The sequence below is a fragment of the Dendropsophus ebraccatus genome, chromosome 3 (assembly GCF_027789765.1).
Source record: "Dendropsophus ebraccatus isolate aDenEbr1 chromosome 3, aDenEbr1.pat, whole genome shotgun sequence".
NCBI lineage: Eukaryota > Metazoa > Chordata > Amphibia > Anura > Hylidae > Dendropsophus > Dendropsophus ebraccatus.
In genome coordinates this window covers 153164455-153308633 of record NC_091456.1, presented here as the reverse complement: position 1 = coordinate 153308633, position 144179 = coordinate 153164455, and the positions used below count along the sequence as shown (strand labels likewise).

General features: G+C 42.8%; 2 protein-coding genes across 5 annotated transcripts; one reads left to right on the top strand and one right to left on the bottom strand.

Moving 5' to 3' along the window:
• Positions 1-27783: 27783 nt before the first annotated feature.
• Positions 27784-73912, top strand: CHD1 (chromodomain helicase DNA binding protein 1). 3 transcript variants are annotated; one of them, XM_069962964.1, is made up of 37 exons: positions 27784-28058; positions 31221-31380; positions 31984-32176; positions 32297-32428; positions 34318-34388; positions 35084-35248; positions 37689-37939; positions 39384-39609; positions 39774-39874; positions 40772-40950; positions 42061-42188; positions 42639-42855; positions 44249-44338; positions 46020-46210; positions 46464-46652; positions 47057-47219; positions 48573-48725; positions 48812-48883; positions 49035-49184; positions 50657-50805; positions 50909-51005; positions 51091-51186; positions 51330-51503; positions 51784-51947; positions 52146-52187; positions 58849-58979; positions 59164-59302; positions 62661-62811; positions 66853-66972; positions 67122-67274; positions 67753-67986; positions 68087-68224; positions 70003-70181; positions 70909-71005; positions 71114-71165; positions 71316-71529; positions 72390-73912. In XM_069962964.1, the coding sequence occupies exons 2-37, from the start codon at positions 31334-31336 to the stop codon at positions 72745-72747; spliced, it is 5406 nt and encodes a 1801-aa protein (XP_069819065.1). In that variant the 5' UTR covers positions 27784-28058; positions 31221-31333; the 3' UTR covers positions 72748-73912. The 3 variants fall into 3 exon arrangements, with proteins under 3 accessions (XP_069819065.1, XP_069819064.1, XP_069819066.1); XM_069962963.1 differs by having other exon boundaries at positions 27784-28159; XM_069962965.1 differs by lacking the exon at positions 35084-35248 and having other exon boundaries at positions 27784-28159.
• A 28541-nt stretch (positions 73913-102453) lies between these two features.
• On the bottom strand, positions 102454-143940 carry RGMB (repulsive guidance molecule BMP co-receptor b). Of its 2 annotated transcripts, none has more exons than XM_069962960.1 (3): positions 143478-143940; positions 124469-124977; positions 102454-105180 (listed from the first exon to the last, which is right to left on the bottom strand). In XM_069962960.1, exons 1-3 carry the CDS (start codon positions 143578-143580, stop codon positions 104515-104517), a joined length of 1278 nt encoding a protein of 425 aa, XP_069819061.1. In that variant the 5' UTR covers positions 143581-143940; the 3' UTR covers positions 102454-104514. The 2 variants fall into 2 exon arrangements, with proteins under 2 accessions (XP_069819061.1, XP_069819062.1); XM_069962961.1 differs by lacking the exon at positions 143478-143940 and adding an exon at positions 135646-135802.
• Between the last annotated feature and the right edge of the window lie 239 nt (positions 143941-144179).

Below are 144179 nucleotides of genomic sequence, written 5' to 3'. Positions count from 1 at the left end.
TCTGCATTCAGGAAACATCTGGAATCTGACCAGCTGCACTGGTGTTTATACCTGCAGCTCAGTGTATCTGGACACAAACTGCACTCTATGTAAATCTGACCAATGCAGTCGTCACTATTACTGAGCTTCAGTATGAAAGGCAAACAGTGCCCTCCTCTGCTGAAATAGTCAGTCTGACCTCCTATAAGAGCTGCACTCTTGTTCTATTAAACTCAATCATTATATGACACAAATATCCAAAATTCTGTGTGACATTGTGGTATACATTCTTTTACTGGATCCAGTTAAATGGCTCATGGGATAATCGTATGACCTTTGCTTGGTAACACTGCACTGGTGAAGTGGGTGAGAGCAGTGGTGAGTAAATGACATTATATCAATGAAACCTAATGAGGTCTACATAACACCACACCTGTCCTGAAGTTTTATCTGGTATTGCAGTTCAGCATCATTGAAAAGAATGACCTGCAATGCCTCACATAGCCTGCGGACAGTTGTGATGCTGCTATCATGTGTTTCAAATCAACTGGTTTCAGAAAGTTATATAGATTTATAATTTACGTCTATTTAAAAATTTCAAGTTTTCCCATACATATCAGCTGCTGTATACCCTGTAGGACGTGGTGTTTACTTTTCAGTCTGCCACAGTGAAAGGAACTGTTCAAAGCAGTACAGGTTTACTATGAGGATATGCTACTGCTCTGGACAATTCCTGTCATGGACAGAGGTGGCAGCAGAGAGCACTGTGTAAGACTAAAAAGAAAACATTAACCTGCAGGACATACAGCAGCTGATAAGTACTGGAAGACGTAAGATTTTTAAATAAAGGTAAATTTCAAATCTGAAACCATCCCCACAAACACAGTGGACAACATTGGTTTTGGTATCTTTGAAAGCACGTCACATCACACGACTCCACAACATCCCAACATGGCATTGTGACACCACAATGATGAACTTGCATAAAAGGATCACAAGTTGCAGGAGCTCAGTTGCAGCTGAGGAGGACATCAATAGTGCAGAACTAGGGAGGGGTAAGTACAGGTTTTTTTTTTTTGTTTGTGTGTGTTTTATTTCCCCCCTCAGGATCTTCTTTAAGTAGCTCCTATACCTCAGTGATGGCAAAACAACAGACGTGATCCAGGATCCATGGGGAATAGCAGATTGCCACTTGTGGTATCATAAAGGAATTCTTGAGGTTCACATCTCCAGGGTTTTTCTACGCCTTCCTCTGGATCACTTGGCTTTAGTTCCAGTTCGGTCCTTGTGGCTGTTAGCAGCATTCAGATATATGCAGGAGACATTCAATGACTATGGGAAAGTTTTCCTTATCCTCCATGGGATGCTACTGAGGAAATTGCTGAGAAGTGATCGGTACAGAACAAGAAGTATCAGCTTATTATTAGCCTTAGTGTCAAAGTCCCCCATGGTTTATTTCACCAGCTCCCCAGTGCACAAGTTACATCACTCATGTGCCAAGGGGCTGAGGGAATGAAGGAATGCCAGGGGACTGCGCCAGGCCAGGTGAGTATGGGGGGTAGGGGGTCCATACAGCATTTCGCTATGGGGCCCCCATGAATCCTAGCTACACCTCTGATTGTTTCCCCCCTTTTGTGATCACGTCTGTAATTTCTGTTTCTGAGTCAGAATTGCTCACTAACAGAGGGGGGGGGGGGGGGGGGGTTAAAGGGGCTATCCAGGCTTAGAAAAACATGGCTGCTTTCTTCCAGAAACAACACTTTCCCCATCCTCATTTTGGGTGTGGTTTTGCAACTCAGCTCCATTGAAGTGGAGCTGAATTGTAATACCACACACAACCCAGTGTGGTGCTGTTTTTGCAAGAAAGTAGCTGTGCTTTTTCTAGTCCTGGATAACCCCTTTAAATCTCACTTCAATGTGATGTTCCCCAGTATACACTTTTCCAGCTTCTATAATACCACAACTCCCATCATGCACTGAAAAAGCACTGCTCTAATGAATAATGTTCTGTCGTAGTTACAGGTTCTTTTTAATTATTGAAGATTGTGGAAAAATGATGCGTTTCCACTCCTTAGTAAGGACGTCGCCAGATTCTGCAGAGGCTTAAGAGAAAGCCATGCTTCAAGGCTGCTTCCCAACAGACGCTAACACCAAAGGTTCACAACAAGGCCTGCTGCTTTTTACCTAACTCCCGCTCCTCCCCGGGTGCTGGGAAAAGCTGGGTTCAGTCCTGGGAGAAGTTTCCTAAGTCTGGATCCAGCTTTTCCCAGCACCTGGGGAGGAGCGGCACAGAATGTCAGTCTGTTAAATGGCAGCAGATTGCAGAGATAATAAGTGCTTCACTCCGTTATTACTGTAAATTTGCTCATCTCTAGAGATCAATGCACATTTACTGATATGGATACTAAAAACATGAAACAATTGAATATCTCTTAAAAGTCAGAATATATCTGAGAAAACTATTAAAGTTAAGACCATAATGATCCTTGCTAGCTCGATGATCAGTATTCGGGACCTTTTCATCTTTGCTAAGCTTTATAATAATATTGTTTTATCACAATCACCTTATTACTACTGCTTGGTGCACTGATTGAAGGCATTATACTGCCATCTTGTGGAGGAGAGAGTTACACGTTCCTCGACTTACTGTTAGCCTAAACACATTTTTCTGAAGTTTTTCATTATTATTCTTTACTTAAGAAGATGATAGATACAAAATGGAGGCAAACACGTTTAAAGTTAAAATAATTCTGAGCTGTGAATCTGATCTGGATATAGTTATTCTAATGAAAGGGGATATAATTATAGAAACTGCTCTAGATTATTTTATATACAATAAATATATAGGATTTTTTTTCCAGTTGGAGTAGATGGAGATGAAGAGAATCTGATGACCTTGCATTTTCTGTTGATGATCATATACATTTATTTAATACCTGTTTCCTCTAAAAGGCCAAATGATGGAGAGTAGACACGACAGAACGTAGTGCCCTTACATGCACATCAAATGAAAGTTAAAGGCTATGGACACAAAGGGGGACATTTATGAAAGTTCCGGCTGTGGCATACACCAGGGAGAAGGTGCAGATTCACCCCTTTTCCCTGGAGTACCCCTGCCGCATCCTCCGCTCGCCCAATGGGCAGGCAGGGGGCATGGCAAGGCGGGGAGAAGGCGTGACCTCCTCCCGCATCTCATTTATCATGATTTTCGCCAGTTTGCAGGAATAAGCAGGAACAGATTTGTCGCACTGGGTGAAGGATTGGGTGCAAAAATTCCTAGTGAATCCTGTCTGGAAAAAGGGTGTGGGGCCTAATTTAAGACTGGCATATGAGAACCGGTCTTGATTAATCCAGTCTTGATAAATCCCTCCTGACAATTTTACATAGGTTTGTAGATTTAAAAAAGAAAGTTGCACTTAGTTTATTGTATCAGAAATTCTTTGGGGGAGATTTATCAAAGGATGTAAAATATAGACTGGTGTAAACTGCTCACAGCAACCAATCAAAGCTCAGGTTTCAGCTCTGGTAACATGAAATAGGAGCTGTGATTGGTTGCTGTGGGCAGTTTACACCAGTCTATATTTTACACCCTTTGATAAATTTGGGTCCAGTCTCGGACTGGCCCACAGGGGAGCAGGGAAATCCCTTGGTGGGCCCTACCCTTTAGTGGGCCCCTAAACAGGAGGTGGGCCTCCCTGTCTATCAGCTCAAGGATTACATATAATCCCCTAACACTTCTGTACATGCCTTTTATCTGTTGGCGCTCTACAAATAAATATTATTATTATAATAACTTACTGCCTCTATCTAGTAACCTGGGTTTTCATTATATAGAGGCAGGGAGTGACTGGGGTGATAAGCAGCAGCATGTAGGGTGCAGATTTAGTGTAACCCCTCTCCTCTCCCCTGGGACCCTCAGCCACCTTCTCCTCTCAGGTGACCTCTATCTGCTCTATGTGGCTGCTGCTGCTGCTGGCAGTCAGGACACAGGAGGAGGGAGAGGGGCTACAGCCTGCTCAGTGTGGCCCTGGGGCTGAAAATCTGGCAGCATTAGAGCTGTACCTGGTGCTTTCCTGTACCAGAGGTAAATATGTGTGTGGACATGAAGTATGTATATTGTGTGCGTATATGTAATGTGCATTTGTTTAGATGTGTAGATGAGTGTATTCTGCGTGTGTGTGTACTATAGATGCATATAGGTAATTTCTTTATATCTGTGTATGTATTGTGCATATTTGTATGTAAAATGTATGTACATGTTATGTGCACTCACTTGTAACTCCCCCTCTCATAACTTAACCTACCAGGTGTCATTTAAGCAGGGAGGGGGGAGAGAGACTTTCTAATAGTCCATTTACACAGAAAGATTATCTGATAGATCATCTGCCAAAGATTTTAAGCCAAAGCCAGCAACAGACTATAAACAGATCAGGTCATAAAGGAAAGCCTGAGATTTCTCTTCTTTTCAAATCCATTCCTGGCTTTGGCTTCAAATCTTTGGCAGATAATCTGTCAGATAATCTTTCTGTGTAAATGGACCCTAATGCTGGGTTTACACGAAACGATAATTGGCACGATCGTAAGATTAACGATGTCGGAGTAACGATTTTTTTTCATAACGATCAGCGTTTAGACGGTACGATATATCGTACGGAAAAATAACTTTGCTATAGTTTTGCGATCGCGCGCCCGCAGCCCGGCCCCCCGCTCATCCGCAGCCCAGCCCCCCGCTCATCCGCAGCCAGGCCCCATGTTCAACCGCAGCCCCCTGCGCCACCCCGATCGCCACCCCCGCCGCTCCGATCGCCGCCCCCGCCGACGCTCCGATCGCCCCCCCCCCCCCTGCTCCCATCACCCCGCCGATTCTCCGATCGCCACCCCACGCCGCCGCTCCGATTGCCCCCGGCGCCCCAGCCATGAGCATACGTTACCTGTTCCGCATGGCAGGTCTTCGAAATCCCTGGCTCCCCTCTTCAGTGCATTGATTGGCTGAAGAGGTGAACCGGGAATTTCAAACGGCTCCTCTTCAGCCAATCAGTGCTCCTCTTCAGCACTGATTGGCTGAAGAGGAGCCGTTTGAAATTCCCGGCTCCCCTCTTCAGCCAATCAATGCAAGGCAGCACTGATTGGCTGAAGAGGGGAGCCGGGAATTTCAAACGACTCCTCTTCAGCCAATCAGTGCTGACGTGCAATGATTGGCTGAAGTGGAGAGCCGGGAATTTCAAACGGCTCCTCTTCAGCCAATCAGTGCTGCCGTGAATTGATTGGCTGAAGAGGGGAGCCAGGAATTTCAAACGGCTCCTCTTCAGCCAATCAGTGCTGAAGAGGAGCACTGATTGGCTGAAGAGGAGCTGTTTGAAATTCCCGGCTCACCTCTTCAGCCAATCAATGCACTGAGGGGAGTCGGGGATTTCGAAGACCTGCTACGCGGAGCAGGTAACGCATGCTCGTGGCCAGGGCAGCGGGGGCGACTGGAGCGGCGGCGGCAGCGGGGCGATTGGAGCGGCGGCAGGGGTGGCGATCGGAGCGGCAGGGGGGCGATCGGAGCGGCGGCGGGGGGCGATCGGAGCGGCGGCAGAGGTGACGATCGGGGGGGCGGGGGTGACGATCGAAGCGGCGGCAGCGGGTGTGGCGATTGAGCCGGCGCAGAGGGCTGCGGATGAGCGGGGGGCCGGGCTGCGAGCGGGGGGCCGGGCTGCAGGCTGCAGGCCGGGCTGTGGGCGGCCGGACTTTGGCGCGACGTCTGTTTACACGGAACGATCGGCGAATTTTTAGCGAACGACGGACAACGATTTAAGAACAAGATAAAAGATCAAAATGAAGGATTTATCGCTCGTCCTTCGATCGTTCGCTGCGTTTACACGTACGATTATCGTTCGAATTCGATCGTTATCGTGCAAATTCGAACGATAATCGTTCCGTGTAAACCCAGCATAACTTGAAGCTATTCAGGAGCTTGGAAAAGCCTCTTTGACTCTTTGTAACGGAGAATAAAAACATTTTTCTATGCTATAGAAGCACAGACAAATATATTTAAGGTACCGAGTGTCTTCTTACCCTAACAGCATCTAACAGTATCAGCATTTTGGAACACAAATTACAGCTGACAGATTGCCTTTAAGGGTACGTTCACACATACCGGATCCGCTGCGGATCCCTGCCCAGTACACTCTATGGGCAGATAAACTCGCAGCAGGATGCACATGCCGCTGAGAGTTTGCCAGCAGCCCCCCCTGTTACCCCCCCCCCCCCGGCCGCCGGAGCCTATACTTCACCTGGTCCCCGCTCCGGCTTGCTTCGGGGATTCGCAGCACGTCCCGCTCGGCCAATCACTGCGCTGCCCCACCGCATCGCATTGATTGTCTAAGCGGGACGTGAACACCGGGAGCCCCGAAGCAAGCTGGAGCAGGGACCAGATGATGTTTAGGTTCCGGTGGCGGGGGGGAAGGGGGGGTTAACGGGGCGGGCTGCTGACAAACTCGCCTGCTGCAAGTTTGTCTGCCCGTAGAGTTTACTGGGTAGGGATCCACAGCGGGTCTCGCTGTGGATTTACAGCGAGAAATCTACTGCGGATCCGGTACGTGTGAACGTACCCTAAAGGAAAAGTCTTGTGAAACTAACAAATAACAGGCAGACAGGGGGGTGTGGGAAAATAATAAAGAAACTCTACTCATCAGTGCCCATGCACGGCTCTCTCTCCCAAAAGCACTGAAAGTAATTTTCAGTCACTTTCGAACGGTTTCCCTGTATGTCACAGCCCAAGCATCTTTAGCTGCAATGTCTGACTGCTCAGCCAGTCAATGACTACAGCAGTGTCCATCCCCAGTCAGTGATTGGCTGAGCGGGCAATCCATCAGCCGAGTACATGACGTTGCAGCTGGAGGAGCTGCAGAAGGCCAGTGGCTATTGGATATTACTAAGGAACAGCTACCCTATAGGCAGGAGTGGAGCTGTTTCTGGTATAAGGCTGTGTTCACACAATGCGTATATCTGTTGCATTTTTAACATGCATTTTGATTGGTGAACCTATTGAAAAACTTGGGAGTTCACCAACCAAATTGCATCATAAATTTCCAGGTAGGGATGCCCTCCTTGTCTATTCATTTCAACAGCTTTATTTATAATACTCCTTGGCTGCCCTTTCCATATACAATTACATCAGATTGTCAGCAGTCTCTTTCATGTTAACAAATCCGCTGTATATAACCGTATACCAGTGGATTCTAAACTGAGTGACAGGAAATGCTGGGAATTGTAGTGAATAGAAATGTCTGTGAATCACAATTGTCCCTCCAAAAAGTTAGGAGGTATGGAGGAAGGGCTGACTGCAAAGCATTATGGGGCAGCTTGATGTCATGTGTTTTTAGTCATCATCATCATCATCATCATCATCATCATAAACTTTACAGCAATGGATCAGCTTTATCACCCTGCCAGAGACACAGTCAACCAATCACAGCTCACCTTTCATATCTTCACAAGCTTTTATAAAATTAAAGCTGAGCTCTGATTGGTTGCTATGGGCAAGTTAGACTGTCTAAGTTGCGCATGGCAACCAATTACAGTTCAGCTTTTATTTTACCAGAGTAATTTGATGAGCTGTGATTAGTTGCTATGGGTCATATCAAGCCATAATATTTAGTGTTCTTAGTGTGGCCTAACCATAAGCTGTTTGTTTGGTCACAAGTGTGTTTAGTGACCTCTGCAGTTCCCAGTCATTAATGGGTTAATGCTTTAGACGTGTTTACTTGCAGTAACCATGGTAACCGTGCACTGTGATGACAAGCGCTTATGTCATAAAGAAGCTTCCATAAAGCAATGCACCGCACCCTGATCAGTGCCATCTTGGATGCGCCAGAGGACCTTGAGCTTGATTACTTTACTGCCCCCTACCCTTGATGTAATTTGGAGGTTCTAGCAGGGGAAAAGGGGTGGTCTGCTTTAGACTACCCCTTCATCCAGTCTCCATCTTCCTGAGAAGTGGACCTGGATCTGTGAGGGAGAAGATATACACCCACCTAGCCAACAATAAGGTGACAGATACTGCAGCCAGATCTCTCTCACATCCAGTTTATTATATTTATATTATGGTATTACCCTCTAAGCCCAGGGGAGGGGCAACTCTCCAGCCATGGCTCCCTCGAGGTTTCCCCCACAGGGGGTTTTTCCTCGCCTGAGTGCTGGAGGGTGACTCTTTGTGAGTCGGGGGTCTGCCATTTTCAGTGTCATGTATTTTTAAATAAAATTGGGACCCTTTGACACCTGATTACAATGTGTTGTGTCTTTATTTCGCGTTCTTTGGTTTAACTTTAATTATGCTAGGGAGTTAGGGGTCCATCACATATTGCAGAGTCATAAAGCTGGACATCTGCTTGCTACACAGATCTATTACTAGTACAATGCGCACAAATAGGATGGAGCAATGGCTAGCAGAACTCCTGCATGTATATGCATATCTTTTCTGTACTGAATGTTTTTTGGACCGACTTCAATAAAGCTCCTGAATTTTACCGTTGGCTTGCTGGATAAACCTTCTCAGTGAATCTACAGTATGTATGTGCATATCCTTGGATTAAAGGTGCACTCGAATCTTGAAGAAATAAAACATGCATTGCAAGGTTTATACATACATCTGCAAGGTTTGTCAAAAGGTTTTATCAAGTAACAGGGTCACACCAATTATAGCATATCGTAGCAACATGGACACCACCATAAATATACAAAGTAGTGTAGATAAAGTGGTCGGCACTACGGGGTACTTAGGGACGGGATTCCCTTAGGATTTGCAGATAGTTGGGGAAATGGAGTGTGGCTAAAGTTTCAGTGGTGCAAACTACTCAGAGAGGCACAGTCCAACAAAAACTTGTAGTAGAAGAAAAACAAGAGTGCACTCACCATAAAAACTTGCTTTTATTCAGTCCATTAAAATCGCATCCAAGCAATCCATAGCAGATGACGGCATGGCACGCCAGCACCCTCCACTGATTGTTACAGCTGTTTCGTGCTAATCACAGCACTTCCTCTGGACGTCAGAGGAGGTGCTGTGATTAGCATGAAACAGCTGTAACGATCAGTGGAGGGTGCTGGCGTGCCACGCCGTCGTCTGCTATGGATTGCTTGGATGCGATTTTAATGGACTGAATAAAAGCAAGTTTTAATGGTGAGTGCACTCTCGTTTTTCTTCTACTACCATAAATATACATCATATATATGTTGCAGGGAAATGATAAAATCAGGGATTTTATCAAATCCCTAAGGATTTGATGTACGTATCGTTCATGTGTTTGTGTGTACTATGTATGCATATAGGTAATGTGCATTTCTTTATATCTGTGTATGATGTGTGTATATATTGTGCATATTTGTATGTAATATGTATATACACATTATATTCACTAATTTGTAACCCACCCTCCCAGAACTAAACCTGCTGGGGAATCCGTGTCCAAGTGTCAATTAAGCAGGGAGAAGCCTCTTTGACTCTTTGTACCAGAGAATAAAAACATTTTCTATACTATAGAAGCACAGACAAATATATTTAAGGTACCATGTGTCTAACAATGTTAGCAGTTTAGAACATGAATTACAGCTGACAGATTCCCTAAAGGAGTATTCTTGTGAAACTAACAAATGAAAGTCAGGTAGGGGGTGCAAAAAGATAATAAAGAAATTATACTTACCAGTCCCTGTGCCCCATAGTGCTGCTCTCAGGTCTCTCTCACAGCTGCCAGAAGTCATTTTCGCCCGGGTTCATTGTACGTGTCAGCCCTGGCTCCTCCAGCTGCAATGTAACGGAGCCTGCCCAGTCAGTCAGTGACTGCAGCGTGGGCGATCCATCGGCCCAGTATGTGACATTGCAGCTGGAGGAGCTGTGACGTTGCAGCTGCAGGAGCTGCAAGAGGCCGGTGTCTGTTGGATATTGTTAAGGAAGCACTAGGAGGGCACGGGGACAGGTAAGTATACTTTTGTTATCATGTTCCCGCACCCCCCTGCCTGCCTGAGATTTGTAAGTTTCATGGGACTTCTATTTTCAAGAAAATATAAGTGGCACACTATGCCACTGACAAGTTACTAGCAGAGTGACTGACAAGTTACTAGCAGTAAGCTAGCATCGCTGGTCACATACACAGCTCTGTGCAAAGTCGCTATAGTAATGCAAAAGGTTTGGTGTTGGTATATCTGGTATATGTAGGGTGGGCCCCTAGAATTAAATTCCCTGGTGGGCCCAAGGTATCCCACTCCAACTGTGTCTGGGTCTTTGTGTCTGGTCCTGAAGCTCTCCTGTAAGTTAGTGATTTTTCCAGCCCCGCAGAGTTTGCTGTAAGTGCGCTGATTCTCCGCTGCAAATTCCCTTGTTTGTGTTTTCATGCCTATCTACATCCAGTGTGAGCTGCCCTCCTTCAATTGCTCTGCTAGATGCACTTTAGCTAAATTAGTTGCTATTACACAAATGCCTTAAAGGAGTTATCCAGCGTTAGAAAAACATGGTTGCTTACCTCCAGAGACAGCAATACCCTTATTTCCAGTCTGGGTGTAGGTTTTGCAACTTAGTTCCATTAAAGTGAATGGAGGTTAATTGCAAATCACACCTCAACTGGAGACAAAAGTGGTGCTGGTGGGAAGAAAGTGGCCATGTTTTTCTAATGCTGCATAACCCCTTTAAAGTACACCTGTCTTTACAATGCTTGCTTTTTAATTTAATTTTGTATAGCGCCAACTGAATTTGCAGCACTTTACATTGTTTATTAATTTTGGTCCGTATCCTCATCTTCATAAGATGGCTGACATGGAGAAGCATGTGACCCCCCCCCCCCCCAGTGTCCACCACTGAACCTGTATATGCCTATAGGGGGGCATTGGGCGGGGGCATGGTCACATGCTCCTCCATGTCTGCCATCTTATGGACAGACTCACCACAGAGCAGGACAGGCCAGCCTGGAGGAGAAGAGTCTGATTTTAGCTCCATGAGGTACACAGGGAGCTGCTGTCAGCATATACAGTGAGTACACCTACTTATACTTTGCACTGGGCAATTTTACTATAAAGGTGTCAACCCCTTTAAGCTAGATGCATCATGAAGGTGTGGGGCTTGGTAATAATTGTGGTGCACTCTGCATGGAAGAGAAATACTATGCAAGCACCAGGACAAATATTTCTCCCCCAACAAAAAAAAAATAGATGTTTATTACTTTAAAAACAAGAGTCTCCCGGCTGAGACAATCTTTTAGCTTTGAAGAATGAAAGGTTAATTTACTGAAGTGGTTAAAGGCGGCTCAGTCTGTACCGCTATTGAGTGACAATTGACTTTCCTGTTCTAGTAGCGCTGTATTTGTTAAAGCAATACCCAATTATCCCCACACCATATTTTAGTCCTATTAAATGAAAACTGCCATCTATAATCATCTGCTGGCGGGTGAGGAAATTGCTTCAGCACAGTAAAGATGCTTATGTAAAATGTATTCACCCTGGGAAGGCAGCGTCTCCTTTGAGTATAGAAAATGGGGATACATAAAGGATCATTTTTGAAGTTGTCAACGTTTTCACAGCTAGCATCCCGAAAATGAAATTTTCTGCGGCAAAACTTTTTACTTTTCTTCGCTTCTTTCCGTTCTGACTATAATCTTTAAAGACGTTAACAAATAGCCAAGTAGAAAAAAGCTGCCGTTTCAGCAAATTATGTAAATATTTCCATGGACCCTGAATAAATTTTGCAGTAAATGTATTCCACAAAGAGAAGTCTGTGTAAAGCCCTGATCACACTTCACATGTCAAAGTATTGTACACTATTCAGTGGCTGGTGACTGATGTGACTAATGGAGTTTGCGCATCAATTATGACATCCCGCTATGAGTATGTGCGTTAACCCCCCCGCTGCCAACAGCCCACCTCCGACAGCATACATTACCTGCTCGGCGACGCGGCTGCATGTTAGACTCCCGACTCTGGTCCCGCTCAGCCAATCAGTGCTGCCCTGCACTGATTGGCTGAGCGGTATATGCTCTATAGGGTTAAATGGGACTGAATCCGCCACGGATCTCGCTGCGAATCCGCAGCGTGAAATCTGCTGCAGATCCGGTAGGTGTGAAGGCAATGCTGGCAAAAATAATAAACCGCCTGGGTAGGATGGGTGGAGTGCACAACCAAGTAAAGGCAGCCACTCCCCCCATCTGGAACACAGGCAAAAAAAGACAAATTTGGTAGTTTACACTATCTGCAAATGGTAACTGAGAGCCTCATTACTGTTTTGGGTATTTCTTTAGCAGTTGGGGGTCTGCTTTTAGCAATTTTTATATCTGTATTGGGTCTGTATTGGTTGCAGTATTTCTGCCATGAGTTAAGCAAATAACACGGGGAAGAAATGTCATAGATGATACTGTGGTGATCAGCCAGTAGTTGAGCTAACCAATTCTGTGGTGTACGGCTAGGGATGGTGGTTGTTGTGACGCCAGTGCTTGTCCAGCACACAGGTGTGATGTTGGTACCTGTTTGTTGTAGATGGCCGGTAGTATTCCCCAAATGGTCGGTTGTTGCAGGTCCCTTGGGCTCTTGTCACATTAGTCCTGAGTGGCAACTGACATACCCGGACTATCAGTACCGTCACCGACAGAAAGTGGAAAAATAAGCCAAGGTGTGGGTTTTGTGTGTATAGGGGTTGGTGCGTACAGAATAGGACAGAGTCCCAGTGATGTAAAAATAGAACAGCTTTACTGTCAAGTTCTTCAGGTTAACAATACACTTTTGTAGAATAGATAAATCTTTGACACAGACTCTAAGTACTTAAACTCGTTGTGGTTAAGGAGGTGCTGAAGGAGTAGAGTAGAAGAGAGGTACTTGTAGCAGTGCTTGGAAAGTACAATAGAGGAGTTTGTTGGAGGAGCCCCAACCCAATGTAGCTGTGTACTCTGCCGGCACTTGAAGAGATATTGTCACAAAGTGCGCCGGACGTAGGTGGGGAACAGAACAAGACAGTGAGCCCTAACCACTAGAACCCACCTTCTGACCCTACCTACTTGCCTCAACGGCCCTAAACGGCCGTGGACAACCACGGTGTCAGTCCCTGTCCTACACCAGGTGATACACAAAACAAGACAGACAAAACAAACACAATAATGCAAAGTCTACGGTCCGAGTCAGCAACGGCGGTCAGCGAGGTACAAAAACGTAAGGCAGAAGAAGAGTCAGAGACAGACAAGGAGGTCAGGGCAGGCAGCAGACAAAGCAGGTTGGAAGATCAAGCAATAGGTCAGGCAACAGAAGTAACAGAACCAGGAGAGCTGAAGCGCTTAGCTGAGTAACACTCAATAGCCAGCAGGGAAATGAAGAGCCTGCTGCTTTTTTATCTGGAATCAGGGACTGGGTCCAGCACTTGATTGGATCAGCCCTGATCCCAGCACCCAGCTCAGCTGGACAGGTCTATAAGGAGTAACCCCTGCACTGCCAGAATGTAACAGGCAATGCGGGTGTGGCTGGGAAACTAAGACAGCATTCAGACAGGACTGCAAACAAAAAACAACCAGAGGCTCAGCGCTTCCTCGGTCGCCTAGCACGGACCGAGGAGCGCAAAATCACATTCCTGACAGATATACTTTATAGTGAGAAGTTTACTTGTAGTAGTGTTTAGACTGTGTCAGACCACCTTGTGCCCTGCAGTGTCGAGCTACCCGTCCTGTCAGGGTTCTACAAGCCCCAGTTATCTGGGTAGCTAAGTGTCCGGGGGTGTCCCAGTTACCTGCACTGCGAGATATGATAATAATCGTCAATATACCTTTTTACAGCACTACAGAAATAGTCAATGTTGGGTGTAGCAGTAATAGAGACTGCGGAATCTAAGTGGTTTCAGAGGTATGGGCTCCCTCCCTCATTGGCAGTACATATGAGTTTATATGGCAGCCAAAGGGCCTAATAGGTCCCTAAAGTGGGTCTCCAATTAGGCAAGACAGGGGTTATTTGCTCACTCATTGGCTGATTGCTAGCCGGGAATACTTAAACAACACAATATAACTCAATCACACATTTATGAAATGCCCATGTCCAGTTATGAAGCAACACCGATGGTGAATCAATTTCTCCTGCTTTTGTGCAAATGAAACAGACAACAGGTAGAAATGATAGGCAAATAGCAGAACACCCCTATAAAGGAGAGATTCTGTAGGTGGTGACCACTGACCATTTCTCTGTTCTCTTCCCTTTTCGCTGTTTGTTTCGTAACTTTTGCATTTTGTCATTGCTCTCACCCATAGAGGTAACATGAGGGGGTGTCTACAACCCACACAAGTGGCTTATGTAGCGCAGCTCACCCAGGATGGCACATCAATGCGAGCTGTGGCAAGAAGGTTTGCTGTGCCTGTCAGCTTAGTGTTCAGAGGCTGGAGGCACTACCAGGAGTCAGGCCAGTACACCAGGATATGTAGAGAAGCCAATAGGAAGGCAAAAACCCAGCAGCAGGTCCGCTACCTTCTCCTTTGTGCAAGGAGAAGTGCCAGAGCCCTATAAAATGACCTCCAGCAGGTCATTAATATCCATGTGTCTGCTCAAACTGTCGGAAACCGACTCCATGAGGGTAGAACGAGGGCTCGACGTCCACAGATGGGGGTTGTGCTCACAGCCCAACACTGTGCAGGATGCTTGGCATTTGCAAGAGAACACCAGGAGTGGAGTAACACTGGCACCCTGTGCTTTCACAGATGACAGCAGGTTCACACTGAGCACAGGTGACAGAGTCTGGAAACACCATGGAAAGCGATCTACTGCCTGCAACATCCCTCAGCATGACCGGTTTGGCAGTGGGTCAGTAATGGTGTGGGGTGGCATTTCTTTGGAGGGCCACACATTCCTCCATGTGCTCGCCAACAGTAGCCTGACTGCCATGAGGTACCAAGATGAGATCCTCAGACCCTTTGTAAGACCATATGCGGGTGGGGTTGTCCCTGGGCTCCTCCTAATGCAGGACAATGCTAGACCTCATGTGACTGGAGTGTGTCAGCAGTTCCTGCAAGATGAAGGCAATGAAGCTATGGACTGGCCCACCCGTTCCTCAGACCTGAATGCGATTGAGCACAGCTGGGACATCATGTCTCGCTCCATCCACCAACTTTACATTGCTCCACAGACTGTCCAGGAGTTGGCGGATGCTTTAGTCCAGGTCTGGGAGGTGATCCCTCAGGAGACCATTCGCCATCTCATCAGATGCATGCTCCGGCATTGTAGGGAGGTCATACAGGCAAGTGGAGGCCACACACAATACTCAGCCTCATTCTGACTTGTTTTAACCTCTTAAGGACATAGGACGTACCGGTACGTCCTATGTCCTCACTTGCACTTCAAAGCGGGGCCGCGCGGCGGCCCCGCTTTGAAGTGCCGCGATCCCGGGTGCCGCGTGTAGCCCGGGACCGCCGCTATTAGCGGGCACGGTCTGATCGCCGTGCCCGCTAATTAGCTAATCGGAGGCAGCTGTCAAAGTTGACAGCTGCCTCCGATTACCGGAGGCAACGTTTCCCTGGTGTCTAGTGGGGGAGATCGCTCCTCCGGGACCTTGTCCCGGAGGAGCAATCTCCGTTACTGATGCCGGCCGGGGACGCGTCCAAGATGGCGCCGTCCTCGGCTCGGCACTCGTTTACTTCCGGCTGCAGCAGCCGAAAGCAAACGAGTGCCGATCTCATGGATCTCTGCAGCATATCTATGCTGCAGAGATCTCAATGAGAGATCACAGTGTATATACTAGAAGTCCCCCAGGGGGGCTTCTAGTATATGTGTAAAAAAAAAAAAAAAAGTGTTGTTAATAGTAAAAAGCCCCCTCCCCTAATAAAAGTCTGAATCACCCCCCTTTTCCCAGGTTTTAAATAAAAGTAAACAAATAAATAAATAAATAAACATGTTTGCTATCGCCGCGTGCGTAATCGCCCGAACTATTAATTAATCACATTCCTGATCTCGTACGGTAAACGGCGTCAGCGCAAAAAAATCCCAAAGTGCAAAATTGCGCATTTTTGGTCGCATCAAATCCAGAAAAAATGTAATAAAAAGCGATCAAAAAGACGTATATGGGCAATCAAGGTACCGATAGAAAGATCAAATCATGGCGCAAAAAATGACACCTCGCACAGCCCCATAGACCAAAGGATAAAAGCGCTATAAGCCTGGGAATGGAGCGATTTTAAGGAACGTATATTGGTTAACAACGGTTTGAATTTTTTACAGGCCATCAGATACAATATAAGTTATACATGTTATATATCGTTTTAATCGTAACGACTTGAGGAACATGCATAACAAGTCAGTTTTACCCCAGGGTGAATGGCGTAAAAACACATTTCCCCCAAATAAAAGAAATGCGTTTTTTTTTTTCAATTTCACCACACTTCGAATTTTTTTCTGGTTTCGCAGTGTACTTTATGCAAAAATTCAGCCTGTAATTGCAAAGTACAATTAGTGACGCAAAAAATAAGGGGTCATGGGGGTTTCTAGGTGGAAAAATGCAAGTGCTATGACCTTTTAAACACAAGGAGGAAAAACCGAAAACGTAAAAACGAAAATGGGCCATGTCCTTAAAGGGTTAAAGACATCACATCAAAGTTGGATCCACTTGGAGTGTTGTTCCACTGTAATTTGTGACTCCAAATCCAGGCCTCCATGGGTTAATTAATGTGATTTCCATTGATGATATTTGTGTGATTGCGTTGTCAGCACATTCAACATTGTACAGAACAAAGTATTCAATGAGAATATTTCTTTCATTCAGATCTAGGATGTGTTATTTGCGTGTTCCCTATATTTTTTGGAGCAGTGTATGTACTGAAGCACTGATTTAGGAAATGCGGTCTTGGTTCGCTATGCTGAAGTACGGCACATGATGGAAAAAACAGAAAATGTGTCTGGCAGTAGTAGCCACCACCAATTTGAGAGGTTTGTCCCAACAAATTAGAAAAATTACTAAAAAGTAACGCCATAAAATGTTTTGATTGATGATTTATTTCCATTTAAAAATTTCATGTCTTCCAGGACTTATCAGCTGCTGTATGTCCCTCAGGAAGTGGTGTATATGCAACGACACTGACATAAAAATAACTGGTATAGAGGTCAGACCACAGCGAGGGAAAACAATTACTTTATTAACCTCTTAACGATGCATGAAGAGCATACCCATCATGCGCCATTAAGGGTAAGCAGAGAGGGCTCCCAGCGCGAGTCCTCTCTGAAACCCGCAATTCCCGGTTGCTATGTGCAGCCGGGGACAGTGGGTATTAGCCTCCACAGCCGATCGCCGCTCCTGGCTAATTTACTATTTAAATGCAGCTGTCAAAGCTGACAGCTGCATTTTAGTGCTTGCTCCCCTATCCCTGGTGTCTAGTAAAGAGATTTCTTCTACTGAGCTGGCCGGAGCTCAGCGTTGGAATGACGCTGATCCCGGCTCAGCAATCAGTTTATCTGGTCTGCGGCAGACCAGAATAATAGAGCACTGATCTGATGGATCAGTGCTCTATTATATACACAGCATTGATGTCAATGGGAGATTGGTGCTGTGTATATAGAAGTCCCCAAGCGGACTTCTAATTAACCCCTTAAGGACCGGGCCTGAAATGGCCTTAAGGACCGAGGCAAATTTTATGAATATGACCTGTGTCACTTTATTCATTGATAACTTGGGAATGCCTTTACGTATCCGGCTGATTCTGGGATTGTTTTCTCGTGACATATGGTACTTTACATTTCAGGTAAATTGGAGTCGATACTTATAACGAATCTTTATGAAAAAACCAAAATAACATGAAAAATTATGAAAAGTTTCCTTTTCTGCTTATACAGAAAATGGTTATGCCACATAAATTATATATTAAATAGCATTAGCAACATGTCTACTTTATGTTGGCCGCATTTATTAAACTATCTTTTTTTTAGACTATCTATATTTTTTTAGACAATAGGAAGCTTAAAACATTAGCAGCAATTTTCCAAATTTTCACTAAAGTTTCAAAAATCTGATTTTTTTAGGGACCTTTTCAGGTTGAGGCTATGTTTACACAGCGTAAAAGTACGGCCGTTGTTGCAATTGGCAACAATGGCCGTGCTTTGTACAAAAAGACACGCTGCATGTTCTTCTATGGGATGCTGGCCGGAGCGTATACACATAGCATACCCTCCGGCCGGGATCCCAAGCGGCGCCGCAAACAACTGACAAGTTTTCAATGAATAGCAGCCGTAGAAAACCATGTCAGTGCACACTATGAAGCGGGCAGCTCTGGCCGCTTGCTTTATAGTGTGCTATGGGGAGTTCTGATGTGGGCGAGCGCTGATGCGCCCACATTGGAACTCTATGGGCATAATGATCTTACGGCCGGTATAAAGATCATCCTGCAGTACCGGCCGGGATGATCTTTGCAGAGATCGGCTGCTCTGTGACCCGGCCGGGTCACAGAACGGCCGGTACAATATGCCGTGTGAACATGGCCTTAAAGTGTATTTGAGGGGACTATATGTTAGAAATCCCCACAAAGCACCCCATTTCAGAAACAGCACCCCCCAAACTCCGCAAAAGCACATCTAGAATTTTTTTTTTTAACCGTTTAGGTGAGTCACAGAAATAAAAAAGCTAAGTGTGTAAGAAAATTAAAAATTTTAATTTTCTGTGCAGAGATTTTATTGTAATCCAATATCTTTAATAATTATAAACCTATTACCAGAGAAATGCACCCCAATATTTATTGCCCTGTTTCTGTAGTTTATAGCCCTATTGTGTTATTGGACGCAACCACAAGCCTCAGATATAAAGGAGCGCCTAGTGAATTTTTAAGCCATATTTGATAATTTTTGACTGTACCACTTAAAGGACTGTAAACACCCCTAAAGGGACACCATCTAGAAAACTACACCCCTTGAAGAATGTAATAAGGGGTGCAGTGAGCATTTGAACCCCACAGGTGTTTCACAGATTTTCATAACAATGTGGCGTGAAAAAGGAAAAAATGTTCACACTAAAACGTTGTTCTAGCCTTCAAATTTTAAAAGAAAAAAAAAACACGAAATGTGTAGCGCAGTTTCTCCCAAGTACAGAAATACCCCACATGTGGACATAAAGTGCCAAGCGGGTGCAGGACGAGCCTCCAAAGGAATGGAGCGCAAATTGGCTTTTGGAAGCTGGATTTCACTGGAATGGATTTCAAGGGCCATGTCACATTTACAAAGCCACCAAACAGCCAAAACACTGGAAACCCCCCACAAGTGACCCCATTCTGGAAACGACACCCCCAAGGAATCTAACATAGGGTGCAGTGAACATATGGATGCCACTGGTGACGGGCACAAATGTGGAACAATGTGACGTGAAAGTGAAAAATTTAATTTTTTCACTTTCACGGCACAAATGTGCCCGTCATCAAAGGGTCCTTATCCTCATTGCACCCCTTTTTAGATTCCTTGAGGGGTGTAGTTTCCAGCAAGGGGGCTTAGTAAATGCGATATGGCATTCATCATCCATTCTAGCCAAATCCAGCCTCCAAAATCCAAATGGTGCTCCTTCCCTTCGGAGGCTTGCCCTGCGCCCACATGGTGCTTTATGTCCACATGTGGGGTATTATCGAACTCAGGGGAAATTGCTCTACACACTTTGTGTGTTTTTTTCTCTTTTATCTTGTGAAAATGAAAAATTCAAGGCTAGACCATCATTATAGTGTAAAAAATTTTATATTTCATTTTCACCCCACATTGTTCCACATTTGTGCCCGTCACCAGTGGGGTCCATATGCTCACTACACCCCTTGTTACATTTCTTGAGGGGCGTAGTTTTCATAATGGGGTCACTTGTGGGGAGTTTCCACTGTCTTGGCAAAATAGCGACATAGCCCTCAAAATCCATTCCAGCCAAATCCAGCCTTCAAAAGCTAAATGGCGCTCCTTCCTTTTGGAGGCTTGTCTTGTCCACATGTGGGGTATTTCCGTACTCAGGGGAAACTGCTTTACACATTTTGTGTTTTTTTAAATCTTTTAACCCCTTGTGAAAATGAAAAAATCAAGACAAGATCAATGATTTAGTGTAAAAATTAAAAACATTTTACACTAAATGTTGGTCTAGCCTTGATTTTTTCCATTTCTTCAAGGGGTTAAAATAGAAACTGAAAGCAAAATGTGTAGGGTAATTACCCTGAGTACGAAAATACCCCACATGTGGACATAATGTGCCATATGGGCACAGGGCAAACCACCAAAGGGACAGAGTGCCATTTAGAGGCTGGGATGGAGGATGGAAGCGATCCAGTATGCAGAGGCCGGGTGATCAGGACAGGTGTCACACTGGTAAATGGTGTCCTTCCTGATCCCCCTGTTACGCCACACTCTGCACTTCTTCTGGGGTCTCGTTTTCCAGTGTGGGGAACGTCACCTGGAAAATGTTGTCCTGGTGCGATACGGGGTCCTTCATATCCAGAAGCGCTGGGTCCGCTCCATGGCTGCTAAATATTAGGGCGCTATTACTGCTTCTGATATTTTCGGATAGTGCCACAAGCTACAGTAGCTCAGGCAGCGAGGGACCGGAAGAGGGGGTGCTGGTATAAAAGGTATCCCCGTACAGGTGGTAACCTTTATCCAGCAGTGGGAAGATCAGTTCCCAAACGATCTTCTCACTACTAGGATGGGGGTGGCATTCTGGGGGCTGGATTTTGGTTTCCCTTTCAGTCTAAATCTGCCTAAGTGTACCCTGAGGCCAATGTGCAGTAGGAGCCTTTTTATTTCCGCTGCATCAACAGGGATCAATGCATGGTGTTGACCCCTGTTGATGCAGCGGAAATGAATAAAGAAGAGCAGAGGTTGTGGGTTATAAATTGGTGCGCGTACAAGTTTGTTTGCGCCACCATCAAATTCATAAGGTCATCAGAGAAACAGAGTTTGAAAAGTCTATTTCTCTGACGCCTGTGGGGTCATTTAGATTCCTGCTCGTGCTACAAAGCCAGGAATCTGGGGCTTATTATTTTGGGGGGGCTGGGATCCAGATGGGGGTCACCTGTCTAGGGGGAGGGATGGGGTCACCTGTCTGGGGGGTGGGGGGCGAGATGGGATGACGTGTCTGGGTGGCAGCCAAAGGCAGCCTCCTGGGTTGCCTACGTGGATATTCATCATCACTGGATGATGATGATAATGATGAATGGGGGAAAGAAGGATCCCCCCCATTCATCCTCACTGGCTGTTTGGGTGTCGGTGGCAATAAAAGTGTATGCCTCCTCCGCCGAAAACACCCACATCTTTATACGGGGATTAGTATAAGGGGTATGTAAATGTGTAATGTAGTGTAAAACTTTTATTTCGTGTAGTGTAATGTAGTGTTTATGTTTTTTTTCACAATAAGAAAAAAAAAACACGCCAACAAAGGACTTGCTGATAAATGCCGCACTTAACAGCAGACGGTGGTGTTAGGATATTGGGGGGTGGAGCCCCTACGCCAAAAAGGAGGAGTTGCTGATGAAAAAAAATGGGGGGAAGGAAGTGAAAAAAAAAAAACTATTTTCCTACCCAAAAGCTACTGATCAGTGTATAATATTGACCAGAGTTGACCAGCCAATTACAGCGATCTTCGGTACGGGGGGGTGTAAATTACCCCCATGCCAACGAGCCCATATGGCCTGCTATCTATTATAGCAGCCGTCATTACCCGATCGCTGTGTGTGTACACACAGCGATCGGGTAAACTGAGGGCGTAAATGTACGCCCATTTGCGTTAAGGCACGGGCTGCAGAGGCCCGCGGTCGTTAAAGTTACACCCGCGGTCGTTAAAGTTAAATATTAAAGTTAAGTTAAATATCCTTGTAATCGTACTGACTTGAGGAACATAGATAACGTCAGTTTTACCAAAGGGCAAATGGTGTAAACACAAACCCCTTAAAAAAAAACATTTCACAGCACAAATAATTTTTTTCTGGTTTCGCAGCATATTTTATAGAAATATGAAGTCTGCCAATACAAAGTATAATTGGTGTCGCAAAAATTAAGGGTTCATGTGGGTCTGTAGATGAAAATATGTAAGGAGGAAAAACAAAAGCGCAAAAATTAAAACTGGCTCCGTCCTTAACCCCTTAACGACATCGGGCGTAAACTTACGCCCTGGCGCCCTGGTACTTAGCGCATCAGGGCGTAAATTTACGCCCGATGTTTCCCCGATCGCTGCGTGTTCACACACAGCGGTCGGGGAAGATGGCCTGCTATAAATCATAGCAGGCCATCATAGCTTCTCGGCACGGGGGGTGGTTAATACCCCCCGTGCTTACGATCGCTGCTATAGGCTGATCAATTCAGATCAGCCAATAGCGGCGATCGGAACCTTTCCGGGTCATCGGTGACCCGATGACCCGGAAAAAAATGGCGGTCGGTGCTGTCCGAGGACGGCACCGACCGCCATTACTGTAAAAAGTAATGTTGATCGCCGTGCCACCAGCCCGATCGCCGTGAACGCGGGCCGGTGGCACGGCGATCAGAGTCCCACAATATAGTAAATACCTGCCCTGGACCCCTCAGCTAGGTAGCCGAGGGGTCCAGAGCAGGTATTTGTACATTACTCACCTGTCCCGGGCTCCTGATCGGCGGCTTCCGGGTTCGCGGCGTCCTCCGTCATTCCGTTCGGTCTTCGGGTCTTTCCGGCGGTCCTCGTCGTCTTCTTTCGGCTATTTTCGGCTCCAGCCTCGTCATTTTCCGGATTTTGCGCTCTGCTGCCCCCTAGCGGCTGATATGTGTAATACACTTATCAGCAGCTACAGGGATATTCAGAATATAGAAAAAAAAAAAAAATTTTTCCCAAATTTTTTTTTTTCTATTTTCCGCACCCTATCGCCGCTGAGTGTTGATCAGCATCGCACGAAAGTGCGCTGCTAATCAGCAACTCCTCCTTTTTGGCGTAGGGTGTTTTTTTTCTATATTCTACTGCCACGGTCTGCTTATAAGTGCCGCACATAAGAACGGCATTTATCAGCAACTCCTTTGTTGGCGTAGGTTTTTTTTATACTTACTGTAAAAAAAACACGTAAAAAACACTACATTACACCACACTACATTGAATAAAGTTTGACACTACACCACTACATACCCCATATACTAGTCCCCATATAAAGATGGCCCCCAGGGTGTTTTCGGTGTCAGAGGGATACGTTATTATTGCCTCCGACACCGAAACAGCCAGTGAGGATGAATGGGGGGGATCGTTCTTTCCTCCATTCATCCTCATCATCCAGTGACGTGTCTGGGGGTAGCGTAGCGTACGCTGCCCCCCAGACACGTCTTTTCCGCCAGTACCGTCCCAATAAGAGATGACGGTATGGTGTGAAATTCTACAAACTGTGTGAGCGTACCTCAGGGTACACTTACAGATTTAGGGTACATGCACACTGCGGAATGGCGAAGGATAACCCTTTGTGCATTCCGCAGCTGGCACCCGCCGGCGGACTGATGGAGGCGCGCGTCTCCACCCGTGTCATAGACTCCATGTTATGCACGGCGGATTCCGTCGTCCATCCAAAGAATGAACACGTTGGACGGAGAGCGGAATCCGCCTGTGCATAGAATGGAGTCTATGACACGGACGGAGACGTGCGCCTGCATCAGTCCGCCGGCGGGTGCCAACTGCGGAATGCACGAAGGGTTATCTGTCGCGATTCCGCAGTGTGCATGTACCCTTAGAGTGTATGTAGGAAGGAACACCCGAATCCAGCCCCAGATGCCCCCTCCCCCCCCATCCTCGGAACAAGTGGGAAGATCGTCCGGGAACTGATCTTCCCACTGCTGGATAAAGGTTACCACCTGTACGGGGATAACCTTTATACCAGCACCCCCTCTTCCGGTCCCTCGCTGCCCTGTAGCTTGCGGCACGATCCGAACATATCAGAAGTAGTAATAGTGCCCTAATATTTAGCAGCCATGGAGCGGACCCAGCGCTTCTGGATATGAAGGACCCCGTATCGCACCAGGACAACATTTTCCAGGTGACGTCCCCAACACTGGAGAAAGGGAGACCCCAGAAGAAGTGCAGAGTGTGGAGTAACAGGGGGATCAGGAAGGACACCATTTCCAGTGTGACGCCTGTCCTGATCACCCTGGCCTCTGCATACTGGATCGCTCCAAGGCGCACCACACGTCACTGGGGTTCTACATTATCTAAATTCTGTCCCTTACTCCTATTTCAGGGGTCACGTTGATCCAGGGATTATTCTGATCGCCATTACGGAGTCGGGAAGGAATTTTTCCCCTGTGATGAGGCTACTGTCGTCTGCCTTACGAGGGTTTTTGCCTTCCTCTGGATCAACACAGGTTGAATTTGATGGACACCTGTCATTTCCAACCTTATAAACTAATAATTGGCCTAATACCCCCAAATAAATTAGAATTGTCCCTTTTTCCCAGCTAAATAGGTATGGCCGCCATTCCCATTAGAGGAGGCCATGATGCAATTACAAAGCCTCTGTGCGGCCAGGACAGTAGAAACCCCCCACAAGTGACCCCATTCTGGAAACTACACCCCATAAGGAATCTAACAAGGGGGGCAGCGGGGATATGGCCCCCTGGTGACGGCCACATTTGGGACGTGAAAATGAAAAAAAATGGTATTTTTTATTTTCTCGGCACATGTTCTACGTAAGTGCCTGTCACCAGTGGGGTCCATATGCTCACTGCACCCCTTGTTAGATTCCTTATGGGGTGTAGTTTCCAGAATGGGGTCACTTGTCGGGGGTATCTACTGACCTGGCAGCACAGGAGCTTTGTAATTGCGACATGGCCTCCATCCTCCATTCCAGCCTCTAAATGGCGCTCTGTCCCTTTGGTGGCTTGCCCTGTGCCCATATGGCACATTATGCCCACATATGGGGTATTTTCGTAATCAGGGGAAACTACCCTACACGTTTTGTGTTAATTTTCTTTTTAACCCCTTGTGGAAATGGAAAAAATCAAGGCTAGACCAACATTTAGTGTAATTTTTGTAAAATTTTTACTCTAAATCATTAATCTTGTCATGATTTTTTCATTTTCACAAGGGGCTAAAAGATAAAAAAAACCACTAAATGTGTAGAGCAATTTCCCCTGAGTACGGAAATACCCCACATGTGGACATAAAGCGCCATTCGGGTGCAGGGTAAGCCTCCGAAGGGAAGGAGCGCCATTTCGTTTTTGAAGGCTGGATTTGGATGGAATGGATTTTAAGGGGCCATGTTGCATTCAAAAGGCCTCTGTGTTGCCAAGACAGTTGAACCCCCCCACAAGTGACCCCATTATGGAAACTACACCCCTCAAGGAATGTAACAAGGGGTGTAGTGAGCATATGGACCCCACTGGTGACGGGCACAAATGTGGAACAATGTGGCGTGAAAATGAAATATTACATTTATTACACTATAATGTTGGTTTAGCCTTGAATTTATCATTTTCACAAGGGGTTAAAAGAGAAAAAAACACACAATATGTGTAGAGCAATTTCCCCCGAGTCCGTAAATACCCCACATGTGGACATAAAGCGCCATGTGGGCGCAGGGCAAGCCTCCAAAGGGAAGGAGCGCCATTTGGATTTTGGAGGTTGGATTTGGCTAGAATGGATGATGAACGCCATGTCGCATTTAGAGCCCTCGTGCTGCCAAAACACTGGAAACCCCCCACAAGTGACCCCATTCTGGAAACTGCACCCCTCAAGGAATCTAACAAGGGGTGCAGTGAGGATATGGACCCCTTGATGACGGGCACATTTGTGCCATGAAAGTGAAAAAATGAAATTTTTTACTTTTACGTCACATTGTTCCACATTTGTGCCAGTCACCAGTGGGGTCCATATGCTCACTGTGCCCCTTGTTAGATTCCTTGAGGGGTGTAGTTTCCAGAATGGGGTCACTTGTGGGGGGTTTCCAGTGTCTTGGCAGCACGAGGGCTCTGTAAATGCGACATGGCCCTTGAAATCCTTTCCAGTGAAATTCAGCTTCCAAAAGCCAATTGGCGCTCCTTCCCTTTGGAGGCTCGTCCTGCGCCCCCTTGGCACTTTATCGCCACATGTGGAGTATTTCCGTACTCGGGAGAAACTGCGCTACACATTTTGTGTCTTTTTTTTCCTCTTATCCCTTTAAGAAAATGAAAAATTGAAGGCTAGAACAACGTTTTAGTGTAAAAAATACATTTTTCTTTTTTCACGCCATATTGTTCGGAAAATCTGTGAAGCACCTGTGGGGTCCAGATGCTCACCGCACCCCTTGTTACATTCCTTGAGGGGTGTAGTTTTCTAAATGGTGTCCCTTTAGGGGTGTTTTTTAGGTTTTGGCACCCCAGAGCCTCTGCCAACCTGAAGTGGTACAGTCAGAAATGACCAAATATAACGGAGGCGTTGAAATTCACTAGGCTCTCCTTTATATCTGAGGCTTGTGGTTGCGTCAAATAGCGCAATAGGGCCACATATGGGGTATTTCTATAAACTGCAGAAACAGGGCAATAATTATTGGGGTGCATTTCTCTGGTAATAGGTTTATAATTATGAAAAATATTGGATTACAATAAAATCTCTGCACAGAAAATTAAAATTTTCAAATTTCTTACACACTTAGCTTTTATTTCTGTGACTCCCCTAAAGGGTTAAAACACTTTATGGATATGCTTTTGCAGAGTGTGGGAGGTGCAGTTTCTGAAATGGGGTGCTTTGTGGGGCTTTCTAACATACAGGCCCCTCAAATACACTTTAAACCTGAACAGGTCCCTAAAAATATCTGATTTTGAAATTTTACTGAAAATTTGGAAATTTGCTGCTAATGTTTTAAGCTTCCTATTGTCTAAAAAAAATTAAAGATCATTTAATAAATGCCGCCAACATAAAGTAGACATGTTGCTAATGCTATTTAATATATAATTTATGTGGTATAACCACTTTCTGTATACGCAAAAAAGTTTCAAAGTTGGAAAAATGCAGTTTTTCACATTTTTTCACATTATTTGGGTTTTTTTCATAAAGATTTGTTATGATTATCGACTCCAATTTACCAGAAATGTAAAGTACAATATGTCACGAGAAAACAATCTCAGAATCAGCCGGATAGGTAAAAGCATCCCGAAGTTATTAATGAATAAAGTGACACTGGTCATATTCATAAAATTTGTCTCTGTCATTAAGGCCATTTCAGGCTCTGTCCTTAAGGGGTTAAAGGGTTTAAGCAGTAAACACTATCCCAACCCAGAGAATAGCTTTCAGTGAACCCAGAACAGGTTGCTCCACAAAAACATACAATTATTTTTATTTATTTTTTCTCTGGCTTCTCATTGGACAGTAAGACAAGACGCCCACCACATACAACACCCCTGTGGGGGAAACAACAACACGGATGGAAGCAGAAACCATTATTAGAAATAACAGGTAAAAGTCCCCATTACTTCCGCCTGCAGTGTCCCAGCCGGGACTCTCTTGCTGTTTCTGAACTACAATTCCCATCATGCAATGTCATCCTTAGGCCGTCGGGGAATGATGGGAGTTGTAGTCCTGAGACTGGAGCCCTCCAGCAGGTATGGCCCCCGCTGTGCTGGGTGCTAGCAGCCGGCTGTTTCGCACTACTAAAATAGCCATTTCTCGACGGCTTTGCCCTGGCAGCAGATGCAAGGTAACGGACTTCCTGCCGGGTCTCGGCGGCTGAGCAGCAGTCATCCAGGCAGAACATTCTCACACAGCGGAAGTACGCCGCTTACGTCACGCCAGACCGCCACTATCTAGGATTCGACCAGAAGTACACGCCCCCTACACTAACCCCGCCCACCCGCTGCTCCCCTTTCCCAACGTAGAATCGCGGGCTAGACCACGCCCAGACGCTGACGTCGAGCACGCTGTTGCCGAGTGAGGGGCGGAGCCAGCGGTTTTCGTGTGGATTCTACGGCCCGAGCTACGCGCCCTGCAGCGCTCCCGTGACGTCACGCCTGGGGTTTCCATCCATCGTGAGTTTCGGAGGAGCTCGGCGGCGGCGTCATGGCGGCTGCCAGGAGATAAGGAGAAGGTGGGAGAGAGGAGGCCGACACCCGCGCTCTCCGGAACCGTCGCCGTTCTGTGTTGGTGCGAGCAGCGCAAGGCCGGCCCGCTCCGGCGTCCTGTAAACAAAGACACGGTAACTCTCCTTGAGCGGGGATTGGAGGGAGAGCCGGAGCCGGAAGGAGGCCCAGGCCGCGGGGCAGCGCGCACTTAGCGGCCTATGTCCTCCCGGGCGAGGTAAGAGCGGCGCTCCGGGCAGTGCGGACACTAGGCCCCGGGTCACCTCTCCTGGGCCCGGGCCTCCCAGCCCCGCTGCCCGCCTCATGCTTGAGCAATACGTGTCCTGGGCTGCTCCTGCGACATGTTATGTGTAAACAGGCGCAGACGCTGCCAGAAGCCGCACGTCTGTCCTGTAGTGTCACAGCACGCTGGGGGGGCACGGACATCTTATATAGAGGGGGGCACGGACATCTTATATAGAGGGGGGCACGGACATCTTATATAGAGGGGGCGCACGGACATCTCCTATAGAGGTGGGGGGGGAAGGGGCACAGACATCTTATATAGAGGGGGGGCTCCCTGTATCCTGTAGTGTCACAGCACGCTGGGTGTATGCCTGGGGGGGGACACGGACATCTCATAAAGAGGGGGGCCCCTGTATCCTGTAGTGTTACAGCACGCTCGGTGTATGCCTGGGGGGGCACGGACATCTTATATAGAGGGGGGCACGGACATCTCATAAAGAGGGGGGCCTCTGTATCCTGTAGTGTCACAGCACCCTGGGTGTATGCCTGGGGGGGGCACGGACATCTCATATAGAGGGGGCACAGACATCTCATATAGAAGGGGTGGCGCAGACATCTTATATGGGGGGGGGGGCTCCCTGGCATCTCATATAGAGAGGGGGGGGCTGGTCCTGGACATCCCAGCACTATGACTCCCATCATCTCTTCCTGTGATTACATGGAGCTGTTCACACCTGCGCTCCTGTCTATCAGGCTTGTATTAGTGTACTGCTCCGCTCTCCTGACCGGCCAGATGGGTGTAATATGGCGGCATAGGGGCTGCCCGGCTATGACAGCTGTCACCGGAGCCGCCGGCCGCTCACGACTAGAAGCCATTAGGCTCTTTCTAATGTGTTGGGGGTAAATGTATCCAGTGTCGCCTGGCAGAACATGAAATGGTTATTTTGGCCTTGGATGAAGTGGTTTTTGGTGGTTAGAATGGGGGTGCTCTATAGAGAAGCCGTATACTGTGCCCTATATACTGTCAGGGTCTGTGTGTGACGCCTCTGTCACCGCTGAGGTCTCCATCAGGGAATCCCCCAGTCTATTCCCCAGCCAGAAACATGGAGTGCCCCCATCCTAATCACAGGAGGAATTGGGACCCGGCTGCCATGGCTTACCAGTCCTGTGGTGTCGCTGGTGCACAGGAGCCTGGAGACATCACCACAGCCTATCCCTATCCTTTACTATGAGCATGCCCAGCCAGAGGTCAGGGCTACACTGTGGTGGTGCTGTGAGATGGCAGTGAATGTCTCTGAGATGTCCGGAAGGTTGTCTGCTGACTGACCTGTAATGACATTGTGTCTTATGCTGTGTAACCCCGACCTGTCCAGCCATGGGCAGATTATAGGAGACCCTGTGTCTATGGTAATGCAGGGATCCCCTTTATAGCGCTTACAGTACCGATTGCTCATTCTGTTACTTTGTATTATATAGGAGGATTATATTTAGTCTGTAAAACCCCGAAAGAGCCGTCCTTACTATAAGCGGAGACTTGTGTATCAGGAAATGGTGTATTTGCATGTCATGCTGGTAGCTCCAGTAACGTCTGTGCTACATGACAGGGACGGGCGCTCTGGATGTGACATGTCAGCTGCTGGTTCTCAGGGAGACTTTTCCCTTTATTTGCTATACTTCTCGCTCCTTATGAATAAGCCACTATCTCGGCGTCAGTCAGCTGTTGTACAAGAATGCAGAGATGATGATTTGTTACTATGTGATTTATTCCGACGTAAAATGGTTTCCATTGTAGTCAGTACTGTGCAGGGTTACAGCTAGGGAAAAGTATTGGATCATCCGCTAAGTCCAAAGGCAACTGCGGCTTATATAGGCTGATGGGGGTGGGGGGGGCTAGCAGCAGCCAATCAGGGCTCTGCTTTCACTTTACTTTGCAGTAACCTGGTCGGTATTGGTGTGTGTTATGGCATTTCTGCTATCTTTTACATTACATGGTGGTGGATGACGGAACAAGAAGGTGGTGTACTGTCTGTATATCTTAGTCCCTTTAGTTTTGTGGCGTTTGGCAGTGTTAGCTTTATGTGGTTGTTTTAGATGTAGTGTTATCCCCCTACAGTGTGCCATTGCTTGTTAACTATAGCACGTTCATTTTACCGCCTCGATCACGATACAGTCGCTTTACATACAGTCACAATTGTATAGGAATGCAACTACAGAATTCAATGGGATTATTTCTATGTAAGGGTTATTGGAAACAAATGTCTTGGGGGAAAAAAACAAACAAATGCAGCCTACCTATAGAACCTAATATATGTGTTTCATGGCAAGATATCTTTATATCTGTGTGCCATAGCTATGTATGTGCCAAGGGAGCCTTGTTGTGTATTCCCCATGGTCAGATGGGGCCTTACTGTACCTCAGCAGAATAAGGCAGGAGAATTGCTTGGCTAAGCACTTCTCTCTCCATCTCACTCCTTAGGCCGCATAGACTGACTATAGAATCCGTCCTATGCTGTGCCAGTCATGACAGTGAGGAAATAGCTTAGTCAAGAGCTTTTACTGCCTCAGTCTTGGGATCAGTTGGGGTCTGAACACCCGTACCCTGAGCAACTAAAACATTTCACATGTCTGTCATCCTTCAAAAGTTTAAGTGACAGGGAGATTTTAATGCTGGCTTCACATTATGATAGTTCCATTGTGCATGCACATCTATCTATCTATCTATCTATCTATCTATCTATCTATCGGAATGCCCTCAAAATAGGAATCCAACGTATGTGTGTGTGGTGGGCCACAGACCTCAATGACTAATGGCCCAAAACTCATTTAGTAACTACCTTTAGGACATGAATAAATATTTAATTTGCACAACACAAGTAAAAACAGGGCTACATGCTGGACATAATCAGAACCCAGTCACCAGGTAACGGTTTACCAATGTGTACATGCCATGGATGGCACAATTGTAATGTAACCCCAGCATATAGAGATGTGGCCATTACTGCGTATGCACTCACTACTTTACAGTTATACCTCTTTTTCTTCTTTTTTTGCAGGTTACCTTTTCTTAGTGTTTTTAAAGAACAAGAAGCTTAATGTTGAAGTATTAACAGCCAGCTCACCTTCTTGAATTTGTATATATTTGTTTTAAACCTGTGAACATTTGACAATGAACGGGCAGAGCGATGAGGAAAGCAATAGCAGTGGAAATTCAAGGTGAGAGTTACTTTAAACATTTATGTAGAACTACAGAGTTGTGGTTATGTGAACATTTTTTGCTGATATGTTTATAAATACAGGAGGACAGTGATGCTCAGAGGTTAAGGTGTTCACACACCTTCACTAACTGAGAGGAGGGTTAAGATGCAGTCAGAGCAGATTGACTGTGGCTTAACCCCCAGAAAACAAAGGGGTCAGGCAGTGATTTTCCATCTTGCCAAACCCCTTTCCCCACTGACGTCATCTGTCCCCTCATCACTCTTCTATTTTGACATATCACCTATAGTGCAGATGGTCACACAACTACAGCTGCCAAGTGAATAGGGATGGCTGTTTCTTATATTTTTATGATATGTGGGGGTCACAGAGGGCCCTCACTAGCCATAAAGTGAAGGCATATCCTGGTGATACGCTGTCACTTTGAGAGAGAAGAGCCCTTTATCAAACTTTCCTATACTTTGTGAGATTTAGGGTGTACAATATTCCATGTGTAAGAAGCTAATACATTTGTTGTGTCCACTTTGAAATTGCCTTGTATCTTTTTAAAGACAGCTTTGGTTGTGCTATATAATATATTCACCTTCCTTTTTTTTTTTATAGCCGATCAGATGATGAGTCTGGATCAGGGTCTGGTTCCAGCTCAGGGAGCAGCAGTGATGGAAGCAGTAGTCAGTCTGGAAGCAGTGACTCTGATAGTGGGTCAGACTCGGGGAGCCAGTCAGAATCGGAGTCTGACACCTCTAAAGAAAAGAAAGTTGTCCACTCGAAGCCCCTGAGAATGGATGGAGCGGAGGTAATATTGTAGTGTGGAATAGAAATATGATTGAAAGCCATTTTTATTTTTAAGACATTTAAACAATAATTGAATTTTAATTTTAAGTAAATATTATGTTTTTCTCTGTTGTTTTTACAGTTTTGGAAATCTAACCCCAGTATTTTAGCTGTACAGAGATCTGCTATGTTAAGAAAACAGCAACTACAACAACAACAACAGCAGCAGTTACAGCAGAGGCCACCAGCATCTTCAAACAGTGGCTCAGATGAGGCATGTATATTAAAGCATTTATTTTCAAATTTTTTTTGTACGGATTTTATCTTCACCCACGTATTTTACAAACCTCATCACGCTTTCATTTATCCTGGTATTGCTGCAGACATCCTGTTTCTAGTTTATTCTTTTAGTTTTACCCAGAGACACCACAAGGCCTCATGCACATGGCAGACCATTTTCAAGAGGCTGTATGAAAGCACACGGACTGTGTGTTGGATAGGTTCACCCTGAGGGACCATGCTCGTCATTCCTTCTTACATGGGATATGACTGATAAAAATAGATTCCGTAAAGATGAGAGATGTTCACCAAAACCCTATACATGTTTGTGGAAACTATATTACTGCTTTGTATGACTTAAGTGTTGAAATAAGTTGTAAAAAAGCTGTTCACATGAGGCCTTAATGGCAATCTGTAAGTTTGTGTCCTCAAAACTGCTTACAGCCTTGTATAGATAAATAGAAACATACCAAGCAAAAATATTTTAGTGTCCAGGCCACCACTGTCACAAGAACCATAAAGTGTTCAACTCTTGGTCAGTGCCCTGAGCTGTAAGTATTGTATTACCCCCAAAAAGTTATACAAATGCTTATAAAGTGCTTTTTTCCCTGCACTTACTACTGCATCAAGGCTTCACTTCCTGGATAACATGGTGATGTCACGACCCGACTCTCAGAGCTGTGTGGGCTGTGGCTGCTAGAGAGGATGATTGCAGAGGGATGCTCAGTGTCCCTCCAGTGCCCTGTGTCCTTCAGTGTCCCCCTGTCATCATCCTCTCCAGCAGCCACAGCCCGCACAGCTCTAGGAGTCGGGTTGTGACATCACCATTTTATCCAGGAAGTGAAGCCTTGATGCAGTAGTAAGTGCAGGGGAAAAAGCACCTTATAAGCATTTCCCGTAATAAGTGTATATTGGGGATTTGTATAACTTTTGGGGGGCAATACAATACTTTAATAAAAAAAAAAATCAGGACTTCTCCTTTAAATTTAGGAAGAGGCACAATACTTTGGTCTGTTGAATTGCCACCATGTTTATGGCCAAGTACACAACTAAGCAGGTAAAGTAACTAGTTAGGTTGTTTTTTATACAACGTATTCAAAGCTAAGAACAAATAACGCATCAACAGCTCTCAGTTCAATGCTTTTGGTGATCCAGAGTGTGTTTAAGCACACTTAGGAGGCATTCACGCATTCCGTGCATGGTCCTTTTAATATGGATCTTGTGTTATGAAACAGAATTCGGAATTCCCAGCATCATAATGAAAGCTTTCAAACGTCAAGTCACTACAGGAGCGCAAAGATTTAAACAGTTTCTGAGCTCCCAGCACCATCATTCATCTATAACTGTGAATTCCGTTCTGTAGAACATTGTCCTTATTCATGGACCTGTGCACGGAATGTGTGATTGCCTGCTTAGGCTGGGTTTTTACAGTGCAGATAGTATGCATTCCCAAAGCACATTGACAGGCAAGTCCATGTCGGCCATCAACAGTGTCTGAGAACTAAAAAAAATTAGAAAACCGCACAGACTTCCATGACACTGGTGGTATTGGCCACATATTTAATGCGCAGTGCATGAAGGCATTAGAGATGAGCGAACTGGGTTCGGGTTGGAGTCCATCCGAACCCTATTGTTCAGCATTTGATTAGCAGTGGCTGCTGAACTTGGATAAAGCTGTAAGGTTGTCTGGAAAACATTGATACAGCCAATGACTATATCCATGTTTTCCACATAGCCTTAAGGCTTTATCCAAGTTCAGCAGCCCCAGCTAATCAAATGCCGAAAGTTCGGGTTCTGATGGACTCGAACCCGAACCCGGTTTGCTCATCTCTAGACGGTATCATTAAATATCACTGCAAGCTCAACGTTTTCTGTATTTTTCAGGATTCATCCAGCAGTGATGATGACTCTGATGAGGATTCCTCTAGTGATAATAAAAAGAAAAAGGCCAAAGAGTAAGTTTTGTTCTGTGATGAGCTGATGCATATAAAGTAAATGTGTGCTGATGCTTTGTCTGTCATTTCAATGCTTCTTGGTGCTGGTGTTATTTTCATTGCTCTTTCCAAAGTGTTTGTTCACTTCCAAATTCAGTCCTTGTTTATCTTGTCCCACTCCCCTTCTAAAGTGTCTGCAGTCTGTCCCAGTTAGATAAATGCTGGCTTACTTCATGTCGGTAGGCTTAATCTCTCCACCAGTATGGGCAGGGAGGCAACTTTGATGTCTTATGGTTTGTATTTCTCCATGCTGTCCCTAGTCTAAAGATCCTGGTTTATGTATTCTCTGGTATCGCAGCTTCTCTGTCCCAGTCTTTGTTCTGCTGGTCCTAACCACCAATTGTGCTTGCATTACTATGGATAATTCGTAGCAGCTTCTTGCAGTGTATGTCTTGTTCTGCTTTTTGGTATATAGTATGTGATCCCCTCATGCGCTTCCTTGTGATAGAAAAGTCCAAAATATGTTGGTTTATAATCTTTGGAGATTTGTTAAATCTACAGCTATGTATGAGATGTATATGTGTTTAGTTTAGAGTTTGGTTTTACTTGACAGACATTTGAAGGGTGGGAATGGGATCCCATTTTTAGGTTTTTGTCTGTGAGGCAAGCATGCATGTTGTAACTTTTCATCATTTCCACCCTCTCAATATATCCAGTGAAGATTGGCAGATGTCCAGCTCAGGTTCTGATAGTGCCTCATCATCGGCCAGTTCCAGTTCAGATTCCGACACAGGGGGGGATAGACAGAAAAGCAGCAGTAGGGACAGCGAATCTGATTATGAGCCGAGCCATAAAGTAAAAAACAAGAAATCTCAAAACAGGTAAGGGCTAGACTCTAATGTTGGTGTGTTTTTATCGTTATGTAATGTCTGCATATGTAGTCATCTTCAGGGCTACCATGCAGACATTGGTTACATCTGAAATAAAAAAAATGTAAACCATCTTCTATTGCAAAATTCACTTTCAGCCTAATGAAAATACATCAGCACACGGATGGAGCAGACAGTTTCTTTTAGATAGATATTTTAAATGTCCTTGATTCATAATGATTATTAAATGCTTTGGTAGTATATCTGTTTATGGTAAAAATTGTGCTTCCTGATGAAGGCAATGAGAAAAACATCTCTGTGATTGTTTACATCTCCTATGTGGTGTGCCGCTTTCCATTATTTGTTTACTGTAAGCTTTATAGTGCGCTCTTTAGACATGACATAAGTTATTATCTTTTTGCCAGTTTTTTTTTAGAGAATTGCACATATGGCGGTTTCCAAATATATTTCCTTTATGTGGTAGAAAAATTATATATATATATATATATATATATATATATATATATATATATATATATATATATATATATATATATATAAATAAATGTATATGGCCTTATCTACACTTTTTTTTTTTTCTGTCCGTGAGTCAGGATACCGATTTGCTGACAGACGAGGACTCTTTTATTTAATTGGGTGGCATCTGTTTTGAAAACTGATCTGTTTTTGACCACTTATCCGTTCTTAAAAAAAGATAGAAGCTCCAATAGAAGTCAGTGGGTGTGTTTTTAACAGATGCACCATCAGTGTGTTGTTTGTTTTTCACGGAAGCAATGCCTAGCAATCCTTAGGCAGGCTTCACCCTGTGGCCTTTTATTAGATCCCTATTAAAGATGAGCGAACCTTGAGCATGCTCGAGTCGATCCGAACCCGATCGTTTGGCATTTGATTAGCGGTGGCTGCTGAAGTTGGATAAAGCCCTAAGGCTATGTGGAAAACATGGATATAGTCATTGGCTGTATCCATGTTTTGCAGATAACCTTAGAGCTTTATCCAACTTCAGCAGTCCCCGCTAATCAAATCCCGAACGCTCTGGTTCGGATGGCCTCGAGCATGCTCGAGGTTCGCTCATCTCTACTCCCTGTCTGTTTTTTGTTGATCTGCATAAACGAATGCATCACAAATGGTTTCTCCAAGACACAACTGATTTTTGAGGTCCAGGAAATAAAACCGAAGTTTGGATGAGGCCCCCAAATCTAAACCCCCAACCTTTGCATAGCTGCTTTTAATCCAAGATCTGTCCTGCGGTCTGTTCGGCAGGTGATGCAGTTATTGTCCTAAAAAACAACTTTTAAACTTGCAGCCTGTGGCAAACAGGAGTATCTGTGCCCTAACTTTGCACCACCCCTCTGTCCCTCCTCCCCACCCTCCTTATCATTAGGAATGCCACTGGAACATTTTTTCCATGCTGAACGTTGCACAGGTCCTTAACGATCCAGCCCATGTGCTGGGCTGAAACAGGTGGGGAATAGAAGACAATTTGCCTGAAGCATTCCTAATGATGAAGATGGTGGGAAGGAGGGACGGGAGGGGTGGTGCAAAGTTAGGGCACAGATAGTCCCGTTTGGCATGGGCTCCCAAGTTTAAAAGTTGTTTTTTAGGAAAATAACAGCATCACCTGCCGAACGGACCCCAGGACAGATCTTGGATTAAAAGCAGCTATCCAAAGGTACAAGTGATTTTGAGGGGTAAGATTGTGGGTACAGAGTCACTTTAACCCTGATAAACTATCAGCAGAATACGTAGAGCCATGTAAAGGGCTTGTCATAGCATAGGTCACCTATTTACAGGAGAACTGTATGATCCCCTGGGGTTCCATCTCTGGGGCCCACAATGACAATGAGAATGGAGGTCCTGTGCCCCCATCTCCAGTTTGGATAATCTGTGCGAGTCGCTGCATCGTATCCCTATCAGTCCCATAGAGACAGAAAGGATTAGCAATCTAGATGCTCTTCTGCTCCATAATGGAAATGTGGGGTGAATAAATACAATACAAAAAGGGGGGGTTCGAATGGGCCATCCCTAGCAGGTCACATGTCCTTCACTGTTACCTAAAGAACTGGATTACCTAAAGAACTGGATTTGTCACTTGCCAGTACGGTCAGGCTTTAGAAGATACAGGTTCATTTTATTGCCCACTTTACAGATGCAATGCCCAACTTCTTGCAGTCCTATCACCTGGAGTTCAATCTTTATAGGATCTTATGTTGATCCAAGTTCGTATCTGTAGAAACATAACCTAGGTCAGTTTAAAAGATGCAAAAACAGGTTTTAGTTAGATGAACAGCACCTTTGTCCAAAAAATGTAGATGTATTTTCAGGTAAGATGACAACTATTTCAGTGTAGTATTTCATGTTACTTGTGGTTGGATATGCATATTATGATCTTATATACTGCTACAGGTTTACCAAATAAGTGATTTTCTTTCAGGTCGAAAGCTAAAAATGGGAAGAAGAATATTGGTCAGAAGAAAATGGGCGCAGATTCCTCTGATGAGGACTTTGATAAGAGAGGATCCAGGCGGCAGGCCACTGTAAATGTAAGCTACAAAGAAGATGAGGAAATGAAAACTGATTCTGATGACCTGTTGGAAGTATGTGGGGAAGATGTGCCGCAGCCTGAAGAAGATGAATTTGAAACAATTGAAAGAGTAATGGATTCAAGGTTCGGTCGCAAAGGAGGTAAAGTTTGCTTGTACATTCATTCCGTTATTTGACAATGAAACCAGTGACCTAGAAGTTTGCTGCTGCCCCCAGTTTAACAAAAATATATATATAGATATTCTTTCCTAAAAAAAAAAAAAAAAAAAGACTCCAATGACTCCTCGTTCCCTTTTTATAACTTAATTAACCCGTTTCCGCAAATGGGCATAAAAGATATATATCAATCTTCTCAGTTATTCCTGCAGTATCACATGATGGTGTTATATTAGACAGCTAAGTCTTGGTGACATGTTCCCTTTAAGACACATAAAAGGCTTGCAAGGCCTTATATCAGACTACATATGCCCCCTTGTGAAGTACTTAAGCGTTGTTGTGGCTTGGTTGGATGTTCTTGCTCAGTAAGTTGTTGTTCAGCCGTGTTAACATTTGCATGGTTTATCATAATCAGGAAAGAGGTTTATATGTGTGTGCGCCTCATTTCTATCCTCTGGAATTGGTCAGTGTGAAGTTTCTTATACACCTCTTAGTATTGTAGTATCCTGATAAACGTATACAATGTACGCTTAAGGCAATGTTACACAGGCCAGTCATTTCAAATCAGGTAAATATCGACCCGTGTAATAGGGCCATCGATTAGCAGAAAAACAGGGAAACACTCATCGGCTGATCACTAAATTCTGTCATGCCAACTAATTATAATCCTTGTGTAATAGGACGTGAGCCGGTGACTTTATAAAGGAAAAAGATGCACATACAATCTAGCAATTATTTCTGCAGCCCTAGCCGCACGATCATGGGGTTGTGTAATAGCCTCTGTGTATGGCGCCAATGTAGTAGATTAACGTGCGTTTAGTGCAGAAATGGGGAACCGTTGGCCCTCCAGCTTTTGCAAAACTACAATTTCCATCATGCACGGACAGCCAAAGCTTTAGCTCGGCCTGTACAGCCTTAACCATATATATTTTGGTTGGCTGCTATACCACTATTGATGATATGGTCATCTCTGAACTACTGTAAGGCCTTTCACACGTTCAGTGAAGTTGTCCGTTATTTCCGGATCCGTAATTAAAGTTCAACTTAGAGCACATTGATGTATATTGGGCTATTCACACAATCCGTTTTAATTTTGATCCGTAATCCATTCCGTAAGAAAATAAAGGACATGTCCTAGTGTGGATTGTGAGTGCGGTACAGATTACCAATTGAGGTTTATGGAATCCATGTTTTTTACTGATGTGACGTCCGCAAAAAAAACACGGATCAATTCCATGCAAATTAGTACTATTCACATTTTACAGAAACAGATGCAATTACAGATGCAAATACAGATGAATTTATACGGACCACAGAGTAAAAATAGCAGAAGGTTTTGCAGTCCAAAAACATTACTGAAATTGTGAATGAGGACTTTGTCTCTGGCTTTTATGTTACAGTATGTAATTGAATATTTCTTCATTTGCAGTTACTGGCGGCACCACAACAATCTATGCCATTGAGGCTGATGGGGATCCCAATGCCAACTTTGATGAGACAAAGGAAGCTGGAGAGACACAGTATTTAATTAAATGGAAAGGCTGGTCTCATATCCATAATACTTGGGAAACAGAAGAGACTCTAAAGCAGCAAAATGTCAAAGGAATGAAGAAACTGGACAATTACAAGAAAAAGGAGCAGGAGAAAAAAAGATGGTAATGGCCATGCTTGTGCTTTCTCATGTCCTGGAATCTTACTGCCACGTGCAGGAAGAAAACTACATTTAGTGAGCTTCGAAATTATTACAGGTTTTTATTTATTTTTTTTGCGAGTTTCATAACAAAGTAATAATACTGATTTCTCCTTTTACATTTTACAGGTTGAAATCTGCATCTCCTGAAGATATCGAGTATTATAACTGCCAACAGGAGCTCACCGATGACCTCCATAAACAGTATCAGATTGTGGAAAGAATCATAGGTCAGTACCTACCTGGGTGCCTAAAAAAGTGGCCTTTTGGCATGCATTGGGCTGGCACAGATGTCTGTATATAAGGTGACATCAGCCTTGCTTTGCTGTATAGTATTAAACCCAGAGTCATAAAACATAGTGGAATTTATCACTGAGTTCATGTGAATGTAAGTGCACCAAATTATTATTTTTTTTTTTTTTTGTCCAGACTAATCCAGATTTAGCTGACAGATTTCTGAAGCCAAAGCAAGGAACAGACTATAAAAAGAGAACAGGTCTTAAAGTAAAGACTGAGATTTCCCCCGTTTTCAAATCCATTCCTTACTTTGGCTTCAAAATTCTGTCAGATAAATCTCTTTGTAAAGGCACTCTAAGACCTTGTTCACATTTGAATTGGAGGCTCTGTCGGCTGTTGCATGAGGTTTGATAACCAGAGTAAAGGTCCTCATATACCTTATACTTCGGTCAGATGTATCCACCGCCGGGATAAGGTGTATGAGAAATTTCCTGACCACCCGTCCACCGACAAACAAGCAAAAACATCAAACATAATGAATCATAATAGAAGTCTGACATATAAAAGGTCTAGCACTGCAGATGTGAACAGCGCCTAAGCTTTTATACTCTGATAAAAAAGGCTCTCCTGTCCTCCTCCCCCATTTTATTAAATGTAATTTTAAAATGACACCTTTTGCACTTTTTACTTTATGCTTGACTTTCCACCATTTGTAAAGCACAGTTGAAGTACTGTAATATAAATTAGTAATGCTATCTGTTAAACCACTACGTCCTTTGTGAACTTTAGTAATACCAGTGTTTTGATTGTTTTTTTTTTCCATAACAGAACAGCTGTGTTTGCATTTTAAGCTTGAAATACTTGCTTACATATTTTATTTCTTTTCTCAGCTCATTCCAATCAGAAATCTGCAGCAGGATACCCCGATTATTTTTGCAAGTGGCAGGGGCTTCCGTATTCAGAATGCAGTTGGGAAGATGGTGCACTTATTGCTAAAAAATTTCAGGCACACATCGATGAATACTTCAGTAGGAATCAGTCCAAAACCATTCCCTTTAAGGAATGTAAGGTAAGAGCAATGCAGTATGCTCGTCAAAAAATTCAGTACACTTATTTGCTCATGCGATTTGCCGTTGATTGGCTTATTCTTAACAGAGGGAACAACACTTGGCTTCCATATTATCCCTATGCAGAAAATCTGTGGGGATGGTTCATGCCTTCAAACAAGTTATCCTTCTGATCCAAGGACAGTGATGGGGGTGGTGCCTACAGATAATTACCTTCTGATATGATTATTTTTGCATAAGAGAATTGGAACATGTATTTTTTTAAAATAACTTTATCTACTTCGTGACAGCATTTTAAACCTCATAAAGGGTCCTCAGCAGGTATGAGCCATGCATGTATATTGTGCTCATATTTCTGTCTAGCATAGTTTTTAATAGGGGACAGGATTGTTTGACAGATTAATTCACCTCAGCGATTCACTGCCATTGCGACACTCATCAGGTATCCATGTATCTAGTTCCTGGTTCTGTGCTGACACATGGGAAAACCTCTTTAGTTTATACAGACATCTATATATTTTAACCACTTTAAAGTGTTCAGGAGTATAGTTAAAAAAAATGTATTTGTTAACCTGAAAAATATATCTCTAGCAATGTAAAGGACTATTAGTTTCATTCAACATATCTATAAGGCTGGAGGGTGAAGTATAACCCTTTAAAAAAAAAAAAAAAAAAAAAAAAAAAAGTCACGTGTTTAGTATAGTTTGTCACCAACATTTCTCATATATAATACTGCAGTCAGTCTTTGGCCTCGACGGTCTCTTGCGTATATTCCATGTTACTGATGAACCCAGTGTGTAATGTACGTGACATTGCAGTGCAGCAGTGATGGAATTGCAGGTAAAGTTGTTTTTTTAAGGAAATCCAGGGAAAAAACTTGTTTACCTTTTTAATTTTCACTTCTAAAAAAGTTTTAAATGTATATCATATATGTGATAGATAGATAGATATATATATATAGTATTATTGCCCAATAGTTCTCACATTTTTACGCCATATGTATGATTACGTTTGCACAGATCTAATTCCTATTATAATGGACTGAGTGATTTCTGTCACATTTTACTATGTGCACTATATGTTAGATCATGACAACTGTTGTGTTATTATAGGTCCTAAAACAGAGGCCGAGGTTCGTAGCTCTGAAGAAGCAGCCAACCTATATTGGAGGGAGCGATGCACTGGAGTTAAGAGACTATCAATTAAATGGGCTAAACTGGCTGGCACACTCCTGGTGCAAGTAAGAGCTGCCGCTTTATTTAATGATACTTTTATAAATGTAGGAAAAGTATCTGCTGAAATGGCTTTTTTGGATACAGATTGCACTAGCTGCCTTTTAGACCCAGTTCACACATTGAGTGCAGTTCTGGTGCTGGTTTTGTCACCTTTTCTCTAGACTTTTTGAATTGGTCTAACATTTTTAGCGCTCATGAGAATACTTGGTAAAGACACAAGGGGTGGATTTATCAAAATGTCTCTTTGCCTTTAATGACCAATCACAGCTCAACTTTTATATTACCAAGTAGTATGATAAATGAAATCTAAGATTTGATTGGTCACTGAAGGCAGCAAAGATAATAATACTATAAGATAGAAGATAGCTGTCCCCCAAAACCTTTATTGATACAATTCTGCAGTTGCAAGCATGCATACTTCTGATTGAAATTGTGTTGTTGTCTTTCTTCTCTAGAGGAAACAGTTGTATCCTGGCAGATGAAATGGGATTGGGAAAAACAATTCAGACTATTTCTTTTTTGAATTATTTGTTCCATGAACATCAACTTTATGGACCATTTCTGATTGTGGTTCCCCTATCTACGTTAACCTCTTGGCAAAGAGAAATTCAGAATTGGGCTCCCTTAATGAATGCTGTGATGTACCTGGGGGACATTAATAGTAGAAATGTGGTAAGCTACATGTGATAATACTATCAGTGATTTTGTTAATGAGGTGTTAAGTTGACAAGAGTTTGATCGCCTCATCTTCAGTACAAGTTACAGGTGATTTACAGGGGTTATCCAGCCTTATAAAATCTACAGGTCCAACACCTATAAACCCCCCTCATATCAGCTGTTTGAAGGGGTCTGGAGCCCATATAAGAATCACAGCCTCTTCAATGTTTACCAGCTCTCATTTGTGCATTGCCTTACTGCTGTGTACTTGCAATGTCTTGAAGCCTGGTTCTGCTCTAGCGCAGTGCTTCTCAATTCCAGTCCTCAGGCCTCACCAACATGTCATGTTTTGAGGATTTCCTTAGTATTTCACAGTTGATACAATTATACTTAGTGCATCAGGAATTATCACTGGTATTCTTTGTATGGGATATCCTCAAAACATGACCTGTAGGCCTGAGGACTGGAATTGAGAAGCACTGCTCTAGCAAACACTGCAGGACAGTTAATATAGATTGGCCGATACAAGTGCTGGTAAACCATGGAGAGGTTGCATCGCTCATGTAAGTGCCACTTCCCATCTAAAGGCATTGATCAAGATTAGAGAAAACAGCATCACCCCTGTCCTCAGGTTATATATGGAATTAAAACTTGCCTCCATTTACTTCACTGTAGCTAAGTTGTAATACTATACACAAGCTGTGAACTGGTGCTGTCTTTGTATTGTAGACACCTCCTTTAAAGCAGAGAGTTGGACCCCTGCCGATCTAATAATCTTAGCTTATGAGTTGGAGCGTACTATCATCAGTCTGTATATCCTTATGTACCATATCTTTTTTTTAAATAGAAAGGAATAAATTGGGTGCAGGATTTACATGGAATTATTGAATATAACTAGCCTTTAAAATCACTTGCTGCTAAATTTGCTGGCGTGTGTCTTTTTGATCTTTGCTTAAAGGGAACCTGTCACGCGGTGTGCAAGGGCAGAGCCCACCGACCTTCGTGGAGCCCTGGATACTTATTCTTTCCTTGAAGACCCGCTCCTGGACTCTGTACCGGGACGGAGATATCGCCGTCGGAAGATGTGCGCGCGGCTCACCAGGTGAGTCCAACGCCCATAGAAAATGACGGCTCCAGTCGGTTTCTATGGACGTCGGACTCATCTCTGGTAATTAGCATACAGCGCACGCTCAGATTCCGAAGGCGATATCTCTGTACCGGTGGAGCGGGTCTTCCTGGAAAGAGTAAGTATTCAGGGCTCCACGGGGGGTCGGGTGGGCTCTGCCCTGGCACACCATGTGACAGGTTCCCTTTAATCTTTCCTGTAATCGTTCCTAAATATAACAGTCAAGAGTTTTTGTTATACTGACGTGTGGCTTGCTGCCTTAACAAGATTTCTTTGTTTCAGATCAGGACACACGAGTGGATGCACCCACAGACAAAGCGATTAAAGTTCAATATTATATTAACAACATATGAAATCCTTCTGAAGGACAAAGTAAGTTAAACTTTCTACCAAAAGTTTTACACTTTTTCAAGATTTGGCATACCTAATAATCTTATAGTAAACCTGTTGCATTTAAAATGCTGTCCAAGATACACGCAGCATGAAGAGCTGATTTGTCAAAAGTTCCACAATAACATCATTCAATTTTGCTCAGTCTGGTTTAGGAGTCCAGTGGGCTGCCCTAATCAGTGACGGCTATTGTCTGTAGGGAAACCAGAATGAGCTGAAATGTAAAACATTTACATGTGTTACAGAATTTTTTCCCACACAATTCTATATTCTGGTCCTGCTGTGTTACCTTGCTGGCTCGCTGCACACTCAGCGAAGTAACACAAGGCGAGAGTATGGTTAGCAATGTCCAGTATCTAATAAACACATTTAACCACCATAACTCTAAAGCATTAGACTGAAAGCATTATAATTACACTTATTTAGGGAGCGCTGATATAGGGCATGCTGACTTCTGTACGGTTGATCACATTATCAAAATGTCAAACAACCAGCTGAGTGTTTTCTAGCCCATGTATGGTACTGTGACATTAACTAAACCATAATTGTTGCATTAAGCCATTTTGAAAAAGGAATTCTCTGTTGGTTACTTTAGTTCTAAATCATTGCCATCCATCCCAGTTTGTCACCAAAACAGATGTTTGCCCTCTGGGTTCTGTTATACTGTAGACTTAAAATATATATTAACCCCCCCCCCCCCCCCCAGATTAAAGGGAACTATCAGCAGGTTAGATGAATGTAACCTTCTTGTATCTCCACTTACCTTCATCCTCAGCGCAGTTTCTGTATATTTAGTAGTTATAGCTTTAGGATAATCACGCGGTTTAAAGCACTGGGGGTGCGACTACCTCAACGCCCTGTGCAAAAAAGTGACATCATATCAGCAGGTTAGATTTGTCTAAGTTTCCCTTTGAAATGAAAGCCATTCCCCTTTACTATTCTTAGGGTGTTTTCACATATTCAGGTTTTTATTTGTAATTATTGAATACAAAGCCAGTAATGTATTTGAAAATGTAAGAAGTCTAAAGGTCCCCTTACACTTTACACTATTATCTGTACTGTCTTCTGTCCCCTTTGTTCTCAGAGCGGTAAGCTGCAGGGAGAGCATTCTTAACCCTCCCCATAAAGAACACAGAATTGTTCGGCCACGCTGAACAATCCTGTGTATGGGCTGGACAAGAGAGATCTGTTGGCCAGACAGTCGTTCAGCTGTCAGTTATTGAAAGTGTATGGCAATCTTCAGTTTTTTCTTATCCGTCCTCCACTTATGATCGGTTCCTGACTTTGTATTCATTACTAGTTTAAAACATGAATGTGTGAAGAGGTTGTCGGGGGGAAACTAAAACTTTGCCTATAGCCTCCCCTCAGCATAACACAATAAACAAACCATACTTGGCCCATCTCTTCCCACTTTGGTGGCTTTCGCTGATGTCTCGTTCAGCCAATCACATAGCTGAATGGAAAGCAGGATGTCTGCAGGAGCAGTCATACACAACAGGGAGGGGTTAAGTATGGCGGGTTTTAATGCCATGGGAGGCAAAAAACTACTAAAAAAAAAAAATGACTTTAGGTGCATTGGCTTCTACACTGAATTGCTTAAAATTGGCTACTTAGCCACAGTCCTAGTTACAGGTATTAATATACATTAACATTGTTTCCTCAGTGTTTTCTAGGTGGTGTTAACTGGGCTTTTATAGGAGTTGATGAAGCTCATCGGCTGAAAAACGATGATTCCCTGCTGTACAAGACCCTGATAGACTTCAAGTCTAATCATCGTCTTCTCATCACTGGAACGCCCCTGCAGAATTCCCTCAAAGAGTTATGGTCTTTGCTTCACTTCATCATGCCAGAAAAGTAAGAATTTTAAATAATACGAAATAAAGGATGAGAGAAACTTAGTGGCGGTCATTTACTAAACCTGACATCAGGCCCAGTAATTATGGACCAGTGTTCTTTTTTCTTATGCACCATAAGGTGGCCATTTTCCCACTGGAAAACCTTTATTTGGCCTAAACACCTTATAACTTGAAGCTCCTGCATATTTGGCATACTATTTATCTGCTGTAGAACAATCTCAGATATGTTTGTGTATATATATTTATAATAGGTTCTCCTCCTGGGAAGACTTCGAAGAGGAACATGGTAAAGGCAAAGAGTATGGCTATGCCAGTCTTCACAAAGAACTTGAGCCATTCCTTCTAAGAAGAGTAAAGAAAGATGTGGAAAAATCTTTACCAGCTAAAGTGGAACAAATTTTGAGGGTTGAGATGAGCGCTTTGCAGAAACAGTACTATAAGTAAGTATTCATGCAGTGGGTGCTTTAAAGCAACTCTTTTGACTTTTATGAATACTACTCGTATGTTAACCCATAATAAGGCTGGGTTCATGCTGCATTTTTATATATGTTTAATTCTGTTGAAAGGGATTAAAACATATGTTAAGCAAATGCTAGTGTGTGTGTGCGCGCGCCAATAAATTGTGTCCATCTCCCGAGTCAGCACCTCATTGTTCAACCATTTTTCCCGGTTCTATGCCGCATCAGATGCTAAAACCATAATGCATTTCCGCAAGTTTACTTTAAGCTCCATGTGAAAATGACTATATGTAAACCCATAGATTTAGGCTGCGTTTCATAGTGTATTGAATATGAGTATGTGATCCCTGAAGTGTATAGTCATGTTTATTGCTGCACTTTCTCAGGTGGATCTTAACACGGAATTACAAGGCTTTGAGCAAAGGGTCGAAAGGAAGTACCTCAGGGTTTTTAAACATCATGATGGAGCTTAAAAAGTGTTGTAACCATTGCTACCTCATCAAGCCGCCTGAAGATAATGAATTCTATAACAGACAAGAAGCTTTACAGGTAAGCCGCACTGCCTACAATCGGAAGCCTGCAAAAAAAGTGTAAGATTGGCCCTGTTTTTGGCATATGTGATGTAGTTCTGTCCGCTTTTATATAATCCTAGGAAGCCTTAAAGTGACACTGTCACACCCTTTTTGCATTCTGACATCTCTACACAGGTGTAAAGGGTAAATTTAGCAGTTTTCATACCTTATTTTGTATCATACGTCATGGTGCTTGTCAAGAGGGCGGGGCCAACTGTGGTGTTGTGGGCAGGGCTAAGTGGCGCTAATGCCACATTCTTAACACAATCTGCAGTTGATAAAAGATCACTTTTTACTTGAACAAGCACCATGACATGATATAAAATAAGAGGACGCTGGTTGACCTTAGGGAGGGAGATCAACCAAAACACTGCAGAGACACCATCACGTGTCTCAACTACAGTGTATTCTAGAACATTGCCCCCTGGGATGGTGTCTCTGCGGTGTTTTGGTTGATCTCCCTGAGGTCAACCAGCGTCCTTTTGCATGCACTTACTAGTCATTGCTCCCACTAGCCAGAAACCTACTCCACAGTGATGAGGGGCAAAAACCGTGGATGGATACCTTGCTGAGGTGGTTTCCTTGACTGGAGAACGCCTTTGGCTTGGTTGTTCCTTCCCGGAGGGAAGGTCTGGCTAGTTCACTGACGTCGAGACATGATATCAAATAAGGTATGTAAAACGCTAAATTTACCCTTTACACCTGTGTAGAGATATCAGAATGCAGAAAGGGGGTGACAGTGTGACTTTAATACCAACCCTTGAGGGGGGTGCTATCTACTAAAGATAAAAAACATGGGTTATGGCCTGAATGGTAGCTTAGTTCCATTGCTGGGAATTGACGTGTATGGCTGTTTTTGGTAGAAAGAGGCCATGTTTTTCTAATACCGGATGTCTTCCTACAGTAAACACATTGATTTGTTGCATGTCCATAGACTTGTTTTAAATTATTCTTTCTAAAAAGAGAGGGGAAAAATGCAAAAACATTTTCACTAGAGAACAACACCCAACCCCACAATTACACCTAGTTGGACTCCACTATTTTGGAGACCCATAAGGGCCTTTATACCATTGGCTTACCAGTAGCTGTAGTTGATCTCCTGAAAAGCTGTTAAGAAAAGACACCGCACATTATTCTATGCCCCAGGCCTGCCTTCTGGCAGCCATTTTTCTCTCGCTCAGCTGCTAAGATTCAGAAGTGCAGGTCAGAAGTGCTGTTTTCTGTAAATCTGGTTCTACTGTGTATTTTAAAGATGAGTTTTTAATATAGGAATTAATCTGTTAGAATTAATAAGCTTTTGTGTAACCTTTTTTTTTTTCCTTCTCTTAAGCACTTAATACGGAGTAGCGGTAAACTCATTCTTCTGGACAAGTTGTTAGTGCGTCTGAGAGAACGGGGTAATAGAGTCTTGATATTTTCTCAAATGGTTCGGATGCTGGACATCCTGGCGGATTATTTAAAGGCTCGACAGTTTCCCTTTCAGGTGAGTGTTGGAGCTTAGGGTTCTTACAAGTATTATATGGCAATGTTGTTTTCCTTTCTAACACTTGTAATATGCTCCATTTTTAGAGATTAGACGGGTCCATCAAAGGAGAAATAAGAAAGCAAGCACTTGACCATTTTAATGCAGACGGGTCAGAGGTAACTATTGGTTTTCAGTAACCGTGAACTAGTAGAATGAATATGTTTGTGTCCTGCCCCCCCCCCCCCCCCCCCTCATTTCTCATAGTTTCTCTTCCATGTAGCTTGAGTAAAAAAAAGTCAAACATATGTTTTGTCGTCTTTCGAACAGGACTTTTGCTTTCTGCTCTCCACACGTGCTGGTGGTCTTGGAATAAACCTTGCCTCCGCTGATACGGTAGTCATCTTTGATTCTGACTGGAATCCACAAAATGACCTTCAGGCCCAAGCAAGAGCTCATCGAATAGGACAAAAGAAACAAGTAATGCTTCTTCTCTGTTTTTTTTTTTTTTTTTTTTTTCCTTCTCACTTCTCATTTTTAAAGTTATCTTGTTTGCAATACCTTCTTTACTGGCAGACTGAATAAACCTAGTCATCCAGATAGGGGTGCATGCATATGAACATCCACCAATATTTAACCTGGAGCTAGGGAGAACAGTCTGTCTACTTGAGGAGACATCCAAATTGGCATATGGAATCCTACAAACTGCAATGGGAAAAATTATGCAGATAAGTAGATAATTTCCAGAAAGGGGCAGAAAAAACTCTTACATCCATTCCAACTGAAGTTAGCTTCCTTTAAGTACAGTGTTTGACCCTTAAAGGAGAAGGCCGATGGGGTGGGGGAGGCAAAAAAATCATTTCGCTCTGGGGATTGGCTCCTGGACCCCACTGACAGCCTGCACGTTTTCTCCTGCTGCTTCATCATTACCCAGCTGTCAAATGCCCACTCAGCCAGTCAGTGAGTGGGGTGGGATACCATTGCAGTCACCAATCGTGACTGCATTGGGCTAAACCCCACGCTTTAGTGACAGGGCAGCTGGGTCATGACGTACCTCACAGCTGGGAGAAAATGGCATCTGACTGTGTATGGGAGCCTAGTGATGCGGCGCAGCACAGGCACAAGGTCCGGTAACCAAGTGTTCTTTAGGTCACACATGGTGGCACTCTATGGAACTGTATGGAAAGTTTTTTTTCTTCCATAAATAAGCTACTTAGAGCCTGCACACTGTCCCAACGAGAAGATTAAATGAGTAGCATTGACAAGAAGTGTTATCACGTGGACAAAGTGCTGGATTTAGTCCTGTACCTTTTTACATTCTCAACATACTACAGATAAGACTGTGCACCATTGAAGCCATTTTTGGTGCTTCTGTAATCGGTTATCATAAAACACATATTTTTTAATTACCAGTAATGAAGTGGTTTGTACGACTTTAGGATGAAAACCTTTCACAATAAGCCCCACTCTTGTCCATGAGTTGTGTAATATTGAACCTAAGGGTCCTATTACACGGAGCGATTTTTAACGATTAATGACTAACAATAAACGATCGCAAACAAGATTGTTTATCGTTAACCTGAAATCGTTCATATTACACAGAACGATGGTCGTTAGATACGATCGTTATTGCGATCGTTTTCTCCTTCTGATCTCAGGGAAACAATGGGCAATGTGCTATTACACTGAACGACTAGTGAAAAAATGCGGAACTTGAACGCGGAATTACAGCAAACAATTAACGATAATTTTAGGTTCAGATCTAAATCAACGACATATGAATGATTTTTCGATTGTTGCCTGCAATTACACAAGACGATTATCGTTTAAATTCGAACGATGTAACGATTTTTCGCACGATAATCGTCCAGTGTAATAGGGCCTTAAGCAAGGCTGAAGTTTTATTTACAGTGTTTATGTAATACTCACCAGCTTCTCACATCTGCTTTAAGGTGAACATATATCGCCTTGTCACCAAAAGTTCTGTAGAGGAAGATATTATTGAAAGGGCAAAGAAAAAGATGGTGCTGGATCACCTTGTAATTCAAAGAATGGACACCACTGGCAAGACTGTTTTACACACTGGATCAACACCATCTAGGTATGACAGTGTGATGTGAGGTCTATCAGTTATTTTAAGGTCCCTTTTCTTGTCTGCATGTGCTTAAATTGAGTAAAACATATTGTCCCTTCTTCCACTGAAGCTCTACGCCTTTTAATAAAGAAGAACTTGCTGCTATTTTGAAGTTTGGGGCTGAAGAGCTTTTCAAGGAACCAGAAGGAGAAGAGGAAGAACCTCAGGTGAGTGTAGATGTACACACGAGTAGTAGAATGGAACATCCTATTCAATTTAACATATTAACACTGTATCTTACGTTGTATCAAGGAAATGGATATTGATGAAATCCTAAAAAGAGCAGAGACCCGTGAAAATGAAGGTGGACCATTAACTGTGGGCGATGAATTACTTTCACAGTTTAAGGTATTTTATATTAAATTCTTACCAGCTGTAATTCTCCATTGTAAGTCAGTAGCCCTCAGGGACAATTAATACCTTGCTCGATAGAATGCTTCTCACTTACACACGAGACTTTTCTCTGAAACAGGATTAATTATTTGTTTAAGGTTGCCAACTTTTCAACGATGGAAGAGGATGATATTGTGGAGCCAGATCGAAATTCGAAATCGTGGGAAGATATTATACCCTCGGACCAGAGAAGAAGAATGGAGGAAGAGGAAAGACAGAAAGAGCTTCAAGAAATCTATTTGCTTCCCAGGATGCGGAACTGTGCAAAGCAGGTGAGTCTGGTTTTAGAGAGTGATTTAAGTCTCTTATTGACTCCTCTTCTGCCTGCTCCTGGTTTAACACAGGCAAAAGCCACTCTTCTGCCTGTCCAGCATTGGACTGTCCATCATTGGGTACTTCCGCAAGGCAGTCCACTGCTATGACTGTGCTGGAGTAGAGAGTAGCGAGTATGGCTCCCCCCCTTATTTCCCCTTTTTTGTAGAACTGCAACTATTTACTATTTGCTTTTATAGACTGTTGTACTGTTTTTCATGAATAATTTCTGAATTTTAGGCAAGCTTTAATGGGAGCGAAGGTAGAAGAAGTCGGAATAGAAGATATTCTGGTTCTGATGATAGTGATTCAGGCTCTGATAGAAAACGACCCAAGAAACGAGGTCGGCCAAGGACTATTCCCAGAGAGAATATTAAAGGTTTTAGTGATGCTGAGATACGGAGGTATGAATAATCTGTCTGCACAGCATATGTTTAAAGGTGTTGGCCATAATAAATCTGATCATGGACATAAGGTTTCAAATAGCTATAAAATATGGTTTACTATTTTTGCTGATAGTCAAAACTTTTTATATTGCTGCACTGCTCAGATATTACACAGATATTACATGCATTTTCTAATCTCCATCTCTTATTTCCTAGGTTTATTAAGAGTTACAAAAAATTTGGCGGACCTCTGGAAAGGTAATGGCTTACTCCCATTTATTTCTTTCAGCTACTAGGTAGTGACATAAAACTTGACCCCAGTTATATGGTGGTACTAAAGTTCAGACTAGAAGGAGAGACTGAGCCCTTGTTTCTAATCTGCTTTACCTAAATTGCTCAAACGAACGAAATCCTTGTTTATTTGTAAATGTCCATATATTTAAAATTTATATAAATGTATAACATAAATTGATTAATCATCTGTTTAATCCGCTGCCGCCCAAGTGGTTCCTACTGATCAAATATTTTTCCATAGCAGTGAAAAGAGGATTTTTTACTCACCGTAAAATCTCTTTCTCGTAGTCTTCATTGGGGGACACAGATACCATGGGTATAGGCTGCTGCCACTAGGAGGCGCTGACACTAAGAGAAACAAAGGAAGTGACTCCTCCTGAGCAGGATATACCCGCCCACAGGCACTGAGCTAAACCAGTTTGTACAAGAGCAGTAGGAGAAGTCAAGAACAGGTAAAGTAGGAATAACACCAAAAACGGAGAAAACTACCATACCGAGGAAAAACCCCAAAAGAAAATGGGTGGGTGCTGTGTCCCCCAATGAAGACTACGAGAAAGAGATTTTACGGTGAGTAAAAAATCCTCTTTTCTCGTGCGTCTTCTTGGGGGACACAGATACCATGGGACGTCCAAAAGCAGTCCATGGGGTGGGAAAGATAACCGCTAGACAAGAGCGCTTGGTGAGAAGGCACAGAATAGCACCAACACAACCATCAACTAGGAATAGAGCAAGGGATGATGCTGAATGCATCAGAGAAAACCCCTACAGGTCCGCAGCAAAGGAAAAAATGTCTAGTCCCTGGAGCAACGTGCTGCACGGCAGACAGAGTGGGTTGTGTCCGTCCTGGAAGCCAGCAACATGATGTAACATCGAGTCCAACAGAACTAGTAGGCTAGATGTGGGGGAAAAAAAAAAAGCAGACGCCCAGCCAAGTGGGTGACCACAGGCGGCAGGGACTTACTCTGAGGTAGAACAGAATAAAAAGCAAATACAACCATGACGGGAGAGACTGGAAAATGTTTCATGGCACATAGAGGTCTAAGGCGTCAAATAAAGGAGAGAGAGGACTGAGCGTCTCTCATAGAAGGTGCCACATGAGATGCAGGAGAAGCTGCGTCCTTGACTATGGAGCTGGGAAGAATGGCCAGGCTGGAAGCTCCATGGGCCCAGGAGTACAGTCTTCACTGAGAAGACAAAACTTGAGCACAAGAGAAGCCATGGCCTATGACATGAGTTATCCCATCTGAGAAACACATGTTAATAAGAAGAATAAAGCTGTCCAAGCATAATGCAGTCCAGGGAAGGAAGGAGCTGGAGGAAGGAAAAACAAGATCAGAATCTTGAGTAAGTTGTCCTGGAAGGAGTACAGTAGTACCTGGTACCCCGCAGTGCCCGGCAGAAAAGAGGAGCAGAGGAAAGCCGGTAAGCCGGGGAAAAAACAACTCCATGGGCTGTTAGAGCCTTAGAAAGGAGGTTGATCATATAAAACACTCCGCTCCAAGGAAGCCTAGAGGTACTCGAGAGCCTGGAGTCCCAGAAGAAAACTGTCAAGGGAGGTCAAGGTAAGGCTGATGGGCATGGGAGTTGTCACAGGACAATGGGCACAACAGGTAATACATAGACTAGAGTCCATATGTAAACTAGATCCAGAAACCAACGCCTCAAAGGGGTGAGCGGAGACGTTGCTTGGTAAGAGCAGAACAGCAAATGTAAGTCCTGCCAGAATGGGCCAGTGAACAACCCTGTTTCCAAGGAGAGGAAACCGTTAAGGGATTAAGTTCTCAAGGAATCCACATGGGAGACAACATAAGGGAGGGGGATGGCCAGTCAACAACAAGACCAAGGACAAGGAATTCAAGCAGGAGTGCTCATAGAGGCCAGTGAGGGTCAGAAACCCACACCTGCCTGTCGGAAGAAGCTATTACGGAATAGCAGTCCTCAGGAGGATACTTATACTAAATATTCCATCCTCCTGGAGGAGGGAAGGGCTGCTTGAAGATTTTCTGACTGAGTGGTAAAAAACCAAACCCAGGATGGGGGGGTCGTGCACAACAGTGCATTAAGCCAGGGAGAAGGAGTAATGGTGTAAGCGGGAGCACTGCAAAACCCTGAACTGAGAGCAATGCTTCATAGTCCATATGGCCAAGCAAGGACACCTGGAGAAGCTAGACCACGAAGAGACCATACACCTATGCTTAGGACGGTAGAGAAACAGTGCAGGCAGTAAACAGGAAATCCTCACCCTGTGAGACTGCAGCTGCCTAAGAGAGAAGACTAAATACTTGCCATGTTGGCCATAGGCAGATGCAGAAGGAGAAGTCCTAAAGTAGCACTGTGATAGACATGTAGGCAATTGATGTCCTACATACACCAGGGGTAGAAGAAACCCTTTACTGTTTTACCTGAGGAGCAGAGAGGCCTCACTTCATCCAGATCAAAGAGGGGACGGCCTAAGCAATTCAAGCCATACTACTGGGGAACAGCCAGCGAGACAAATGCCAGAACATGGTAGTTATGCCCAGACAAAGAACAGAAGAACTACCCTGACAGTACCAGGATGAAATAGTGACCGGATCTGTATGCTGCCGGCCACTCAGAGGACCAGAATATGAGAGTCCAACAGTCCAGGGGCAGGTAAAGCGAGGGGTTCTGTACCTCGTGTAGTGGGACATGTAGCAGGATGCTTGGGCTTTAGAAAGGATACAGCCCAAGAGGAATACAACAAGGTTACGCTGCCTGAGAGCAGGTAATGAGACTTGTTAGTGGAAACATATAGAAGACAACATGGTGTAGTAACAAGTTACCCCATGATGATCCCCTGAAGTGACAGGCACAGATCATGGAAGTCCTACGAGGATGAAAGGTAATATACAGGGTAACACGAGCAGAGTAGCTGCAAGCAGTAAGTAACAGAAGACCAGCATTCAAGAGATACAAATACCTGGACTGGAAACAGGTAACGTGCCTGGTCAGACCTGTAAACAGAAGCCTACAGTGTGTGCCCTGGGAGCAGGGAAGAGATCAGGACTGTGTCCCTATGTAAATGAGGACTGGATACGAGAACTGCCCAGCATCACCAGGATAGTGAGCAAACCTGAAGGTGGTGTATTACAGAATACCACAATCTGTGCACACCGAACTACAGGTAATGTAGTTGGAGCCATATCATGCAGCAGAGGGGAGAGGTCTGAATAACCTTGTACCACCACCTGGGAGGGGGTAACATGTCCAGTTCTATGTCTGTGACATCATGTAGTAAAGGAATCTATGTCATGAAGATGAGAGGCAGGTCTGAAGCACCGCCCGCTAATGGGTGATGTGAGTGACAGGACTGGAAGCTCTGAGTAACACCGGAACAACGACTGGCAATGGGTGATGAGTCTGGTCCCATAACCTGTCTAACAAACCATGTAGCAGACGGTTCTGTTGTGAGAGCACAGGAACACAGCATAGTAATAGGTAATGTGTCTGGTTCCATGTCCTGCTTGCGACATCATTTAGCAAAGGATTCTGCCTCAAGAACACAGTAGTCCCCTTAGGAACGGTAATGTGTCTGGTCTCATGTCCTGCTTGTGAAACCATGTAGCAGAGGGTTCTGCTCAGAGATAGTTTGTCAACGAGTAACGTGTCTGGTTCCATGTACATACCGTGACACTGTGTAGCAGAGGGTTCTGCTCAGGGCACAGATACACTGTCTGGAAACAGGTAACGTGTCTGGTTCCGTGTACTTACCATAATACTGTGTAGCAGAGGGTTCTGCTCAGGGCACAGATACACTGTCTGGAAACAGGTAACGTGTCTGGTTCCGTGTACTTACCATAATACTGTGTAGCAGAGGGTTCTGCTCAGAGCACAGATACACTGTCTGGAAACAGGTAACGTGTCTGGTTCTGTGTACTTACCATGACACTGTGTAGCAGAGGGTTCTGCTCAGAGCACAGATACACTGTCTGGAAACAGGTAACGTGTCTGGTTCTGTGTACTTACCATGACACTGTGTAGCAGAGGGTTCTGCTCAGAGCACAGATACACTGTCTGGAAACAGGTAACGTGTCTGGTTCCGTGTACTTACCGTGACACTGTGTAGCAGAGGGTTCTGCTCAGAACACAGATACACTGTTTGGAAACAGGTAACATGTCTGGTTCCGTGTCCTGCTCGTGACACCGTGTAGCAGAGGGTTCTGCTCAGAGCACAGATACACCACCTGGATAGCGGGTAACGTGTCTGATTCCATGTACTTCTCGTGACACCATGTAGCAGAGGGCTCTCAGAGCACAGATACGCCACCTGATAGCGGGTAATGTGTCTGGTTCCATGAACATCTCGTGACACCATGTAGCAGAGGGTTCTGCTCAGAGCACAGATACACCACCTGGATAGCGGGTAACGTGTCTGGTTCCATGAACTTCTCGTGACACCATGTAGCAGAGGATCTCACTGAGGGCACAGAAACACTGTATGGTGATGGGGAATATGTCTGTGCGTATGTGGTTGGAGGGGAACCAGAGTGTGTGTATATAAGTATTAATGTAATCTTATATATATAAAATCTGACACAGAGGTGTCAACCAGCACCAAAAATGCTGGATCTGCAGACCAAGGGTTGCTGGAACATTATATGGAACATTGGCCATAATAAAACATGATGCAAGCCATTCTCATATATGTAATGGTGTAATAACCACTTCCACCAGTAGGTGGCAGGAGAGATGCATCAAGTGTCCCAAGCTGCTGGAATAGAAGGGCAGTGTGTGTGGTAGCTCCATCAGGAGACCGCACACACACACATGGCAGGGGGAGGGGGAAGCAGCATCCCTCAGTGCAGGCTCTGGAGAGAGCCAAAAGGGGGAATGCCACGGTCCGCGCTGCACCCGAAAAGGGGCGGGGCCTACCGGGAGGGGGCGGAGCATCTTACTGTGAAGGCTCCACCGAGAGCCACAGGTAAGATTAAGGTGGGATGCTGAGGCCCACCCGACTCCCGAAGGGGGCGGGGCCTGCCGGGAGGGGGCGGAGCATTCCAGTGCAGGCTCCACAGATAAGAAAAAAGGCGCAATTCTCCGGGCCGCGCGGCACCCGGAAGGGGCGGGGCTTACCTGAGAAGGCGGGGCATCCCCAGAGCAGGCTCCAGTGAGAGCCAAACATAATGAGAAGTAATGAAGAGGGCCGCGCAGCGCCCGAAAAGGGGCGGGGCATATCAGGAGGGGGCGGAGGTAGCCCTGTGTGTACTCTGGAGAGCCACAATATAGGGAAAAAAAGGGACAGGATGCCGCGGCACCCGGTAAGGGGCGGGGCTTAGGGAAAAGGGGCGGAGCATCCTTTAGTATGGTCTCTAGAGCCACATGAAAAGGAAAAGTGCGGGAAGCTGCGGCCTGCGCAGCACCCAGTCAGGGGAGGAACATCCCTCACAGTGGCACCCAGAGAGAGAGACACACTAATAAAAATAAAATGGTGGAGAGGGCTGGCCTGCTACCGACTGAGGGGAGAGGAGCATCTGCCTGGGGAGGGCTGCAAGTGACTGGAGAGGGAGAGCTGCCTATGTGGAGTAAAATGGCGGCCTGGGAGGGAGGGCAGGGGGAATATACTCACCTATATAGGAGCACATACTCACCATTGTCGTCTTCAGCCGGTGGGTGCCTCACCTTACGCGCCAAGCTCTGGGGGGCGAGGCGGGAAGGGGCTGTGCGGATACAGAGTCCGCAGAAAGGCGACCAGATAGTCAGACTGATCTGGGGCCCTGGTGTCACGTTGCCGGCCGGTGGCAACCGAGGGTAGACAGTCCATCTATATTTATGGTCTGTTCCCTGGTCGCATAGTGGGGGGATCAGGGTGGGTCTAGATTACCCACCGTGCCCAAGAATCCATAAGACCTAGAAGGAAAAAGAAAATCTAACTAACTAAACATAAAGGAAGAAACTGGTCTGGAGAACCCAGACCTGTGTCTGCCTCCTACTGACACTAAGCTAAAACTGGTTTAGCTCAGTGCCTGTGGGCGGGTATATCCTGCTCAGGAGGAGTCACTTCCTTTGTTTCTCTTAGTGTCAGCGCCTCCTAGTGGCAGCAGCCTATACCCATGGTATCTGTGTCCCCCAATAAGACGCACGAGAAATGTTGTTCATCCAATCACTGACCTTAAAGGGGTTATCCAGGGCTAGAAAAAAAGCCCTTGTTTTTATGGGAAACAGCGCCACCTCTGCCCTCAGGTTGTGTGTGGTATAACTATTTAGCTCCATTCACTTCTTTGAAACTGAGCTGCAAAACACCACCCAACCCGAGTACAAGAGTGGTGCCATTTTTTTTTTAACAAAGCCATGTTTTTTCTAAGACTGCATAACCCTTTTAGCAGACTTGTGTTGTACACACTAGCATCACCAGCCAGTGTTTAGTAGGAAAATAAGAGAAGGCCAGGTGGGACCACTGAAGTGACAGTGGATTTAATGCTTCATTAATAATCACCCCCACATAACATTTACTGCTGTTCAGTTACTTGAAGTATTGGACAACACAAAATTGTCTTATTAGTCCCTTAATCCACACAATGATCACATTTTAACCAATTGATATAATTTACTGTTTAATATTTTTTTTATGACTATTAATGTTTGTATAAAATTTTATTTATACTAGGTTAGATGCGATAGCTCGCGATGCAGAGCTGGTGGATAAATCAGAAATTGACCTCCGTAGACTTGGGGAACTGGTGCACAATGGCTGTATCAAAGCTCTGAAAGATAGTTCTTCTGGCAGCGATAGGGCAGGTATGTGAAATTAATCTCATGTAAAAGACAAAGTATCATCTTAGTATGTACTTATTTTGTAAGAGGTTTTTAACACACTTATGTCTATTAGATGAATTTCGTCTGCTGGTAATAGTTTATACACTGGTTGTAGTCAATAATGGCTATGCCGTAGATTAAAATAGATTCTATTCTTTTGTCCTAGGTGGAAGAAGAGGAAAGATGAAAGGACCAACTTTCCGTATCTCATCGGTACAAGTTAATGCAAAGCTGGTCAGTTCTCACGAAGAAGAGCTGCTTCCATTACATAAATCTATTCCTTCTGATGCTGAGGATAGAAAAAGGTGTGTAACACTAAGTTAATTATCTACAGTATGTACTGATTCTGATAATCAACTAATTGCTGGGGTCTCCCCACTGAGACAGGGAGAGGATGTGCAGCACAAACCACTCCCCAACTGGCTTAACCCCTTGAGGACCGTGCCTGAAATGGCCTTAACCTCTTAAGGACATAGGACGGATGCGTACGTCATATGTCCTCACTTGCACTTCAAAGCGGGGCCGCGCGGCGGCCCCGCTTTGAAGTGCCGCGATCCCGGGTGCCGCGAGTAGCCCGGGACCGCTGCTATTAGCGGGCACGGTCTGATCGCCGTGCCCGCTAATTAGCTAATCGGAGGCAGCTGTCAAAGTTGACAGCTGCCTCCGATTACCGGAGGCAACGTTTCCCTGGGGTCTAGTGGGGGAGATCGCTCCTCCGGGACCTTGTCCCGGAGGAGCGATCTCCGTTACTGATGCCGGCCGGGGACGCGTCCAAGATGGCGCCGTCCTCGGCTCGGCACTCGTTCGTTTTCGGCTGCAGCAGCCGAAAGCAAACGAGTGCCGATCTCATGGATCTCTGCAGCATATCTATGCTGCAGAGATCTCAATGAGAGATCCAAGTGTATATACTAGAAGTCCCCCAGGGGGGCTTCTAGTATATGTGTAAAAAAAATAAATAAAGTGTTGTTAATAGTAAAAAGCCCCCTCCCCTAATAAAAGTCAGAATCACCCCCCTTTTCCCAGGTTTTAAATAAAAGTAAACAAATAAATAAATAAATAAACATGTTTGCTATCGCCGCGTGCGTAATCGCCCGAACTATTAATTAATCACATTCCTGATCTCGTACGGTAAACGGCGTCAGCGCAAAAAAATCCCAAAGTGCAAAATTGCGCATTTTTGGTCGTATCAAATCCAGAAAAAATGTAATATAAAGCGATCAAAAAGTCGTATATGCGCAATCAAGGTAGCGATAGAAAGATCACATCATGGCGCAAAAAATGACACCTCGCACAGCCCCATAGACCAAAGGATAAAAGCGCTATAAGCCTGGGAATGGAGCGATTTTAAGGAACGTATATTGGTTAACAACGGTTTGAATTTTTTACAGGCCATCAGATACAATATAAGTTATACATGTTATATATCGTTTTAATCGTAACGACTTGAGGAACATGCATAACAAGTCAGTTTTACCCCAGGGTGAATGGCGTAAAAACACATTTCCCCCAAATAAAAGAAATGCGTTTTTTTTTTTTCAATTTCACCACACTTTGAATTTTTTTCTGGTTTCGCAGTGTACTTTATGCAAAAATTCAGCCTGTAATTGCAAAGTACAATTAGTGACGCAAAAAATAAGGGGTTATGTAGGTTTCTAGGTGGAAAAATGCAAGTGCTATGACCTTTTAAACACAAGGAGGAAAAACCGAAAACGTAAAAACGAAAATGGGCCATGTCCTTAAAGGGTTAAGGACCGGGCCAATTGTCACTTTTGCGTTTTTGTTTTTTCCTCCTCGCCTTCTAAGACCCATAACTTTCATTTTTCCACCTACAAGTCCATGTGAGGGCTTGTTTTTTTTCAGGAGCAGGTGTACTTTGTAATGGCATCTTTCAATCAGCCATAAAATGAATGACTGAACCCCCAAAATATCATTTATGGGGTGAATTTGGGTCAAAGAATGCGATTCCGCAAATTTTGAGGGTCTCCATGTTTATGTAATGCACTTAACGGTAAAACTGATTTTTTCTTTATTCTATAGGTCAGTCTGAACACAGTGATATGCAGGTTTACTAGGTTTTCTATGATTTTACCATTTTTATTAGCAGTAAAACTTTTTTTTTTTTGCAAATAAGCATATTTACATTGGCCCTATTGTAACTCCTATAGCGCTTTTATTTTTTCACCTACGGGGTCGTATGGGGCTTCATTTTCTGCGCCATTATCTCTAGTTTTTATTAATAATTTTTTTTTCTAGATCAAATGTATTGATCGCTTTTTATTATTTTTTTTTATACATAAAATGTCATTTAAAAAAAGCAATCTTTTTGTTCACGCCGTTTACCTTGCGGGAATAGTATTGTTTTATTTTAATCGGGCGATTACGCACGCTACGGTATATAATATGTTAATTAACTTTATTACTTTCTATGTGTTTAATGTATGAAATGGGAAGGGGGGGTGATTTTCACTTTAATTGGGGGAAGGGGCTTTGGGGCATTTTGTAAAACATTTATTTATTTATTTCCCCCTTAGGGAACTATCACATACATACATTAGATCAGTAACACTGATCCCTGCGATGCCATAGCATTGCAGGGATCAGTGTTATCTGTGATCTTCTGATAGAGCCTGCCTGTGGCAGGCTGAATCAAATGACCGATCCGGGGACTGCAGGGAGGTAAGGAGAAGACCTCCGGCAGTCAGAAAATGCGATCGGGACCCCCGCAGACACGCTGCGGGGGTCCCGCTCGCTAAGTGACCGGAGATCCTCCGGTGACTTATATTTTAAGGGGTTAAGGTTATTGGCGCAGCGGCCCACCATTGAGGGTGAGGGCTTGGCTGCAGATAGCAGCCGGTCCTCACCTGCTATGGGGCAAGCTCAGCTTGTGAAACCCGTTCCGTAGCCCGGGACCCCGGCAGGTCGTACATTTACGTCCTTCTGCCTTAAAGCCCAGGCAGCGGGGGTGTAAATGTACGCCCGCGGTCCTTAAGGGGTTAAGGGTAAACAACATTCCAGGGCCAGATTATCGTTTAACAAGGGCTGCATGGACATTGTTACTGATGTCCTTGCAGCCCTTGCTGTAACTATATACATTACCTATCCAGGCTGCAGGGCTCCTCTTGCGGTCTGCTTCTCCCTGGGTCCCACGCATCTCCAGCTCCAGAGCGGCCTGTCTCAGCTGACAGGCCGCTAAGACAATCACTGGCCGCGATAGTCCCATCCTGTGAGCTCAGACAGGCCGCTCTGAAGCTGGAGCGCGCGGGACCCGGGGAGAAGACCTTACCATTACAGGTAATGTAAATCGTCAGTCGTTGGCCACGCACCGCTATTACACGTAGCGATGCGCGGTCGGCGCCCAGCGATTATAGGTTCAGACCTATATCAACGATTAGCTGATGATTGTTGTCATTGGCTGATCGTTGTATTTATTCCACGGAGCGATAATTGGCCATTGATGGAATTAGGGAGCGGCTGGAGAGTGGATCATGCTGCCATGTCCTCTCCCCGGCTATATCTCCTGATCAGAGCGGGTCTCAGCAATGACATGATTGATATGTCAAAAGTTATTTGCGGTGGCAAGTACGCTTTAGATTGATTAGAATGCAGAGTTCCTTAGCATTTTTATGTATATCTTGTCATATACTTTTCCTTTCTCATTTTTAGATACGTTATTCCATGCCACACAAAGGCAGCACACTTTGACATTGACTGGAGCAAAGAAGATGACTCAAATCTTTTAATTGGTATCTATGAGTATGGTTATGGCAGCTGGGAAATGATTAAAATGGATCCTGACCTCAACTTAACACAAAAGGTAAAAAAAAAAAAAAAATCCTCTTAGTGGTGTACATAAGTTGTTGTCTAAAATTGAAAATTGGATCCCATCCTAGTCCCCACTATCACCCACAGGAACCAAAGGCATTGGCAGCGTTGTTTGTTGTACAAGTAATGAACTGACAGCATTACATTTTCCCACAACCTCCTTACTGTAAAGCTGAAACTGTTTTGCTCTTAGCGATGGCCGTGGAAATATATTAGGGAATTTTAATTAGCGCAGTATTTTATTATGACTGCATCTTTATGCCAGGAGAGTTTTTATGTGTTTTGCACTTGTTACTGTTGACCTGTTTCCAATACTAAGAGCAGTTTACCATTGTGTGCCATGCAGCTATGGTTTCCTGTGTGCCTATTTTTTATGCCAGCTTTGTTTTGTTTTTTGCCAGGTAGGTTTCCTACATGTTTCCTTGCTATGTTTAAGTAGGTTGTTTTGCACCTGGTTAAAGCGAGACATTCCCCCACAAACATGTCTTGGAAACAAGTAAGCGAGTTCACATCATAGTAAGATAAAGGTTATTAAAATGTTGAGTGGGGATTTTCCATCAAGGTGTGTTATGACCCTTAGACAATTAATGTGAAACAACTTTGGATGGCTAGGTGCTGATTCCAAGAACAAGGGTTCTGTGCAGGTAGTGTGTTACAGAAGCACTCTGTTCTTACCTAGAAGTAACATTGTTTACATACTGTGTTTGTTCTCCGTGTCGATCCCACTGAACATCCACATGACCGTGCCTCTCCAGAATCTGCAGCTACTTGACATAAGATTCGCTGGTCCAGATTTATAAATCTGCCTAAAATCAAAACTGTATCAGTCATGAATTTGCCCCCATACAATAGGGCTAATCTTTTTCCTACAAACCAAAGCAGTATCTGCACGAAAACAGAAATGCCTCAGCAAGTGGCATGTTTTTTGTTGTTTTTTTTTACCCCGTATGTGGATTTTTATACACTCTTGGTAAAATATCCATGCCACCATTTTTAATGGGTAACTGTTTTGAAGTGGCGCATACTGTGAATGGGACAATCTGTATGTATGTTTGCATGTAATATATATACACTCACCGGCCACTTTATTAGGTACACCTGTCCAACTGCACGTTACCACTTAATTTCTAATCAGCCAATCACATGGCGGCAACTCAGTGCATTTAGGCATGTAGACATGGTCAAGACAATCTCCTGCAGTTCAAACCGAGCATCAGTATGGGGAAGAAAGGTGATTTGAGTGCCTTTGAACGTGGCATGGTTGTTGGTGCCAGAAGGGCTGGTCTGAGTATTTCCGAAACTGCTGATCCACTGGGATTTTCACGCACAACCATCTCTAGGGTTTACAGAGAATGGTCCGAAAAAGAAAAAACATCCAGTGAGCGGCAGTTCTGTGGGTGGAAATACCTTGTTGATGCCAGAGGTCAGAGGAGAATGGGCAGACTGGTGCGAGCTGATAGAAAGGCAACAGTGACTCAAATAGCCAACCGATACAACCAAGGTAGGCAGAAGAGCATCTCTGAACGCACAGTACCTCCAACTTTGAGGCAGATGGGCTACAGCAGCAGAAGACCACACCGGGTGCCACTACTTTCAGCTAAGAACAGGAAACTGAGGCTACAATTTGCACAAGCTCATCGAAATTGAACAGTAGAAGATTGGAAAAACGTTGCCTGGTCTGATGAGTCTCGATTTCTGCTGCAACATTCGGATGGTAGGGTCAGAATTTGGCGTCAACAACATGAAAGCATGGATCCATCCTGCCTTGTATCAACGGTTCAGGCTGGTGGTGGTGGTGTCATGGTGTGGGGAATATTTTCTTGGCACTCTTTGGGCCCCTTGGTACCAATTGAGCATCGTTGCAACGCCACAGCCTACCTGAGTATTGTTGCTGACTATGTCCATCCCTTTATGACCACAATGTACCCAACATCTGATGGCTACTTTCAGCAGGATAATGCGCCATGTCATAAAGCTAGAATCATCTCAGACTGGTTTCTTGAACATGACAATGAGTTCACTGTACTCATGGCCTCCAGAGTCACCAGATCTCAATCCAATAGAGCATCTTTAGGATGTGGTGGAATGGGAGATTCGCATCATGGATGTGCAGCCGACAAATCTGCGGCAACTGTGTGATGCCATCATGTCAATATGGACCAAAATCTCTGAGGAATGCTTCCAGCACCTTGTTGAATCTATGCCACGAAGAATTGAGGCAGTTCTGAAGGCAAAAGGGTGTCCAACCCGTTACTAGCATGGTGTACCTAATAAAGTGGACGGTGAGTGTGTGTGTGTGTGTGTGTGTGTGTGTGTGTATACACACACACACACACACACACACACACACACACACACACACACACACACACACACACACACACACACACACACACACACACTGGGGAAAAAAAGTATTTAGTCAGTCACCAATAGTGCAAGTTCCACCACTTAAAAAGATGAGAGAGGCGTCTGTAATTGACACCATATGTAGACCTCAACTATGGGAAACAAAATGAGAAAACAAATCCAGAAAATCACATTGTCTGATTTTGTAAGAATTTATTTGCAAATTATGGTGGAAAATAAGTATTTGGTCAGTAACAAAATTTCATCTCAATACTTTGTTATATATCCTTTGTTGGCAATGACAGAGGTCAAACGTTTTCTGTAAGTTTTCACAAGGTTGGCACACACTGTTGTTGGTATGTTGGCCCATTCCTCCATGCAGATCTCCTCTAGAGCAGTGATGTTTTGGGGCTGTCGCTTTCAACTCCCTCCAAAGGTTTTCTATTGGGTTGAGATCTAGAGATTGGCTAGGCCACTCCAGGACCTTGAAATGCTGCTTACGAAGCCACTCCTTCGTTGCCCTGGCGGTGTGCTTTGGATCATTTTCGTGTTGAAAGACTCAGCCACGTTGCATCTTCAATGCCCTTGCTGATGGAAGGAGGTTTGCACTCAAAATCTCACGATACATGGCCCCATTCATTCTTTCATGTACCTGGATCAGTCGTCCTGGCCCCTTTGCATAGAAACAGCTCCAAAGCATGATGTTTTCACCCCCATGCTTTACAGTAGGTATGGTGTTTGATGGATGCAACTCAGTATTCTTTTTCCTCCAAACAAGACAAGTTGTGTTTCTACCAAACAGTTCCACTTTGGTTTCATTAGACCATAGGACATTCTCCCAATACTCTTCTGGATCATCCAAATGCTCTCTAGCAAACTTCAGACGGGCCCGGACATGTACTGGCTTAAGCAGTGGGACACGTCTGGCACTGCAGGATCTGAGTCCCTGACGGCATAGTGTGTTACTGATGGTAGGCTTTGTTACATTGGTCCCAGCTCTCTGCAGTTCATTCACTAGGTCCCCTTGCATGGTTCTGGGATGTTTGCTCACCGTTCTTGTGATCATTTTGACCCCACGGGGTGAGATTTTGCGTGGAGCCCCAGATCGAGGGAGATTATCACTGGTTTTGTATGTCTTCCATTTTCTAATTATTGCTCCCACAGTTGATTTCTTCACTCCAAGCTGGTTGCCTATTGCAGATTCAGTCTTCCCAGCCTGGTGCAAGGCTACAATTTTGTTTCTGGTGTCCTTTGACAGCTCTTTGGTCTTAAACAGAGTTTAAACAGGTGCCATTACTACAGGTAATGGGTGGAGGAAAGAGGAGACTCTTAAAGAAGTTGTTACAGGTCTGTGAGAGCCAGAAATCTTGGTGACCAAATACTTATTTTCCACCATAATTTGCAAATTCTTACAAAATCAGACAATGTGATTTTTGTGATTTGTTTTCTCATTTTGTGTCTCATAGTTGAGGTCTACCTATGATGTAAATTACAGACTCCTCTCATCTTTTTCTAAGTGGGAGAACTTGCACTATTGGTGACTGACTAAATACTTTTTTTTTCCCCACTGTGTGTGTGTGTGTGTGTATAATATATATGTTATAAAACATGTATGTACATAGTAATTATGGGTAATTTAATATTTGTGAGTGCAGTATTAACTAGTGTGATTTTGCATTTTTAGATATTGCCTGATGATCCAGATAAGAAGCCCCAGGCTAAGCAGTTACAGACCAGAGCAGACTACCTCATAAAACTTCTCAGCAAGGACCTTGCTAAAAAAGAAGCACAACGACTTTCAGGAGTGAGTTTTTTACCATAGGAAATCTGTAGAACGTATTAGAACATATATGTTTTGGGTTTTAGTGCCTTTGTCCTGGTAAGGGAAATTATTTAGAAATTAGTTTGTGCATTGGTTGTTTAGCTTTTCCTGACCTGTTAATTGTTACTTAGGGAAATTCAAAACGGAGAAAAGCGAGAGCAAAGAAGAGTAAAACGGTAAAACCTGTGAAAATTGAAGTCAAAAGCGAATCCTCACCGCCAACTTCAGAAAAGTCAGAGGAAGAGGAGGAGGAGGAAGAAGAGGATGAGGATGATGAAGACAAGGCAAGTTTAACAAATGGATACCATGTGCTAGACTGGAAATCTTTTTATTTTATACCTAATGGAAATTTGCAGTAAGCATGAAAAGCTAACAAAATGTTTATAGTCATAAAGAATATGATACTAAATTAGGGTCTTAAAAGGGTTGTTTGGGCAAGTGTTCAAGGGTAGGGATATATAGCAGGAATATATTTTTCTTTTTTTTTAAATCTATTTTGCATCTTTAGAAGTGTAATTCAGCTTCCTGCATATCCATATTCATTATACTAAAATGCAGGTGCAATACTGATGCCATTTTAAATGTACTACATCTGTGGTCTTTGGTTTGTGGTTGTTAGTGTTTTGCTTTTTTTCTGTGTTCTTTTTGGTTTGTACCCAACCCTTGTAATAACACCTGACAAAATGTAAAAACAGTGCATTTGTTACATAGTGCAATTTCATATACATTGCCCTTGAAATTTACATTGTTCTCTTGTTGCAGGATAAAGATGCTTCTGTGAAAACAAACAGTAAAAAAATTAAAGCTGAAAAAGAGAATGAGGAAAGGACAGAGCCAGAAGCCCCTTCAAAAAAGGAGCCCGAAGAGAAGAAGGAAATAAAGGAGAACAAGAAAGAGGTAAAAAAAGAAAGGAAAGATCGTGATGAAAAGAAAGAAGAGAAGGATAAAAAGGAGTCAAAAACTAAAGAAGTAGTAAAAGAGATCAAAGAAGAAAAGGTAAATCACATTCTCTGTACTTGGTATACAGTATATTCTAATCCACTTATTTGCCAGGCCTCCACTAAATATTGTCTATTTGTGCCTTTTTTATGGATAGGTAAATGATGTGAAACCAGAAAAAGAGAAATCAAAGAAAAATATTTGCGCCGAAACTCCTGTTCACATTACTGCAAGTAGTGAACCTGTTCCGATTTCTGAAGAGGCAGAAGAACTTGATCAGAAGACCTTCAGTGTTGTGAGTTTTACATTTGATCAAACTACAGTGTTCATTAATGTGTTACTTTTAGTGTTTTAGTGGAACACACAGGTTTTGTTCAGGCTTAGAAACCAGTGTGAATCTGGGAAATCTGGTAATCTTATATATGGGTTTAACAGTAACTAGTTCACCATATAGAAATGTTTACTGATCAGCCAACATGTCTAGAATATGCCTCTTAATTTATATATGGGTTTCAGGTTCACTGTCGATCCTTATCCCACACACAAAGGAGTACTCCGGCTATTTAAAGATAATTACTCTGATCTTACCACACTCCCCTGGTGTCTTTCCATGGCATCTTCATGTCCCCTGCTAAAGGCTCCTACTGCAACTTTTGATATTCGTCTTGGCAGTAAACCCACTGAAGCGGGACAAAGCTGTGTACAGTGATTGGCTGAGTGGGTTGTCACTGCTGAGACAAAAATTTTAAATGGTCAGAGTATTCCTTTTAAACCAAAAACAAATTGGCCTAAGACACCCTTAGAGGTGCCTACACATCCATTGTTGATTGAGGTTGCTTGAGTCTCTTGAAATGAGCCATTTTCTATGCTATTCTATTGTCTATGAGTGAGTCTCACAGACTATCACAGCTTTACCTGCTGCATAGGGTGTATAGGACCCTTTCTTTTCTTCATAGGATTGCTTTTATTGTTAATGTTTTCACTGTTCTGTTACTAAGGTTTCCATGAATGATTTCTTATAGTACTCTTTTCTACTGATTATTATTTGATCCGTTTACGGAGCATTGTTATTATGGGGCAGGTGGTCTTACTATATTTTTGTCTTTGTTATAAGCGGAAAAAGTCAATTAAAGATCTGATTTTTAAAAAAAATCTAATTTTGCATACTGAAGCTGCGTACTCCCAAGCTCAGGTGCCTAGTGGCAAATGCAGCTCCGACTAGTACATGTGTACAGTAATTTGTCCATCTTAGAGCTTAAAGGGGTAGTCCACCCAAAAATTTTTTCTTTCAAATCAACTGGTGCCATAAAGTGCCAGAGATTTGTAATTCACTTCTATTAAAAAATCTTAAGTCTTCCAGTACTTATTAGCTGCTGTATGTCCAGCAGGAAGTGGTGTTTTCTTTCCTGTCTGACCCAGTGCTCTCTGTTGCCTCCTCTGTCCATGTCAGGAACTGTCCAAAGCAGGAGCGAATCCCCATAGAAAACCCCTCCTGCTCTCCAGACTGGAAATAATACAACTTCCTGTTGGGCATACAGCAGCTAATAAGTACTGGAAGGCTTGAGATTTTTTAATAGAAGTAAATTACAAATCTCTGTCACTTCATGGCAGCAGTTGATTTGAAAGAAAAAAAATTTGGGTGGACTACCCCTTTAAAGACTATGACTTCAGTCGTCTTCTGTATATATGTGAGACTGTACTACAGAAGCTGTATACACCTCTGAAGCAAGTTATACTGCCACTGACTTAGGCATTCATTATTTTGTATCTTAAAGGGGTTATCCAGCGCTACAAAAACATGGCCACTTTTCCCCCTCACTTGTCTCCAGATTAGGTGCGGTTTGGAACTCTGTTCCATTGAAGTAAATGGAGCTCTATTGCAAACCGCACCTGAATTTGGAGACAAGAGAGGGGGGAAAGTGGCCATGTTTTTGTAGCACTTGATAACCCCTTTAAGGAAACTTTGACAGATAAGCAGTTTTTAAAGAGCTAAATAATCATCATCTTGTTGAGTAGTTACTTAGCATTGTTTATTCAGTATATCTTTGAATAACAGAACATGTTGTCTTACAGTGTAAAGAGCGAATGAGACCTGTGAAGGCTGCATTAAAACAGTTGGATCGGCCAGAAAAAGGACTTTCTGAGCGGGAGCAACTTGAGCACACCCGGCAGTGCCTGATAAAAATTGGGGATCACATAACAGAATGCTTGAAAGAGTATGGAAACCCGGAACAAATAAAACAGTGGAGGAAGTAAGTGGAATGTTTGTTTTCCCCCTCTTCAATAGAACTCAATGGAAAATAGACGTCATAATATGGAGAAAAAAAAAAAATTTAGAACATCGACTTGATGAATAAATCTGTTAATTGACATTAAAGGGAACCAATCATCATGATACTGTTGATATGCCTCCCAGCTGCATCCTATTGCTTATTGCAGCTCCCCTAGGATACCAGCCACGTCTGCCGTGTTATCTTTACATTGGGTAAAAACCTGTTTTATTGTGGTGCTTGAGGGCAGCAACTAGTCATTTGGGCAGAGAGGCACCCGGGACTAGTCTCAGCTCTCTGCCTGTTAGTGCGCTCTGCGGGATGATTGACAGGCAGAGAGACCTTAGTGAGAAAGAGACTAGTGGCCTCTCTGTCAGTCACCCTCGCACAGTGCACTGACAAGTCACAGGCGGCTCTCTGCCCAGATGACCAGTTGCAGTCCCTTCTCCTGGCCTTGCATGCCACAATAAAACAGGTTTTTACCTGAGGTAAGAGATAACGCTGCAGACGTGGCTAGTATGCTAGGGGAGCTGCAATAAACATCTAATTGTGCTGATTGGTTCCCTTAAAAGCAGATTTCAGGTCTTAAAGGACTTATCTGGGGAGCAGAAAAGGTCTTGCCTATTGTGCCTTCCGGTGTAACGGACAAGACTTCTCCTGCCAAAGGGGGAAGGAGACTGATATTGACTGTAACTCTATTTTTCTTTAGGAACTTATGGATTTTTGTATCTAAGTTTACTGAATTTGATGCCCGTAAACTGCACAAACTGTACAAACACGCCATCAAGAAACGGCAGGAATCTCAGGTAATCCTGCACAATCCAGTCTCCATTCACAGCCCTGTTTTTTTGACAAGCAAATAATTGATTGGCTGTTGGTTTGTCACTTCATTGGTATTTTTTCTCTCCCGACAGCACAATGACCAGAATGTCAGCAGCAGCATGAACACAATCATTCGACATCCAGGTAAATAGAAAATAAAGTAATTGATGTAGTGGTCACCCTCACTTTTTGCTGCCATATTGTGTATAGTAGTATGTAGATGAGATTTTTACCACTTTGTTGCATATAACACTTGGTGACTGTATGAAAAATAGCTAAAATTTTTCTTTTCAGATGTTGAAAGGTTGAAAGAGAACACAAACCACGATGATAGCAGCAGAGATAGTTATTCCTCTGACCGTCATTTGTCACAATATCATGATCACCATCACAAGGACAGACACCACAGTGATGCTTATAAGAAGAGCGACTCCAGAAAAAGACCTTATTCTAATTTCAGCAACGGTAAAGACCATCGGGACTGGGATCATCATTACAAGCAGGACAGGTCAGTGTTCACATCAAATACTTCAGTCTTATTAACTAAGAGTTTTACCCCTAAATGATAACTTATCAACTATGACTATTATCTACCTCCCAAAACAGTGCCACAAACAATCTGGTATTGATTCTAAGCTGCAGTTAATATTGCAATACTAAGTACAAACTTTGGCCTGGTGTGGTATGGTTTTTGAAAGAAAGAAGCCATGTTTTCTAAAAGGGCAGATTAGATGGACCAGGTGGTCTTTTTCTGTTGATCTGCAGACAATCTGTTTTTATGATCCAAACTGTGCCCGAAAAGAAAGTAAACCAAGCTTTCATCTCACTACCCATAAAAGTTAGTGCAGCTGTCCCTTGTGTATACACCAGAGTATTTACTGCTATGTGACTAAAATGCTGCAGTGTAAACTTTTCCCCTTTAGCCCCTAAGAATCAGGTCAGTGCTTAGTATAACTGATTCCTCTTTTCTTAGTTACCCTGCTGCTACTGTTTGTCATTTCTGCTCTTATAGCACCTTGCAAGGCCAGTGCATCGGTAAACCCCCCCCCCCCCCACACACACACACACACACACACACACACAGGTCATATGTACTAACTCATGGCATAGCAGAGAAGCTTGTGTTCTGTGTTGTGATTGGCTAGAGAAGTAAGGGGTAAGGTAATCCTGTGTGTACTGTGCAAACAGCCCAGCATCGGTTTTGCCCCTTGAAATGTAGGGAATGAGAAATAGCTGTGCCGCATAGAGAGGACTCAGCAGCTCTCTTGGTACAGTGGTTTTGCTTTATGTTTTGTGCCTAAATCTTAGATTTTATTTTCAATGCTAAATTATAATATAGTAAGTTATGGTTTTTTTGGTGTGTTTTAGGTACCACAGTGAAAGCAAACACCGAAAAATGGATGACCACAGAAGCAGAGATCATAGGTCAAACGAAGGAAATTTAAAGGACAGGTCCCTTTCAGATCACAGATCCCATTCTGACCACCGTTTACATTCAGATCACCGATCCAGTTCTGATTACAGCCATCATAAATCTTCCAGGGATTACCGGTACCATTCAGACTGGCAGATGGACCATAGAGCTTCTAGTAGTGGGCCAAGATCTCCATTGGACCAGAGGTCTCCTTATGATTCTAGATCACCTTTAGGTCGTAGATCACCTTTCGAATGTTCTTCAGATCACAAAAGTACTCCTGAACATTTATGGAGTGGCCGCAAAACATAACACAGGGACATCAGTCCTGGACATTAGCCATATTCCGTAAATTTATCACAGTGATTGCCTTACATGACTTGAAAGAAATGGACTGGATCTGCCCAGGGCAGATATTACTACTTTCCTGAATGCAAGGTCTAGTATCACACAGATCAGAGAATATTTTTGTATTTAAGGTATATGCTGCACTGTGCTGCAAATGTGGCATTTTTTTTATGAACTATAAGATGTTTACTCTTTCAGAGACCTCAGCACTGCCCGTTTTGACTGAATTTTATTAAAGAAAAATATTAAAAAAAAAACATCTTTGAACTATGACTTACACCTTTGTTGACCTATGATCACGATGGCAAGTACTTGGAGAGGCTTTTATTGTCTGGGAAATGCTCTCAAGGACTCACTTTCCAAAGCTATTTGTTTACATTGTACACTGCAACCACCTTGCCGCTTCTCATCATATGCTTGAATATTTAAAACCTGTACCTAAAAGTGTAAAATAGCCAGTTTTTTTCCTTTTTTTTTTTTTTTTTTTTTTTTTTTTATGTGATCAATTGTAATATTTTTTTTATACAAAAACTGCTGTAAATTATTGTAAATTAATTAAATGGATGTTTCTTCCTTCCTCAGGCTTTCTTTGACTGTTCCTTTCCCCATCAACTCAGGCCTTCTCATAAAGTATGGATATATGTATATTCATTACATATTTTATTTTTATTTTTTTAGTCGTTTTGATGGAATAAATGTTCAGAATGTACAAAAAAAAAAAGGGGGAAAGGGAACACTAATTCCATTTGTATGTCATGTAGTGTTCCAGTTTTTAGTACACTTTATAGGTTTACTTTGTTTTTCATTTTAAGCAAATGTCAGTGTTGTGATGGAATCTATGGGTAAAACAAATTCCTGGAGAAATTTTATGCAGCCTGAAATAGTTAAAGGCAATGTTTTAAAACCAGGCAACTTGTCAGACAAGCAGCTCTATTGTCCAAACCAGCCAAAATTTTATTGTTAATCCATTTGTTTTCCCTTTTTTTAAGAAATGGGCAATAATGTCAAATGTGCTATGCAGCCAGTATGATTTCCAGTAAACTTATTGACTTTATATACTGTTTAAATGCACACTGATTGTATATAGATTTCTTCTATATATGGAAATTAAAGTGTAAGAACTTCTGAATTGTCGGCTTCCTCCAGCTTATTTTAGTTGTTGCTTCTTCATTCGCTCTCATTGCTTACACTTAGGCATCACTGATCTATGCTTCCTTAATAGAGATGAGCGAACCGTTTCGAGTTAATCCAAACCCGAACGTTCGGTATTTGATTAGCTGGGGCTGCTGAACTTGGATAAAGCTCTAAGGTTGTCTGGAAAACATGGATACAGCCAATGACTATATCCATGTTTTCCACATAGCCTTAGGGCTTTATACAACTTCAGCAGCCCCCGCTAATCAAATGCTGAACGTTCGGGTTCGGATCGACTCGAGCATGCTCCAGGTTTGCTCATCTCTATTCCTTAACCTCAGCAACCTCTCCTCTACAGCTCCATAAATCGTGTTCAGACTTAAATGTGAGAGACATAGATTGAAGAGGTTTTCCTATCTGGAGTAGTTGTGCCTTATCCACAGCATACGGCATAACTAAGATTGCAGAGGTCCGACCCCATAGCTGTCATCATCCAGAAAGAGCATCATTCTTGTCCTCGGTTTTTGTAATATTGCACTTTAATTCCAATAAAATTAATAGAAAAGAGTTGTAACACCACAAACGACTTGAGAACATGGGTGGTGCTGTATATGGAAGAAAGCAGCTATGTTTTTCTATTCCTTTAAATCTTTCCTAGATTTTTCCTGATATTAGGGACAGTCATGGCTTTAGTCCAAGATGGCTACATTCAAGCTTCTGCTGACTTGTTTTATGTAGGTTCTGTTAGACTAGTTGGCGGCAGCAGGCAAAGTGTGGTAGGGGGGTAAGAAAACCAATAATCCCAAGATTACAAGTCGGTGTATTCAGTAAAACTACAAAAAGTCCTGTGTAAAGTGTCCTTGTCATTTGGAAAAACTTCTTGACATGTTCAAGAGAATGTTTGGTCAGGGTCCAGGTGTTCAGACCCTACTGCTTGTTAGAGCAGGAAGAAGCATGCATTTGGGCTCTTCTTCCTTTGGCTCACTGCAATCTTAGTTGTGTTGCAGGATACAGGCTCCATAGAAAGTCTATATACAGTCTGTCTTTTCTGGCTCTGAACATCCAGATCCCAGCTTACCCAATATTTTGACAGGTCTGTAGGAGACTAAACAAATCGTACCTTTATCTTGGTGAATGTCCGTTTTGCTCCTTCATAAATTTTGGCTTTTTTAAATGTCAGATCTGTTTTCTTTCCCTATTAGCTACCTGTCTGTCTCCCGCTCCTCACCTAGTGAATTGTGAACAGATTCCCTTTCGCCTACAGATACACCAGGCACAGCACCTTTTTTCTTCAAGTGATATCTGCAGTCCGCAAGACTATATACAATTGGATATACTGATGTGAAATACTGGTCACAATGAGGGAGATTTATCAAATATGGAGTAAAGAGAAACTGGCTCAGTTGCCCCTAGCAACCAATCAGATTCCACCTTTCATTTCCCAAAGAGTCTGTGAGGAATAAAAGGTGGAATCTGATTGGTTGCTAGGGGCAACTGAGCCAGTTTCACTTTACACCATGGTTGATAAATCTCCCCCAATGTGTGTAAGTGGTAGCTGCTATATATTACTGTCTCAGCTGTAGGGTTATGGATGCAGGTCCCAGCCTGTACATGTTTCTGATGACCCAGGTGGAATCAGCCCAATTCTGTGTGGTGTGAAAAAGCATATCAGCCATTCCTTGTGTATGCTATTAGTGTGTTTTGGCTATACACACTGTAGTGTGACAGATACTGTTTGACAGCTACCACATGAGTCTGCTTTAAAGGAGAAGTACGGCGGAAATGTTTATTAAAGTACTGTATTGCCCCCCCCCCCCCCCCCCCATTCCAGATTCCACTTTTCATTCCTCACAGACTCTTTGGAAAATGAAAGGTGGAATCTGATTGGTTGCTAGGGGCAACTGAGCCAGTTTCCCTTTATACCATGTTTGACAAATTCTTCCCTTGTGCATTTCCTGTAATAAGTGTATATTGGTAATTTGTATAACTTTTGGGGGGCAATACAATACTTTAATAAAAATTTGCCGGACTTCTCCTTTAAGCACTACAATGTGGGTATGGTGTAGGTCTCCAGCTGTATACCACACAGTACTGTCTAGAGAATACAACCAAGGCTGGCTGAGGAGGTGATCTATGTGGCTCTATGCTACCATTAACAGCTAGTTGTTATGACTCCCAGAATGCAGTGAGTGGCCAGGTACCCGCTGTTGGCACTGACGTCCAGGTATTTGTGGGGGGCATATTGTTGGGACTAAAGTGCACATGGTAAAAGGTGGTCAGCTTTGTGGAATTACCATGTAGCCTTGTAACAAGAATTTAGTGTCCTTGCAGATGAATGGTGGGTAACCTCAGTTGGCTAACCATCATAATTTCAGTATAGTTTCTTTAGTTTGTCCATTCAAAAACAATATTTAAAATGTATTATTGAACTGTGGTAGGTCTGAAGCTGACCACCCTGCTTAATGTGACCCATAATGATAGATGACTTCATTATAATATCATTAACCACTTCCTGCCCTAGCCATGCCAATTAACAGGCTAATGGCCTGTCACCTGTGCCAGAAGGCTGATATTTTACATGTTGAGTTTGATGGCACTGCACTCTTCTGCATGCTGTACCATGGGCAGGGTCGGCTCTCACACTGACACTAATCCTGTCACTAATATCTGCTGATACTGCTGCTCCTATTGATCACGGTGTCCCTGAATGCAGAAATGCTGTGGAACACTGACATTAGCATTACTGGGATTCCCTATCCATAGAGGATCCAGGGATCAGCTAGAAGATTGATTTTTAGGGGCAGTAGCATTAACCAAACTACTCCAAGACAGAAGCAGACACAATGATTTAGTTTTCCATAATAAAATTACATTGAATTGAATATTAAGGGGTTTTCTAGGATTAGCAAAATGTAGCAAGTGCGTGATATTAGGGTTGACTCTTAAAGCGATACTCCTTGGGAGGGGGGGGGTATTTTGGGATCTGGCCAGGGAGGAGGTGAAACGGATCCCGCCTCTGTCACTGAATGGCTAAGCAGACTTGAGACGTCACGTTTTGAGCCCGCGTCAGACACCAGAAAGCGGCCGGGGACCAGAGCGCCACGATACAGGACCCGCCGCTGGATCTGGGGAGGTGAGTGGACGTCTTTTCTGTCAGCCACCTCCTCCCCGGCCCAATCCCAAAATAGGCCCCCCCCCCCCAGATGGAATACCTAAGGCTGCTTTCACACATGGCGGGTTTTTAAAAAAAAAAAAAAAACTGACACCGCAGTTTTTGAGCAAAGGCCAGATGTGAATTAACCCGTTCCTGTCAGCAATACGAAGTACTGCTGATTTTTTTTAATTATTTATCAGAAAAAAAATTAATAAAAAGCTTTCAAAAATATTCTGTTACACCAATATATTAATAAAAGCTAGGGATCATGGTGCAAAAAATGTCTCTCCAACCAGCCCTGTAGGTGGAAAAATAAAAGCGCTATGGTTCTTAGAGGGCGGGGAGAAACATTGCATTTATTTGACCCGGACTTTTGTGCATCAAAGGGCTCTGTCTTGAATGGGTTAAAAAGAATGGGAAATATAAAGGAAGAACCTATACTTCTTCCTACTGGATCCACTTCTGGCCTTGCCTAAAAAACTGCAGTGTGTGAAACCAGCCTCTAGGATACCCTTTCAAAACTTTGGCAGGTACGTAGTCCACTCCTAGAGTAAGCGGTGTGCGAAACTGCCAGAAGCCATGGACCACATTGTAATACACTTTAGGGGCAGATTACGTACCTGTTGTGTTGGCAGAATAATAGGTAGCCTTTAATTCAATGGAACGGAGTGCTGCGATACCACATACAAACTAGGTACAAGAGTGGTCCTGTTTCTGGGGAAAAAACATCTATTTATCTAATCCTATAGAACACCTTTAATTACTGTTACTTAAAGGGATTGTCCAAAGAGCAGAAGAGGGCTGTAGCTGCTGTGCAGAACAGGACCGATTACGTGGCTTGGTAACGTGTAGGTAGCACCACACAAATGATTGCTGGATCGCTCTCACAGCCCTTTGCTGCCATCACTTATGGGCTGCACATTTCCTATTACACAGGGAGATGATCAGAAGTGATCTTTTGATAGATCTAAATGACTAATTAAGAGATTGCTCATTCTTTTGCTCATCACTGATGGTCATGGGTCTCCAAACTGCGGCCCTCGTGCAGCCATGTGCTTTGCAGACTGATCAGACTTATTGCAGGAGACTGCTCCATAGACTGCACCCTACTACTCATGGCAATTATAGTCCAAGCCATGGGTCTCCAAACTATGGCCCTCCAGCTGTTGCAAAACCACAATTCCCATCATGCCCGGACAGATAAAGCTTTAGATTTGGCTATCCATCTCACTAGAATCAATGGATGCTGCATGAAATGTAGAAACTGGGTTCTGTGAACCAAGTTGAAACACTTTCTAGTTGTTGCCTGGTTGATAGATGATGCTCCTCCTCCATGAAGTAACAAAAAAAGGAATTGCTATAATGATAATCCATTATAACATTATGTAACCATGTAAGATTTTTACCCTTTAATAAAAATAATCAATCATCTCAGCCGACTTATATTTATAGTATTGATGTCCACGTCATATTTTTTTCTTACTTCTTATGTCTTCTCTTCTTATCTTCACAAAATAATTTCATTTCGAAAAACAATAACAATTAATGTTATAAAAGGTGTAAATGTCACCACTAGGGGGAGACAAATGCTAATCGTTCAGTAAAGATTTAGAAATTCTAGTTAGAGAATGATCAATTAGGAAGCAATCTTCCCATTCCTTTCAGAGATCCGCTTTTGCCAGGAACCCTGTTATATGTAAAGCTAAAATTTAAACTACAACCTTCCTTTGCTTATCTATGGATGACAACTAATAAAAAAAAATCAACTAATATATTTTTTTTTAAATTCACCTAGAAAGACACAGATGTAACTGACCGACAAAGGGGGAATAGAACCCAGAACTTATCTCTGTTCGCCAATTCACCTACAGTATCTTCTTTTTGGCCATTGACCTATAGGTGTGTTACTCTGTCATTACAACCTCTCATGTCTCCAGGTCTTTTTTTTTTTCACTTTAAGGGCCCTATTCCACCGGACGATTATCGTTCAGATTATCGTTAAATCGTTCGAATCTAAACGATAATCGTTCGGTTGAAATGCAGTTAACGATTAACGACCGAATGAGAAATCGTTGATCGCTTTATAATGCTGCGTTTACACGTAACGATTATCGTGCGAATTTGCGCGATAAACGGTCAAATTGGAACGATAATCGTACGTGTAAACGCAGCGAATGATCGAACGACGCACGATAAATCGTACATCGTGATCTTTCATCAGGTCAGCAAATCGTCGTTCATCGTACGCAAAAAATTCGCAAATCGTTCCGTGTGAACAGTCGTTCGCCGATTTAACTAATGTGTGAGATAGGCTTAAACGATCGCAAAACGATCGCAGTGCGAATTTTCGTACGATATATCGTACCGTCTAAACGCTGATCGTTATAAAAAAAAAAAAACGTAAATCCGACATCGCTAATCGTACGATCGGGCCAATAATCGTTACGTGTAAACGCAGCATAAGACCTGGACCTATTTTTATCGTTGCTCGTTCGCAAATCGTTCGCATTGAATAAGACGTCGTTCGGTCGTTCGCAATAGATACGAACGCAATAGCGAATAAATAGCGAAGAAAAAACTATCGCAATTACGATCATTATTAACGATTATCGTTCCATGGAAATGAGTGAACGTTTTCAGGTCTTTCGCAATAGCGGTCGTTTGAGATCGTTAATTGTTAACGATTATGCAAACGATAATCGTCCGGTGGAATAGGGCCCTAAGATCTCCGGTTCACTAACCAGAGTCAGGGGAAAAAATTTGATCATTAATTGTGCTGTCCAGGAATGATGGGAATTGTAGTTTTGCAATTTGAATTTGACACCCCTGCCATAGAAGATTGTCGGCAGAAGAAGACCACTAGTCTGCCCTTTTAATATTTCCTTTTCCTTTCCTTTTATATATTTTTCTCGGGCAGGTTTATATTCATTTATTGTAGATTTAACAACCACATCTGCTGGACGTTTGTTCCAAGCAGTAAAGTAATCATTTCTTTTGTTGTTTCTGGCCTTTCCCCCAACTAACCTAAGACTGTGCCCCCTTGTTTTTGTGTTCACTTTTTTTTATTAATAAAAACACTTCCCTCCTGAACCTTATTTAGTCATTTAACATATTTAAAGGTTTTGATCATGTCCCCCCTTTACTTACTTTCCTCCAGACTATAAAGATTTAGATCCTTTAGTCTTACCTGATATATTTTATGCCTAGATACCTCCTGCTTTGGACCTGTTCAATCCTATATCCTCTCCAGAACTGGACATGGTTTTTTCAGATGTGGTCTCACTAAAGCTCTATACAGCGTAATCACAATCTCCCTCTTCCTACTGGTTATACCTCTAGCTATACAGCCCAGCATACGATTTGCTTTCCCTACCACCTGTCTGCACTGGTGTCTCATTTTAAGACTGTCAAAAATCACTGCCCCTAAATCCTTCTCTTCTGAAGTCTTTGCCACCAAAACCCTGCTGATACAATACTCTGATAGATCAACATTTACATTTGGAAACATTGAACTGCAGTTTCCATTATTTGGACAAAATATCTAGTAATGCTTTATCATTTTCCCTATTACTGACACCTCCAGGAATATCAGCCCTTATTGCACACGTTTGTGCCATCAGTAAACAGACAAACCTTCATTTTTTTTTAATACATTTCATGTTTTACATTTAATAAACTATTAAACTAATTCAATAGACTCTCATAAAAGTGTAGATACCGAATATGTCAAAAATTTTATAGCTATTTTATACATTAAAGGGGAACTATCAGCAGGTTAGAGGAATCTAACCTGCTGGTATCTCCCTATTGCGCAGATGGCGCAGAGGATGAAGGTATGTCTCTTACCGTCATTCTCAGTGCTGTTTCTGTGTGCTGAGGGTCCATTTACACAGAAAGATTATCTGACAGATTTGAAGCCAAACCCAGGAATGGATTTGAAGAGAGGAGAAATCTCAGGGTTTCCTTTACGGCCTGATCTCTGTTTATAGTCTGTTTCTGGCTTTGGCTTTAAATCTTTGGCAGATAATCTGTCAGATTATCTTTCTGTGTAAAGGGACCCTTAGTCGTTCACTCCACGGTCTGGTAAGCGCAATTGGAGCTCTGGGGTGCCATTAGGAGCACTGCCCTGCTCCCTGAGTGACGATCTGCCCCCAAGTGGCCCGCCCCTTCTAACGATTATCAATGCAGTGCTCTTAACAGCCTTACCGGACCGAGGAGTAAACGACTAAGTGCATGGAAACAGTGCAGAGGATGAAGGTAAGAGACATACCTTCATCCTTGGCACCTCCTGTTCAATAGGGACATATCAGATTAGTATTGTTTAACCTGATGATAGTTCCCCTTTAACTCCATGTATTAGCATACTCGTGTATATAAATACATTATACTCTGTGTAACTTTGAAACCAGACAGCCCTGGGGTCATGTCTAGGTCCCCAGGGCTGACCGCGGGTGTTCTATTGAGTCACTGGGAAATCAGAGCAGGCAATCCCTTAATGGACCAACTTTGCCTGTGCTCCAGAGGACACCCAAGAAGCTGTCATTTAGGTTCTTAGTGTTGAAGCAGTCCTGGAGTCACAAACTCCACTCTACTGCACCTTTCCATGAGTAATCAGAATGGTGAGAACTTCATTTCCAAAAGGAGTGTAGTTTATAGGACCCCAGAGCATAGCGCTCAAACCCGTTCACACACCCCTGTGCCTTTAAATTGTTTGCATGATTCTGCCTGGAAGAGTGATAGAGCATCTCTATATGTGACAAAACATATAAAGACAAGAGCATATGAAAACACCACCAGACTACTATGTCCTCCACAAGATGGAATAGACAGTCACACAATATATGTAGATCATCTGGTCTGCCCGCCTCATCTCTAGTGAAGTTGTATATATAGTATCCGTCTGTTTTCGCCTTCTGTTACAGTCGGAGGATTTTGTTAGTGTCTGCTTTATCCTCCCCAGTAATCCAAACATTCTTTTCAGGATTAGAAATCCTCACCATATTTTCTTTGAAACAGGTATATCCAGCTATACATTTCAAAGCTGCAAACACTTTTTATGGTTCCACATGTTTTGCAAACGTCTTAAAATATTTGGTTTTCTTTGATATTTTGTCCTTTGCTTTCTGTTAATAATACTAGACGCACTCAGGAGTTCTGCTCCACTAATATCTGGAATGCTATGTCCGGTTTGTTCAGCCATTTTCAGATCATGGTTTCCCAGAAGTAAGCTAATCGTGCGGGATCCTATTAATGGAAGCTTATAGACACAGGTGCTATACCAATGCATCAATTCTCAATTTTCCTGCCAGCGATGTGCAAAAGAACCCTAATGCTTAAACACTGTAAAATAAAGGTAACATATGGGTGTATTTTCAATACAATAATGCGCAACGTTGAAGTAAATGGGAAATTGGCCAATAGTGTACACATTGTATAGAACAACGGCCATAATTGATTACGACCATCTAAATAATGAACATGCTCATTATTTATGATCTGCTTTTACAAAATACAGCAGTTTTTTCCCCATCTGTTTACACATTTTAATTTTCACTAAAAATGATGGCTGTATTTAAATTTAACTTTACTGTATGTGAACATAGTCCTAATTAGAGATGAGCAAACCTGGAGCATGCTCAAGTCGATCCGAACCCGAACTTTCGGCATTTGATTAGCGGTGGCAGCTGAACTTGGATAAAGCTCTAACGCTATCTGGAAAACATGGATATAGTCATTGGCTGTATCCATGTTTTCCAGACAACCTTAGAGCTTTATCCAAGTTCTGCAGCCCCCGCTAATCAAATACCGAACGTTCGGGTTCGGATCGACTTGAACCCGGTTGGCTCATGTCTAGTCTTAATGTGATTTTCCCAATAGAGGGAGGTAATAAGTAGATAAAACTCTTCAATCCACTAAACCTCACCAGCCTTGCCTGGTGGGGATCCCACAAGACTTTAAAGGGGTACTCCAGTGGGGGGGCACTTTTAAGCTGGGACCGGGGACGAGGTGGCCGAGGGAAAAGACGTCCACTCACCTCCCCTGTTCCAGCGGCAGGTCCCGCATCGCGGCGCTCCGGTGCCCAGTTCCCGGCCGCTTCCGGGTGTCTGACACGGGCCCGAGACGTGACGTCTCAGGTCCACTCAGCCAGTCAGTAAAGGAGGCGGGATCCGGGTGAGTGGACGTCTTTTCCCTCTGCCACCTCGTCCCCGGTCCCAGCGCAAAAGTGCCCCCACGCTGGAGTACCCCTTTAAACATTTATTGGATATCCTCTGGATCTAAGAGAAAAATACAAATTAAGGGCCCTTGCGCACTATGGAAATCACACGGATAACTTGGCATGGATTCTGCCGCTCCCACTGGCTTCATTCTATGGTCAGGTGGATTCCACAGGATGGGAAAAAGTAAGAGATTGCGGGGGTTCGACCTCTGTACCCCCTGCTGATGTCCATATTCAGCACCCCGGCTTCTGTATTTTAAATAGAACTGCGGGTACAGCACATGACTTGCTGCTGTATTCATTCCTATGGAAAGAGCCGAGTACGCGGGAAGAGCACTGTACTCAGCGGTTTCCTTCGGCTCCATGGGAATGAGTAGAGCCGCGGGTCACATGCCATACCCGCAGTTCTATTCATAATACAGAAGCCAGGGGCTTGATACGAAGATCAGCGGGGGGTACAGAGATCAGACCTCGTAATCTCCTACTTTTCCCCTATACTGTGTAGTTGATTTTCTTGGAGTACCTCTTTTAAAATATGGCTTGTGTGTGGAACGCACCAATATCTGGGAAATTTCTAAGGCAACCCAAAGTTTCATTGGCAGCTGTGTCTAAACACAGAAATTTTAAAGGTACAGTTTATGGACACAAACTTTCAATAGAAAAAAGAAAGTAAAGCAAAATGTCATAATTAGAGATAAGCGCAACTAGAGCATGTTCTGGTCCGTCTGAACCCGAGCATGCGGCATTTGCTTAGCCTTAGCGGTGGCTTCAGAAGTTGGATGCAGCCTTAGGGAGTCTATGTAATCATAGTTACAGCCTATCGCGCCCCCGTTTTCTGCCCCTCCTAGAACAGTGCAAAATGAAGGATTTAGGATGCCTGGGATCTTAGGATCTTAGAGAGCTTACCATTACTTTGCCTGTGCAGTAGTGTCACGGTTAATGTAATTAATGATATACATACTGTATGATTATTGAATGAGCTGTATAACACATAAAAGCTGCTAATGTTATACAAAGTATATTTCCTATAAAACTTTTGAGTCCCTTTGTGATGATTATTTGGTGTCAGAGATGTCAGGACCCAGCCATTGAATTCTGTCACATGTGGCTCTTTGGGATCTGTGCAGTGAAGACTTCAAACAATGAGGGTTTTTTTACTGACTGGTTCCAGTGAATGCTATCAGGGGACTATTGTTTAGCATCTTGCCTACTCTACACATGACTGCTTGTGAGATGGAAGGATCATGGTTCATTGACTGGTTGAACTCCCTCTGTAGATAAATACATAAAATAGGGACCGATGTAAAAGCTTTCCTGCCAACCAACCTTTACTTAGTATTGAAGTTACACCCTGATGTGAGTTACCAGAAAATGACCTATGGGTAAAATCATATTTTTATGTTAAAGGGGTAGTGTGGTGCTACACATTTATTCACTAAACACACATTAAAAAGTTAAACAACTTTGTAATGTGTGTTATTTAAGTGAATGGCCCCCTCAGTTGCGGCTGAGCAGCTGATGACGTCGTGGAGGGGAATCAGCATGAGGGAGGGCTGGAGCGGTCTGGCTGGCCTCCTGAAGATCACATGTTCGACCCAAGATGACGGCCGGGGTCGACAGTGATTATGTGAATATAATGCACCACACTTCCGGGGTGGGGGGAACACGGGGAAGGGGGCCATTCACTTAAATAACACACATTACAAAGTTGTATAACTTTGCAATGTGTGTTATTTAGTGAATAAATGTGTAGCACCACACTAACTATTTTTTTTAATGTTTTGTTGATTTATTTTAATTTTCCATTTTATTATCTATATAATCCAATATTCATGAAATCTTGCCGTTTTCCAGTCTGGCTATTAAAAGGGTTATCCAGGGAAAACTCTATCTATGTCGTTGGGAGTATACATATATAGAACAATAAAGAAGCTATACTTACCTCTCTGCACTCCTCCGGTGTCTTCAACGGATTCCTCTCGCTGACTGAGATTGGGCGAGTGGGCTGTCACTCTCAAAACAAGTCCATCTTGGAAGTGAATGTGGGATCATCTTTGAAGGACACCAGAAACCCATAGGAGGACACCAGGGGAGTGCCTAGTGGAAAGCATCGCTTCTTTATTGTTTTATATATACTTTAAACTATATAGATACAGTTTTCACTACCCGTATAACTCCTTTAAGCCTTATACTAAGCTGACTCATCCTGTTTTGTACAGGAAACTTTTCTGCAATCTTCAATTCACCTACAGAATTCTGATGTTTTTTATGCAGCCGAGAGGTACTAGTATCAGCCATAGGTGTGAGGTGCAGCACTCTTTTTCTTCCCTGAACCGTATTTTGTTTATCTCTTTTCTCCGTGTTTTGCACTCCTCCTGGTGAGACCCACGTGACCGCAGTTGGCAGGAGACGCCTGAGTGCTCATGGTTTTAATCCCTCCTGTCTGTCCCATTCTATCTTTGATAGCTATGGTGAGTGCGGTGCCTTGTCCGGGCTTGTGCTGTTTGGGGGCGGCTTCCTCCGCCGGTGGTGCTGGCTGGGTTTTGGTGTGGCATTTTTGGGACTGGTCCTGTGGCATGGGGGTTGCAGGGCCGTTCCGTGGCCTCCCTTCCCTGACTGTGCACGCCTGCGGGGGTGGTGGTCGCTGACCGGCACGGTGTGGACTTAGTGTAGGGACCCATGTGTATCAGATACCTGCACGAGGTACATGGGGCAGTGTGGCTTGATCAATTCACCTACAGAATTCTGATGTTTTTTATGCAGCCGAGAGGTACTAGTATCAGCCATAGGTGTGAGGTGCAGCACTCTTTTTCTTACCTGAACCGTATTTTGTTTCTCTCTTTTCTCCGTGTTTTGCACTCCTCCTGGTGAGACCCACGTGACCGCAGTTGGCAGGAGACGCCTGAGTGCTCATGGTTTTAATCCCTCCTGTCTGTCCCATTCTATCTTTGATAGCTATGGTGAGTGCGGTGCCTTGTCCGGGCTTGTGCTGTTTGGGGGCGGCTTCCTCCGCCGGTGGTGCTGGCTGGGTTTTGGTGTGGCATTTTTGGGACTGGTCCTGTGGCATGGGGGTTGCAGGGCCGTTTCGTGGCCTCCCTTCCCTGACTGTGCACGCCTGCGGGGGTGGTGGTCGCTGACCGGCACGGTGTGGACTTAGTGTAGGGACCCATGTGTATCAGATATCTGCACGAGGTACATGGGGCAGTGTGGCTTGATCAATTCACCTACAGAATTCTGATGTTTTTTATGCAGCCGAGAGGTACTAGTATCAGCCATAGGTGTGAGGTGCAGCACTCTTTTTCTTCCCTGAACCGTATTTTGTTTCTCTCTTTTCTCCGTGTTTTGCACTCCTCCTGGTGAGACCCACGTGACCGCAGTTGGCAGGAGACGCCTGAGTGCTCATGGTTTTAATCCCTCCTGTCTGTCCCATTCTATCTTTGATAGCTATGGTGAGTGCGGTGCCTTGTCCGGGCTTGTGCTGTTTGGGGGCGGCTTCCTCCGCCGGTGGTGCTGGCTGGGTTTTGGTGTGGCATTTTTGGGACTGGTCCTGTGGCATGGGGGTTGCAGGGCCGTTCCGTGGCCTCCCTTCCCTGACTGTGCACGCCTGCGGGGGTGGTGGTCGCTGACCGGCACGGTGTGGACTTAGTGTAGGGACCCATGTGTATCAGATACCTGCACAAGGTACATGGGGCAGTGTGGCTTGATCAATTCACATACAGAATTCTGATGTTTTTTATGCAGCCGAGAGGTACTAGTATCAGCCATAGGTGTGAGGTGCAGCACTCTTTTTCTTCCCTGAACCGTATATTGTTTTATATATACTTTAAACTATATAGATACAGTTTTCGCTACCCGGATAACTCCTTTAAGCCTTATACTAAGCTGACTCATCCTGTTTTGTACAGGAAACTTTTCTGCAATCTTGTACAGGATTACAATGAAAGATGACACCAATACATAGATAACACAGGATCAGGCTATTCACAATAAGTGATGGTTAGAGCTCATCCTTCAACCTCCATGAACACTGACCTCTGCAAAAAAAACTCTCTCATAAAAGTCAAAAGACTTCCAGTCTATTGTTTTATATATTTAAAGGTTTAAGGCAGTATGGCTGCCCTCTTAAGGGAGTTATCCAAGTTAAGAAAAACATATGGCTGCTTTCTTCCAGAAACAACACCTCTCTTGTTTTTCAGTTTAGGTGTGGTTTTGCAGCACAGTTCCATTAAAGTGAATGGGGCTGATTTATAATACCACACACAACCTGGGGCCAAGGTTTTTTTCTAAGCCTGGATAATCCCTTTATTAACATCAGTAACAAAAACTAGCACATAACACATTAAAGGGGTATTCTGAGTTAAATTAACGAAACCCCCTGCAATCTGACACGTATAAACTATCCTGAGGGGACAAGTTAATTTTACTTCATAGGATACATAGAAAAATGAAAGATTGTCGGCAGAAAAAGATCATCTGGTCCTTCTATTCTGACCACTATTCCCTTTCTTATTATCTTGGGATAGATATATAGTATGTTTATTCCAGGCAGTTTTATATTCAGTTACTGCTGCAAATTTGTTCCAAGCATCTACTACTCTTTCAGTAAAGTCATATTTTCTCATGTTGCTTCTAGAGATGAGCGAACCTGGAGCATGCTCGAGTCGATCCGAACCCGATTGTTCGGCATTTGATTAGCGGTGGCTGCTGAACTTGGATAAAGCCCTAAGGCTATGTGGAAATCATGGATATAGTCATTGGCTGTATCCATGTTTTCCAGACAACCTTACAGCTTTATCCAACTTCAGCAGCCCCCGCTAATCAAATGCCGATCGTTCAGGTTCGGATGGACCATGCTCGAGGTTCGCTCATCTATAGTTGCTTCTGATCTCTCTCCCAACGAACCTCTGACTTTGTCCCCTTGTTCTTGTTCAGTTTTTTTTAGTTAAAACATGTCCCTCCTGGACCATATTTTAGCCCTTAACATATTTAAAGGTTTCGAACATGTCCCCCCTTTCCTCCCGACTATACAGATAAGATCCTTTAAGGCGCTATTACCCGCACAGATTTATCTGACAGACCAGGAATGGATTTGAAAAAAGGAGAACTCTCAAATCTTTCATTTTTATGACCTGTTCTCTGTTTATAGTCTTTTGTTTGCTTTGGCTTCAATGATATATCTGTGTGTGTAATAGGGCCCTATATTATTCCCGATATGTTTTATGCTTCAGACCCTCCACCATTTTTGTAGCCCGTCTTTGGACCTATTCTATTTTATTATTATTCCTTTTTAGATGAGGCCTCCAGAACTGGACACAGTATTCCAGATGTAGTCTCACTAGAGCTCTATACAGCGGGATCACAGTCTCCCTCTTCCTGGTTATACCTCTAGCTATACAGCCCAGCATACAATTAGCTTTCCCTGCCACCTGGTTGCACTGATGACTGATGATTTTAACGTTGCCAGAAATCACTACCCCTAAATCCTTCTCTTCTGAAGTCTTTGGTAACATAGAACTGCCGATATGATACTTGGATAGAGGATTTCTTCTCCCCAAGTGCAGTATTTTACATTTGGAAACAATGAACTGCATTTTTCATTGTTTTTTTATTACTTGTATAGTAATGCTAAATCATTTTCTAATTACTGATGCTTCTAGGAATATCAACCATATTGCACACTTTTGTGTCAGCAGCAAATAGACAAACCTTAAATTATTATTTTTTTAAATTACTTAGTTCCCTAAGCGAGCACCGATCAGCTACTTAGATGCTCTTTTGAAGAAAATTTTACAAGGCTCGATCAATCATGTGCTTGCCAATAATTGACCCGTGTGAAAGGACCCTTATCCATTGATGCTGCCTATGCCAACAGTAGTAAAGTCTGATGAAGATTAGTGGTCTGTCTAGTATGTATATAAGTCTGTGATTTTTTCAGTTTTGTATAACATCATGTCTGACGAAGGGAGCTAGACTCTCGAAAGCTTACGATCAAATATGCTCAGTTAGCCTCCAAAAGGTATCGCCTGATTTCTTCTCTATTCTACTGATTTCTATGGCTAACAGGGTAATAATAATAATAATAATAATAATGCTTTTATTTGTATAGCGCACACAGATTCCGCAGCACTTTACATCTTCTACTATCAACATGTGTACAAAAGACAATTGTAAGCACAATCTTAACTTTTTTTGAAGCCTAGAAGAATGTGACATAAACACTATGAACTATGCCGCAATATATTGACAAATGACTCATGTTCGTGATCTTCAGGGGAGACACTTAGTCCTGCTACACATGTGGTTTTCATTCACTTGTTGTCTAATGATCTGAGGCATGTTAAACACCCTTGTACTGCTTGAAATCACCAAAGATTACTGACAATTAATCACTATAGACAACGTAGGGGCTGAACTTGATTTCATGGTATATTGTCAGTAAACCATGGATACAAGAGACTTTAGAACCTACTAAATGTACATAAATCAGAGATCTATACCTGTCCTCCTCATTGTAGAACTTCAGACCTTACCCGTTATAACAGGTTGTTTTTTTTTAATTTATTTATTTATTGCCCCTATATACTAGCAGCATACTCTACAGCACTGTAGAGATTGTCCCTGTTCACTAATAAGACCCATAATCTAACAACCCAGCCAAACACAGACTAGGGCCAACTTCAATTAACCTTTCAGTATGTTTTGGCATGCTGGAGAAAACCAGAAGTATCCAGAACAAATGCATGCAAACACGAGGAGAACTTACAAACTTCATGTAGATGTTAAGCTGGCCAGATATTTCATATATCAGTCATCCAAATATTGCATCTCCCTAAGAACAAAAAGATCTTGTATGTTAACATCCAACATGCCCAACCCTTTCTCCTCAACATCTACCATGAGAGGCTACCATACACATTAGAAGGTTGTCAAAACCCACTTAGGGTATGTCCACACTATGGAAATCAAACGGATAACTTGTTCTTCACTAGCCCCCTGTTGAAGTTCCGCTGGTTCCATAGACTCCACTCTATGGGAAGGCGGATTCTGTTTTCTCAGGCTGACATAGGGCTGCGTATAGACACAAATGAGCACCAATCATGCAGCTGGGTGGCGTTTACACAGACATATGTGCAGGCAATAATGATAAATTTTACCACCACACCAAAGATCCAATCAGCCGATGAGTGGGCATATTCTGCTCTTCAGCTCATTGCTGGCACTTTTAGGCTATGTTCAAACATAGCGTTGAATTAGCATTTAATTAGTGTTATTTTGTCAAGAATTAAAAAATATTGTTAATTAATGCTAATTAAACACAATGTGTGACCATAGCCTTACATGAGCCGAATATTAGCTAAGTGAGCATTTCTAGGAACACTCATTGCAGATAATCGGCTTGTATGAAATCGTCTTAACCCTGGGCTTTCAAAACTTCAAGGAAACCACTTTCAGGGTACGTTAACATGTATCGGATTTCCGGTACTGGCCTTTTGTATGGGTTTACATACAGCGGAATTTTCATGCGAGTATGTAAATCCTCATTCCCCTTAACCCGGTGAATACTTTACTTGTTCACGCTCCAGCCTGCTTCTGTGGCTCTCAGCTCCTTGACATCCTGCTTAGCCAATCAGTGCACTGTCCCGCTGAAGCCACTGATTGACTGAGCGGGATGTCAGGGAGCCAAGAGCCACAGAAGCAGGCTGGAGCACGGACCGGTATAGAATTCACCGGGCCGCGGCGGGTCAAGGGGATGAAGCTTTACATATTCGCATGAAAATTCCGCTGTGAATATGTAAACCCATACAAAATTACAGTACCGAGAATTGCAGCGGATTTCGGTCCAGTATGTGAACCCATCCTAAATGGTATTTGCAATACTAGTAAAGTCTTAAGATTAGGTTCACATTTGCATCAAAGCTTCATTTTGGGTTGGAAAACAGAACCGGGTGGTCCATTACACAATGGACCTCTACCCCCCTGGACACCTATATAGCATATGCCATACCGGTCATTCAAAAGAGTGGAGGGCTGCAGTCGGCAACCTTTACTATAAAGCTACTGGCGGTACCTTGCTCGGAGTATGACCGCCTAAGGTGCATGAAACCCTATCTGCCCTCTATTCTCATTTCTTACTGCAGATTCACACCATGCGCCATCTATGTTGTATTTCCTTTCTGTTTCTCATAGTAATTACCAAATAGCTTTGGGGGAAGATAGCATTATCATTGTAGTTTAAGTACCAGGTTCTGTCCATCGGGAAGTAACTAAATCTATGTGGATAGATCCAGAGAAAGACCTATTGCAGGTTCTAAGAAGAAAAATACACTACTAAAACTCCTTTCAATCAAAACAAGAATGAGTTCCCCATGCATGTCTGGAATGCTAATAGGTTAATTGTGATTGACACACAGCCATGCAAGAATGACTTCAAGCAATGGACTTCACCTGTTTTACTCAATGAAATACAACTACTCTAATCACTGACTTCCTTCCTTAGCCAAATATCCATAACATGTGCAATGTTTAATAGAATTAGTGTATGCACGGGTACCATAAACAGAGGGTGTGCGTACATGTTTGTGTATCTAGGGGGATACATGAGAGATCAACCTCCCATTTCAGAAATATCCATCAACTTCTGATTTAGTGCACTTGAAACAAAGCATGAAGAGATGATATTATCACGCATGTACCACTGACATGGATACCAGAAAAATAATAATAATCAAGACTCTAAACTGGTTTGACTTAGGAGGAGGTCGGAATCTTATTTTTACATGAAAATCTCCAGATGCCGGAAGATTCTTCACTGTTTGTGTCTAGTAGATCTCAAGTGAAAAAGTTGTTCAACACTAAACCTAAAAAAGAATGAGAAGATTAAACAGTGTAAAAACTTGCCCAGACTGTTTGTCAGTGTGCAGGCGTTTGTGCATATTCCTTAGACTTATGCTGCATTTACACGGAACGATTAGCGTGCAAATTTAACGATCAAATCCGAACGATAATCGTACGTGTATACGCAGCGAACGATCAAGCGACGAGCAAGAAATCCTTCATTTTGATCTTTGAACATGTTCTCAAATCGTCGTTGGTCGTTCGCAAAAAATTCACAGATCGTTCCGTGTAACCAGTCTTTCACCGATTTAACCTATGTGCGAGATAGGCTTAAGCGATCACAAAACAATTGCAAAATGATTTTTCCGTACGATATATCGTTACATCTAAACGCTGATCGTTATAAAAAAAAAAATTGTTACTTTGAAATTGTTAATTGTACGATTGGGCGAATTATCGCTCCGTGTAAACGCAGCATAACAGCCTTGTAGAAATCCTGAAGAGACCACATTATTACTCCTTATGTATGAAATTACTTGCAATCTATTTATTATAATGCAGCCAGAGCAGAGGGGGGGAAGCTCCTGCTGCAGCCAGTGGTTTCCAAAATACAGGACAGTGAGGAGGAGGAGGAGGATTGGGTATGGCAAATCTCCTAGGACACAGAGAGAAAAGTTTTTTTACATTTTGCTTAGTTTAATTGTAGTAAGACGAAGTTAAAAAAAAAAAAAAAAAAAGAGGTTAAAGATTTTTTTTTTTTACTATGCTAAGACTGCTGGGAAGCAAAAAAAATCCAATACTTACCTTCCTTACTTCCCTGTCGCTGCATAGTGTGGCCACAGCCCTCTACCTAGTCTGTGATTGGCTGAAGGGGCAATGTCTCATGTCCTGCCTTTTTATGTGTCCCAGCAGATTGAGCCCATGAAAACCCCCACCAGGCAACCCATTTACCAAAATAGTTAGATTTTTTTTTTGCATTTTTAATGTCTAGTGTTGACATGTCATCTATGACATGAGGGTGCCTTTAGCATTGAGCTGAACAATCTCTATGTTCTGCTATAGGGATGTACCAGGAAGGAAGTTAAACAGGATTAGGAAAAACATAACAGTTTTCTGCCAAAAAGAGCATATCATTTGATCAAAGTGTGAACCACACAATCTATGGAGGATTAAAGCAAGGAAACACTTGATCCTACAGTATGGGCCCAGAATTTTTAGGCTTAATGTTATCCCAGGAGAGGCATGTCTAAAGTGTAGGATACTTCTTGTTTTTGAGGTCACCTTATCATGCTGGGATGCTACACAGTATTGGATCAAATGGTATACTAAGAAATTTGTATTTTTCTATAGCAGTATTGTAAAAATATCCATATTATGCATTGCAGTGTGCTGCTGTACTTTTTGGGGGAGATTTATCAAACATGTTATAAAGTGAAACTGGCTCAGTTGCCCCTAGCAACCAATCAGATTCCACCTTTCATTTTCCAAAGAGTCTGTGAGGAATGAAAAGTGGAATCTGATTGGTTGCTAGGGGCAACTGAGCCAGTTTCACTTTACACCATGTTTGATAAATCTCCCCCTTTATGTTTGCGTCTGTATTTCAGCCATGGCAGTGTGCACCTGCGTAGTTAAAATACATCTACTGGATATGTTGGTCAACTTATTTTTACGTTGTAGAGACATGTCAAAAGTAGGGATGAGCAAATTTACATAAGTAGCAAGGCGCTTTTGCTAGGCTCGGGGGTCGGCTTGTCAGCCTGCTGCCTTTGAACTCTATGTCGTTCCTCTCTGGGTGCCTGGAAAAGCTGGATCCAGTCCTTGGAAACTTCTCTCAGTTTCCCAGGACTGGATCCTGACAAGTCAATCGCCGATCCTAGTGAAGTGCCTCGCTACTTCTGTAAATCCCCTCTTCCTTTGTGAAACGTTTTCATCAGTTGAGGTGTGCCAGCCTAAAATAAGACAGTAGAAGGGTTTAGATATGTGTTTCAATGGTCCACATGGACTGTATTTGGAGAGCTCTTCCGTTTCTCTGACTGGAGATTGCAGAAATCCATGCACATACTGCAGAAACAACCCGATACACACATCCTTTTTTTTTCCTGCAATATCAGGGGATCCATTGTCCACAAAGTTTCTGCAAAAAGAAATAAAAATCTGTATTCATATTTGTAGAAATTCTAGTAAAGACAGCACTATAAGTGAAAAAAATGACAATTGACACCAAATGGAGCTATGTTTCGACTTATCTCAGCCTTTCTCAAATGTTGCAACAGTCACTTACTTTTTCAAATATCAAAATATCAAATATTGCTAGTCACCTGTGCTGGTGGATCTGCTTGCATCCATACTTGTAGATACACAAAAAAAAAAAAAAAAGGAAGGTTCCTAGAAAAAAAGAGGAAAAGCAGGCAAAACACAATTGATAATCCATAAACAGTCTGTATATTTCACTGACCCATTGACTTCTATGGGCACCTCTGAACAAGTTAAAAAAATAGCTAGCACAAGCTAGCACATGCAACCAGATAGGTGTTGGACTTTCTGGTAGCATGGACTAGCTTAAAATGATTTTTTTTTGTAATATAATTAAAGGTAGGATATCCTGTATTTCAGTGACCTTAGGTGGAGTATGCCTTGGTGTGGCCTCCGAGTTGATTGTGTTAATAAAATTTAAAATCTTGGGGGCCATGGTTGACTATAATAAATGGTTGGCTGGCCACCAGGGGAATATGGAAAAAGTGTGAGACCTCCCTAGTGTTATACAAGGGGTTTAAGTGCTAGGGGGTCTGGTGGTGGTCCGACATCCATCTGGGGAAGGTGGGTGTCTGGCGATCAAGGACCCGCTGGGTGTGAATGAACTGGTGAATGAGGGAGGCTGCGCAGGCTTGATCTGCTGAAGAGGGTCGTGGATGTAAAGGGTAATTAATTTTGGTAGGAAGGGATTTACTTAATTTTTTTTTTGTGTGTGTGTGTGGTGTTTTGTTTTGATGTAAAAATTAATAATATATATTTTACTTTTTAATTTTTTATTTAGAATTATATGTTTTATGGAAGTAGGTTTTGTAGTGCAGTTTGGTGTCCAGCTTCGCCTGGGTGGGGGTGCGGCCCTCGCGCGGATGGGCGGGGGCGGGAACCCTGCGCGAGTGCAGGTAAATGCAGATTGTACAGCTAATGGGAGGAGGAAATAGGGGAGAGATAAGCATTACCACAAGAATTGTGAATTAGGTTCGGAGCCTCTCGTTGTGACTCCACGGGAGGAATAGGTTTTGAACTGGTTTAAGGGTATATACGAGTAACTGTTCCTTGTGAGGGTGGGAAGGGGTATTTATGAAATATTATGATTGTGAGCAATTTTATAAGATATGTTAATTGTATATTTGTAATAAAGATTAAATAAAAAAATAAAAAAATCAATGTAAATATTATGAAGCATAGAAACAAATTTACGTCTAATTTTAATGTCATAATACTGTCTGTTTCTGTGTAGTCGGCTTCATGTTAAAAAAAAAAAAAAACTGCTCAAAAGCCATCGAGTCTAAAACTTTAACTAAACATAGAGGCCAAGTAGAGTAATATATTTGCAATTTTCAAAATCCTTAGTGGGAAATACTCTATTTCCTTCTTTACTTTAGTGGAAACAGCTGCAATTCCATCCATTATCCTCAAATATCTGGAGTTTTTTTTTCTATCAGTCGTTACTGGAATATGTTCTCCACAAGTATTTCTCTGCAGAGAGCTGGCCCTCATTACTTTATCCCTTAGAGAACTCTGGTATTTCACTTTTAGGCTTTGTTGGGGGAAAAAAAAAAGACATTCCCCTCCTACCGCTCAGCAAATATACCAGATATTTTATAGGTCTCCACAGACCTTGCTGACTTTCTTCATCTTTTCCGTTAGTGGCCGGTGATAAAACATGCATCTTGGTAACACTGTGAGAGCATTGATTTGCTGGGTGATCCTAATAATAAGAAATACAATGTTTTAGAGTCTCTGGTAAACGATGAATACCTTAGACTAGCAAGAATTTACATAAAGGATTGTGACTGTAGTGGCATCTTTACTTAGATCTTAACATTTAAAGGGGTGTTATACCAGTCTACATCTCACACATATGTTTTCGATATAAAATTGAAGGGTATGAAATTCATTGTTTACCAGTATCTTGTGATATACATGATCTCTGCTCGCTGTCATTCAGAAGGAACCTTACGGGGGACAGACATCTGTCTCACCATGTAATGATCACACAAGTGCAGAAGACACAACTCTGTCTTGCACTTGTTTCCATGACCATGGCGGACTTTTCCCCCAAAATGTATCTGCTGAATCTGCCTTTTAGGCTACTTTTAGAGATGAGCAAACTTTTTAAAAGTTCGGTTCGCAGGTTCGCCAAACTGTGAACTAAAGTTCAGGTTTGTCCGAAAGAACAACACTAAAACAGATAAACGACTGCTCATCAATACTTACCTGTCTGTGCTCCCCCGGTGTTCTCAGTCTCTAGTCTCTGGTGTCCCCGCAGCCACCAATAGACCACTCAGCTCAGTGGGCCTCCGAGACAAGAGTGACCGCCCGTCAGCCAATCACTGTCCATGGGCTGTCTTGTCTCACTCAGCGATTGGCTGTATAGGTGAATGCATTCAGTTTGGGACACCAGAGACCTGGAGGAGCGCAGACAAGTGTACATACCCTTGGATGGGTACCGAACCAAACTTTTTGCAAAGTTCGGAATGAATCTCGCTTCATAAGAATCTGTTCACTCATCTCTAGCTACTTTTACCCAGGATGAGTCCACTGAGGATTTTCTGCAGTATAACCGCATGTAAACCTATAGTGAAAATCTGCACCTAACTGTGGATTTTGGACCTGTCAGTAGCCATTTTGTTAATGGCAAGAGGGGTCTGCCTACCGTCCAAAGTGAATAAGAGGACATGGGCTGGCTAATCCTGGACACTTATTTACATTACACAAAACAGATTGCTCTAAAATCTGCTTTAAGGCTGGGTTCACACACTGTATACTTCAGGCAGTATTTGGTCCTCAAGTCAGGTCCTCATAGCAACCAAAACCAGGAGTGGATTGAAAACACAGAAAGGCTCTGTTCACACAATGTTGAAATTGAGTGGATGGCCGTCATATAACGGTAAATAACTGCCATTATTTCAATATAACAGCCGTTGTTTTAAAATAACAGCAAAAATTTGCCATTAAATGACGGCCATCCACTCAATTACAACATTATGTGAACATAGCCTTTCTGTGTTTTCAATCCACTCCTGGTTTTGGTTGCTATACAGCCTCACAAATACAGCCTCAAATATACATAGTGTGAACCCAGCCTAAAGGTGTATTCCCATCTTTACAAGGTATGCACTATCCACAGTATAGAGCATAACTAAGACATCATGAGGGCTCTTACTGCTAGAGGCCCCTGCAATCTGGAGTATAGGAGCTGCAGGTGACGTATGTGCATCACCGCTCTATTTATTCTCCACCAGAGAGAGAGACAAATGCAGCTTCTCCACAGAGAATGAACAGGGTGGTAATGCACATGCATAGCCTATAGCTCCATTCAAGAGATTTTGGGGTCCCCTTAGAGGAGATTCACAGGGGCCCCTTGAGGTCAGACTTGTGGAATATCCTTTTATAGATGTATATACACTGGCCAGGTCCCTGTTATACCTTCCTACCCCCTATGTTTATCAAACAGGCTGGAATCTTACTGCCCCCGCTCTACCATCATGGAAGATTTGGACCACCCCAATACATACCTATATAGGTTGGTTCCACTGAAATCAGCTGCTTCAGCCATATTTTATCTATGAACATAAGCACCTTAATGGCAGAATGTCAGGTCGATAATAAAAACTAATAAATGAGATGCAAATCCAGTATAGACAACAAGGTCAGAGGAAAGCAGAGCAGAGAGATAGGCTCATCCAAGGGGGGCTGGTGATGTTGCTGTCTTAAATTCCTGGCTCAGTTGACTCAGCTGTAAAGCATCCCTTCTCCTGCTGTGAAGAGAAGGCGGGTCAGTTACACTCTGGAATCCCTTTAAGTAATAGGGTATATTTAAAACAATTTAAAATTACTGAATTGAAAAAGTTTGAAATCCACTCATTATGAACTTGCTTGTAATATATACTTTTTTTTTTCCATGTCTTTTAAATAAAAATACCAACATGTACAAAGAACATATTATCCTTCATTAGATCTGTGTCTTGTAAGTTTAATAAAATGACGATTCCTAAAATGACCCATAATGGATAAGCTGTCCCGGCTTGTTGAACATCATGTCCGATGCGGCAGAAAATGATGTTATAGTTATTTATCATCTGAATTCTCATTCAAATCTCAAACACAAAAAAATGTTTAAATAAGAGTCGTGGGAAGCTGAGGGTTACAACCTTTGCTAATCCAGCAGCTGAGCCCGGTTCCAGTATGTTCCCTCCCCCACCTTTGAAAAAACATCTGCAATCGATTCTGTATGCCCTTCAGAAAACCTGTCTGCTTTTTTCTCTCTTTCAATATCCACATCAGTTACGTGCGCGCCAAAGATTCCCAACTTCAAAAGTCTGAAAGGCATTAATAAAGCCAACGTAAAATGTCATACTTTGCTCGCAGCACATTGAACTTTTGGTAGCTAGCAGTATTTTAGCAGAATTTGGTAAGGCGGTTTTATGAGCACCATGTTGCACAGTAGTAGGTAAGGGTGTGGTTGTGCCCGGTAATTTATCTCAGTTCTGTTTACTGAAATGTAAAGAAGGGACTGAAACACCAGACACAGCTGTCCTTAAAGGGGTTATCCAGCGCTACAAAAACATGGCCACTTTTACCCCTCTCTTGTCTCCAGTTCAGGTGTGGTTTGCAATTAAGCTACATTTACTTCAATGGAACCGAGTCCCAAACCCCACCCAATCTGGACTCGAGAGGGGAAAAAGTGGCCATGTTTTTGTAGCGCTGGATAACCCCTTTAAGGATGTTTATGGACCCTCAAATATTGAGCTATAAAACAGCTCAATTATTATTTTTTTTGGCCAACCTATACAACAGTGATGGCAGATGGGGAACAAGGTTCTGGACAAAGATAAAGGACTTCTAAATGTTATTTCTTTCTGCTGGGAATGTCTAAAATGTACTTAGAAGAACTGGGAGTTAAGAGGCAATAAATGGTGTAGACTCTTGAGCAATTACCAATTTTGCCCTTCTGATTTGGCCTTGAATGTGTGAATGTATTATATATACACACACAATCGCACATAATATTAATATGGTGGAATGAGTAACATTGATTTTCTCATGACAATGGGACCCATCAAGGGGTTATGAATATTAAAAGCAAATGAGCGGTCAGTTCTTGCAGGTAACGTGCTGGAAGCATAGTAAAGCACAAACGGTCTAAGGAAATTTGTCAAGAGCCAGATTGCAGTGGCCAGATGCCACCTCCAAAGTATTGTCTTATCGGGTGTTTATAGCAGACAGTAACGGTTTCTTACCAAAAGTGGTTCAAAGGAGGACGAGTTGTGAGAGGGTCATGGATGCTCAAGGCTAGTTAATATGTATACAGAGTGAAGGCCAGCTGGTCTGGTCTGGTCACATATAAGAGCTACTGTAGAAAAAAATGCCGTAAAAGTTCATGCTAGCTACAGCTACCCGTGTATGGGTCTTCATGGCTACAGAAAGGTTAGGGCCCATGCTGAAGCCTGTTCACTGCCAGAAGAGCCTACAATAGACATGTCAGCATCAGAACTTGACCATGGAGCGATGGAAGAAGGTGGCTTAGTTTGATAAATGACTTTTTTCTTTTCAATCATGTAGAAGGCCGAATCGGTTAGTGAGGAAGCAATGACACTATGTACTATGGGAATAGGAAACCTTTCCCCTGGCATTTATAAGGATGGCACTAACTACCTTAAAGGGGTATTCAAAAAAAAAAAAAAAAATTAAATAAACTACCACCCCAAGATAGATAACTTACTAATGCAGTATTATCACTAGTAGTACTGGACTCAGCGCAATTTTGCATGATTTACCCAATGGGAAGTTGAAAATAGAAGAACTACAAAAGGCGTTTTGTCGCCAGCTCCCTGACTCCTCCCTCTCTCCATTATCCTTCGATGTCACAGGAGGCTTGGCTGGATTTGGTCTCTGAGATTAAGCCCCACCCCCTGAGTGGTGTCACAGCCTCTGACCAGCCCCCCGTCCAGATGATGACTTGGCTGTAAAAATTTTCCAGACCTCAACCCGATTGAACAGGTAATGCTGCTGACCTGAGTTTACTTTCTTCAAATTTCCCATAGCAGCATGGGCTGCCACTATGGGCTCCTGTGGAATTGCTAAGCCCACTAAAATGATACTTTAATTTGATACTTTGCTCTGATGTAAATTTGCAGAGAAAGGCATGCTGACTTATACTGTGGTCCAGACCTACTAAGTTCGGTGGGCCAACCATAGTTAACTATTGACTACATTCAGTCCATTTACAAGCATATACTCTTATCCTGCAGGATGGCGACCATCATCATGCACTCCTGCAAACTAAAAGGTATATGCATGGAAGGCTTGTAGAAAAAAATTAGTATACGTTGACATACCTTACTGCCCATATGCTAAGACCCTGTGCAGGTCTTTTGCTCTACATTGACCTGATTGTTTGGCCATGCAGTGGCAACAGTACTTGGTTGAATAAAGTTCTCTAGCCTCTTTGATGTACTTTCCTCGTGGCATTTTTAACATTTCTAAAGAATGGTTGCATTTTTTAATAAACTTTTCTATTAAGAAAATGCACCATCAACAACCTACCATGGAAAGAGTACAACTCTTCGAAACAAATATTAGAAACAGTAATTTAACTAAAACACAGGCCCAAACACAAAGCTATGAATTTGTTTCTGCACTGCAGCTACAGGGCTCCCCCGAGTTCCAGAGAAGGCCAAGTAAATACTTTAGCATGAAGAAGCACGACGCCTGCGAGGCTCTGAACGCATACAAAGCCAGGGAGGCATAACTCACTGTTATAGTAAAAGAAATGATGAGATACATGATTATCAAGCACACACACGGTTCCAATTACCAGGCATTGCTGAGAAGTGAGTCATAGCATATCTGCAAGGTGCGTAACAACTTATCGGGACTTGTTAACCACCCACCATCCCACCAATCCCTCTCACCTTGTTTGTAGATCCCATAGAAAAATCAGAGGAGGTAGCTACAGCACCACACTGAAGACAAGGCTCTTTAGGGTAACCAACTTTATTCTTGTAGGGTAATAAGTTAAACTATTTACACAATACACAGTCACTCTTACACAAACAGATACTTATTGGCATAACTTTGAACCACATCTAAAAGTTTCTGCAAAGACACATTGTGGGTTTCTCTAAGCTCGAGAGGGGGCAGCCATTTTGAGCACATCCTCTCAAAGGTTTTAGCTCTCCCCAGAGAGCATTTACTAAGTTCTAAATATCCATATGTTTGGCATTATCTAAAGCTCTCTTTGCCACAACAGCCTTCAAGAACATGTGCAAATAACATTTTCTCAATTCCCAGAGCTGGGCCAAGAGTGAAAAAAACTAAGAAGTGCTAAACTAAGAGAAAGATGTATAAGTTAGTTAAAGTTTTCCGGGCACGTTTGAGCGTTCAGTCGCTGCTCTTTTTCCATAATGAGATTACAAAATGAAGTTTAGTAGAAACTTGCACTAATCCCTCAGCCACAGTCTGTATAGTTCCTGTGACAGTTCTGTAGCCGAGGCCGGCTGTGGTTTTTAACTCACATAGGATATCCAAAGACTTTTTTACACTTTCTTTAGGTTTTTTTTTTCTCTTATTTTAAAACAGGAGTATCTAACAGAAACCCTTATATTTGTAATCTACATCAGAGGGCATTCTATGCTAAATAGCTTAAACAGATCATGTGATACACTCCACAGTACCTTCCTGGGATCACATGCTCTCTTACAGCTCCCCATTTTTGTTCGGGCATCTAATAAAAACTATAGACTAGTATACCTATTTTTGAATCTGCTATACCATCCATGTATAGTAAGGGTAACATGAACAGCTCTAAACTTGACTTACAGTGGCCATACATTTTCAATAGCTATTTGGCTGATGGCTATTGATCCTGTTTCCCCATGGATATGCTTGCTTGGCCAATAGAGCCATGTTTTCAATGGGGAGATAAAAGAGAAAGCTGATGTCAGACTCCTCTGCGGGTGCTTTTTCTCTAGGGAAAACTGAAGGATAGCATGTTCAAATTTACACTATGTGTTGGGGGTTGATCCAGCAAGCCCCCATACACAGTCAGCCGGACCAGCCGTCCCCCCCCCCCCCCCCCCCATTCACTCTAATGTGTATGAAGGCTCTCAAAGTTCAATCATGTCTGTTGTGTCTCAATTTTATAGACAGTGATTTACCTTTAATGATAAATTATTGGTGACTAATAGGTAACAATGTAAATTTGCAGAGTTGGCTCTTTCTGCTATAGCTAATAAAACTATATAGAAGAAAATATAAAACTTTAACTAACCTGACACTGCGCTAATTTGGCTAACAAAGTGTTTTTTTTTTTCTTTTCTTAATATCCAACAAGAACAACCAAACCCACTATAAATATATATAAAAAAAAAAGCTTCCACCTAACAAAGGAGGATCCTTCCATTAAAGTCACCCTGCATTCTTGATCTTTAGAAGTAAAAAGGCAAGGGTGAGGAAATTTTGTGAGCCAGTCATATGATATGGGCATTACCCATGCCAAATGTTAGGTGGTTAGGGGCACTAGAACTTGGGATCTGCCCACTTGACAACATAAGCAATTGTTTAGAATAACAGTATATTCATTGCAAAATGCTTATTGCTTACACAAGCAATCATAACTTGTTTTCATTCACAGTTCTGAAAAGCAAGGAAACATAGTAAAGTGAACATCTCAGATGTGCTCTTAGAAGAATACGCATGCAGCCGTAGTGGGATCACTTATATTCTATAGGCCATACGCTCAAAAAATTAAATAAAGAACATCAGTTTTTTAAATGCCAAAAACCCATAGGAATAATTATGTTTTTTTTTTCAGTAAAATATCTTAAAATAATATAATTTCTGAGCAGAAGTTGCCATATAATGAGGAAATATGAGGCAGCTGTCTCCGGCAGCTGGGTTTGGGGGGCAGCCAAAATTAGGGAATCAATTTATAAGATGAACATTTTCTTCCTGCCTTAGTATAAATGAACAGTTTTTAATAATGACTTAATAGGACACAACAGCAATATAAATGTTTATAATTCTGGGTAAAGGATGGGAAAGATGCCATCTGCGATGAATCATCACAAGTATTATTAGGTCGACCACTATTTATGGTAAAAGGGCAAAAAGGAAGAAGGAAAAAAAAAAGTCAACTATGGGGGGATAGTACTGATGTGTACTGCTTTTAGGTTACGGCATATTCATAGTTTGTGTGTAAACAAAGCAAATACTAAAAGTTGACTAAAATTACAAAAACAGCGCCACTCTTGTTTAAAGATTATGTTTAGTATTGCAGGTCAGTCCCATTCACTTGAATGTGGTTGAGTTGCAATTACTGAACCAGCCTATGGACACTAATTTTCCACAACTTTATAATACAGGTTGTATTCAAGTACAGGGACTATAAGAGGAGGGTTTATCATAAGACTAAGGGCAGAATAGACTGCTACAAAATATATAGTTTTTAAGAATATGGCCTACAAGACTGTTCACACAAGGAACTGGAATCAGAATAAAATGGTTAACCAACGACACTAGAAGTTGTTTTGTTCTAGCGAGCATCTAATATCCTTGTGTGAACAATGTCATACAGCTCAATCATCACTACTAACCTTTCGTATGGTGAATTAGAAAAGAAGAGAAAGCTGTTCATATGTTTTTTTTTCTTTCAATAAACTATTAGAAAAATCCCATGCCAAACCATGGCAACACTACTGCCATTACATGGAAACTACGTCTAACCTGCCAAGTCACACAATACAAAACTTTCTTAGGTATCAACACAATACATAAACAGAGCTTGGTATGTGTGTATTCACACATATCATATCTCACTTGTATAGACACATAAATATCTTATAAAAAATAAAGTGCTTTCTAAAAGGTTCCGGCAAAGGAACATATAAAACATTGTACAACTGAAATAAAAAAAAAAAAAAAAAAAAACTAAAAAGAACAAAACAAGACAAAACCAAACAAGTAATACTACATCCAGCTTCAGTATAAACAATAACACAATATGTACAATCTCATGGGCATCCCGAGACAAACATCCCTTCATATACACGGTATATACATATATGCTGTTATCCTTGCTCAATATATTATAACAATATATATTTTACAATTTTTTTTTTTATACACAAGAAAACTTCTACAAAAGAGCAACAAAGACCGAGCAGACTAGCCCAAAAAGTAGAGCAGGCAAAGCGGGGGTTTTGGCTATGTTTCCATTCGATGGAAAGATTATCCAAAGGTCCTTTCTAGGGTGCAAAGCCTTCACGTCCTCCCAAGCACTCTGAGCCGCTGCCGTAAAGTTAGCGTCACTGGTTGTAAGCAAGTCAAAAACACAAGAATGGAAATAGATGTGCCTGACTTGGAACTTTTCAAGACATTTGGCAATGGCACTTTCCAGTGTGTATGATGAGCGTGACTGTCCAGGTGATGAGCTGGGTGAATTGTTACTGGTCACGGGGAGGGGCAGATGTCCGCCCTCGTCGATGCGTTCGCTGGATGGGCAGCCATTCATACACAGTTGTAAGTCTTGGCTTTCCTCGTAAGCCATAGCCAGTTCCTCCGGCATTCTAATTGCTAGAGTTAGATAGTTTCCGAGCTGCCGTACAATGACAGTTGTCCCAATGTATCTGGCGTGCATTTCAACATGCTTTCCACTGACTTTCTCTATAATCCGTAACGTTTTAGAGTCACCATCCCCGCCACTGGTTGTGCCGTCCACAAACGCTGCAGGCAGATCATCCGTCACAGCCTGGTACACCTTCTGATCCGTACAGTCTTGGTAAGATTTGAATATTATAGTTATCTAGAGCAAAACAGACAAAAAAAGAAAAAAGTTAAATATTTGTAAAATTTAATTTGCATTATATAAAGACAAAGCAGAGGTTACGGGAGATTGAGACATGTCCATAGCAAAGGAGAAGCAGCATGTGAACTGTGTCTGGGATTTCTAGTAATGTAAAGCTGAAATGAGCTCCGAAAGGGCTTTAGGGCCATTGCAGAGAGCTAGAATCCCTTTTAGTGTAGATCTGCTAATCACAACACATATTCTTCAATTTACTGTAAACTTTATAAGCCAGTTAGAGCATTTAAGGAGCCTTTGTGTCTTTTCGGTGGCCCAGCAAGAGATCCACCCAGTAGCAAATTTTTTAACAGTTTGGCTATTTGGTTCATGTGTTCCATTTAGCTTGTTACCAGAGGCCCCAGTTATCTATCTATCTATCTATCAATCAGTCTTATTCTCATAAACTATTCTAATAAAAAAAAAAAAAAATGGTACCCTCAACATACTAAGAGGTCCCAGGACCTCTATCACCAACCATCACAGACATATATAGGCAGCCATTTTATAAAAAAATTTGCTTTCTAAGTATCCACTTAATCCAGCACACCAAGCCCTATTTTTTTAGGCTGGCTTCACATGAGAGTATTTCAGACCCAAGACCTGGTCTTTAGAGCCACAGTCAGGCTGGGACATAAAGACACAATATGGACACATATACGCAACCGAAATATGCAGTGTGAAGCCTCCCCAAAGATATACGAATTACAGATTGCTCCAGTGAAGAGCTGTAAACTGAAGGGAAAAAAAACCTGATAACTGTTTAATTTCCCTGCAGTGCCCCCACAGGGGAAACTAAGCATTACACATGGGTAACCCCTTTAGGTAATATATGTTGGGTCCTCCATTGAGAGATGTTCTTATTAGCAGTTCTTTAGCTTATATATGGAAGTGCTCTAACATCCATAAAGGCAACTTATAATAAGTTCTAATGTTCTAAATCAGACAACCCCTTCAAGAGAATCTTATAAAAAAGTTTTTTTTTTTTTTTTTAAAACAACTTTGCATATGTCATTATCACATACAAATACTCTAAAGACTAGAGATATATGAAGTAATTCAGTGATCATGGAGAAAGACGTTGTTCTTGACTCCTTGTCACCAATCTTACAGAAGAACACTACAGTCCAGCCTATAGATAGAGACGTGGAGCAAACACAACTATAACAGGTGTATAGAGAACTGCACACTTTGTATTTTTCCAGGTAGATGGAAGTTGAATGTCTCGCCGCACATCAAGGATACAAGACCTGCAACATTCTCCTTCAGTTTACTCAACACCTGGGAGAGTGAAGTGATCTAACAGGAGCAGTCATAATGAGAGGCAAATGACAGGTCTCTCTATTTAATAGGTACCTTAGGCAAGCCGCAATCATAACATTAGTGCACTAAATTAGAGAATCAACTCTTCTCACAAAGCTGAGCAATTTGTCTGTTTGACAGCCGTGACTCATAAAAGTCTCTCAAGTGTATTCCTGTAGCTGAAATATAGGTTAGTGCAGAGCAGCAGGACACACGTTCCAACACGGACACAGGGTTTACACTCGGAAATAAATCAGTTCTTATTAGAAACCAAATTATCAAATGGGGAACAATCAGGTTTTCTGAACGCACATCCAGCTGTCTGGAATCATATAGGATGCGATTGCACTCTTTGCTTTATATCAGGGGTGTCCAACTCCGGCCCTCCGGCTGTTGCAAAACTACAATTCCCATCATGCCTGGGACAGCTAAAGCTTTGGCTGTCCCGGCACGATGGGAATTGTAGTTTTGCAACAGCTGGAGGGTCTGCGTTTGCCTGTGCTTTATATCATCATATATTCTGGATAGTATAACAGCAACATGTGATCTGAAATGGTAACTTAGTGCATTTCCATAACACCTAAGGTATCATATCTGCTTTCTTAAAGCAATAAATGCTTATAAAACTGGAGAAGCGTTGTAAGGCGCGAAACAGCTGTCACCTGACATCATCATGGTCGATTGGCGTCTTACCTGCTGAACTCTATGTGTTTATGGATACGGAAATAAACCAAGCACAATATTCTGCACAGATTGATGGTGAGTGCCGCCCCTTCTTTACATTGATAAAACTAACGTGGTACCAATCCCTTATTTCCTCATTTACTACAGGGCAACTCCAGTGAAATTTTTTTTCTTTCAAATCAAATGGTATCAGAAAGTGCCAGAGATCTGTAATTTACTTCTATTAAAAATCTCAAGTCATTCAGTACTTATCAGCCGCTGTATGTCATAGAAATAGACACAGAAATGTAGGGCATACAGCGGCTGATAAGTACTGAAAGACTTGAGATTTTTTTAATAGAATCAAAATTATTAATTTCTTGCACTTTGACACCAGTTGATTTGAAAGAAAAAAAAATTTCACAGGAGTTACCCTTTAATATCAATGTAAGCATACACATGTACTAGCTGTGGGCTGTATGCCTCCATACACACACTCAGCTAAGTGTTCATGTATTTTGAATGGAGGCGTAAGCTGCTGTCAGACTCCTCTGGTGGCATTGGCTTATCTCTCTGAAAACAAAAGGATTAAGCAGTTGAAATCCAACATGCCTGATTCTTCTCTTCCCCAATGTCTGTCGGGGGGAAAAGTTTGGAAACCTCAGTGCTCATGTTAGACAGCTGGCTCATCCCACTGAATTCTTTATTTTAACCATTTTCATATGAAATATAACAAAACCTTACATAGTCGCCTTGTGAGAAAATAAAGAAACAGGCAATGCCAAGCAAGGTAGCAAATGCAAAATTAAAGGGGCACTCCAGAGGAAAAAAAAATAGTTTTCAAATAAACTGGTGTCAGAAAGTTATACAGAATTGGAAATGTCTTTGATTTAAAAATCTCAAGTCTTCCAGTACTTATCAGCTGCTGTATGTCCTGTAGGAAGTGGTGTATTCTTTCAAGTCTGATAGAGTGTTCTCTGCTGCCACCTCTGTCCATGACAGAAAGCAGATGATGTTTCCTATGGGGATTTGCTACTGCTCCGGACAGTTCTGGTAACCGACAGAGGAGGCAGCAGAGAGCACTGTGTCAGATTGGAAAGAATACACCACTTCCTGCAGGTTATACAGCAGCTGATAAATACTGGAAGGCCACTATGACATTTTTATTCCTCTTGCCATATATAGAGTTGACAGAATTCTCTACCATGGGGCTATTGCCGTTGACCTCAAAATGTTGTTTTTTTTGCCTTCCCCTTGATAAATGAATGGTTGACCTTTTTTAACCTTATCAACTATGAAACTATGACAAGAGATTCTGGAAGGGATCCTTCTCTGAATAATAGAGTCCTAGTTGGGAGTTCTTCTTGTCCCAAGCCTGTTGGGTCAGCCAGACAGTGAGACCCCCCCCTTGATAGTACAGGGGGGTCCCAAGCACTACATCCCCTTTTATTACATCCATACGCCCCTAGCAGGCTTATCCAGATGATAAATACTTCTATTTCCTTTACATTCTCACTATATGGAAGTGTAAATCATTTCAACAGTTCTATAAATGTGTCTGGTATAATCATCCTTCAATTATTACTATCATGTTACAAATTGGGGCCTTACAGATTAGAAGCCGGGGTGGGACTGGGACATGAATTGTTACCACACGTCGTGTATTTGATGTATATAAACTGGGAGGGTTTCACCAGTGTCTGGTCAGAATTTACAACAGCTACAAAAGGTAATCCAAGGACACACTAACACAGTCATATGGGAATAATTATAGTTATTATTGTTTATTCATATTCTTCTATCTCACAAAGGGGATAGATACATCCAAGGACAAATACTACACTACAAACCAGGCATAGAAGTACTAATATATATATATATATGTATATGTACACACACACACACACACACACCATCTGTGATAGTACCGCAGCCATACCAGGAAGCCAATGTGCCTATAATAATAACCACTGGCACCTTACCTTTTTAAGTCATTTCTATTTAAGATAATGGATAAACATATCCCGTCATCTCCTTTGGGAGCGGCCTGATGGAAGCGATCTGCCAGTTTCCTGTTACACCACAGCAAGCAGATACAGATATGAAGACTGCAAACCAATAACCTTACAGTAATGTTACAAGGGCCCAGCATTTATCCTGACACAGGTCAAATCATCCTGCAGTATTATAGAATTTTTAAGAATTTTATTATGATTAAAATGAACATTTATTCTGGGTTCCTAGATTATATTTATAAAAATGCTAAATATGCTACTAGTAAGAACTACAGCAATGTTCTTTCTGTAATGGAAGATAGGGCCCGCTCTTCTCTTATGTAGTATAATGGATGACGGAACAGATCTAGCTGGCTATGCTGCCAGAAGCCTAAAGGGCCTATTCCACGGACCGATAATTGGCCGAATCGACTATCACTCTGTAGAATAGAGACAATAATCAGCCGATGATGGGGTCATCGGCTGATCGTTTATTTAGATTCAAACCTAAAACCATTGGGCACCGACCGCGCATCGCTGCGTGGAAAAGTGATGCGCGGCCGGCGACCGTCGATTCCACAAGTACCATACATTACCTAAGCATGGTTCAGGTCTTCTCCTGTGCTCTTTCTTCCTCCCGGTCCCACGCACAGCAGCAGCTTCGGTGCGGCCTGTCTTAGCTGACAGACCGTTCAGCCAATCACTGGCCAGGACCGCCGCGGCCAGTGATTGACTGAGCAGTCTGTCGGGACCGGAAGGAAGGAGCGCAGGAGAAGACCTGCAACATGGATAGGTAATGTATGGTGTTTAACAAGGGCTCCAAGGACATCGGTCCTTAGCGGCCTGCTTAACGATTATCGGGCCGCATAATAGGCCCAGTAAACGAGCGCCGATATAGCAGATCGGCGCTCGTTTACATTTATCGGGCCTGTGGAATAGGGCCCTAAGTGACATACTGTACTACCTAGCAAACACTGTCTAAAAATAGGAAACCATTTATTGTAGCAGATTCCCCCTTGAAAGGTATGGGGACCTTCATCAGAAAACAGAAAAAAAGACCACCTGGTCCATCTAGTCTGCCCTTTTAGTATTTCCCTTATCTTGGAATAGATATATGTTTATCCCAGGCAGGTTTACACTCTGTTATTGTAGATTTACCGACCACATCTGCTGGAAGTTTGTTCCAAGCATCTACTACTCTTTCAGTAAAGTCATATTTTCTCAGTGTTTCAGATTTTTCCCTTAACTGACGTCAGATTGTGCCCCCTTGTTCTTGTGTTCAGTTATTTTTTCTTTTCTTTTTTTTTTTTTTATTAAAACACTTCCCTCCTGAACCTTATTTAGGCCTTTAACATATTTAAAGGCTTCAATCACGTCCCCAACGCAGGAAAGGTTTTCTATGGGGATTTGTTACTGCTCTGGACAGTTCTTATCACAGACAGAGGTAGCAACATTGAGCACTGTCAAAACAGAAAATGCAACAGCAACCTACAGGTGCAAGTGCTTACCATATATACTTCCCTGCCATACACACAATAAAAACCTGCTCTATAGATATTAAAAAATGAGGATCTTAGCAAACTATTTGTTCAAACAGAGTGTACAATGTCACCACGTTAAGGTGTCCTCAGAGACATGGTCCTACTCTAGCATTCTCACACTAGCAATGGCCTCTTCTGGACTAAAGCCTACAACTGCACAACTTAAAGTGTACCAGTCGTTATAACATTCAAAATCTAAATCAACAGTAGATGTATATTGCAAACTTGCTTTATATAACATTTTTTTTTTAGTTATCATGGAAAACACAGCACTTCCTGTTTTCTGACTCTTTCCTGTTTTTTGAGGAAAAAAAACTGTCAGAAAACAGGAAGTCCTGTGTATCCCAGGCCATCTGAGCATTCACAGAGAGAAGGCAGTCATGTGACTGATGAACACATTGAGCCATGACTCTCTGTACTGTCCGGAATTCCTGTGTTTAGTCTGTGTTTTTTTTTTTATTTCAACCAGCACAAGTCAGAAACTCTGCCTTCTGGAGACTGGACATGGATTTCTGGTAAGTTCAGCTTTGTTTTACAGCATGATAACGAAAAAAAAAAAAAAATAATGAATGTATATTGCAAACTTGCTGTATTTCACATCTACTGTTGATTTAGATTTTGAAAATTATAACGACAGTGACACTTTAAGCCACATGCAACGTGCAACCTGCAGTGTGAACAGAGGCATAGAGGTGCTGCCAATTTTTTGCCAATTTTCTGTAGCATGGAGCACTGTGTCAGACTGGAAACAATTTACAAACCTGTATAAAGTTCCAGTTGATTATTCCCCTCCCTCCTCCGGAGTATATTTTTAACAAATGAATGCAGGATCAGACTGTGCAAGGTGTCTGTGTGGTCTGTAACCAGGACCTAAATGATCTGCATTAGAGCTTATATTAAAAAAAAAAAAAAAAAAAAAAAAAAAAAAAAAAAAAATAATGAGCAGCTGCAAATTTCCTTCTAATTCATTGGGGTATTAAATGGCAAAACTGCATATGACATAAGTAATCTATAACACTGAGTTCTATCATAGGTGTGTTGTCTTTAGACCGGCCTCCTCCTGATTAGACTGGGTGGCTCAGACGCTGACGCTCTCATACATGACCCCTATAGCGTCCTTGTTCATCAGACAAGCGTTCAGGTATTTGGCACGTTTGTGCCCTCCCAGTCTCATTTATTATTGATAAGCAGAATTGCTGTGTATTTAAAACATCGATGCTTATGTTAAGTTTCTTTCCCGGACGAGACGCTGCACTCATCCATTTTTAAACAATTTGCTCCTTGGCTTCTAACCAGCTGTGAAAACAGTAACATCAAGGTACAAAACAGAGTAATGTTTCAGGCCCTAGAACTCGACGTCAACCTCTATGGCCAATGCCCTAATATAGCAAGAAAATAACAAGAAACAAATGAGCTGGAAATTCTCATTACTATTCCATTAAAGAAACTTTTAGTAAATCTGGCGTTTTCAGACACAGACACACGGCACATTACCTGGAAGATTTAGAAAACTGTGAAAATGACTCTACTAACATGAAAACAATTATTCTCTCCATACAAAAAACCAATAAAGGCGACTATCTTCCCATAGGGAGATCCGCGTTGTTGTAAGCGTGCACGTTACACTGACACAATAAGAAAACATTTTGTTAATCTCTCCGACTTGTCAGTTTTACACAATTGTTATTGTTAGCGCAGTACAGCTAAGAGACTTATGTATTACACATGGTTGGGAAACGAAAAATAAATGCACATAAAATGCCGGGATTGTGGGGAGCAGAGTGGGAGAAAGTTTAATTTTAAACTTGGCACAAAGTAGGATGGAAAAGTTTACATAAAGTTCTCGAGCCCTGATGAAAACAGGCTGCGATGTGAGAGCACTGGAGTGAGGAGAGGGGAAACATGAGGGGAGATCCAGTGTGTGCCACCATAGTACAACCATGGTGTACAACTCCCTATACTGATCCTGTCGGCATAAAAATATAATAAATTATCTCACTATCTCTCTATACACACACAAACATAATATATATATATATATATATATATATATATATATATATATATATATATATAATCACAAATTATGGTATATTAATTTTACTTTTACTACAATTTATGAATACACGTGATTTATAATGTTTTTGGTATTCCGTAATGGCTTCAATACACAATAACTAGATCAATTGTGTCATACACAGTATTACTACTCCCTTATTACATAGTCACGCTGTATGACACCAGTTGCACATAGAACAGGATCAGCTCCATATTTCCCCAGCGAGGCACATGTAAGACACATGTCCTTTTACACACACAGATATCCAAACAATTTATCCAACAGATTTTTTTTTTAAGCCAAAGTCAGGAATGGATTTGAAGAGAAGATAAATCTCGGTCTTTCCTTTATGACCTGTTCTCTGTTTATAGTCTGTTTTTGGCTTAAAAAATCTATCAGATAAATTGGTCAGATATCTGTGTGTGTAAAATGACCCTTAGTAGATGAAATCAAGGTGCAAAAAATAAATAAATAGTATAGACTACAGCTTTGCATGCAGAAAAAGAAAGCCTCATGCATATGACTGCCCTACTTCTGGCTTTTGTATATCTGTCAGATTTCAGATAAGTCCAGCATCATGAAGTACAGATCTTAGTTGTCCCTTTACAGACAGCTCCTCCAGTGTCATTCTGTCACAAAAAATGTGGCCAATGCAATTTTTTTTGCCAGTTAAAATGCAGTTCAATAACAGATAACAGACGGGCCCCATTAAAAATTAAAAGTGGGGTCTGCTTCTTAGTTTTTTTTTTTTGTGTGTGTGCAGTAAACCTGCCACTGAACAGCTTCTGCGATAAGGCCCAGATGTGAACCTATGCAGTTTAAGTGTCGGCACACCGCCCTGTGTGCTGCAGAATCAAAAGAAAAGAGGTTGCGGCACTCACCAATTCTTGCAGACATGGTTATTTTATTCCAACGAAATAATACAGTAGGACACGTTTCGGCATAAAACCTCTTTACTACGGATGTTAACCTGGCCTAATAAAGTGATAATCTTGCCTGTCTCTGAAAGTGACCAATATGGCTTCACATTTCCATCCTGCAAAAGTATCGGCCACCACACAAAAAAAAAAACAAACAAACACACATTTGCCAAGCAATAAGTACTGCTCTAACATCTGAACTATTATATGGCCTATGGGTTATTCAGGATTCTAAAAACATAGCAGCTCCCTTGCAAAAACAGCGCCACACCTGCCCTCGGGTCATGTGTGTTATTGCAATTCGCCTCCATTCACTTCAATGGAACTGATCTGCAATACCACGCTCAAACATAGGACAAGAGTGGCGCTGTTTCTGTTAAAAAGCAACTATGTTTTTTGTTTTTTAATCCTGGATATCCCCTTTAAGGTGACAGACATGAATAAAGTTCGGAACATCACACTTCTCATCCTTTCATGTACGACGGAGCACGCAGAACCTACGACAAATTTGTAGACATGCTGGCCCAGGCATTAAATATCAGGAAATGTCTTCCCCATCTGGCCGCAATTACCATACTGGATAAGTGATCAACAAGTTCCAATGAATGTCTTTTTTTCTGTAATTACTTACACATCACAATGGGGTTAGGAAGCCAGCTGTAAAGTAAAAGAACTGCTGTATCCCAGGATGATTAGAAAAGCTCATTTTCTTCAATTAGAATCATTAAAGCAAGACATCTGTTCATATGTTACCATTAGCATGCCATGTAATGCAATCACTTCTTCCAGATTATATATATATATATATATATATATATATATATATATATATACACATATACACACACACATACATACATATATATACGTGCCTCGTGTGTTTTCAAACATGAATCTGCCAATGGCCTGTTTTGCACGGCAGAGTCGCTGTCAGACACGGCCGGTATCTCACGTCCATCTGGTAAATGAAATCTTTAGGGTGCTCAATTAAAACTTCTGTACATGAGCTATAAATTCTTAACAGTGTACATGTGTTGGGAACAGAATCCGGCTCGCCATTTAGAGCCAATATAATTTGCAAATAAGCTTCAAACTGTGTCATGTGGTTTATAGAAGCCATTTGGTTTGATGAGAGTTTAATTGCCATTAAAACTTGGTTACCATTAAATGATTTGTATGGAGTCCTCTGGGTTGGTAAACAGCATTATGTTATTTACAGAGAGAGCGCGCATCTGGTATAATGGGCGTGATGTATGCCAGGAAATCTACCGGGCCGCCTTCAGTTATTACTAGACTTTGGAAAAATGCACACAAATATACAATGAAGGGATAAAAAAAAAAAAAAAAAAAAAAAAACAACACACACTCAAAGGTAGCCAAACCCATACGACAGCTGTTTCTCCTGGTCTGCCCATATACGTGGCTGACAGTTTGTGTATCTGAGACAGGGCAGGGGGGTTGGTTTACGTTGATGGCCTATCTCCCTGGGAACAACTGACTGGGGAGTTGAATTTTTTAGGGGACATTCACACGTTCCAGGAATGGTCCGTAAATACAGACTATGGGGGAGATTTATCAAACATGGTGTAAAGTGAAACTGTCCCCTAGCAACCAATCAGATTCTACCTTACATTTTCCAAAAAGTCTGTGAGGAATAAAAAGTGGAATCTGATTGGTTGCCGGGGGCAACTGAGCCAGTTTCACTTTACACCATGTTTGACAAATCTCCCATTATGTGCTACAGAACGGAATTTGGACTACCCGGCATCATGATTTATCATGATGCCAAGAGCTCTGTTATGTAGGCTGGGATCCGTTTTTATTAACGTACACAAAACCATAGTCAACCTTATTTTTGTGTCCATTAGAAAAAAAAACAAAAAAACGGATCAGTCTTTTTTTAAACGTACACAAAACCGTAGACAACCTTATTTTTACGCCCTTTAAAAAAAAAAACGGATCCGTTTTGATTTTTTTTTTTTTTATAATGGAATTCAATGGAAAAGCGGATCAAAACGGATGCACACATGAATACGTTTTTTTCCATCCGTTTTTTGCAAGAAAAAAACTGATTGTCAAAACGTAGTGTGAACCCAGCCTTACATCAGCGGTATCTACAGACCGTCCATGGAATGCAGGAAGAGACCCCCACCGATCACGGACCTGGAAAAAGTGCTCAGCTAAGCGCTTCCCTCTCCTTCTTATGTCTTACTGCAGGACATTGATTCTATAGAAAGTATCCTGCAGCGAAAAGAAAAAATGTTTGGCTGAGCAACTCTCCCTGCTCAATCGAGCAAATGGTGGGGGGGGTCTCAGCATCCAGACTCTGACTGATGACAACTTTTGACATGTTAAAAGTTTTTTTTAAATGGCAGTAACTCTTTAAAATTCAACATGCCCCAACCATCTTTTCAACAATATCATCTGTTGTGGAAGTCAGGAGGCCGTCTTACACATTAAATGTTTGGCCAGCCCCACCAAAAATGTTGGATTTGGATAACACATGTGTAATGTGTATGGGGGCCTTAATGGAGCCATTCTCTCCAATAACCTAGTGGTGCAGTTTGCTTATCCAATCACCTATCATCCATCCTCTATTACAGTTTCTCCTTCCCATTTAAGACGTCTCTGTGGATCTGGTTCATTCATTTCCAAGCACTGCACCTGTACCCTGCCACTTATAGAGGATAAAGGAGAGTAGGATAATGGGGTTAAAGGGGGTTATCCAGTGAAAATCTTTTTAAATCAACTGATTTCAGAAAGTTACAGTATATAGATTTGTAATTTACTTCTATTTAAAAAAAACTCAAGTCTTCCCATTATTATCAGCTGCTGTATGTCCTGCAGGAAGTGATGTCTTTTTTTTAGTCTGACACAGTGCTCTCTGCTGACATTTCTGGCCGAGACAGGAACTGTCCAGGGCAGCAGCAAATTCCCATAGAAAACCTCCCCTGCTCTGGGCAGTTCCTGTCTGGGCCAAAGATGTCAGCAGAGAGAGGACTGGCTCTTGGAATAAGAAAGCTCTATTAGCATACTGCAAGCTTTTGGCTGTTCAACATTATAATTACAGTATATAAAACCTACTTGTTGTGCCAGAAACAGAAGAGGTTGTGCAGACCAAAGCTCACCTGCTGCAGAGACTTCCTTACCATGTCACGCACAGCCTGACAACCAGAATGTGCTGGAGAAGGAAACACTGGTTGCTTGGCAGGCACAATACAGCCTCTTCTATGTGTAAGGGCAAGTAGGGCACTGAATAACGTCTTAGACTTTGCAGACGTCACATACATATCATTAGGGGGAAAAACAAGTGATGTAAGTAATAGATGTCTCAGGATCTTCAGTAAACAGCAGAGAAAGATGGAAAGTTTCTACTCCCTTACAATCTTTAATAGACTGATAGAGAAGAACAATAAAAGGAACAAGTAAAGCTTACAGGCTACCAGGCTATGGGAATTGTATGCATCCTGATTTAAAGGGGTTATCCAGCAAAAATCTGTTTCAAATCAACTAATATAAAAAAACTTATATAGATTTATAATTTACTTCTATTACAAAAGTTCAAGTCTTCCCATACTTATCAGCTGCTGCATGTCATGCAGGAAATGTTTTATTTTCAGTCTGCCACAGTGCTCTCTGCTGACATCTTTGGCCTCGGTTTCTATGAATCCCCATAGAAAACCTCTCCTGCTCAGCACAGTTCCTGTCTTGGCCAGAAATGTCAGCAGAGAGCACTGTGTCAGGCTGAAAATAAAACATTTCCTGCAGGACATACAGCAGCTAAGAAGTATGGGAAGACTTGAGAATTTTTAATAGAAGTAAATTACAAATCTATATAACTTTCTGATATCAGTTGATTTGAAAGAAAAAGATTTTCGCTGGACAACCCCTTTAAAGGAACATCAAACACGGAAAAAAAAAAAAATGTGTTCTTGTTCTTATTCTCGTTATCTAAGTTTTTACTTTGATCCTATTATATCACATATTAAAACAGAAATACAATCCCTCCTCCTTACAGTCCTCTGTGTCTAGCTGTAAGACAACTGGCTAAAGCAGGAGCCTCCCCCCCTGCTTGTCCTGCAGTAGGACATAGATACTTAAAGGAGTACTCCAGAAACTTTTTTTTTTTTACTTATACATTGCTTTAATAAAAGGTATATTACTTTGTAATATAACTTAATTAAAATAAATTATTTACATAGCCACCTCTGTTGAATGTCAGCAGTAAGGGGAGACACGTCCCCCTCTGCGGCCACCAATGTTTAAGTCGGGAACTACAGGGCTGTCTAACCAGTTGTTGACCATCTATTCTGATCAAGCACTGCGATATACAGAGGAGGGCCCCGTTCTGGTCACTGTGTACTGTATATTCTTAAATACAGTACAGGGTGGGGAGGCTGCCCGACATGATCGCTGTGTGCGGCAGAGGGGTCCAGGTCACCCCTTACTGCTGCTGCTCAACGGAATTGGCTAATGCTGCGTTTACACGTAACGATAATTGGCCCGATCGTACGATTAACGATGTCGGAGTAACGATTTTTTTTCATAACGATCGGTGTTTAGACGGTACGATATATCATATGGAAAATTTGTTTTGCGATCGCTTAAGCCTATCTCACACATTGGTTAAATCGGCGAACGACTTCACACGGAACGATCTGCGAATTTTTTGCCAACGATAAACAACGATTTGAGAACATGTTTAAAGATCAAAATGAACGATTTCTCACTCGTCGTTTGATCGTTCGCTGCGTTTACACGTACGATTATCGCTCGAATTTAATAGTTATCACGCAATTTCGCACGACAATCGTTACGTGTAAACGCAGCATAAGTAAATAAAAGAAAAAAAATATACATTTGTTTTAATGACGTTATATTACAAAAGTAATATAACTTTATTAAAGCAATGCATTAGAAAAAAAAAAAGTTATTGGGGCGTTTCCTGGTGGCTTCTCCCTGCCCCACCATCTTTGATTGATAGATCTCTCCCTATACAGAGAGAGAGAGATCTCTCAATCTAGGCCAGCAGGGAAAAGCCACCACGGACCAAACCAATGGCTTGTGGTTCAGGCAGCATGAACTGAAACATGTCCTGTCTTCATTTTTATTAAAACTATAGACTTTCTCCTGAATTATACCATTTATCTTAGTAATATACTGTATTACATACTGCAGTAAAGGGAGCGCCTTATTATTGGATTCACTGGCTTATGGCTCATACAGGACAGGGCATTGCCATGTGCTTGGGCCATTACTACCATTATCTTTTATAACACAGTATGCAGCTATCTGGCATTCACAGCACCAGGCTACAATAGGTTATGCAATGGCTTATACCACGAAAGTGATGACAAAACTGGCCATTCTTCTTCAGTCGTCTGGACCTAGCCTTGTATTATTGGTGGCGTACACAACATTCAGGTCTTATTCTGAACCACTTTGCCTTTTATTACTAGGGATAAAAGAGCACTTTGTTGTGCTTCTTGCACAGAATGAAGGCGATGTTGGATATTATGCTTAATTGCAAAACTCCTATAAATTACGTTCAGACGCGAGATCAATAGATTCCAATATTGTAATTACGTTTCTGACTTTCCACCCGAGACACTGGCTTTCATCAGGAGACGTTAATGAAGTTATTTTACAGATGGCTCCTCCAAAGAGAACATGAGATATAAATGACCAATGATGTGCAGCTAATGTGGGCGCACACGCAGCGTCACAGACATGTTGTAGGTTGGATTCAGTAACAGGATGGTCTCTAGATGAGGAGGACGATGACTATGTTACCATCAGCACCAGAGGTTTCTTAGGAGCCTCCTCCACAGATTCCATCGGAAATACAGGACAAAGTAACACAACATCAATTTGTTAGATAAAGTATCAGACACCGTGATGGAAGGCAGTCCCAGGTAAGATCAATAGGACCATCAGTCACCGTTAGTGTCCGGCATGGAAGGGATCTGGTACTGCCATTATTTCTGCAGTGACAGCGCAGAACGGAAACAACAAAGATGAGAACAGGGCCGAAATGACCACACTACTCAACCTTGCCTTGTGATGGGTTGGGCCTATGATTGGAGGCATCATATATAAGATATTAAATCAGAATCATTTATTGCCACCATCCTTTTTTCACAGCAATTCACACACAATTGTCCATGTAAGGGCCAGTTCACACTGAGGAAACAAAGCCACTTCTCAAAATGGTTGCCAAATGCGAAGAGTAAAGAAATACTCCCAACATATACCTGAGAAACACAGACATGCTGACCATAGCTTAAGGCCTAAAGGCCCTATAACACGAAACGATTATCGGCCGATAATAGTCTTGTGTAATAGTAGACAACGATCAGCCGACATGAACAATGTCGGCTGAACGTTGCAGTTGTTTGTCTTTCAACATGTTGAAAGACAATCAACTAATATAGCAGCGATCTGCTGCCGTCGCTCCGTGGAATAGGAGAGGCGACAGCAGACCACTGCTATCTGTTATGGGCTGCCCGGACGATCTAGCGATCACCTGGGCAGCCCCCTGCGGCCCCCCCCTGTACTCACCCGCTCGATGCCGAATCGTGTAATAGCAGCAGCAGTGAGCAGGCAACAAGGAGCAAATGATCGCTGACATTACTTGTTTGCTCCTCTCTGTCGCCTTGTTTAATAGGGGCTTAAGTCACACATGTGCAAAATCTGTCCACTTATAGACTCATTCATCTCTATGGCCCCAGTCACACCTCCGTAGGCGTTATGGGTAGGTGTCTGGGCAGTGATCCATGCTGCGAAAAATGCTGATCTGCCCTAGAGCAGACTGCAATTGTGCAATGGATCACCAGTCATCTATGAATGGGTCCGTGCTTTTCAGACAACTACGGATGAACATTCGTAATATGGTCTGTAATTGCGCATCACACTACGGAAATGTCCGGAAGTGGACGGCTAATATATTATTATATATATATATATATATATATATATATATATATATATATATATATATATATATATATATATATATACACATACACACACACACACACACACACACACACACACATGCCATTGGTCCAGTCTACACTGAACACCATTTTCACAGTTCATCATGGAGGATTTACTATGACAATTACACTATTAAAAACCTGTCCTGTGTTTCATCATCATCGGCCACAAAAAGGTCAGCATAGCATAATAGTGATGTAAGGCGAGCAGGTAGACGCTGTGAAACGCTTGTCATAAACCACACTAAGATACACAATGGCGCACAAATTGAAACATGTTATCAAGCCCACTGCAACAACACGCCTGTCTGCCTAACACAATGTACAAGTCAGCTAAGGCAACAGATGCCGCAGAGTTTACATACGACACACACCTTGCGAGGGCCGCGTGCCCACAGAGCATGAATGCTGCATTCAGTCTGTACACAGAGAGGCTGGAGGAAAATACACGCTATTTGCTGCCACACAGAATAACCCTTTCACGGCCACATGAGGAGGGGGGGGGGGGGGGAACACCAAGACTACATAGCTACTCTCTGGTTCTGTAGAGACTGACAGGTTGTTAGGCATGTGCTGTCTGACAATACTTCTTGTTAGGCCGTGTATCCATGGCAACCACTCCACTGTAGTTGAATTGACTATGAATTACTATGACAAATTTTCTATTTTTATTTATTTATTTTTTTTAAGCCTGGATCACATATAGTTCACAGAAACAACATAAAAACTATAAAGGAAAAATGTTTCAGGTTTTTATGTGTTGTTTCTGTGATCCAGGCTTAAAAACTATTTTGAGAATTTTTCACACTAGTCAATTTAACTTAGAGCTTAATGGTGGATACAGTCCTGAGAGTGGTTGCCATGGATACACGGCCTACCAAGTATTGTCAGACAGCACATCCCCAACAACCAGTCAGTCTCTGAGTTTCTACAGAACCAGGGCAGAGAGTAGCTATGTAGTCTTGGTGGGTTCCCCCCCCCCCCCACACACCTTGTTTTTTAGTATTTTGGACCCACTCCTAGCCTGTAAGGGTATGTCCACACTACAGAATCCAGGCGGATCACCTACCGGAGATTTCGCAGCTCACCCCCACTCGCCTCTCCGCTGGTCCCATAGGCTTCATTCTATGGTTTGCCAGATTCCGCCATCCGCCCAAAGAATTAGCGGGTTCATTGTTTGGGCGGATGGCGGAACCTTGCTATAGAATGAAGCCTATGGGACCAGCGGAGATGCGTGTGGCCACGAGCAGGGGCAAGCTGCGGAATATGCTGTGGGTGATCCACCTGGATTCCGTAGTGTGGCCATACCCTTACAGGCCCACACACATGGCCATAATGGAGCAGACTCTTCTTGTAGGCCTCATATTAATAAAGCCATCAGGAACAAACTGGTATGTGGTATGTTCCACCGGACTGTGCACATATTTCTGTATAAGACTCCATACAAAGAATATGCAGTGCCGCACAGACTCCATCATGTACAGGATTCTGCATATAAACTATATGACAGCAGGATTCCTATGTCTAATGATGGCTTCTTAGTAAGCACTATACAGGAGCACATACTATGGGCCGCACTATAACAGAGCAGGTTATTCATTAATGGCTGTTCCCTGTAGCTGCTCTCCCCCCTCCGCATCGCGTTCACAGGAGAGCAGTCATTTGCCGGCTCTTCTTTCCTCTGCTGCTACCAAGTTCTAGAAGAACTTCAGTAAAATGCAGTTTTATACATCCTGGCACAATCTGAGCACCGCCACCAGGGCCCCATGCGTCCCAGTTTTACCAGAACCAAAACCTTACACTTCTACATACTGTTGACGTAAATAAAAAAACTCACAAAAGATAAGATATGCCACTTTAATAAACAGGACAGAATTTCTATATATAACCGTTGAAGTTACCACTGAATCATACGAGAGCCAACATGATAGCGTCATTCAGAATACAATACTTAGGTTAGGTTCACACACAGTTCAAACCATTTTTTACTATATGCGCACAGGCGGCTGTTTTTCCATAGATTTTAGTGTAGCAGATTATCAGGCCATATTTTTTTTATATATTTAGCAGCTGTATTTTGCTTTCATATTGCTTTTATTTTACATAGCCTTTGGGAAAAGAAAGGCTAATGATGGTTAATTATCTGAAATTGTCTAAAAACTGGCAAATTATAGGCTTTTACCCACCATTCGGAGGGAGGCAGTGACAAGTAAATGAGCCCTATATTGGCAAGTTAAAGGGGTACCCCTAAGAAAAGAAATTGTTTATAGATCAACTGGTAGAGAAGTATACAGATTTGCGATTTACTACTTTTAAAGAAAATTCAAGTCTTCCAGTACTTATCAGGCGCTGTATGTCCTGCAGGAAGTGGTTTATTTTTTCCAGCCTGATACTATGCTCTTTGTTGCCACCTTGGTTCGTATTAGGAACTGTCCAGTAGCAAATCCCCATAGAAAGCCTCTCCTGCAATGGACAGTTCCTGACACGGACAGAGGTGGCATCAGGGAGCACTGCGTCAAGCTGGAAAGAATACACCACTTCCTGCAGGATATACAGCAGCTGATTAGTACTGGAAGACTTAGATTTACAAATCTGAATAACATTCTGCCACCAGTTAATTTAAAAACTATTTATTTCTCCGGAGTACCACCTGTAAGCTCTCTATATGGTATAGACAGGAACCCCACATTAGCATATGTGCCTTGCTTCAATCAGAAGTAACTTCTTGCATATGATCAGCTATAATCTATAACTCCAACACTGTATGATTTTAGCTTTGTTTATTAGAAGCATAGATAACTAATGGCACAAAAAAAAAAAAAAGACACCAATGCCATTACAGTGTTTAGGTCAACAGGATAGTTTATAGGGGCCAGCTAGCCAGTGGGACAGCTCATCATTCACAGGGGTCTTACCACTAGGAGCCCCCAACAATGTCCATTCTCCGGCAGACAGCAATCCTTTCAAAGTCATGTTTCATTAAAGTGAATGTACCACTAAGTACATCGCTTTGGGTTTTTTACATGAACAAACCGGCACCGGTCTATTCCCGAGCACCAGCCCAGCACAAAGCACTGGAGGGGGGCCCGTCAGCCTCCAGTTTGACAATTTCCCCTCTGTGACGCGGCCCCATTGATTCTAATGGAGCCACGTCACATAGGTTGGTGCCATGCGAATAAAGCTTCTTCTAATAAGCTCATAGTTTTAGAGATCATTAGGTTATATGGGAACTGAAAACGGTGCTCTTACAGCTACAATACCACTAGTAAGACAGTACAAGTTGCGAAAGGTTTACAGATCTATGTTCTTTGTACTGACTATGACCTCTGTAATCCCTTAGTAGTAGGGATAGACCGAACCTGCCGAGGTTCGGGTTCGTATGAACCCGAACGCTCGGCAGCAGATTCCCGCTGTCTGCCTGCTCCGTGGAGCGGGTGGATCCAGCAGGAGTAACGCCCTGAAAACTGGGATACAGCCTATGGCTATGGCTGTATCCCAGTTTTCCAGGCGGTCCTCCCGCTGGATCCGCCCGCTCCACGGAGCGGCCAGACAGCGGGAAGCATTACCGAGGGTTTGGGTTCGTACGAACCCGAACCGAACTCGGTTCGGACCATCCCTACTTAGTAGACGCCATTTTTAATTAATTCAGCCTACAACATGGCAGCTTACACTACACATCTATTGAATAAATAGGGTAAACAAAACCTGAGAAAGTTTTACCATTGATTTCACCTCCCACAAAGTCAAAGCAAGTTGAGGCTTGTTATTGAGTTACCTTGTTAGTAGCTGTAGCGCTGGATCCAGGGACTACAGGCACGTTGGTCACTTGCACAGACAAATAGTTGTTGTCTATAAGTGGCCAAGCTCCTTCCACCTTGCAAGTCTGAAAATGATCTTTAAAAGTTCTGAGATGTGGATCTCCAAACAAGCCACAAAAGAGGTAATTGGGTTGAGGCTTCTCTGCCGCCCCTGGTTCTCTTGCTGTCACCTTGCTATGAAAGTTACAATGGTCATTTGAAAGTTCTGGGTTTGTAGAAGATGTAGGACCATCCTTCGAGCAGTTTCGTTGAGTCATCAGATCACTGATCCCCAGCACAGCGGAATGGTAAACTAAGTTTCCACGACAAGCTTTAGAAGTCCTCTGTGTGCACCCATCGTAAGCCCGCAACGCTTTGCAAAACTCAGAGTCAAAGCCGTCGCTCCCTGAATTCAGATGTGACGTTAGGGACACAAAGTCTGTTGTGCATTTCTGAATGCGGCATTGTGTTTGCTGCTGACTGTAACCTGATGGAGAGAGAAATAACAATGAGAAACCGACAGACTTTAAGAGAAAGAATTAAAAAAAAATAGAAAAATCTTAATATCAAAGTTACTTATTCAACAATGTAACGGGAAACTAGAATACGACAACAAAGTACAGAGGAAAATTGGTAACTGTGAAGGCTTCTGGTTTCCCAATGAGTTTCAGAAAGATACAACTGAATTAATCCAACATATAGGATGTCAATAGTCTTCGCTACAAAGACAGAATAATCACTAGTCACATATTAAAGGGATTGTCACATATATGAATATTGCTGCATACAACTAGTATCTGTGTTGTAGAGACGTTGTGTTACAGGACTAGACTGTTCCACTGGGAAAGAAGAAGAAAAAGAAGAGAAAACTACAGGAGCGATGCGGTTTTCTCTTCTCTGCTGCTTAACCGATGCCCAAGGGACCCAGGCATTGCCCACTTTACATATACCTGGTATATATACCATGCCTGTACTGCTGCACTCAAGTAACTTTCTTCACTTTTATAAAAAGATAGGTATTGTTAAAAAGTTCACACTGCGTTTTTTTCATCTGTTTTATGCAAAAAAATAAAAAAAATAATAAAAAAAAATATAGATGCATTTGTTTGCATCCGTTTTTCCACTGACTACCATTATAAAAAAAAAGGGTTAAAAATTGATCAGAGCACATCCATTTTTTTTAGTGTCCCATAGACTGCCAGTATGACATGGAGGCTGGCCCAATTCCGCCAGTTTTACTCCGTGTAAACTGGCCCTAAAAGACAAGGTTCATGAAGTTAAACCTACAAACCTACTGTGTTGATCCAGAGGAAGGCAACATACGTCACAAGGCAGATGTTGATTGCCCAACCACCAAGGGGAAAAAATTTCTTCTCGACTTTAATATGGCAATCAGAATAAATCTCTGGATTTAGCCATGACAACATCATGCGGCAGAGAGTCCTATAGTCTCCCTGCTCTTACAGTAAAGAATCCCCATCTGTGCTGGTGTTGAGAAATTGATACTACAAATGAAGTCCCCTAAAAACCTTCTTTCTATGTTCTATAAAAACCTACTGGAAGAAACGCCTCCCAACAGCAAAACCTCATGCACTTTTTTACAGGCCTGAGAAAAGGGCCTCGGGGTCAGTCACATTTACAGAGCCAATGCTTATATCTATTCTTGCAGCCCCTCAACTCACTTCTAGATGCATCACATTGCAATATAATGGATTCTCTCCTGCTAGTACCCCACTCCTTCTAAATTTCATATATTTAATTATGATTATGCAGGTACCTGTTGGGTATGTGGTGCGACCCCAGGTTCCCTTTAGGCATTGCCAGGGGATGTCCAATTTTTGTAATAATATCTCTTCCTAAATTAGTGAAATGGTTAAACTTCCTCTGCCGAGCCCCAAGACCTGTCTTCTTCAGCTCTTACCTCTTGTCCTCTCTCTAGCAACTCAACAACTTGTTAGGCTGTTACTAGCTGCAGCAAGTCATCTCGTTGCAGCTAGAGCAACTCTGGATCCAAAAAGTTGACCAGCTTTACCGCTTAGAGGAGATGGCTTTCTGAAAGCAGAGACACCATAACATCTTCATGAAAATTTGTTCCCCTTGAGCTAGGTTAAGAAACTTCCAATTGACCTGTTAACCTTCCCATGCTTGTCATCGGGGAAACATCTCTGACTCACCACCATCAGTAATATGGACACTGTTCTGTTTCATCCTCCGCATGCCCTGCCCCCTGGACAGCACCCCCACCTCCCCCCTAAGTTAGAAAATACAAAAGTAGTGTCCGTGTCTTCACTGCCAATATAGTTCAAACCATGTGAAGAAATAGTGCCACACTTGGTTGTGTACGGTATTACAACCCAGCACTATTCACTTTACAGAAACTAAGCTGCAAACTTGAGATAAGATTGGTGCTGTTTTTGGAAGAAAGCAGACATGTTTTTGTTAAACTGGGTAAACTTTTTAAAAGGGTAGTTCAATAAAAAATATTTTCTTTTAAATCAACTGGTGCCAGAGATTTGTAATTTACTTCTATTAAAAAATCTCAAGTCTTCCAAGTACTTAGCAGCTGCTGTATGTAATCTTTCCAGTCTGACACAGTGCTCTCTACTGCCATCTTTGTCCATGTCAGAAACTGTCCAGAGCAGTAGCCAATCCCCATAGAAAACCTTTCCTGCTCTTTAGACTTGAAAGAATACACCATATACACAGGATATACAGCAGCTGATAAGTACTGGAAATTTTGAGATTTTTCAATGGAAGTAAATTACAAATCTCTGGCACTCGTTGATTAGTAAGAATTTTTTTGTTGTTTTGAACTTCCCCTTTAAGTTACTATATAGGCACTTTAGGGTCCTGTCTGACAATATATGTAAATCACAGTGGGCTACAACAGAATAACCCAGACTAACCATCGGAGAGAAGAATGCTACTAAACATACATTCTTTGCGGCTATTAGGTTTGACCACCCTGATGTTACTTTACAGCCTGGGAAACCCTGCCAGGAAAACACAGGTGGTAAGCTAATATTCCAATCCATGTACATACAGAGGGAGGGAAAAAAAAAAAATGAATATCAAATTTCAGACTATGCAAACGAAAAATTCTAGCTCCACTTCTCACAGACAGAACAATCTACTTCTCCTGCCTGGAGCAAATCAAATTTCAAGCCTGCTCTGCCTCTCACAAGACGTCTTGGAAGAAAAACAACTTGTGCCGCAATCAGACAAGATACATTTGTAGCCTGTCACTTCTTCAAAGGGTCACGAAAACCCCCAAAATAAACAGCCTGGCCACGGAGCGCCCCCCCCATGAAATGAGGGCTTTCCTCCTCTGGAAAATTGGACCGCTGGGAGATTGGCACATTTTGGCTACAATAGCATCTCTACTGAAAAGTATCACACAGACCGTGTATATAGGAGTGCGAGATGTAAAAAGTCACAAATTCCACATCGTCCAAACAATGAATATTTGAAGGGAAATTTGTTAGGAGTAAAATGAGGTCACGGTGGACGGCAATGTGCTTGGAGTCTGATTCCCGTCCTGGCTGTCAGTAGTGAAACTCCCTTAATCCAGTCTGAGAGCCCTGTATTCTTGCTAATCTGTTTTATGAAGAATTCTGATTAGACATACCCCCTTCAGGTATATAGGGGGAGATTTATCAAACATGGTGTAAAGCGAAACTGGCTCAGTTGCCCCTAGAAACCAATCAGATTCCACCTTTCATTTTCCAAAGAGTCTGTGAGGAATGAAAAGTGGAATCTGATTGGTCGCTAGGAGCAACTGAGCCAGTTTCACTTTACACCATGTTTGATAAATCTCCCCCATAGAGAATGAGGAAATTTCCCATTTTGGATATTGGGGGTCATGGTTACAAAATAAATGACCACTTTGCATATGTTATGAGCTCTGCTGAAAAACTCGAGAATAATTCTGGACAAATATAAAAAAAAAAAAAAAAAAAAAAATCCATCTAATTTCAACACCCAACAGTTTAGAAACAAATAAAAATAACCTGTCAACTGCAGCATATCAAGTTAAAGGGGTACTCCGGAGGGAGGCGAAGGGAAATGTTTTTAAAGTGCGGCCCGGTTGTTGTGTACGGTGCTATGCTGAAGCGGGCCGAGTGGGGGGGGGGGGGGGAAAGAGATCCCCAAGCCTATTAGAATCAATGGAACCGCATCATAGAGGGGCAGGGGTTTCCTCCCACTGGGGGCGGGCCATGATAGACCAGCGTCATGTGCAAGAACTGGGCTACGGTTCAAAAGAAGGACCGTGGCACTGGCTTCCCCAGACCAGTGGCGTCCCATTTATATGCAACACTTAAAGTAAATGTACCTGATGGTACATTCGCTTTAAAAACATTTCCCCCTACCCTCCGGAGTACCCCTTTAACTCCCATAATTGATATGCTGTATTTGGCAGGTTGTTATTATTTGTTTCTATTCTGTTGGGTGTTAAAATTCAATGGATTTTAAAAAAAAGATTTGTCCAGAATTATTCTAGAGTTTCTCAGGAGAGCTCATAAAATTAGCTTTAAATCAACAGATTGTAAATTACTTCTATTTTTAAAAAATCTCAAGTCTTCTAGTACTTATCAGCTGCTGTAGGTCCTGCAGGAAGTGGTGTATTCTTTCCAGTCTGACACAGTGCTCTCTGCTGCCACCTTTGTCTGTGTGAGGAACTGTCCATAGCATTAGCAATCCCCATGGAAAACCTCTCCTGCTCTGGACAGTTCCTGTCAGGGACAGAGGTGGCGGCAGAGAGTACCATGTCAGACTGAAAAGAAAGGACCGGCAATATACATTTCCTTATCAAGTGTAAGCAAACTCTCTAATGCCTACCTGAATGTCCTATTATCTGTAGATGAGAGCAAACCTGTCTCTTATTGGAATCTAAGTCTAGATTTTAAATCCTATTCACATATCTATACAGGGTGTTCTCACGTGCATGTACAATGTTAATGGGAATTTCTGAATTGACATTTTCACCATTGCAGTTCAGCATAAGGCTACGTTCACACAGAGCAAAAGGAGCGGATTACGCAAGGAAATATTTCCGCCTGAAATCAACTGACGCTGAATTCCGAGCAGAATATAAGCAGAATGTAAGCAGAATCCCTGCGTATTCTGCTAGGAAAGTGTTCAGCTCGTAATCAGCTCTTGACAAATTCAGCGCGGAATACTCGAGGAATCCGCGCTGAATCCGCATGCATTCAGCGCTGAAATTCAGCGAGTATTTGGTGAGTAAACTAGACTATACCAGAACATATACTAGAATCCTCCTCCCCCCCCTTTTCCCCATTTCCGCGCTGATTCAGCGAGTAATTTCCGCTTGTATTACGCTTGTATTCCGCGCTGAATCCGCGCTGAATCCGCGCTGAAACAGAAAATCAGAGCCCCATTGATTTGTATAGGCTTCCGCTAGCGGAAGAATGAACATGTTCATTCTTCTGGCGGAAAGCGGATTATTTCGGTGCGGAAATTCCACTGTGTGAACTGCAGAGCAGAATTTCCATTCAACACAATGGAAATTAGCTCTGCACCTATTTTAACGGCTGAAATTTCAGCGCTGATTCAGCGCAGAAATTCAGCTGCTTTTGCTCAGTGGGAACGAGCCCTTATAGGGCAAGCACTGCCGGATATCAGATAAACTGCATAAATTAATGATAAGTACACGGGTGTGTCTCACAAACACTCATAGAAAGCTTAGCTGCTCCAGCAAGCAAAGGCAAAATCATTCCTATCCCACAATACAAGCAGCGTTAATCCTTTCTGATGAGATCTATATTTTGTAATAAGCATATAATGGGGAACTGTTATATAAGCATTTACGATACAATAGAAGGCTTGATTCACCCACAAAGCTGTATACAGAAACGGCAGACTTCTACTAAAAGAGGCATCTGTGCCTGGTTATTGCCATAATATTCAGTAAATGTTATGATTCGTTTTGTTTTAGTAATCTAGAAGGAAAAAAAAAAATGTAAATTCAAGTCTATGTTTCAAGGGACAAATCCAGAAAAAAAAGTAATTAGATGAAGTTATGGCCTAAAGAGGTTGGAAAACGCCATCGAAAATTATAATTTTCCAGCAGGCAGAACAGGGAGGATTATTATAAACAAGCTCTACTTACCTCTCCTGGTGCCTCCACAGCGCTGCCTTACAGCTACAGGACTCCCACCAGACTCCTGGACCTGCCTCTGCAGCAACGTCACGTTGCAGGGCTGGTTCTCTCCTCTCCCTGCTTACTCATTCCCCGGGCCCCTCCCCTCTCCAGAGGTTATAATGGACATAACAGAAAAAAGCTCCTTTGCCTAGTAAAACCTATTACAGAGTTACTTATAATTGCTTGTACTATAGATTTCTGCGCAGTCATTTGAAATTACATTTACACTTTAAGGCTTTTAAGTTGTTTATATATGATTATACCTTTCTGACACCAGTTAAAGGAGAAGTCCGGCCAGACCTATTTTTTTCGAAAGTGCTAAAGGGGGAAGGATAAAAGAAATGACATAACCTCTCCCGCTCCAGCGCTGGTGGCTGCATACCACTGCTCAGGACCCTTGCCGCTTCCTTGTCTGAGCGGGGAACCAGGTCGTGACGTGTGAGGTACACTCAGCCAGTCAGGGGCCGAGGCAGGAACCCACTATGGCTGCTGACTGGCTGAGAGGACCTCACAAGTCATAACCCCTGTCCCTTCTCAGACCAGGAGGCGGCTGGGGACCCGAGCGGTGGTATGCAGCCACCAGCACTGGAGCTGGAGAGGTGAGAGCATGTTATTTCTTTTATTCTCCTCAACACTTGCTAAAAAAATGGGTCTGGCTGGACTTCTCCTTTAACTTGAAAACCTTTTTTCCCTGCCGGAGTACCCCTTTAATTCCCCGTAAATAAGAGGCAATCTGTAAGATTGTCACTAGTATTCAGGCACAGGTTGGCCTGGGCTCTTATTCTGATCACCAGATGTGGGGTCAGGAAATAATTTGTTCCCCAGGGTGAGAAATTGTCTTGGGATTGTTTTTCTCTTCCTTTAGATCAATATTGCAGAATAAAAGGATGAGCTGGATGGACGCATGTCTTTTTTCAGCATTATATACTATTATATACTTTTTACTATGATTCACTTCAGATATTTAGACCAATGGGGCTGTGGAGAAGGGGTATGTAATAGAGGGCTGTTAGAAATAAGACCCTTCTAATCCCTACAAATAGGCTTTACCTCATTGCTCTCTGAACATCCTGCGCTGCCCACACCCAGAAATATCCATTATTCATAAATTTATAATGACAGCACGAACTTTGGTAAGACAGGGTGCCTAATAGGAAAGGGAAAAAAAAAAACACTTGACAAGATGCCAGAGCAATGCTTAGTAAAACAAGCTCGGGGAGCAGGCCAAGAACAGCCATGAAGTGTATGAGTAAGCAGCCTACGCTCCATTCAATCTTCATTCAGGAAATGCATGCATTGCTTTGTTGAAATCAGAAGCCTCTACCTGGCATTTGGATAAGATTACACGGAGGTAATGCTCTGCATTGATTTACAGTCCCAATTTGTTTGTTTTTTCCCCCTATTGTTACTAGGTAGGCAGCATCATAGACACAGCTCTGCAATAAAATACATTTTGGAAATCTCGGCTGGTTTACACCTTACAATTATATCCCAATTAGACCGGCAACCCAATTATTTATAATGGAGACAAATCGACAGCGCGGCCCATTTATTTACTAGGAAGGCAACAAGTATTACAGGAATCATTACTCCTATTGCAGCAAGATAAAAACCTGCTATTCTCTATCCAGGATCTTCCTGATCACGACAATTTATTATTTCTTCAGTGCATCTAAAATCAAAAGTTGAAGAAATTGAAAATATTTTTGCATGAAAATATTCTATTGTTTTCTGTTTACAGCTCCAGACCCAGGAATCTCCATGGTTACAGACTACAAACAAACCCCATGTAGTCAGACCATCCCGCCCTCTAATCGTCCCCTACTTCTTACTAATCTATCATATGCGTGTTAGGGCCTATTCACATCACTTTTTGGTGTATGATTGGGGGTACATGTTGTTCTAGGAACATTTGTTTCCAAAAACGGACCCGTGCAAAAGAGCCCTAAAGTAGTAGTCATCTCGGGCAGTAGTCCTTAATGGCTTCTCACCCCCCCGACCAATCTTGATTGATAGATCTCTCCCTGTTTGGGTATAGGGAGAGATCTAACAATCCAGACTAATGGGGCAAAGAGAAGCCGGGGGACACCGTCTTGATGAGTTGTGGCTCAGGCAGCTTGAAAGTGAAGAGGGGTTAAACTTTAAAGAGACTGTCAGTATTTTTATGCTGTACTATCTCAGGGTAGCATAAACTAGTGAAAGAAGCTGAGCAGGATGATGTAACATTTACATTGTTCTGTGCAGCTGATCCAGAGATATCCTCCTGAATAACATGGATAATAGTAGTCCTGGATATTTATGAGAAGCATAAAACTCCGCCCACCAGCTGCTGATTGGCAGTTTTCTATCCATGCTGTGTATAGGCATTTAACTGTCAATCAGCAGCTGGAGGGCGGGGGGGGAAGGGTGTAACAAGAATCCTATTCTCCTGCATATTAGGAGAACAGCTAAACAGAATGATGGAAGTAATATACTGATCTGTTCAGCATTTCTGTCACTAGTTTATGCTGCCCTCGTTTAAGCCGGCATAAACCTAGTGACAGATTCCCTTTAAGATTTGACGCCTGAGAAATAGCCTGGGTGTCCCCTGCTGTAGGAGGAGATAGTTACAGTAATATAGTGTCCATAAACTACTGGTGGTCCTATACACTGATCTACAGAAAGCCTTGGAATGGATAAGCATCAAGGACAGCTACCATGGGAGTGTTAACACAATTCATAGCAACAAGAAGAGGGTCATGTGCACCAGTACAAGAGCCCTCCTAACATCAAACCATACAGACCCTTTAACACGCCATACCCTACCGTGCCCATGTGATTGCATTCAGTTATGCCTTAAAATCCTATGGAACTTTGTCATGCATTATCTTACGCCAATGAATAAGGACCCTTCTGACTTCCTTCCTATCTGGAGGTGACAGGCATCTCTCTTCTTACAGCTGCTGGTGTTATCTTCTCATGATTTCTGGGATAGATTGCACTTACTAATGGAATCCGGCTTCTAAATGTGCATTTTGGCCATATGTGATGTGATTAACGGCTTGTTTGTTGGGCATATTGTGAGTGACAATGTGCTGAATGTGAAATAAACACCATGCATTACCTAACACAAAGAGCTCTTAATGGCCGAGCGCTGAGCAGTAATTCTATTATTTTATCTATCATAATCAGTATTGGAAGGGGTGGCGGGCCATTTATTTTCCAGGGTATTAGTCAGAATGTTGCAGATACATTTATGTCATTCGAAATCCTTACCGTTTCTTTCCTGCATGAAAGTAATGGTACCTGTCACTCTGGGAGAGCGGGCCAAACCCCTGGATAGAGCCCCCTATATTTACCCCCTCATGCTGATCCTGCTCCCGATGCCGGTTCTATCGCTGGGGTATCGCCATCGCTCCTCTGCCCGCTCATTATGCAAATAAGCAAAGATGTGTCCGATGCCCATAGAAATCACTCCTCCGGTGGTTTCCTATGGGCATCGGACTCATCTCTGTTCATTTGCATAATCAGCATGCAGAGGAGCGATTTCCCAGCGATGGAACCGGCATGGGGAGCAGGATTGGCAGGAAGGGGTGGGGTGGGGTGGGTTTGGCCCACTCTCTGAGGGTGACAGGTTCCAGATACCATTACTTTCATGCAGGGAAGAAACTCCAAGGGAGCACCTGCAATTTCCCGGTGACAGGATCAGCATCAGGAGCAAGTCGGCAGGAGGGGGCTCTATCTAGGGGTGGGGTGGGGTGGGTTCGTCCCGCTCTCCCAGGGTGAAAGGTTTCCTTTAAGATCTCTGTTTGCAGAAACTTCATTGCTTACTTCCTGGTCATGGCCCATATTAATAAAATGTCCCGACCTAAGTGGCAGAAAATGTCAGAAAGTCAGAAACTGATCATCTGTAGATGAAGAGATATATTGCATTTCCTTTTGGTATTTAAACACCAATCTCATTGGTTGTAGCAATGGAGGCTAGGAAGGTGGCACAATGTTAGTTTTCAGGGACATATAAGTACTGAGTACTAAGTAAGACCTTATTCAGCTACATGGAATCTCCATTCCAGATTCCAGTAAAAATAGTGACGCTATTGGTGCTATTTTATCTGATACCATGCTGGGCACTATAGTGGAAACTAAACAGACCCCATTAAAGAAAAGGGAGCCCATTAGGCACAGCTGGTATCCAGAACAGCTATTTTTCATTTTTTTTAACCCTTAAAGTGACTCTGTACCCACAATCTGACCCCCCCCCCCCCAAACCACTTGTACCTGCAGATAGTTGCTTTTAATCCAAGATCTGTCGTGGGGTTCGCTCGGCAGGTGATGCAGTTACTGTCCTAAAAAAAACAACTTTTAAACTTGCAGCCCCTTGTCAAATTGGTGTGGCCTGGCGTGTCCATGCCCTAGGCTTGTGACGCCCCTCAGTCCCTCCTCCCCGCTCTCCTCATTATTAGAAAAACCCCATGGCAGGATTTTTCCAATTCATCACCTGTCTGAACACTGCACATGTGCCTTAAGGATCCAGAACATGTGCAGTGTTCAGACAAGTGATAATTTGGAGAGAGCCAGCCCAGGGGTGTTTCTAATGGTGAAGTGGGCGGGAAGGAGGGAGCAGGCCTAGGGCATAGACACTCTAGGCCACACCAATTTGAGTTTTTAGGACAATCTGCCGAACGGAGCCCAGGACAGATCATGGATTAAAAGAATCTATCTGAAGGTACAAGTGGTTTGAGGGGGCAGATTGTGGGTACAGTCTCGCTTTAAAGGAGATGGGCTCCACAGGCTTTTTCTGCAACCCATCGGCTGAGGTGAACAAAGCAGCAAGCTGGGGAGTGAAGAGTTAAGCTGTGCGCTTCTGCAGGCTGTATCTAGTGATCAGTGGGTCTTGACCACCAACACCAAAAATTTTGACTAAAGTATTTTTTAAAGTGGCGGTAATGCTTTAAAGGAGCCAGGGTATAATAATATGCATCCACTCATCATTACAATAAACAGTGTACCTACTTTTGGTTTTGTAGTAAAATGATTGGCCTTCAATACAGCAGCACCAGCTCATATACTACAGTTGCATTGGTTTGAATGGTTTCCCATCAAGGTTTATTCATGGAGAACTTCACTGATGATGGACGGGAGTCGGATAATGCCAGGGTACCAGGCCTTAACACCACCGATATTCTGCCGCTGTCCGTAATGCAAAGGAAGTTAGCAATAAATAATGCAAAGAGTGATAAGCAAAAGAACGTGTCTGCTAAAAAGGAGAAAAAGTCACGGCGAATGCTCTTAGTTATTCTTAACATTCATTCACAATCTGAGCTCCTTATAATAGAGTTACCATTAATATGAGCCCTATACTGTGGATTACTAAATAATAAGGCATACGCCATCATGTTCACATGACCATTCTGGGTTACGTAGTCAAGTGGGTGGTCCTACTCACTGACTGACAGCCAACTGTGTATAAGTATGCATAGAAGAGCTGCCAGTCACTGAATAGGACCGCCCACTTCACTAATGCCAAAATGAGCCTAGACTTACCTTATTTCCAGCATATAAGGAGGCTGGGCGTATAAGACGACCCCTGACTTTTAAGAAGATTGTCAGGGGTTGTCTTATATGCTGGAAAATGTTAACCCCTGCAGCAGGGCTGCAGTCAGGCAGGGGTTAACTGCAGCTAAATAAAAAACAAACAGTTAACTCACCTGGGGAAATACCGGAACCCTCTGTCATTCTTCCGAAGCTCTACCGGCATCCAGGTGTCTCTAAGCTTCTCCGACGAGACGCTTGCACCAGGAAGCGCACAGAGGTCAGGAACGGGCCCCAGGTGAGCTAACTGGGTTTTTTTTTTGGTTTTTTTTTTTTTTATAGTGGTCGGCCCATACGGTGGGGATACAGCATTTTTTTAGCTCCCCCACCGCATGGGGCAACCATACCTGGCTTATAAGACAACCCCCGACTTCTAAGAAGATTTTTCAGGGTTAAAAAGTGTTATACGCCAGAAAGTGATAAAATGGCAACTTTTCTTGGAATTTTTTCCATAAAATGACACATGAATCTGCTCCCCCTACTCTGTAACATAATGCTTGTGAATTGGATTGCTTTTTCAAAGTAACAGGTTCCCTTTAAATTTCTTGCCTCCCGATAGATATGGATTGCATCACTAGGACTAGGGAGTTTTTCTGGATACATTATGGTCAATGGTGGGCTAGTGTGTTGTGTTGCAGTGCAGTGCGGACATGGACAGGGGCTGTCATCCTGACAATTTCCTAGTCAGTCACTTACACTAATAGTATAAATCACGATGATATCGTACAGTATTATATGTGGCTGCAATATAATGGATGAGAATCTATTAATTGTTAAAGGGGTTATCCAGTGCTACAAAAACATGGCCTCTTTTTCCCCTCTCTTGTCTCCAGATTGGGTGGGGTTTGGAACGCAGTTCCATTGAAGTAAATGGAGCTTAATTGCAAACCACACCTGAACTGGAAACAAGAGAGGGGGAAAGTGGCCATGTTTTTGTAGCGCTGGATAACCCCTTTAATGCAACCTACATACCTACAAGGTTATGCGGCCATAGGGTCCATTCATTAATAGCCATACTTATAAAAAGCTGAAACACGTTGCACTAATAAAGATAAGTGGAAGTCATCTTCATCATGGTTATCTTTCTTCTGAAAAAGTAGAGTATGGGAGTATTCAGCCATCACTCAGACAGAGGAAACCATTGTAACAGGAGCCAACGCTAAGGAACAAAAGGAACCGCTGAACTGGGTTGTTGACTTTAACGATAGCCCCTGCCTAACAGGGAAAAGGTCAGAGTGTAGGATGGGGAAGCCTCGTGTAACCTTATTCGTTTGCATACAGAAGAAAATGTATCATGATCCAGGATGTATTATATTTAAAGGGGTAGTTCACCCAAAAAATGTTTTTCTTTGAAATGAACTGTTGCCAGAGATGCGCAATTTACATCTGTTTAAAAAAAATTGCGTCTTCATCATTTGTGTTCATTAACTTTATTCTGATGGGTATGTTATTATTTTGACAAAAAGATAGTAAAGAAAGGACAATCCCTTTAAGGAGGCTATTCACATGAAATAGTGATGTCAGACATCCTTCATACACATTACACTAGCAAGTTTGGACATAAGATGTATGACTAGCTTAAAGGGATTGTCCAGCGAAAATCCTTTTCTTTCAAGTCAACTGGTTTCAGAAAGTTATTTAGATCTGTAATTTACTTCTATTTAAAAAAAAATATTACGTTTTCACATACTTATCAGCTGCTGTATGTCCTGCAGGAAATGTTTTTCTTTTCAGTCTGACACATTGCTCTCTGCTGACATCTCTGGCCGACACAGGAACTGTCCAGAGCAGGACAGGTTTTCTATGGGGATTTGCTACTGCTCTGGACAGTTCCTGTCTCAGCCAGAGATGTCAGCAGAGAGCATTGTGTGAGACTGGAAAGAAAAACACCATTTCCTGCAGGACATACAGCAGCTGATAAGTATGGGAAAATGTGAAATTCGTAAATAGAAGTTAATTACAAATCTCTATAACTTTCTGAAACCAGTTGATTTAAAAGAAAACGTTTTTTACCTGTAACGTTATATATAACTGCACAATAATAAGCAGACAGAACACAGTCCTATGGTATTATGTCATACCGTCACTACAACAATAAAGCTATCTACAGATTGATCGTCCCAAACGACAAATCTCCAAGCTACCAATGCGGTTACTTAATAACTGGCTGATAGAAATCCAGATGTAAACATTTAATAGATAATAAGGCTTTGTTGATCAGATTTAGATTAGCCCGCCTCAACCTTTCCCCGGCTAATCGCTGCAGGAATTATTCAAGGTAATGATCTTGAACAAAAGCGCCTCTCAGCCATCCAGCCCCGTACAAACTGTTCAAATTAGTCACAAGCCACAAATATTAGGACGTTATGCAAAGGTCAAATCACATATGTGGACCCTGCATGTTTCAAAAACTCCAGTATGCAATTCTAACCTCTCCGGAGCAACCCCAACTTAACCATTCACTGCCAGAGGGGAGGAAGTAGGCTGGGGGATGTAATCCAATCTGCTGCTGCAAACCACATGTCATTGCACACATCAATTGTTACAATTACAGCCGTAATTAGCCTCGGAATAAACTGCAAGAGTGGCAGCAACGCCATGCCAGCCCCAGCCTGCCATGCCAGCCCCTAGTGCCCGGTGCGAACGCACACATAAGTGGGCATCGCAACCCAAGTTTTCCAGGGGTTAATTTTTTCCTGACTCCCTTTCAGAGCGGAATCAGCACAAGGCTCCCCTTTCTCCTTGCAGGAGCTGGAAACCTGATCTCAGCCTGACTCTCAGCAAACACCAGGAAAGGAATTGGGGGGGGGGAGACATCTGGATCATTACACACCATATACCTAACAAGGAGGACTTAACTCTTACTTGCCTGCATACCATAAAAGGGAAGAAAGATAAGACGTAGGTGCGCATGAAAGAGACCTCAGGCCGGATAGCCGATCGGATCAGTCGGATAATGATTGGAGTGAATAGTTCTGATCATTATACGTGTAGGATAGGTCGCCGCCAGCTGAGACTGAAGAGGAAATCACTATGAGAGTAAGGACCCTATTCCACCGGACAATAATAGTTAAAAAAATCGTGAAAAACTAAACGATAATTTTTCGTGTTATAGCAGGCAACGAGAAATCGTTAGTTAAATTTGGACCGGTTTTTATCGTCGATCATTTACAAATTGTTCGGTGTAATAAGACGTCGGCGGCCGTTCACAGTAGGGATAATAGGACGGCCGCGAGAACGATTACGAGTAATGATCATCGTTCCGTGTAATTGGGCAAACGATTTCAGGTCGTTCAAGATCGGTTATTGTTAATCGACGAAAAATCGCTTAGTGGAATAGGACCCTAACTGAGCCAAAAGCCTGATGAAGGAAAACACAACTTAATCTAAGTACTATGGGGGAGATCTATCAAACATGGTGCAAAGTGAAACTGGCTCAGTTGCCCCTAGCAACCAATCAGATTCCACCTTTCATTTTCCAAAGAGTCTGTGAGGAATGAAAGGTGGAATCTGATTGGTTGTTAGGGGTAACTGAGCCAGTTTCACTTTACACCATGTTTGATAAATCTCCCCCTATATTACTTTAATACATAATAAACATGTGCACAATAGAGGAAATAAATAACATGTAGGTACAAGTATATACAGAGACAACATGGCCTCCTGTAAGGAGGTTTATCCTGATGCAATGCCACCTTGGGGACATCACAGATGCTTCCCAGTACAAGTCTCATCGGGGACTATTTACCAGCTGTGCAAGTCAATGGTCCCAGACTTCCCCACCTCCTCCAATCCGCAGCACAAAGGACCCAGATGCACAGACACCACAATAATCATACGCCCCACACTCCAGCAGCATGGCGCACACGTATCAATGCATGGTCTCACAATAAGTGCCAAGATGCCACCTCCTGAGCCACCTACAGGCACTTCACAGCAGAGTGTAATGTGATAGAGCCTCTAGTGTCACACGCCATTGTCACTATGTTTGCACACTTGACTGACAGGCCGGACAGTGTAACCTTCACACACAGGAGACACTTCCATGCCAGGAAAATGCCATTGACTTGCTATAAATCTCACGTATCTGCCACAATCTATTCTGATTCCTTTCCTTAAAAGGGGTAGCTCAAAAAAAAATAAAAAAAAAATGAAATCTTTCAAATCCCCTGGTCCCAGTAAGTGCCAGCGATTTGTAATACACTTCTATTAAAAAATACCAAGCCTTCCAGTACTTATTATCTGCTGTATGCCCTGCAGGAAGTGGTATTAGGTGGTAGTCTGGAGAGCAGGAGAGGTTTTCTATGGGGATTTGCTACTGCTCTGGACAGAGAGCACTGTGTCAGACTGGAAAGAATACACCATTTCCTGCAGGACATACAGCAGCTGATAAGTACTGGAAGACTTGAGATTTTTTTTTTATAGAAGTAAATTACAAATCTCTGCCACTTGCTGAGACCAGTTGATTTGAAAGAAAGAAAAAATTGGTGAACAACCCCTTTAAGGTGGTAATTGTTAGCAGCTCTTCTTTCTGTTCTGAACAAAAAACAACTGTCCGTTATAAAATAAATTTCCATATGTAATCCAGGATTTATTAGATCAGCAATGATACAAATCCCAAACAATGTCATGTAAAAATACGATAGATACAATGTTCTCATAGATACCTGTGTATGTGGTTTCAAGGAAGAACAATGCTATGGTCAGGATGGTCGACTAAGAAAATCCCTGTCTATGGCCAAGACTGGATCTACATTATAGAGTCCATCTTGACCCCATGCCATTCGATAATGTGACACGTCCCTGGTAAGTATTGTTGATGCCTTGGCTATTCTTATGACAATCGACTTTTGAGCAATTCTTTACCTTCTTAAGGGATGAGGCTATCCTGGCCCTGAAGCGGGTGACGCTGCTGCTCTGTATATAACCTCACATGTTGTGCACGCTGGCACTTCATCAATATATAATCAGGATAAAAGGGGAAGTGGTCAATAGAGGCCTGAAGTGGAGAGGCCGGACGTGACTGGTGGAGGAGACACCATCCTCAGCTACTGACCGACAACTCACTGAATGTCAGTCTGTGGGAGGACTGGAGGACCACACAGCATCTCCCAGCATCCCACGGCTGAGCAATGGGTCACTTCTGCTAGATCATGTCTTCTGCTCTAAGGGTGCCTTTACAGAGAGAGATTTATCTGACAGATTTTTGAAGCCAAAGCCAGGAATGGATTTGAAAAGAGGAGAAATCTCAGTCTTTCCTTTATGACTTTATAAATCTCTCCGTGTAAAGTAACAGATGCTTCAATATATGTCTAGAGACCTATAATACTGATCCCCCCCAACTATCAGGTTCTTTGTGTCACTACCATATCCATGACTGGTCAGGTCATAGGCGTCCGCCACTGGTCAGGTCATAGGCGTCCGCCACTGGTCAGGTCATAGGCGTCCGCCACCGGTCAGGTCATAGGCGTCCGCCACCGGTCAGGTCATAGGCGTCCGCCACCGGTCAGGTCATAGGCGTCCGCCACCGGTCAGGTCATAGGCGTCCGCCACCGGTCAGGCCATAGTTGCCGGTAACTGGTCAGGTCATAGTCGTCCACCACTGGTCAGGTCATAGGCGTCCGCCACTGGTCAGGTCATAGGCGTCCGCCACCGGTCAGGTCATAGGCGTCCGCCACCGGTCAGGTCATAGGCGTCCACCACCGGTCAGGCCATAGTTGCCGGTAACTGGTCAGGTCATAGTCGTCCACCACTGGTCAGCTCACAATCACAAAGGAGTTTAGATACAGTTAAACACATTATCCAGACAACGTACATTTGTCTACAGGTCCCATCACAGGGACTATGCTCAATATGGATCCATCTTATCAGTGTGGCTCCAGAACTAGAATTTTAGCTTAATATATAGACGACCTTATCTTCCTGCTAGCATATTCCATAGTGACCCGGACATACTATAGGCACCATGGACATATTAACAGATACAAGGGCACATTAGAGTTGTCAGACAGGATAAGGTCAAATTCTGGTACTATGGGTAATAACATTGTTAGGAAGGAACAGTATGGATATAACCTGATACCAGCACCAAGTGCATGATAACAATATGTAAGGTTTTATAGAAATTTGCCTCTGTTATCACACACATAGAAACAAATTACAGGCTTTATTAGTGGGAATGACCTGGTTCTGGTACCATAGATGCAACAACAATGCAGAGAGCTTATCACTGGTATTATCTGGTTCTGGTACCATAGATGCAACAACAATGCAGATAGCTTATCACTGGTATTATCTGGTTCTGGTAACAAGGACATCACTTATAGGGTCCATAATGATGTTATCCAGTTCTAGGGCCATGGGCATAGTAACTGTTTAAAGGGATGATCACTGTCATGTTCTGATACCATACATATACCACCAATTTAGAGGGATTATCACTGTCATATTCTGATACCATACATATACCACCAATTTAGAGGGATGATCAATGTCACGGTCCAGTACCATACATATAGAGGGATGATCACTTATGTTCCAGTAATCGTTTAGAGGGATACCACTGTCATGTTCCAGTACCATACATATAATAATTTAGAGGGATACCACTGTCATGTTCCGGTACCATACATATAATAATTTAGAGAGATGATCACTCATGTTCCGGTACCATACATATAATAACTTAGAGGGATGATGACAGCCATGTTCCGGTACCATACATATAATAACTTGGAGGGATGATGACAGCCATGTTCCGGTACCATACATATAATAACTTGGAGGGATGATGACAGTCATGTTCCGGTACCATACATATAATAACTTGGAGGGATGATGACAGTCATGTTCCGGTACCATACATATAATAACTTGGAGGGATGATGACAGTCATGTTCCGGTACCATACATATAATAACTTGGAGGGATGATGACAGCCATGTTCCGGTACCATACATATAATAACTTGGAGGGATGATGACAGTCATGTTCCGGTACCATACATATAATAACTTGGAGGGATGATGACAGCCATGTTCCGGTACCATACATATAATAACTTGGAGGGATGATGACAGTCATGTTCTGGTACCATACATATAATAACTTGGAGGGATGATCACTGTCATGTTCCGGTACCATACATATAATAACTTGGAGGGATGATCACTGTCATGTTCCTTGACACTAGGAGGATAACTCCATCCACCACAGACACGTTACAGTCCCCCCAATGGGAGAGCAGCGCTTACCTGTGTCCCCGCAGAGGGCCAGCAGCAGCAGCAGGAGGTGCAGGGGCCCCAGAGTGCGGTCAGCCCCGGGGCAGGAGAGTGCGGCCCTTCTCCCCATACCCATCCATCCAGGTCGCGGTGCCGGGCTCGGGGGCACAGCAGCGGGACGGCAGCGCTCACTGGTCCGGACGGTGATGCCGGGAGCCGGGCACAGACGCTTCCTTTTCTTCCTTAACGATCGCGGGAAAGTTTCCAGGAAACACAAAAAAGGACGAAGACAAAACAGAGAGCAGAGAGGAGGAGAGTTATACCGGGAGCGGAGGAGAGGTACACCGGGAGCGGACGGGACCGCGGAGCGAGCACTACGGGGGGATAGATCCTGGGGAGACGTCTACACTGCGAGCAGGACAGGGACAAGGAGGAGGCGGGGAGGACTGGGCGTCTCCTCACAGCGCACCGCTCCCTCCTCCTCCTCCCGCTGACAGCCGCACCGCTCCCGCCCTGCACTCACCCCAGCACTGGGCGGCCCGAGCGGCTGGGGCCCGGGGAGGAGGGAGCGACCCACACCGGACGGCACGGGATCCTACACAGCTCTGCTACACTGTACCGGCTCATATATAATGCACCGGGTCATATATACTGCTCCTCTACTCTGTACCGGGTCATATATACTACACCGGGTCATATATACTGCAGTGCTACACTGTACCGGGTTATATATAC

Bases quoted from the DNA above. Each gene is read 5' to 3' on its own strand.
- RGMB (XM_069962960.1), bottom strand. From the start codon at position 143,580: ATGGGTATGGGGAGAAGGGCCGCACTCTCCTGCCCCGGGGCTGACCGC. The intron at 124,978-143,477 runs GTAAGCGCTGCT...TCTCTCCATCAG, and splicing joins GGCCCTCTGCGGGGACACAG to GTTACAGTCAGCAGCAAACA. The intron at 105,181-124,468 runs GTAACTCAATAA...GTTTTGCTCTAG, and splicing joins GCGCTACAGCTACTAACAAG to ATAACTATAATATTCAAATC.
- CHD1 (XM_069962964.1), top strand. From the start codon at position 31,334: ATGAACGGGCAGAGCGATGAGGAAAGCAATAGCAGTGGAAATTCAAG. The intron at 39,610-39,773 runs GTAATGGCCATG...TACATTTTACAG, and splicing joins GAGCAGGAGAAAAAAAGATG to GTTGAAATCTGCATCTCCTG. The intron at 46,653-47,056 runs GTAAGTATTCAT...GCACTTTCTCAG, and splicing joins TTGCAGAAACAGTACTATAA to GTGGATCTTAACACGGAATT.